General features: G+C 49.6%; 2 protein-coding genes across 2 annotated transcripts; both read right to left on the reverse strand.

The window, feature by feature from the left end:
- Positions 1 to 236: 236 nt before the first annotated feature.
- ACER3 (alkaline ceramidase 3) lies at positions 237 to 83,405 on the reverse strand. Its single transcript, XM_060235209.1, has 11 exons — positions 83,277 to 83,405; positions 32,949 to 33,059; positions 29,920 to 29,972; positions 17,430 to 17,482; positions 16,644 to 16,725; positions 15,399 to 15,434; positions 8,712 to 8,770; positions 8,518 to 8,619; positions 4,207 to 4,311; positions 1,867 to 1,912; positions 237 to 687 (listed from the first exon to the last, which is right to left on the reverse strand). The coding sequence occupies exons 1-11, from the start codon at positions 83,377 to 83,379 to the stop codon at positions 634 to 636; spliced, it is 804 nt and encodes a 267-aa protein (XP_060091192.1). The 5' UTR covers positions 83,380 to 83,405; the 3' UTR covers positions 237 to 633.
- A 53,017-nt stretch (positions 83,406 to 136,422) lies between these two features.
- Positions 136,423 to 137,672, reverse strand: TSKU (tsukushi, small leucine rich proteoglycan). The gene has a single exon (XM_060235027.1). It carries the CDS (start codon positions 137,638 to 137,640, stop codon positions 136,579 to 136,581), a length of 1,062 nt encoding a protein of 353 aa, XP_060091010.1. The 5' UTR covers positions 137,641 to 137,672; the 3' UTR covers positions 136,423 to 136,578.
- Positions 137,673 to 143,013: the final 5,341 nt, after the last annotated feature.

A 143,013-nucleotide genomic window follows, 5' to 3' on the forward strand; every position in this document is an offset into this window, starting at 1 on the left:
AGTTTTGGCTCTCAAAAGTCAATCCCCCGATAATCTTATTGGCCTCCGACGCAATGCTGGACTCGAATCCCGCTCTTCTACGGCGGAGTGGCACTTCTACCTTCTGAGACTGGTTTTGAGCACGTAACAGGACAAAGGCCCAAGTTATGAAGACCGTTAAGAAGTACTAACGGGCGGATAGAACGCCCCTCAGAAAACCCATGTGTCTCTTATAAACCAAAATGGACGGCCGGCGCTCACAGGACTCCAACGCTCTTTGTAATTCGCTGACAAACGTTCGCTTTAACCAGCCAGCGATTGAGAATCTCGGTCACCTGCTTCCAAAAGAAAGGGTGTCCGTCGGCCGAGACCAGCGCCACTTGCTCGCCGGGCGCAGACGCCAAAGAGACTGCCCTCTGATTCTGTTTTCCACACCTGGTGAAAGACCCCCAAACCCATTGCAGCTTCTTTGACATGCGGGCTCTCTTGGCTCTCCATGGTTCTCTCTTGTTCCAGGAACAGAGGGGGAAGGGGGCGGGAGGGGAAGAGTTCTTGACAGCGCCAAGAGGTTGTTGTCTGTCAAAACGAATTGCGCAACCTCCCCGGCTGCGTCCAAGGCCGAGCGCCTTCCAGCCAAAAATGGAGAGGTCTCGGTCACTGCTTCTTGGGTGACTCCACTAAAAGAACAGGCCAGATTCCAAGGACAAACTAGAGACAAGGAGAAGTGGGGGTGGGGAGACAGAGAGACAAAATGTTCAGTGAGTTGCTGGAACAGATCACAAATCACATTCCCAGATTCCCCTCCTTATATTACTGGTTTGATCATGTTTTTAGTTTGAAAAAGAGCCGGTGGCACAGCGTGGTAAAGCTGCAGTACTGCAGTCATGAGCTCCCTGCTCACGACCTGAGTTCGATACCAGCGGAAGCTGGGTTTAGGTAGCTGGCTCGAGGTTGACTCAGCCTTCCGTCCTTCCGAGGTCGGTTAAAAACGAGTCCCCAGCTTGCCTGGGGGGAAAGTGTAGATGACTGGGGAAGGCAAGGGCAAACCACCCCGTAAAAAAGTCTACTGTGCAAACGTGAAAGCAACGTCACCCCAGAGTCGGAAAGGACCGGTGCTTGCACAGGGGACGACCTTTTACTTTTTTTTTAGTTTGAAAGAGCTCTTTGCCATGATGGAGTTTTTAAAGCGGGGATGGGGAGGAGATCCCCAGCATTTTTGAGTCTGTGGGCACCAGTTCTAACCAGGTTGGCGGACAGAACCACAAAATGGCTCTTTGTGACACAGAGTGTCGGACTGGATGGGCCACTGGCCTGATCCAACATGGCTTCTCTTCTGTTCTCTTAAGAAGAGGGAAAGACTCCTTTACTCAGAGTCTCAGAGCGGCTTACAATCTCCTTTCCGGTTCTCCCAGATAAGCGTCTGCGCGCTGAACCATTACACCAAACTGGCTCCCAAACTAGAGTCTCAGAGCAGCTTCCAATCTCCTTTCCCTTCCGCTCCCCACAACAGACACCCTGTGAGGTAGGTGGGGATGAGAGAGCTCTGACAGAAACCTCTCTTGTGAGGAACAGCTCTGAGGGAGTTACGATTGACCCAAGGTCACTCCATCGAGTGCACGTAGAACAGAGGGGAAGCAAACCTGGTTCTCCCAGATAGGAGTCCGTGCACTGAACCACTAACACTAAAAAAGGAGTGCGGGAGACTTCAACCAACACTGTGGTGGCAGCAATCACTGGAATGTTTTATTTTAATCTGCCCAGCCGATTGGCTATCCAGTGGCCAATCAGAAGCCTTGCTGGGCAAGTGCCCTAGAAAAGCGTCAGCCGGCATGGCAGCACGAGCACCACGTTGGGGCCCCCAGTTCTGGAGAATTTCAGGCATCTTACCTTCACCTTGGGCCGGTACTTCAGGTAGAGTGTCCTTGAGTACAAGCTAGAATGGGAGGGAGGGGGGAAAAGAAGGTGTCACCACTTGGGTAGATGAGCTCAGGTCCAACTCAAGATCCACCAAAAGCGGGCAAGAGGATAAAACGGCTATTTTTTTCCAGCCCTCTGGGGAACGCAAGGACCTGGCGAGTTGCCCCAGGCAACTGGTGAGTCACGGACCCTGGCAGCTTTATTGGCTCTCTGCCAGTGGGCAACGCCAACACACAGAGAGCCCATTAAACCAACCACCAAAAAGAGAACTGGCATTAGCCGTGAGAGAAAGAGGGGGAGAAGGGAGAGGGAGGAGGAAGGGGGAGAAAGGTAGGTAGAGAGAGAGGGGGGGGATAGAGGGAGGGGGAGAGGAGGAAGGGAGGGGGGAGAGAGGGAGGGAGACAGGGAGGGAGAGGGAGCGAGAAAGAGGGAGAGGGAGGTAGAGAAAGAGGGAGGGAGGGGAGAGAGGTAGAGAGAGAGGGAGGGGGAGAGAAAGAGGAAGGTGAGAGAGGGGAGGGAGGGGAGAAAGGGGAGGGGGGAGGGGAGAGAGGGAGAGGGCAGGAGGGGAGAGAGAGGGAGGGTGAGAAGGAGGGAGGGGAGAGAGAAAGGAAGGGGTGGGAGGGGAAGAGAGAGGGAGGGAAGAGTGAGGGAGAGATGGAGAGGAAGGGAGAGAGGAAGGGGGAGAGATAGGGAGGGTGGGAGAGAGGGAGGGGGCGGGAGGGGGAGAGAGGGAGATGGAGAGAGGAAGGGAGAGGGTGGGAGGGGGAAAGATGGAGTGGGAGGGAGGGGAGAGAGGGAGGGGGCGGAAAGGGAAGAGAGGAAGAGAGGGGGGGAGAGAGAGGGAGGGAGAGAGCGAGGAAGAGAGAGAGAGGGAGAGGGTGGGAGGGGGAGAGAGGGAGGGGAGAGGGAGGAAGAGAGAGAGAGGGACAGAGAGGGTGGGAGGGGGAGAGGGAGGGAGAGAGGGAGGAAGAGGACAAAGAGGGTGGGAGGGGGGAGAGGGAGGGAGAGAGGGAGGAAGAGAGAGAGAGGGAGGAGAGAGGGAGGAAGAGAGAGAGAGGGATAGAGAGGGTGGGAGGGGGGAGAGGGAGGGAGAGAGAGAGGGAGGAGAGAGAGAGACAGAGAGGGTGGGAGGGGGAGAGAGGGGGAGAGAGGAAGAGAGAGAGGAACAGAGAGGGTGGGAGGGGGAGAGAGGGAGGGAGAGAGCGAGGAAGAAAGGGTGAGGGTGGATGGGGAGAGAGGGAGGGAGAGAGGGAGGAGAGAGAGAGGGACAAAGAGGGTGGGAGGGGGAGAGGGAGGGAGAGAGGGAGGAAGAGAGGAGAGGGACAGAGAGGGTGGGAGGGGGGAGAGAGGGAGGGAGAGAGAGGAGGAAGAGAGAGAGAGGGATAGAGAGGGTGGGAGGGGGAGAGGGAGGGAGAGAGAGAGGGAGGAAGAGAGAGAGAGGGACAGAGAGGGTGGGAGGGAGAGAGAGGGGGAGAGAGGAAGAGAGAGAGGAACAGAGAGGGTGGGAGGGGGAGAGAGGGGAGGGGGAGAGACTGAAAACAAGTATCTTTCACCTCATGCATCAGTTGGTATTTGTTCTTCAATGCATAGGTATGTAGATCAAGCAAAACCTGTCCTGACGGTTACTACAGAGTTTCTTAGAATCACGGGGAAGAATAGAGGGAGTCGTGGAGAAGGAAGAGAGCGGCCAAAGACTGGAAGGGTGTCAGCTCCATATGCAATGGCTGTGTATGTTGAAATGCCACTTGCGTGGGTTTCCTAATGGGGGGGGGGGGGTGTTTGTGATGTGTGTCAGTTTCCAGAAAGATATGGTTGGCCTCTGTAGAAGATGGAATGCTGAATGAGAACAAGAAGACTGCAGATATATAACCTGCCCTTTTCTTCTCCCTGAATCAGAGTCTCGGAGCAGCTCACAATCTCCTATGTCTTCTCCCCCCACAACAGACACCCTGTGAGGTGGGTGGGACTGAGAGAGCTCTCACAGCAGCTGCCCTTTCAAGGACAACCTCTGCCAGAGCTCTGGCTGACCCAAGGCCATTCCAGCAGCTGCAAGTGGAGGAGTGGGGGAATCAACCCCGGTTCTCTCAGATAAGAGAGCTTTGGCTGACCCAAGGCCATTCCAGCTGCTGCAAGTGGAGGAGCGGGGAATCAAACCTCTGTTCTCCCAGATAAGAGAGCGGTGGCTGACCCCAAGGCCATTCCAGCAGCTGCAAGTGGAGGAGGGGGGAATCAACCAGGTTCTCCCCAGATAAGAGCCCGCACAACTTAACCACTACACCAAACCGGGAGGGAAGGGGAAAGCCGTCCCACCTGAACAAGATGTGAAGGTAGGAGCCAAGGCCCGTTAAAATGTGCCACCAGGCATGGAACTGCGTCACGGCGCCCACCACCGGCGGCAGCTGGTTGCGCAACCCCCTGTGGAAACAAAATGAGAACACCTTCTCACTCCTCTTCCCCTCCAAAGGGCTCTGCATTCATAGAGTTGTCAGACACGAAATCGCTCTGGCCGGGATGGGTAACGCTGATGCAAGGTTTGCTTGGCTTGCAGAGAGAGCGTTTCGAAACTTCTTGCGTGCAGACCGAAGGCCAAACGATGTGACCGTAAAGAACCTCTGGTGCGCTGCAATCTCCGTGAAGAAAAAGAGGGAGAGGGGCAATCCCTTTTTTCACCTCTGCGACTTTTTAAAAAACCTCCGGACTGGAGTACCTGTTCCTCGACGGAAACAAGATCTAATTTCAAGTCTCCTGAGAGCAGCCAGAACTGCTATTGCCTCATCGTGGAAATCTCCTCGGGCTCGTCTCTCAAGCGGGTTTTGCCAAAATCTGGGACATCCTTATGACGGAGATAAATCACTGCTCACATACCCCCTCCCTCTCTTCCCCACCCCTCCCTATCCTCTCCCCCTTCCTCTCTGACTCTTCCCTCCCTCTCTCTTCCCCTCCCCACCCCTCCCTTTCTCTCTCCCCTCCCTACCCCCCTCTCACCCTCCCTCTCTCTCCCCTCCCAGCCCTCTCCCTCTCTCCCCTCCCTTTCTCCCCTCCCTCCCTCTCTCACCTTCCTCTTTCTCTCCCCTCCCTCTCTCTCTACCTCTCTCCCCTCCCTCCCTAAGAACTCACACTTTGTGGAAAACGTTGATGAACACACCCCATTTGTTGAAGAAGAAGATGATGATGATATTGGATTCATCTGATGAATCTTATAATTTTAGATTTATCAGAGAATCTTAGATCTAGAATTTCATAAGCTGTGTTGTGTCCAGATATTTATACTTGCTCTCCAGCCTCACTTGGACTTGATCAGACGGCCAGGAAAATGGCCTAATATTTATCTGAACTAGATAATCTGCAACGTTGGAGAGCTTTTATGCTGGCTAGGATTGAATGCATTTCCTCCAGTGTTCTCTATGGGAGATTTCTTCAAGTCCCCTTTAGCGAGAGACATTGTATATGCGGGTCACGCTCGCCGGATTCCACCCAGCGTATTTTATTGAACTGCCAACTGTATACTACTCTCCGGAAGGTTCTGTTAGATAGTCTTTCCTTACCGTCCAACCTTCAAGAAAATGGGATTGATTGCCGTTTCCTACTAAATATCGACAACATAACCGATATCACAAAAGCTGTCGCCGAATTCTTGGCTGAAACTGTCCAGAATTATTCTAAGCAGGTTTTATTGCGCTCTTAATCTCAGTTTAGCCTTTTACGCCTTGAACAGACACATCTGATTGTTGTTTGGTTGACAAGTCCCTGTATCTCTCTTTTCGTTACGCCAATAGAGCTGTGATTGGATTGAATATCGGATTTATATCCCATCCTTCCACCTCCCCCTCCTCCCCCCGATCTATTTGCCTGCCGGCCTGCCTTCCAGCTCTCAAACATCGGGCGTTCATGTCTTTCAGCTCTCAAACAACTGTTTATTCTATGAGGCTCTTACCTTAAGCAAGCTCTTACCTTTAAGGTAATGCTGGACTTGAATCTTGCTCTATTGACCACCACAGTGGTTTCGACCTGAACCTAACTTTTTTTGTATACTTTTTTTTGGGGGGGGGGGAGTGAGACCACCCCAAGTTTCATGTACTGATGAAGAAGACGACGACGGCAGATTTATACCCCGCCCTTCTCTCTGAATCAGAGACTCAGAGTGGCTTACAATCTCCTATATCTTCTCCCCCCACAACAGACACCCTGTGAGGTGGGTGAGGCTGAGAGGGCTCTCCCAGCAGCTGCCCTTTCAAGGACAACTCCTGCAAGAACTATGGCTGACCCAAGGCCATTCCAGCAGGTGCAAGTGGAGGAGTGGGGAATCAAACCCGGTTCTCACAGAGAAGAGAGCTATGGCTGACCCAAAGCCATTCCAGCAGATGCAAGTGGAGGAGTTGGAAATCAAACCCGGTTCTCCCTGATAAGAGAGCTCTGGCTGACCCAAGGCCATTCCAGCAGGTGCAAGTGGAGGAGTGAAGAATCAAACCCGGTTCTCCCAGAGAAGAGAGCTATGGCTGACCCAAGGCCATGCCAGCAGGTGCAAGTGGAGGAGTGGGGAATCAAACCCGGTTCTCCCAGATAAGAGAGCTATGGCTGACCCAAGGCCATTCCAGCAGATCAAGTGGAGGAGTGGGGAATCAAACCCGGTTCTCCCAGAGAAGAGAGCTATGGCTGACCCAAGGCCATGCCAGCAGGTGCAAGTGGAGGAGTGGGGAATCAAACCCGGTTCTCCCAGATAAGAGAGCTCTGGCTGACCCAAGGCCATTCCAGCAGATCAAGTGGAGGAGTGAGGAATCAAACCCGGTTCTCCCAGATAAGAGAGCTCTGACTGACCCAAGGCCATTTCAGCAGATCAAGTGGAGGAGTGGGGAATCAAACCCGGTTCTCCCAGATAAGAGAGCTATGGCTGACCCAAGGCCATTCCAGCAGGTGCAAGTGGAGGAGTGGGGAATCAAACCCGGTTCTCCCAGATAAGAGAGCTCTGGCTGACCCAAGGCCATTCCAGCAGGTGCAAGTGGAGGAGTGGGAAATCAACCCCGGTTCTCCCAGAGAAGAGAGCTATTCTTCCTTCCCCAGGGGACTGGAGGGGGGAGCCTCAGCCAATAGAAGGAAGAGAGGCTTGGCTCAGTAGCAAATGCTGTGCGATTGGGAGCCTGGCAAAGCAAGCCAGATCAAGTGGAGGAGTGGGGAATCAAACCCGGTTCTCCCAGAGAAGAGAGCTATGGCTGACCCAAGGCCATGCCAGCAGGTGCAAGTGGAGGAGTGGGGAATCAAACCCGGTTCTCCCAGATAAGAGAGCTCTGGCTGACCCAAGGCCATTCCAGCAGATCAAGTGGAGGAGTGAGGAATCAAACCCGGTTCTCCCAGATAAGAGAGCTCTGACTGACCCAAGGCCATTTCAGCAGATCAAGTGGAGGAGTGGGGAATCAAACCCGGTTCTCCCAGATAAGAGAGCTATGGCTGACCCAAGGCCATTCCAGCAAGTGCAAGTGGAGGAGTGGGGAATCAAACCCGGTTCTCCCAGATAAGAGAGCTCTGGCTGACCCCAGGCCATTCCAGCAGGTGCAAGTGGAGGAGTGGGAAATCAACCCCGGTTCTCCCAGAGAAGAGAGCTATGGCTGACCCAAGGCCATTCCAGCAGGTGCAAGTGGAGGAGTGGGGAATCAAACCCGGTTCTCCCAGATAAGAGAGCTCTGGCTGACCCAAGGCCATTCCAGCAGGTGCAAGTGGAGGAGTGGGGAATCAAACCTGGTTCTCCCAGATAAGAGAGCTCTGGCTGACCCAAGGCCATTTCAGCAGGTGCAAGTGGAGGAGTGGGGAATCAACCCCGGTTCTCCCAGAGAAGAGAGCTATGGCTGACCCAAGGCCATTCCAGCAGGTGCAAGTGGAGGGGTGGGGGAATCAAACCCAGTTCTCCCAGATAAGAGAGCTCTGGCTGACCCAAGGCCATTCCAGCAGGTGCAAGTGGAGGAGTGGGGAATCAAACCCAGTTCTCCCAGATAAGAGAGCTCTGGCTGACCCAAGGCCATTCCAGCAGGTGCAAGTGGAGGAGTGGGGAATCAACCCCGGTTCTCCCAGAGAAGAGAGCTATGGCTGACCCAAGGCCATTCCAGCAGCTGCAGGTGGAGGAGTGGGAAATCAAACCCAGTTCTCCCAGATAAGAGAGCTCTGGCTGACCCAAGGCCATTCCAGCAGGTGCAAGTGGAGGAGTGGGGAATCAACCCCGGTTCTCCCAGAGAAGAGAGCTATGGCTGACCCAAGGCCATTCCAGCAGATCAAGTGGAGGAGTGAGGAATCAAACCCGGTTCTCCCAGATAAGAGAGCTCTGACTGACCCAAGGCCATTTCAGGTGCAAGTGGAGGGGTGGGGGAATCAAACCCGGTTCTCCCAGATAAGAGAGCTCTGGCTGACCCAAGGCCATTCCAGCAGGTGCAAGTGGAGGAGTGGGGAATCAAACCCGGTTCTCCCAGAGAAGAGAGCTCTGGCTGACCCAAGGCCATTCCAGCAGCTGCAAGTGGAGGAGGGGGGAATCAAACCCGGTTCTCCCAGAGAAGAGAGCTCTGGCTGACCCAAGGTCATTCCAGCAGGTGCAACTCCTCCCCCAAACGCAGAACGCTCCCGACTGCATATTCAACTCACCTCAGTCTGTCGCAGAAAATGTTGTCTATGTTCCAAAGAAAAAATCCCATTAAAAATACTGTCAGGGATGTGTAGCCCAAGCCCCTGAGCCAGGGATATACCCTAGAAAGAGAGAGGCAAAGGGAAGCTCGTGAGGACACCAGAGCAGGCTGCGTCACAAATAAATTCAAATGTGTCATCCAAGTGATACTTACCACATCACTATATAAACGGATCGTAATACTAAGATCATGACAAGCGTCCCGTACATAACCTGTAAGGTGCGGAAAAGGGAGGGAGAAGATTGTTAATCATATCTCTGCATCAAATCCTGCTGAGAACCGAAACCCTTTCAGTCCAAGTCTAGGGGTGTCAAACATGCGGCCCGGGGGCCGAACCAGGCCCTCAGAGGGCTCCTATCAGGTCCCTGAGCAACTGGCTCTTGTCTGCTTCCTTCTCCCTCTCTCTTGCTTCCTTCTGCATCACAGCTTGCTTGGCCCGGCTCGCTCAATCGCACAGGCACTACCGAGCAAAACCTCTATTTTCTTCATTGGCTGAGGCTCCTCCCTTGGGGAGGAAGGGATAGCTTGCTTTGCCAGGCTCTCTCAATTGCACTGCAGGGCCACTGAGTCAAGCCTCTCTTTCTTCTATCGCCTGAGGCTCCTCCTCTTTGTGGTCCCCTGGGGAAGGAAAGAAAGAGCCAGAGCTTCCTTTGCCCAGTTCCCTGGCTCCCGTGGGAGAAATAAAAAAAAAAGCACCTTTAAGACCGAGTGCTATTGTTTTTTTGTTTTTTAAAAAATCCTTAATTAGCGTTTGTCTGCGTTCTTTATAAAGTTTGTATCTCTGCTACCTAATCTTAAATAGGTACACCCATGGCCTGGCCCGATGTCTTATTTATGTCAGATCCAGCCCTCATAACACGAGTTTGACACCCCTGGTTAGAAGGAACTATGGCGGTTTAGGGTGACTCTGTAAAACAGGGGTGCCAAACACATTAGTTATGAGGGCCGGATCTGACATAAATGCGACCTTGTCGAGCTGGGCCATATGTGTGCCTATTTAAGATTAGGTAGCAGAGATATAAACTTTACAAAGGACACAGACAAACACAAAGGGTTTTTTTTTAAAGAAAAAGCTTAAAACATGATTAAAACATTAGCATTCATTGGTCTTAAAGGTGCTTTCTTTGAATTACTCCCATGGGATCCAGGAAATTGGGCAAAGGAAGCCCTGCCTCTTTCCTTCCTTCCCCAGGGGACTGGAGGGGGGGGGGAAACCTCAGCCAATAGAAGGAAGAGAGGCTTGGCTCAGTAGCAATGCTGTGCGATTGGGAGCCTGGCAAAGCAAGCCTCTCCCTTCCCAAGGGAGGAGTCTCAGCCAATGGAGAAAATAGAGGTTCTGCTCTGTAGCTCCCGTGCGATTGAGCAAAGCAAGCTGTGATGCAGAAGGAAACAAAGAATCGGGAGAAGGAAGCAGCTGGCAGTCAGTTGCTCGGGCGCCTGATAGGAGCCCTCCGGGGGCCTCATTCGCCCCCCAAGCTGCATGCACGACACCCCTGCTCTAAACTGTGCTAGGAGGTGCTGGCGCACAGGTTTTCAACAGGCTGCTCACCTCCATTGGAAACACTGGAGGACGGAGGGACCTCCTTCTGAAGCCCAAAGGATTGGAACCCCCGGTCCAATCCTTTTGAAACTTGTAGAAGATTTTCAGGAGAGGTACCAGCAGCTATGCTGTAAATTTGGTGCCTCTACCTAAAAAAACTGAGCAAACCTTTGATCTGGATAGCATGAGCATCAGAAACCAATAAAACAGTCACATGTAACATACAATACAGTTTGCCATTAGAAGAAAAATACATGAAAATATAGTAGAAGAGGGGGTTTGCTACCCAGGTCAAAAGTTTGCTCCATTTGTTAATCTTGCTATTCTGACACTGGATTTTAAGAACATAAGAACATAAGAGAAGCCATGTTGGATCAGGCCAACGGCCCATCAAGTCCAACACTCTGTGTCACACAGTGGCAAAAAATGTTATATACACACATACACTGTGGGTAATAGCCACTGATGGACCTCTGCTCCATATTTTTATCTAAACCCCTCTTGAAGGTGGCTATGCTTGTGGCCGCCACCACCTCCTTGGCAGTGAATTCCACATGTTAATCACCCTTTGGGTGAAGAAGGACTTCCTTTTATCCGTTTTAACCTGTCTGCTCAGCAATTTCATCGAATGCCCCACGAGTTCTTGTATTGTGAGAAAGGGAGGAAAAGGACTTCTCTTCTTCTACTTTCTCCATTCCATGCATTATCTTGTAAACCTCTATCATGTCACCCGCAGTCGACGTTTCTCCAAGCTAAGAGTCCAAGCGTTTCAACCTTTCTTCATAGGGAAAGTGCTCCAGCCCTTTAATCATTCTAGTTGCCCTTCTCTGCACCTTCTCTAAAGCTATAATTATCCTTTTTGAGGTGCGGCGACCAGAACTGCACACAGTACTCCAAATGAGACCGCACCATCGATTTATACAGGGGCATTATGATACTGGCTGATTTGTTTTCAATTCCCTTCCTAATAATTCCCAGCATGGCATTGGCCTTTTTTATTGCAAACGCACACTGTCTTGACACTTTCAGTGAGTTATCTATCATGACCCCAAGATCTCTCTCTTGATCAGTCTCTGCCACTGTACCACTAAATTTGTACCACTAAACCACGGCCTACCAGCTCTATGTAGCACTGCTCGCTGTACCCGATTCCTCGTCTGAAGAAGTGCGCATGCCCGCGAAAGCTTTACAAAAGGTAAAGGAAGTCCCCTGTGCAAGCACCAGTCGTTTCTGACTCTGGGGTGACATCACATCACGAGGTTTTCTTGGCAGACTCGGTTTGCCGCTGCCTTCCCCAGCCCTCGACCCTTCCCCCCGCAGCAAGCCGGGGACTCGTTTGACCGACCTCGGAAGGACGGAAGGCTGAGCCGACCTGGAGCCGACTACCCGAACCCAGCTTCCGCCGGGATCGAACTCAGGTCGTGAGCAGGGAGCTCGGACTGCAGCGCTGCAGCTTTACCGCCCTGCGCCACGAAAGCTCGCCTTCTGCAAAAAAAAACACTTTTGTCGGTCTTCACGGCGCTCTTTGGACTCCTACTTTGTCCTACTGCTTTGGACCGACACGGCTGCCTGCCTGGAGCTGCCTTACACGGAATCCGACCTTTGCTTCATCCAAGTCAGTCTTGTCTACACAGACCGGCAGCTGTTCTCCAGGGTCTCGGGCAGAGGTCTTCCCCTTCACCTATTGCCTGGCTGACCCTTTAAACAGGAGATGCCAGGGATTGAACCTGGGACCTTCCGTATGCCAAGCAGAGGCTTTACCGCTAAGCCACATTCCCTCCTCTTCCTTAAAGCCCAGGGACAGGGCCTTTCCGTCATTAGGAGAACAGAAAACCTGCCTTGCTTCTTTCTCCTTTTGTAACTCATTCTGAATGAATGAATTACAGCTGCCGGGTGGGGGAGTCAAATACTTCTTGGGAGATGCAGAAGGGAATTCCTGGATAAGAAATCTCACGCCCTGAAGGCACGGCTCAGCAAGCGCATGGTAATTTGTCCCTGATGCTTCCACCCAAAATTGGAAGCCGCTCCTGCTGGCGAATTCCAGGGAACTTACAGCCTTTGCCAGCAGCTTTTTTTTTTGAACAGCTCCGGCATTTTCTGAACAGACTACAATTAGCTCACCTGGAACAAACGGAGAGCGGGGAAACTAAAAAGGTAGTCCCTTGCACAAGCACCAGTCGTTTCCAAGCTGGGGACTCATTTGACCGACCTCGGAAGGATGGAAGGCTGAGTCAACCTCGAGCTGGCTACCTGAACCCAGCTTCCGCCGGGGATCGAACTCAGGTCGTGAGCAGAGCTTAGGACTGCAGTGCTGCAGCTCTAACACTCTGCGCCACGGGGCTCTTCTATATATGCCAATAAAGGCCGACGATGATGATGACGCCTTTCTGACACAGCAGTTCCTCAGTGGACTATACCAAACAGTGGAGCGAAACACGAGGGACTGTTTCAACAGAGGTGTGGCCACAAGGACAGAATCGAAGATGGCAGGTCGTCTTGTTAAACCTGCCACGAAGTACAGCAGAGGACAGAGGATGACATGTAGCAAGAGAGAAAGCCCTTCGGTGCTGGGGTGTCCATAAAAGGGGAAAGCATGAAGCCATTTTCCCCATGTGAGAGGAAGGCTGAGTCTTCCCCAGTCCTCTACACTTTCCCCCCCAGCAAGCTGGGGACTCCTTTGACCGACCTCGGAAGGACGGAAGGCTGAGTCGACCTTGAGCCGGCGACCTGAAAACCCAGCTTCCGCCGGGATCGAACTCAGGTCGTGAGCAGAGAGCTGAGACCGTAGCACTGCAGCTTTACCGCTCTGCGCCGCGGGGAAACTACCCTCCCTCTTTTCTCATGTTTAATTGGGGGGGGGAGAGGGCACAATTGGGCACGACCACAATCCCAATTGCAATAGGGGATTTTTAATATATATACTATATATTATATATATATATATATATATATATATATTTAAAAAAAATAACGTTAAAAAAATTCTTCACGCTTTAAGGTTTTTTTTATGCTTCGCCGCATCGCTTGCGTGCAACTGACTTAGGCGCGTTGGGACGGCAACTGCTCTGCCCTCACAAGGAAGAGATGCCAATCAGCAAACATCTCCAAAGTTTTTAAGCAAACCTGATTCCTCATCGATGTCTTCTGAGGCTTGGCTGAAGCTAGAGAAGGGCGAGAGCGCCCTTGGGTAAGAGCCCCATCTGACTCTGCCCACTTTCTAAAAACAGAAGATGCCAAGGTGCCCACATACCATCAAACGTCTTGGTACCAGAGGATGCCAAGGTGCCCACATACCATCAAACATCTTGGTTGATTCCAGCCAAACGCATCTGTCCTTTACAATGGGCTGGAAAACTAGCCAGGTCCTTTAAAGGAGGTGGAGGGGCGGGTAGAGAATAAATATGATTCTGTACCTCTGAAATTTCGGGCAGTCCAATAGACCAGGGGTGGCCAACGGTGGCTCTCCAGATGTTTTTTGCCTACAACTCCCATCAGCCTCAGCCAGCATGGCCAATGGCTGGGGCTGATGGGAGCTGTAGGCAAAAAAAAAACATTTGGAGAGCTACCGTTGGTCACCCCTGTGGTAGAGGATCGCTCCAGGAATGGCCGAAGCTCTACGGCAGGGAAGGCCAATGGTAGTTCTCTAGATGTTTTTTGCCTACAACTCCCATCAGCCCCAGCCACTGGCCACGCTGGCTGGGGCTGATGGGAGTTGTAGGCAAAAAAAAAACATCTGGAGAGCTACTGTTGGCCACCCCTGCAATAGACAATGCCCTAAGGTAACAAGACTCCCCGCATGACAACTGTTTTTTATTTCTTTCTTTATGTTATTATTATTTATATCCCGCCCTCCCCTATCGGGCTCAGGGCACAGCTAACGACAGCCAACGATCCGATAGCAGATTTAAATTATTACAATAAGACATTATTAAAATATGAAAACAATTTTAAACGCGATTTCAGATGGCGTTGGGTCTGGTTTGAAATCATCCGTGTTGATGCTGCGGGACGACGGACGCTGCGCACCCCACAGATGTTAAGAGCACCTCCATTTGGTTCTTAAAAGCCTGCCTGAACAGATTCGTCTTTACAGGGCCCTGCGGAAATGCGGCAAACCCCGCGGGGCCCTGGTCTTTTCAGGGAGGGCGTTCCAGAGGGCAGGCACAGCCACGGAGAAGGCTCTTGCCCTCGTAGTGGTCAGATGGGCCTCCTTTAGCCTGGGGATCTTTAACAGATTTAACACGCTTGATCGTAGCGCTCTCTGGGGCTCGTGTGGGGAAAGGCGGTCCCAGAGGGAGACAGGTCCCGAGCCATATAAGGCTTTAAAAGTCATGACCGGCACTTTGAACTGGGCTTGGAACACTGCAGGCAACCAGTACAGCGTCTCCAGCGCAGGTGGAGTGTGCACCTGCCGTAAAGGCAGCTCCAATACCAATCTGACTGCAGCATTCTGCACCAGTCGCAGCTTCCGGGTCCGAGTCAAGGGCAGCCCCACGTAGAGGGCGTTACAGTAGTCTATTCTCGAGGTGACCGTTGCGTGGATTACTGTGGCCAAGTCCCCGCGCTCCAGGTAGGGAGCCAACTGCTTTATCTGCCTACGATGATAAAATGCAGATCCGGCAGCGGCTGTCACCTGGGCCTCCACAGATAATGAAAGCTCCAGGAGTACCCCACAACTCTTGACCCTTGAAGCTGGTGCTAAAGGCGCCCCATTGAAGGTCAGTAAGGGGATCTCTCTTCCCAGGCCGCCCTGGCTTAGGCACAGAACCTCCGTCTTTGCTGGATTCAATTTCAGTTGACTCCGTCTGAGCCGTTTCACAAGAATCTATCAGCTAATGCAGGGGTGGTCGAACTCATTTGTTATGAGGGCCACATCTGACAGAAATGAGACCTTGGTGGGCCGGGCCATGTGTGTACCTATTTAAGTAGCAGAGATACAAATTTTTATAAAGAACACAGACAAACTCCAATTAAAAGATTTTTTTTTTAAAAAAAACAAAACCTGAAACATTAGTACTTGTTGGTCTTAAAGGTGCTTTCTTTGTATTTCTCCCATGGTATTCAGTGAACTGGGCAAAGGAAGCTCTGGCCCTTTCCTTCCTTCCCCAGGGGATCAGGAGGGGGAGGAGCCTCAGCCAATAGAAGGAAGAGAGGCTTGACTCATGGGGTGTGGCCTAATATGCAAAGGAGTTCCTGCTACAAAAAAAGTTGTCCCAAGGCACTAATTCCTCTCAGAAATGCCCTCCAAGTACAACTGAATGGCAAACGACAATTGAAACTTTGAAAGAAGTTATGGTTACCTGATGAAACACTGGCTGTTTCCAATTTAGGTAAACCTGTAAAAAAAAAAAGCAAAAATGTTAAGCATAAAATAGCTCTGATTGGTTGTAATCTGGAAGGGCTGAAATGAAGAAAGAGTGCTGTCCCATGGCCTTGTGGGTACTGTGGGGCTGTGGCACCCCAGAAAAGGGGCTATAAGAGGACATAAGAGAAACCATGTTGGATCAGGCCAATGACCCATCCAGTCCAACACTGTGTGTCACATAAGAACATAAGAGAAGCCATGCTGGATCAGGCCAATGACCCATCCAGTCCAACACTCTGTGTCACACAGTGGCCAAAAAACTCAGGTGACACCAGGAGGTCCACCAATGGGGCCAGGCCACTAGAAGCCCTCCCACTGTGCCCCCCCTCAAGCACCAAGAATACAGACCATCGCTGCCCCAGGCATAAGAACAGAAGAGAAGCTACGTTGGATCAGGCCAGTGGCCCATCCAGGCCAGCACTCTGTGTCACATAAGAACATCAAAGAAGTCATGTTGGATCAGGCCAATGGCCCATTCAGTCCAACACTCTGTGTCACATAAGAACATAAGAGAAGCCATGTTTGATCAGGCCAGTGGCCCATCCAGTCCAACTCTCTGTGTCACATAAGAACATAAGAGAAGCCATGTTGGATCAGGCCAATGGCCCCTCCAGTCCAACACTCTGTGTCACGTAAGAACATCAGAGAAGCCCTGTTGGATCAGGCCAGTGGCCCATCCAGGCCAGCACTCTGTGTCACATAAGAACATCAGAGAAGCCCTGTTGGATCAGGCCAATGGCCCCTCCAGTCCAACACTCTGTGTCACGTAAGAACATCAGAGAAGCCCTGTTGGATCAGGCCAGTGGCCCATCCAGGCCAGCACTCTGTGTCACATAAGAACATCAGAGAAGCCATGTTGGATCAGGCCAGTGGCCCATCCAGTCCAACACTCTGTGCCACACAGTGGCTAAAAAACCCAGGTGCCATCAGGAGGTCCACCAGTGGGGCCAGGTCACTAGAAGCCCTCCCTATGTGCCCCCCCAAGCACCAAGAATACAGAGCATCACTGCCCCAGAGAGTTCCAACAAGCTCTCGGAGGATTGGCTACATCAGGGGGGCGTGGCCTAATATGCAAATGAGCTCCTGCTACAAAAAAAAGCCCTGGCAAATACAGTGGGGTAACAAGGGCGGACAAGCGAATCCTTGCGGAACTTCACTTCTGCCAAACAGAACTGCTTACTATGGTGACGATGATGCTGTAAGCTCCTAGTAGAAATAGGAGTGGATAATTGACGGTGTTCTTGTACTTGAAACACTCGTACCTGAAAGAAAGACAAGATGGAAGGCAGTGAGATCCAAGAGGAACAAATTGCACATGCCCAGTCAGCTCTCTGAGGCGGGAAGGGAAGGCAAGGAAGGAAGGAAGGAAGGAAGGAAGGAAGGAAGGAAGGAAGGAAGGAAGGAAGGAAGGAAGGAAGGAAGGAAGGAAGGGAGGGAGGGAGGGAGGGAGGGAGGTAAGAACATCAGGGAGGGAGGAAGGAAAGGAGAAAGGGAGGAAGGAAGGGAAGGGAGGGATGAAGGAAAGAAGGAAGGGAGGGAGGGAGAAAGGGAGGAACGAAGGAAGAGGAGGAAGGAAGGAAGGAAGGAAGGAAGGAAGGAAGGAAGGAAGGAAGGAAGGAAGGAAGGAAGGAAGGAAGGAAGGAAGGAAGGAAGGAAGGAAGGAAGGAAGGAAGGAAGGAAGGAAGGAAGGAAAATAGATGGGGAGGGAGGGAGGAGGGACAGAGAGGTGAAAAGAAAGCAACTTTAACTTTAAATGCATCCTCAAGCTTGGCTTTGAGAAGTGATTTAAAGAGACAAATGCCTTCTCCAAGCCGGCCAATGGGGGCTTCAAGAGCCACACAATATGTGTGAAAGAGCCACATGTGGCTGCTGAGCCACAGTTTGGCCACCCCTGCCTTATGCCATGGTGACTGAGCAGAACCTCCACATTCAGAACGAAGTTCATAAAGGACTGGCGTATACTTACAGGCAGTAGACAAACATGCAGCAACTGTATATCATGGGCAGCTCATCCAACAACTGCAAAAGAAACAAATGACACAGGAGATATCAATGCTCACAATCCCATCAATGGAGGATTACATCAATCAGGAATGCAAAAACATAAGAAGAGCCCTGCTGGGTCAGACCGATAAGTCCATCTAGTCTAGCATCCTGTCTTACACAGCGGCCAACCAGTTCTTCTGGAGGGCCAACAACAAAGCAGAGACGCCAAGACCTTCATAAGAACAACAGAAGAGCCCTGCTGGATTAGACCAGTGGTACATCTAGTCCAGCCTCCTGTCTCACACAGTGGCAGTTGCTCTGGACAGCCAATGACAGGGCAGAGAGGCTGAGGACTTCATAAGAACATCAGAAGAGCCCTGCTGGATCAGACCAGAGGTCCATGTAGTCCAGGCTCCTGTCTCACGCAGTGGCCAACCAGTTCCTCTGGAAGGCCAACAACAGGGCAGAGGCTGAGGCCTTCCCCTGAGAAGAACATCAGAAGAGCCCTGCTGGGTTAGACCAGAGGTCCATCTAGTCCAGCCTCCTGTCTCACACAGTGGCCAGCCAGTTGCTCTGGACAGCCAACAACAAGGCACAGAGGCCGAGGCCTTCCCCTGAGGTTGCCTCCTGGTTCCAGCATTCGTAGAGTTGGTGCCTCTGAATGTGGTGGCTCCCTTTTAGTCACCGTGGCGAGCAGCCACTGACAGACCTCTCCTCTGCAAATTGGTCTAATCCCCTTTTAAAGATGTCTGTCTGTGGCCACCACTACATCCTCCGGCAGAGAGTTCGACATTTTAATCACTGGGATAAAGTAGAGGAAGAAGCACTTTTCTCCCTTTCTCACAATACGAGAACTTGTGGGCACTCCACAAAATTGCTGAGCAGTCAGGTTAGAATGGATAAAAGGGAAGTCCTTCTTCACTCAAAGGGTGATTCACACGTGGAATTCACTGCCACAGGAGGTGGTGGCGGCTACAAGCATAGCCAGCTTTAAGAGGGGATTGGATAAACATGGAGCAAAGGTCCATCAGTGGCTATTAGCCACAGCGTACTGTTGGCACTCTCTGTCTGGGGCAGTGATGCTCTGTATTCTTGGTGCTTTGGGGGGGGGGGAATGGGAGGGCTTCTAGTGTCCTGGCCCTGCTGGTGGACCTCCTGATGGCACCTGGGGTTTTCTGGCCACTGTGGGACACAGAGTGTTGGAATAGATGGGCCACTGGCCTGATCCAACATGGCTTCTCTGACGTTCTGATGTTCTTAGTTGTATACAGAAGTATTTCCTTGCGCCCGTCTTGAAGCTACTGCCCGTAAGCTTCACTGGACGCTCTCAACTCTTAGCGTTTGGGTTCGGCTCTCTTCAGCCCACTCAGCCTGGAGGAAGTCGACAGAGCTTCTCTCTACTGTACGCCCAACCGCTTGCGATCTGGACCTGTGCCCATGTCTGGCAATGGAGGCCCAGGTAGCAGCTGCTGCCAAATCGGCCTTTTTATCATCTTTAGCAGGTAAGGAAGCTGGATCCGTTTCTCGAACGTGGCGACCAGGCGGCTGTGATCCTTGCTTCGGGCACCTTGAGGCTAGATTACTGTGACGCCCTCGACATGGGGCTACCCTCGTCTCAAATCTGGAGAGCGGAATATCAATCCGCGAAATAACGAAATCAATAAAACTTGTGGTGCCAACGAAAATTTGCCTAGTTACCCTAATATGCTAATCACATGATATAGTTGCTACATAGCACCCACTATGTCTTAAAGGGAAAGGGAAAGGAGATTGTGAGCCGCTCTGAGACTCTTCGGAGTGGAGGGCGGGATATAAATCCAATATCTTCATCTACATCACAGGGTGTCTGTTGTGGGGGGGAGGAAGGGAAAGGAGATTGTGAGCCTCTCTGAGACTCTTCAGAGTGGAGGGCGGGATATAAATCCAATATCTTCATCTACCTCACAGGGTGTCTGTTGTGGGGGGGAGGAAGGGAAAGGAGATTGTGAGCCTCTCTGAGACTCTTCAGAGTGGAGGGCGGGATATAAATCCAATATCTTCATCTACCTCACAGGGTGTCTGTTGTGGGGGGGAGGAAGGGAAAGGAGATTGTGAGCCTCTCTGAGACTCTTCAGAGTGGAGGGCGGGATATAAATCCAATATCTTCATCTACCTCACAGGGTGTCTGTTGTGGGGGAGGAAGGGAAAGGAGATTGTGAGCCGCTCTGAGACTCTTCGGAGTGGAGGGCGGGATATAAATCCAATATCTTCATCTACCTCACAGGGTGTCTGTTGTGGGGGGGAGGAAGGGAAAGGAGATTGTGAGCCGCTCGAGACTCTTTGGAGTGGAGGGCGGGATATAAATCCAATATCTTCATCTACCTCACAGGGTGTCTGTTGTGGGGGAGGAAGGGAAAGGAGATTGTGAGCCGCTCTGAGACTCTTCGGAGTGGAGGGCGGGATATAAATCCAATATCTTCATCTACCTCACAGGGTGTCTGTTGTGGGGGAGGAAGGTAAAGAAGATTGTGAGCCGCTCTGAGACTCTTTGGAGTGGAGGGCGGGATATAAATCCAATATCTTCATCTACCTCACAGGGTGTCTGTTGTGGGGGAGGAGGGTAAAGGAGATTGTGAGCCGCTCGAGACTCTTCAGAGTGGAGGGCGGGATATAAATCCAATATCTTCATCTACCTCACAGGGTGTCTGTTGTGGGGGAGGAAGGGAAAGGAGATTGTGAGCCGCTCTGAGACTCTTCAGAGTGGAGGGCGGGATATAAATCCAATATCTTCATCTACCTCACAGGGTGTCTGTTGTGGGGGAGGAAGGTAAAGAAGATTGTGAGCCGCTCTGAGACTCTTCGGAGTGGAGGGCGGGATATAAATCCAATATCTTCATCTACCTCACAGGGTGTCTGTTGTGGGGGAGGAGGGTAAAGGAGATTGTGAGCCGCTCAAGACTCTTCAGAGTGGAGGGCGGGATATAAATCCAATATCATCATCATCATCATCATCATCTTCTTCTTCTTCTTCTTCTTTTAACGTTCTTATTTTTAAAAACTGCCGCTGTGCCCGCTTCAGTGGGGAGGGCAGGATATTGTTTATTCATTTTTATTTTATTTATTTATATCCCGCCCTCCCCTCAAATGTAAATTTGAGTCAATGAATTAATCATAGAATCTTAAGAGTTGGAAGGGACCTCTAGGGTCATCGAGTCCAACCCCCTGCACAAGGCAGGAAACTCACAAACACCTCCCTCTAAATTTACAGGATCTTCATCGCTGTCAGAGGGCCATCCAGCCTCTGTTGAAACACCTCCAAGGAAGGAGAGCCCACCAGCTCCCGAGGAAGCCCGTTCCGCTGAGGAAGCACTCTAACGGTCAGGAAGTTCTTCCTAATGTTGAGCCGGAAACTCTTTTGATTTAATTTCAACCCACTGGTTCTGGTTCTACCTTCTGGGGCCACAGAAAACAATTCCACACCATCCTCTATAGGACAGCCCTTCAAGTACTTGAAGATGGTGATCCTATCACCTCTCAGCTGCCTCCACTCCAAGCTAAACATCCCCAGTTCCTTCAACATTTCCTCACAGGACTTGGTCTCCAGACCCCTCACCATCTTCGTCACCCTCTTCCGGACCTCTTCCAGCTTGTCTATATCCTTTTTAAAATGTGATGCCCAAAACTGAACACAATACTCCAGGTGAGGTCTTACCAGAGCAGAGTAAAGCGATACCATCACTTCACGTGATCTGGACACGATACTTCCGAAATTGCATTTGACTTTTGAGCCACCTCATCACACTGTTGACTCATTCAGCATAAGATCCACTAAGACCTCTAGATCCTTTTCACACATACTACTGCTAAGACAAGTCTCCCGCATTCTGTAACCACGCATTGGATTTTTCTTACCTAAATGCAGAACTTTACATTTATCCCTGTTAAAATTCATTTTATTGGTTTTAGCCCAGTTTTCCAGCCTGCCGAGGTCATCCTTTATCCTGTTTCTGTCTTCTATGTTTTCAACGCCTCCCAATTTAGTATCATCTGCAAATTTAATAAGCATTCCCTCTATTCCCTCTAATTAATTAATATCCTGCCCTTTCCTGCGAACGGGCTCAGGGCGGAGTACAACATTTAAAACCATTAAAACAATTCAACAATTTAACATTTAAAAAAACCATTAGGACCGCAGATTAGTCAATGGAAAGGAAAGGTCCCCTGTGCAAGCACCAGTTGTTTCCGACTCTGGGGTGACGTTGTTTTCACAACGTTTTCACAGACTTTTTACAGGGTGGTTTTCCATTGCCTTCCCCAGTCTACACTTTGCCCCCAGCAAGCTGGGGACTCATTTGACCGACCTCGGAAGGATGGGAGGCTGAGTCAACCTCGAGCTGGCTACCTGAAAATCCAGCTTCCGCTGGGGATCGAACTCAGGTCGTGAGCAGAGCTTTGGACTTCATACTGTAGCTTTAACACTCTGCGTAGAAGCACTTAAATTCCAGTGGGAGGTGACCCAGTAATAGGCCAGAAAGATGTTATAACAGCTCTATGAGAGTCAGTTTGGTGTAGTGGTTAAGTGTGCGGACTCTTATCTGGTAGAACCAGGTTTGATCCCCCACTCCTCCACTGGCACCTGCTGGAATGGCCTTGGGTCAGCCATAGCTCTGGCAGAGCTGTCCTTGAAATGGCAGCTGCTGTGAGAGTCCTCTCAGCCCCACGCACCCCACAGGGTGTCTGTTGTGGGGGGGGGAGGTAAAGGAGATTGTAAGCCGCTCTGAGTCTCTGATTCAGAGAGAAAGGCGGGGTATAAATCTGCAATTCTTCTTCTTCTACTGTGGCACAACAGTATAAATCTAATAAACAGACAGACAGACATCCAAGGACTACCAGGGCCAGAATGCAGAGGCAGGCAATTAAAAAAAACCCCTCCTCTCTGAGCGTTCAAGGTCCAGTAGAAGAAGTCAGCCATGACTTCCAGGTACAAGTTTTATATTTAACACCCGTCCTGAACCCAGAATGCATTTCCTATTAAATACATCTTCGTTTTAAACAATTTTATTGATAAAATATGGTAATAATTTCCATTAATAACTTCTTTTCATCTATCCTATATGCTTCTTTCTAATCACCCCTCCCCCCGTTACTTGACCCCCGCCAGTGTTATTTACTCAAAATACTAACATTAAAAGGTACCCTTCATTCCTAAGAACTAAAATTAATATTCTTCTTTTTTCTAAAGTTTAATCATTATCAAAAACTGTCCAGTATCCTTTTACTTTCCACTCGCCTTCTACATAACTTCTAAATTTTTTCCACTCCTTTTTAAAATCTTCTAAATCATAGTCTTTTAAAGTTCTTGTTAATTTGTCCATCCCACTCCATGTCATAACTTTTACAATCCAATCCCATTTTTCTGGTATTTTTTCTTGCTTCCATAACTGCGCATATAGTGTCCTAGCAGCTGAAAGCAAGTACCAAATTATAGTTCTATCTTCTTTTGGAAATTTTTCCATTTGTAATCCCAACAGAAAAGTCTCTGCAGCTTTCTTGAATTCATATCCCAAGATCCTAGAAATTTCTTGTTAAATACATCTTGAACATTTGCCAGTGTATTAATTTTATTGTTGTATTTTAACTGCTTAACTGTTAACCAGTTTGGTGTAGTGGTTAAGTGTGCGGACTCTTATTTGAGAGAAGTGGGTTTGATTCCCCACTCCTCCACTGGCACCTGCTGGAATGGCCTTGGGTCAACCATTGCTCTCTTATCTGGGAGAACCAGGTTTGATTCCCCACTCCTCCACTGGCACCTGCTGGAATGGCCTTGGGTCAGCCATTGCTCTCTTATCTGGGAGAACCAGGTTTGATTCCACACTCCTCCACTTGCAGCTGCTGGAATGGCCTAGGGTCAGCCATAGCTCTCTTCTCTGGGAGAACCGGGTTGGATTCCCCACTCCTCCACTTGCAGCTGCTGGAATGGCCTTGGGTCACCCAGAGCTCTCTTATCTGGGAGAACCGGGTTTGATTCCCCACTCCTCCACTGGCACCTGCTGGAATGGCCTTGGGTCAGCCATTGCTCTCTTATCTGGGAGAACCAGGTTTGATTCCACACTCCTCCACTTGCAGCTGCTGGAATGGCCTAGGGTCAGCCATAGCTCTCTTATCTGGCAGAAAAACAGGTTTCCTACCTGTAACTGATGATCTTCGAGTGGTCATCTGTGCAGTCACACTGATGGGAGTAGGCGCCAGCGCCGATCTCGATCGGTAAACTTCAAAAGCTGCGGATTTCCGCGCCGACGTCCCAGTGCGCATGCCCGCCCCCCCCGCGCATGCTCACTGGGACAGGAGCGAACATCCCGCCAGTTCCTTCTGACCGCCACGTCAGCCCCTCAGGAGGGACCGTCAGCAGCGGGGAAGGTCGGGCGGGTAGTGTGACTGCACAGATGACCACTCGAAGATCATCAGTTACAGGTAGGAAACCTGTTTATCTTCTTCGTGGTCTCTGCACATCACACTGATGGGAGACTAGCAAGCTCAAGCCTACCTGGAGGCGGGTGCGACGGTCCATCATGAGGAAACGGACTGCAAAACAGCATGGCCCACGGAGGAAGCTCGTCTCCGCCCCAGGTCCAACGCGTAGTGGGACACGAAGGTGTGAGCTGATGCCCAAGTGGCAGCCTTACAGATGTCCTGCAGTGGCACTCCCTTCATGAAGGCAGCCGAGGTTGCCATCGCTCGCGTGGAATGAGCCCGCAGAGGGCCGGGCAGTGGCCTCTTGTGGATCAGGTAGCACAAGCGGATTGTTCCCGTGATCCATTTGGACAAACGTTGCGAGGAGATCCGCAGACCCGTGGAGGGTCCAGCGTACGACACGAACAGTCTAGGGTCTTTCCGCGACTGACTTGTGCGGTGGAGATAGAAAGACAGCGCCCGCTTAACATCCAGGGTGTGAAGGCGCCGTTCTGTGTCGTTAGTCGGCGACGGGAAATACACCGGCAGAAAAATCTCTGAATTCAGGTGGAACGACGATACCACCTTTGGTAGAAACTTAATATCGGGGCGGAGCATCACCCCATCCGCTGAGAAGTTCAGGTAAGGGGCGTCACAGTGCAGCGCCGCCAGCTCCCCCACCCTTCTCGCCGAAGTGACGGCCACCAAGAAAGCCGTTTTCCAGGCCAACAAGTGAGGAGAGCAGGAGGCCATAGGCTCAAAGGGTTTCCCCGTTAGGGCCCTCAGGACCATGGGCAAGTCCCAGGCTGGGGCAGGGCTCCTGATTGCCGGGTACAGTCTCGCCACGCCCTTGAGGAACCGCTTTGCGTCCGGGTGCGTGAAGACCGACCTGCCCTCTATACGCTCATGTTGTGCCGAAATAGCCGCCAGGTAGACCCGCACGGACGATTGGGCGAGGCCCTTGTCCAGCAGTGCAATCAGGAAGTCAAGAATCACGGGCAGCCCCGCGCTAGCGGGGGATACAGAGCGACTGGCCGCGAACTCCGCGAACTTTGCCCACTTAGTAGCATATGACTTCCTCGTGGACGACTTCCTCGAGTTCAGCATGATGAACTGTGCCCTGTCGGAGATCAAAGGCGCCATGCCGTCAGCCTGAGATGCGGCACATCGTGATGGAGGATCCTGCCCTGATAGGAGAGGAGAAGGTCCGGGGCCTGGGGGAAGCGGTGATACCTCCCCTTGGCCAGTCGCAGGACCAGGGGGAACCAGTGCTGCCGCGGCCACCATGGCGTCACCAGAATCCCCCGCGGGCGCTCCCGCAGGAGCTTCTGCACGACCTTGGTCAGCAGCGGGATGGGTGGAAACAGGTACACCGTATGATGAGTCCAGGGGATCAGGAGACCGTCCCCAAGAGCCAGGGGGTCCACTCCCCCCCTGCAACAGAACAGGGTGCACTTCGCATTGTACCTTGTAGCAAACACATCCAGCTCCGGTGTTCCCCAGCCGAGGAAGACCGGATCCAGAAACTCTGAGTTCAGTTCCCACTCGTGAGACAGGGCTCCTCCGCGACTGAGGAAATCTGCCTGCACATTCTTCACCCCTGGCAGGTGGGCTGCTTGCAGGGAAACCCCCAACGATCTGCACAGCTCCCACAGTGAGACGGCCAGGTGGCAGAGGTTTCGGGATACTGTCCCCCCCTGCCTGTTGACGTACGCCACCGCCGTGGTGTTGTCGGTCATCACCGCTACTGCTTTTCCCTTCAGAAGGTTCTGGAAGGAGAAGACGGCATTGAAGATGGCTAGGAGCTCCAGCAGGTTGATGTGCTGCTGACTGTAGCGACTCGGCCACCTGTCCCCCACGCATATTCCCCCCATGTGGGCACCCCAGCCCCACAGGGAGGCGTCCGTCGTGATTGTCAACACTGGTACTGGCTTGTGGAAGGGGGCCCCCTCCACCAAGCACTGTTTCTGACCCCACCACTGCAGGGACTCCAGAATGTCCGGCGGCACCGTCAGGAGGCGGGAGTACGGTTCCAGGTTGCATTTGAAACTCCGCAAGAACCAGAGCTGCAGAGTCCGCATCCTCAGCCTCGCAAAAGGAAGCACCGCCGTGGTGGCTGCCATAAGCCCTAAAAGTCTCTGGACTTTCTGTGCTGAGACTACCGGATTCCGCCGGAACGCCTCTACCTCCCGTACAATGGCGTCCGCGCGGTCTGAAGGCAGAAATGCCTTGCACTCCCGCGTATCCAGTATCGCCCCTATGAACTGTACGCGCTGTGCAGGCTGGAGATGAGACTTCTTCAGATTTATCTGAAGTCCCAGCTCCTCCACCAAGGCAAGGGTGAGTTCTATGTGTCGCAACAACGACTCCCTGGACTCCGCCACCAGGAGCCAGTCGTCGATGTACGGGAAGAGTGTTATCCCCTGCTGTCTCAGGTGGGCGGCAATCACCACCATAGCCTTGGTGAACACTCGCGGGGCCGTGCATAGTCCAAAGGGAAGAGCCCTGTATTGGAAGTGCTCTTCTCCCACCGTGAAGCGGAGAAACTGTCTGTGGAAGGGATGAATTGATATGTGGAAATATGCATCCTTTAGGTCGAGCGTGGCCATCCAGTCCCCTTGTCCCAGCAACGGGAGGATATACTGGAGGGTCGTCATCCTGAACTTGTCGTATCTCACGAACACGTTCAAGGCTCGTAGGTCCATAATTGGCCGAAGACCCCCATCCCGCTTCGGGACTGCAAAGTATCGGGAGTAGAAGCCACGCCGGAGCTGGTGCGTGGGGACCCTTTCGATCGCGGCCTTGTCGAGGAGGGAGGATACCTCTTCCCGGAGGGTCTGCGAAGGAGGGGTGTAAACGAAGGTCGGGGTGGGTGGGGGGCCGGAAAACTCTATCCCGTAGCCCTGCCGGATAATTGACAGCACCCATCGATCTGACGTGATGCGGGTCCAGGCCGGGAAGAAACGTGCCAACCGAATATTGTGCAAGTCCACAGGGCCATTCGAGAGTGGGAGGCAGTCAAAGGCCCTGCTTTTGTTTGGAGCCCTTCTGCCTGGGAGCCTGAGTAGAGGGTGGCGAGTACTTGGACTTCTGCTGGTACTGGGGCCGCGGAAAAACTGGTTGCTTGGGGCGCCATTGCCGCTCTGGCGACTTTGAGTATGGCTTCTTGTGCCACGTCTTTGGCCACTGCCTCTTAGCTGGGGTGCGGGGACTTGTGACCCCCAGGTTCCGGGACGTCTTTATACTTTTGTCTAGCTCCTGTAGAACCGAGTCTGTGTTTGAGCTAAACAATCCCGAACCATCAAACGGTAAGTCCTCCACGTAGGCCTGCGTGTCGTGTTGCAGTGCCGTGGAACGGAGCCAAGAATGTCTGCGGAGGGAGATGGCCGTGGTCAATGTCTTGGAACACGTGTCCCCCGAGTGTTTTGCTGAGTTCAGCTGTTGTTTTGCGAGGGCCATGCCCTCCTTTTGCAGCTTCCGCAATGAGGTCTTAGCCTGCTCCGGGATAGAGCCAAGAATGGTGGAGACTTGGTCCCATAGGGCATATTGATATCTGCCCATACAGGCCGCATAGTTTGCTATTTTGACTCCCAAGGAGCCTGAGGTATACAGTCTCCTTCCTATTGCATCCAGCTTCCTACCCTCCCTATCGGGGGGCGTGGAGTGAGTCTTCTTCGCCTTCGACGAAGAAGACACTACCACAGAGTTCGGTCTCGGGTGCACATACAGGAACTCTGCTGATGCCTCCTGAATCCTATACATATGGTCCAGCCTGCGGGAGGACACAGGCGTGGACGCTGGCTTGTCCCATGAGGACTTGGCAGTCTGCAACATAACTTTGGTCAGAGGTAATGCCACAGCAGTGGAAGTGTCCTGTTGCACAATGTCGAACACCGTATCGGTAACGACTGGTTGTGGCTGGACCGTCGGGAGCGAGAGGGTTTGAGCCATTCTCTTGACTAAGTCGCCGTAGGACTTGAGGTCTTCCGACGGCGAGATTGGTTGCTCATCTGAAGTCTTTCCCGGTGGCGATGATTCATCCGGCGACGACGGTCCTCCGTCAGGAGACGAGCCTCCCAGTGACCTGGGGGAATCGTCCGGGGAGTCCGAGAGGTCCGACAACTGCCTCGGTTTCGGAGATGCTGGGGCTGTCGGGGTCGACCGTGGCTTCACCGGTGGGGTGACGTCGTGCTCCTTCGTGCGTAGTTCTGGGGATTTCGACGCCGACGGGGCCGCCTTCACTGTACGAAACGACGTTCGGGACCGATGTTTCGGAAGCTTGGTCCCATTCGGGTTGTCGCGGCGGCAGCCATTGAAAATGTGGCTGTACCGGATAGGCCCCATACAAGTACTGCCATTGTCTCTGGTCCCACGGGACGTGGGGCGGTGCTCCGCGAGGCGATCGGCCGTCATCCTTGCCGAGAGGAGATCGTGACCTGCTGGCCGAACGGTCTCGAGGCCGATCACTCGGTTTGACCTGCGGGCTTCGCTGCCGAGGGGTGCTTCGGCCAAGAGGGCTGCGGTCGGTACCGATCCGCTGGCCCGGTTCAATGTCCGAATCAGAATCCGAGATGACCAACTGCGTCGACCTCGACTCCAAGGGGGTGCCCGAATGACGTATCGGGGACGCGAAGAGCTTGAGAGGAGGGACGATCGGAGCCGTGGGGTCCACGGGAGACACCGGTGCAGAGAGTGGCGCCGATTTGTGTCTCTGCTTCTTGTCCTTCTTCCCCTTCGCAGTCGATGCCCCTTTTTCCTCCTTGCGCCGTTTTGCTGGCGTCGAGGATTCCGGAGTTACCGCCGAGCCCGACTTTTTTGTAGGGCGATCGGCGTCGGAAGGGGTCTGGTCGGTATCGACCGACTTCGGTGCCGACTGGTCGGAATGACCGGAGGGCTGCTCCGCCTGCTCCTGCTGGCGACGTGGAGAAAGGGCCTGCTCCATCAGGGCCGCTGCAAGTCGGGCTGCCGTTCTTCCTCGTTTGGCGCGAAAACTTGGCGCAATGAGGACAGGAGTCCGGACGGTGTCTCTCGCCTAGGCACAGCAAACACAGTTCGTGCCCGTCCGGAGGGGCGATTTTACTCCCACACGAGGAGCAGCGGCGAAAAAACCCCCACCGTCTTTCCATGCGAGGGAAAGCAAACGGCGGGAAAACGAAAAATAGGGAGAGGGGGCCCCGAAGGGCGGGAAAAGTACCCCACTCTCCCGCAGCTACTACTAACTAACTACAACTAAACTAAGAAACTACAACTATCTAACTAGGAAAAACAGAAGAAAATTTTTTATCCAAAGATAAGTTCACCGACCGTAGCAAGAAGATCGACTGATCAGCGCGGCGGTCAGAAGAGAACTGGCGGGATGTCCGCTCCTGTCCCAGTGAGCATGCGCGGGGGGGGGGGCATGCGCACTGGGACGTCGGCGCGGAAATCCGCAGCTTTTGAAGTTTACTGATCGAGATCGGCGCTGGCGCCTACTCCCATCAGTGTGATGCACAGAGACCACGAAGAAGATCCGGGTTTGATTCCCCACTCCTCCACTTACAGCTGCTGGAATGGCCTTGGGTCAGCCAGAGCTCTCTTATCTGGGAGAACCGGGTTGGAGTCCCCACTCCTCCACTTGCAGCTGCTGGAATGGCCTTGGGTCAGCCAGAGCTCTCTTATCTGGGAGAACCAGGTTTGATTCCGCACTCCTCCACTTGCAGCTGCTGGACAGCCATAGCTCTTGTAAAAGTTGTCCTTGAAAGGGCAGCTGCTATAAGAGATCTTTCAGCCCCACCCACTTCACAGGATGTCTGTTGCGGGGGGAGAAGATATAGGAGATTGTAAGCCGCTCTGAGTCTCTGATTCAGAGAGAAGGGCGGGGTATAAATCTGCAGTCGTCTTCTTCTACTGCTGCTGCAACTACTGTTTCCCATATAACTCTCCAAGCATTTTCTCATCTGTCTTTACCTGATGATATTAACAAAACAAAACAAAACCAGGAATGGTAAACCCAAAGTCCACCCCCCCCCCAAAAAATGTATGAATGCTGAAGGAAAACTGACCTGCATTTCGTACTTCAGGGTCATGTGAAAGCACCACGATCCCAAACCCACGGCTGGAAAGCAAGAAAGAAAACGTTAATGGAAGAGGCTTTGCTAGGCACAGGAACAACCGTAAAAGCTCCATTGTCTACATCCCACCATTGGATTTTATGTTTTAATGCCGTAACGGGAGCTCTCCAGATGTTTATTGCCTACAACTCCCATCAGCCCCAGCCATTGGCCATGCTGACTGGGGCTGATGGGAGTTGTAGGCAAAACAACGTCTGGAGAGCTACCGTTGGCCACCCCTGCCGTAACAGATGACTTTCTCATGAGAACGGCTCATACTGTGGGTGGCCTCTCCTAAGGGATCGATCAATTTCTTTTCCTAGGAAAAAAAAGAAGAGATGGAATTTGTACCCCACCCCTAACTTGGAGTCTCAGAGCAGCTTCCAATCTCCTTTCCTTTCTCTCTCCACAACAGACGCCCCGTGAGGAAAGTGAGGCTGAGAGAGCTCTGAGAGAACTGCTCTTGAGAGAACAGCTCTGAGAGAACTTGTGACAGACTCAAGGTCACCCAGCTGGCTGCATTCAGAGGAGGTGTGGGTAGAGATGTAAAATTCCTAGAAATTCCGAAGCTCGGGAAAAAAAACTGTTTTTTTCCATTGGGGGGGGGGAACGGAAATTTTCGGAAAAATTGAAAAAAAAAATGCTACATTAGCACTTTTTTTTCTTTTCCAGATTGAAAGTCATTGCAGAGACTTTTCTGTTGGGATTACAAATGGAAAAATTTCCAAAAGAAGATAGAACTCTAATTTGGTACTTGCTCTCAGCTGCTAGGACATTGCATGCGCAGTTGTGGAAGCAAGAAAAAATACCAGAGAAATGGGATTGGATCGTGAAAGTTTTATCGTGGAGTGAGATGGACAAATTAACAAGAACTTTAAGAGACTATGATTTGGAAGTATTCAAAAAGGAGTGGAAGAAATTTAGAGAATATATAGAGAAAGAGTGGAATGTAAAAGGACATTGGAAAATTTTTTAACAATGAGTATGACAAAAGAGAGATATTGAACTTTGATTGGTTAAGGGTACCTTTATAACTGAACTCAAGTATATAACTTCGGCGGGAGTCCAGTAACGGAGGGAGGGGGGATTGGAAAATATCATATGGGTTAGGGATTACAAATGGAAAAATTTCCAAAAGAAGATAGAACTCTAATTTGGTACTTGCTCTCAGCTGCTAGGACATTGCATGCGCAGTTGTGGAAGCAAGAAAAAATACCAGAGAAATGGGATTGGATCGTGAAAGTTTTATCGTGGAGTGAGATGGACAAATTAACAAGAACTTTAAGAGACTATGATTTGGAAGTATTCAAAAAGGAGTGGAAGAAATTTAGAGAATATATAGAGAAAGAGTGGAATGTAAAAGGACATTGGACAATTTTTTAACAATGAGTATGAGAAAAGAGAGATATTGAACTTTGATTGGTTAAGGGTACCTTTATAACTGAAGTATATAACTTCGGCGGGAGTCCAGTAACGGAGGGAGGGGGGATTGGAAAATATCATATGGGTTAGGGATAGTAATGATATAATTAGACATTGTTACCATATGTTATCAATAAAATTGTTTAAACTCCAGATTGAAAGTCATTCTGTTACTTTAGGAACATAAAATATGACTATGGACAATTTCACTTGGCATGAAAATTATTGCAACTAGCATATTAAAAATATAGTGTATCCAAACAATTATTACAAACGGAATTTACTTTTTAAATAATATTTATTTGCGATTGCAACAAATGGAGCAACCATCTCCTGAACTGTTTAGTAGTTTATGTGGAACAGACAAAAAAACCTCCACAAACCAATTTTTAAAAATCCAGAAGTAACATTTATTTATATTTCCTCTCCACAGTATTAAATACAAATAAAAAACTCATTCTTATAAAAAGAATTGAAGAGGGGGGAAGTGTATAGAAGGGAGTGTAGGACTAAGTTTCAATGAATGGGAATGACTTGCTTGTCCTCAGTGCGCAGAAATTAGAATAATCTGATACCATACATATTTTTTAAAAAGAACTGCAGATTTATACCCCACCCTTCTCTCTGAATCAGAGACTCCGAGCGGCTTACAATCTCCCTTATCTTCTCCCCCCACAACAGACACCCTGTGAGGTGGGTGGGGCTGAGAGGGCTCTCACAGCAGCCACCCTTTCAAGGACAACCCCTGCCATAGCTATGGGCTAACCCAAGGCCATTCCAGCAGGTGCAAGTGGAGGAGTGGGAAATCAAACCCGGTTCTCCCAGATACGAGAGCTCTGGCTGACCCAAGGCCATTCCAGCAGCTGCAAGTGGAGGAGTGGGGAATCAAACCCGGTTCTCCCAGATAAGAGAGCAATGGCTGACCCAAGGCCATTCCAGCAGCTGCAAGTGGAGGAGTGGGGAATCAAACCCGGTTCTCCCAGAGAAGAGAGCTCTGGCTGACCCAAGCCCATTCCAGCAGCTGCAAGTGGAAGAGTGGGGAATCAAAGCCGGTTCTCCCAGATAAGAGAGCCATGGCTGACCCTAGGCCATTCCAGCAGCTGCCAGTGGAGGAGTGGGGAATCAAACCCGGTTCTCCCAGATAAGAGAGCTATGGCTGATCCAAGGCAATTCCAGCAGCTGCAAGTGGAGGAGTGGGGAATCAAACCCGGTTCTCCCAGATAAGAGACCTCTGGCTGACCCAAGGCCATTCCAGCAGCTGCCAGTGGAGGAGTGGGGAATCAAAGCCGGTTCTCCCAGATAAGAGAGCCATGGCTGACCCTAGGCCATTCCAGCAGCTGCCAGTGGAGGAGTGGGGAATCAAACCCGGTTCTCCAGATTAGAGTTCATTACTCTTAATCATGACACCAAACTTGGAGAGGCGCGTTCAGCTACCAGGTCTTTCTGAAGCATCAAGATACAGAGGATAGGGAAAGTAAAGCCGAATGGTCCACCATTCGACACCATTCGACAGCCATCAGGCCATCTGAACTCCCCACCCGCCCGAGGAAAGCACTTACCCGTGAGGCACAAATAAGCAGCTGTATAGCGTTTCTCAAGGCCATCTTTATAACTCTGAATTGCACCATAGATGGGAGGTAGAATGAAAATCAGGTTGCTGATGGTGTTCCCTGCCGGAGAGAAAGCACAGCGAGAGGGTCAATATCGGGGAAACGAGAAGCAAGCTTTCCGCGAGGAACATACAGCGCCCCCCTCATTCCAAGCTTCACAGCTCTGATCTGCCCTATTTGAAAAGACAAATGTTTAAATTGGGGATTAGGTAATGAGGACTCGTTAACTGTTCAGCGCTTCCGCGTTTCTTAGGAAGACGAACGCAAAAGAGCATTCCGTTATCTGTCCCTTAAAACCTGAGAGAAGAGATTTCAGACAAGCTGACCGAGAGCGGCAACTGTCGTCTTTTACGGATATCTTATGGGGGGAGGTGTGTCACAAAATTGACTCAAATTAAAAAGTTCTTAGGGATTTGGGAGGCAGAACATGAGAAGTGAGTGCTTCCACCTTGCCCACAGATTTTTCCAGCCATGGTAATGAAAAATTCCCCATCTACCTCCCAAAGCAAGCATTATCTCCGTGGCAAACTTTTCTTCCCGGCTTACTTGAATAAACACACCAACGCCTCAGAGCCATTCAGAAGTTGCAAAGCCTGATCAAGACTCCTTAAGAAGAAGAAGATGATATTGGATTTATATCCCGCCCTCCACTCTGAAGAGTCTCAGAGCGGCTCACAATCTCCTTTCCCTTCCTCCCCCCCACAAAAGACACCCTGTGAGGTAGATGAAGATACTGGATTTATATCCCGCCCTCCACTCCAAAGAGTCTCAGAGCGTCTCAAAATCTCCTTTACCTTCCTCCCCCCCACAAAAGACACCCTGTGAGGTAGATGAAGATACTGGATTTATATCCCGCCCTCCACTCCGAAGAGTCTCAGAGCGGCCCACAATCTCCTTTCCCTTCCTCCCCCACAACAGACACCCTGTGACGTAGATGAAGATATTGGATTTATATCCCACCCTCCACTCCGAAGAGCCTCAGAGCAGCTCACAATCTCCTTTACCTTCCTCCCCCACAACAGACACCTTGTGAGGTGAGTGGGGCTGGAGAGGACTCTCCCAGCAGCTGCCCTTTCAAGGACAACTCTTGCGATACCTATGGCTAACCCAAGGCCATTCCAGCAGGTGCAAGCGGAGGAGTGGGGGAATCAAACCCGGTTCTCCCAGATAAGAGAGCTCTGGCTGACCCAAGGCAATTCCAGCAGCTGCAAGCAGAGGAGTGGGGAATGAAACCCGGTTCTCCCACAGAAGAGGCCGCCCACCTAACCACTACACCAAACTGACCCTTTCAAGGACAATTCCTATGAGAGCTAGGGCTAACCCAAGGCCATTCCAGCAACTGCAAGCGGAGGAGTGGGGAATCAAGCCCGGTTCTCCCAGATAAGAGAGCTATGGCTAACCCAAGGCCATTCCAGCAGGTGCAAGCAGAGCAGTGGGGGAATCAAACCCGGTTCTCCCAGATAAGAGTCCGCACACTTAACCAACTACACCAAATTGGCTCTCCACTACGCCAAACTGCTCTCTCTTAGTGCAGGGGTGTCGAACACATTTGTCACGAGGGCCGGATCTGACACAAATGAGACATTGTTGGGCCGAGCCATGCTGGGATGGGCTATGTGTGTACCTATTTAAGATTAGGTAGCAGCGATATAACTTTTATAAAGAACACAGACACAAATATATTATTTTAAAAAACTTAAAACGTGCTAAAAAGCACTCATTGGTTTTAAACATGCTTTCTTTGCATTTCTCCCACGGGATCCAGGGAACTGGGCAAAGGAAGCGCTGGCTCCTTCCTTCCTTCCTTCCTTAGGGGACTGGGGGGAGGGAGCCTCAGCCAATAGAAGGAAGAGAGGCTTGGCTGTACAATTGAGAGAGCCTGGCAAAGCAAGCTCTCCCTCCCCACCTTCCTTCCCAAGGAGGAGCCTCAGCCAGTGGAGAAAATAGAGGCCAGGCCATGTTTGTACCTATTTAAGATTAGGTAGCAGAGATATAGATTTTATAAAGAACACAAACACAAATATATATATATATTTTTAAAAACTTAAAACATGCTTAAAACATTAACACTCATTGGTTTTAAAGAAGCTTTCTTTGTATTTCTCCCACGGGATCCAGGGACCTGGGCAAAGGAAGCTCTGGCTCTTTCCTTCCTTCCACAGGGGACCAGGACGGGGGAAGAGCCTCAGCCAATAAAAAGATGAAAGGCTTGGCTCAGTAGCTCTGCCGTGCGATTGAGAGAGCCTGGCAAAGCAAGCTCTCCCTCCCCACCTTCCTTCCCAAGGAGGAGCCTCAGCCAATGGAGAAAATAGGTTTGGTTTTGTAGCTCCTGTGTGATTGAGCAAGCCTTGCAAAGCAAGCTGGGACGCAGAAGGAAGCAAGAGAGAGGGAGAAGGAAGCAGATGACAGCCTGATGACAGCCTCAGGGGCCTGATAGGAGCCCTACCGGGGGCCTGATTCGGCCCCCCCAACTGCATATATGCCCTGTTGTTGGACTTCCAGAGGAACTGGGCGGCCACTGTGTGAAACAGGATGCTGGACTAGATGGACCACTAGTCTGACGCAACAGGGCTCTTCTTATGTTCTTGTGAAGGCCTCAGCCTTTATGCCCTGTTGTTGGACTTCCAGAGGAACTGGGCGGCCACTGTGTGAAACAGGAAGCTGGACTAGATGGACCACTAGTCTGACCCAACAGGGCTCTTCTTATGTTCTTGTGAAGGCCTCAGCCTTTACGCCCTGTTGTTGGACTTCCAGAAGAACTGGGTGGCCATTGTGTGAAACAGGATGCTGGACTAGATGGACCACTAGTCTGACCCAACAGGGCTCTTCTTATGTTCTTGTGAAGGCCTCAGCCTTTATGCCCTGTTGTTGGACTTCCAGAAGAACTGGGTGGCCATTGTTTGAAACAGGATGCTGGACTAGATGGACCACTAGTCTGACCCAACAGGGCTCTTCTTATGTTCTTGTGAAGGCCTCAGCCTTTATGCCCTTTTGTTGGACATCCAGAGGAACTGGGTGGCCACTGTGTGAAACAGGAAGCTGGACTAGATGGACCACTAGTCTGACGCAACAGGGCTCTTCTTATGTTCTTGTGAAGGCCTCAGCCTTTATGCCCTGTTGTTGGACTTCCAGAGGAACTGGGCGGCCATTGTGTGAAACAGGAAGCTGGACTAGATGGACCACTAGTCTGATGCAACAGGGCTCTTCTTATGTTCTTGTGAAGGCCTCAGCCTTTATGCCCTGTTGTTGGACTTCCAGAGGAACTGGGTGGCCACTGTGTGAAACAGGATGCTGGACTAGATGACCCAACAGAGCTCTTCTTACGTTCTTGTGAAGGCCTCAGCCTTTACGCCCTGTTGTTGGACTTCCAGAGGAACTGGGTGGCCACCGTGTGAAACACGACGCTGGACTAGATGGGACCAATGCTGATCCTGTGAATTTAGGGGGAGGCATATGTGAATTTCCTGCATCATGCATGGGGCTGGACTAGGTTACAACTCTATAATTCTATGACCAGCTCTTTTTCTTAAGTTCTTAAATTTGCCACTGCTTCATCCGCAGTTCCCTTGGTGGGTGGCTCTATCATCATCGTTAGGAATTCCCACTGCTGGAAAATGTTCAGTAGCTGGAACCACGACTCCCCCACCCCCTTTGCAAAACCCCAGTGGCTACATTGTTCACAGAAGAAAAGCTTATTCAAGAAAACAATGTTATCGGACACTGGCTATTACAGCAGTTAGGCTGGCAAATTCCACAGCTGTTTCACAGAGGCGGAAAAAAATGAACAGAAAAGAGAATTCCAGCTATTGCACCGAGGACGACAAAGGAATCCTGGAAACACCAAATGATGTCAGCTCTTCAAACGGCTCTTTAATAATCTCTAAAGGTGCCACTGGACTCAAAACTTGTTCTGCTCTTCTTATGTTCCGCTCTTCAGGGAGAGGGTGACATAGGGAATTTTGCCTCTTGCAAGCTCACACCCTTGAATTTTTACTGATTTTTAAGGTGGACACAAATTGTGTTCTTCTACTACAGCCCAACAGAGCAGGTCCATCGGTGGCTATCAGCCACAAGGTATAGATGGAACTCTCTGTCTGCGGCAGTGATGCTCTGTATTTTTGGTGCTCGGGGGGGAGCAGCAGTGGGAGGGCTTCTAGTGTCCTGGCCCCACCGGTGGACCTCCTGATGGCACCTGGTCTTCAGGCCACTGATGACAGTGTTGGACTGGATGGGCCACTGGCCTGATCCAACATGGCTTCTCTTATGTTCTTATGTGACACAAAGTGCTGGACTGGATGGGCCACGGGCCTGATCCAACATGGCTTCTCTTATGTTCTTATGTGACACAGAGTGCTGGACTGGATGGGCCACTGGCCTGATCCAACAAGGCTTCTCTTATGTTCTTATGTGACACAGAGTGTTGGACTAGATGGGCCATTGGCCTGATCCAACATGGCTTCTCTTATGTTCTTATGTGACACAGAGTGTTGGACTGGATGGGCCATTGGCCTGATCCAACATGGCTTCTCTTATGTTCTTATGTGACACAGAGTGTTGGACTAGATGGGCCATTGGCCTGATCCAACATGGCTTCTCTTATGTTCTTATGTGACACAGAGTGTTGGACTAGATGGGCCACTGGCCTGATCCAACATGGCTTCTCTTATGTTCTTATGTGACACAAAGTGCTGGACTGGATGGGCCACGGGCCTGATCCAACATGGCTTCTCTTATGTTCTTATGTGACACAAAGTGCTGGACTGGATGGGCCACTGGCCTGATCCAACATGGCTTCTCTTATGTTCTTATGTGACACAGAGTGTTGGACTGGATGGGCCATTGGCCTGATGCAACATGGCTTCTATTATGTTCTTATGTGAAACATAGTGTTGGACTGGATGGGCTACTGGCCTGATCCCAACATGGCTTCTCTTATGTTCTTATGTGACACAGAGTGTTGGCCTAGATGGGCCATTGGCCTGATCCAACATGGCTTCTCTTATGTTCTTAGGTGACACAGAGTGTTGGACTGGATGGGCCACTGGCCTGATCCAACATGGCTTCTCTTATGTTCTTATGTGACACAGAGTGTTGGCATGGATGGGCCACTGGCCTGATCCAACATGGCTTCTATTATGTTCTTATGTGACACAGAGTGTTGGACTGGATGGTCCATTGGCCTGATCCAACATGGCTTCTCTTATTTTCTTATGTGACACAGAGTGTTGGCCTGGATGGGCCACTGGCCTGATCCAACATGGCTTCTCTTATGTTCTTATGTGACACAGAGTGTTGGCCTGGATGGGCCACTGGCCTGATCCAACATGGCTTCTCTTATGTTCTTATGTGACACAGAGTGTTGGCCTGGATGGGCCTCTGGCCTGATCCAACATGGCTTCTCTTATGTTCTTATGTGACACAGAGTGTTGGAATGGATGGGCCATTGGCCTGCTCCAACATGGCTTCTCTTGTGTTCTTATGTTGCAAAGCCTCCTGAAAGCATTCCAGCAGCTGCAATTTGAGGAGGGGGGAATCAAACCCGGTTCTCCCAGATAAGAGAGCTCTGGCTAACCCAAGGCCATTCCAGCAGCTGCAAGTGGAGGAGTGGGGAATCAAACCCGGTTCTCCCAGATAAGAGTCCGCTTAACGCTACACCAAACTGGCTCTTGCTGAGTCCTCCAAGACTGAGGTGGGTGTCAAAGGTCATCGTTTGCCCTGGGGGCCATAATAGCTTCCAGCTAGCCTTGGGCAATCCTTCCGCTAAGCTGTGGAGTCTTGTGAGCAAAAATTCTTCTTTGTGAGCTACTGGCACCGAAGTTGTAAGCTGCTAGAAGAAGAAGAAGAACTGCAGATTTATACCCCGCCCTCTCTCTGAATCAGAGACTGAGAGCAGTTTACAATCTCCCATGTCTTCTCCCCCCACAACAGACACCCTGTGAGGTAGGTGGGGCTGAGAGGGCTCTCACAGCAGCTGCCCTTTCAAGGACAACCTCTGCCAGAGCTGTGGCTGACCCAAGGCCATTGCAGCAGGTGCAAGTGGAAGAGTGGGGAATCAAACCCGGTTCTCCCAGATAAGAGTCCACACACTTAACCACTACACCAAATTGGTGTGCTACATAAATTAGTTTGCTCTGGGGCCATTTTTCCTGAGCTAAGGCGAAAAGGTGTGAGCCAGAGTCTAAAAAAACATGAGCTAGCTCACACTAAGTCAGCTTAGAGAGAGCAACTCGGCATGCCAAGTAAATTTGGACTTGTGGCTCACAATGCCAAAAAGCTTGCTGGCTGCTGGGCTAGGACAGCAAATACGCTCTCAGGTTCTCCATTCTGATGCATTTGAGGTTAGTCTTTCCTACAGCTAGAGGTATACACTTCAGAAGCTGAGGAAGGGTTCCTTGTAAGTCAATGGTTAATCTGCAACGTTTTACAAGTCGGTAAATGTTTAAGAGGGGGAATCCATATATCTTTAAAAACCATTAACGATCAGCAGGTATATAATCGTCCTCTGGCACTTTGTTAATTTTTAGCCCACTAATGATTTTCTCTATATGGGATACTGAGACCGGAGGCTTAGCAGGGCTGTGGCGGATCTAACTTTCTGCATAGCTGTTGAAAATTAAGCTGAGAAATGTTCCAGCCCTAAAGCTGTGCTTGTGGATTAAAAAAAGAGTTATCTGAGCAGAGGACTCAAAAGCTTACTGGTAGAAGAAGATGACGACATTGGATTTATACCCCACCTTTCACTCTGAATCTCAGAGTCTCAGAGCGGTTTGCAATCTCCTTTACCTTCCCCTTTCACAGCAGACCCCCTGTGAGGTGGGGGCTGAGAGAGCTCTCCCGAAAGCTGCCCTTTCAAGGACAGCTCTGTGAGAGCTATGGCTGACTCAAGGCCGTTCCAGCAGCTGCAAGTGAAGGAGTGGGGCATCAAACCTGTTTCTCCCCGATAAGAGTACGCGCACTTAACCACTTCACCAAACTGGCTCTCTTACTGGTGGGCGTTAACTACTGTACTTGTGACTAAGTTTATGTTGTCTCTAGTGAAAATACAGGCCAGGTTAACATACAGTATCTCAGGAGTCCCCAACCTTCCTGAGCCTGCAGAGACGTTTGGAATTCTGACCCAGCGTGGTGGGCGCCGCAACAAAAATGGCTAACTCAAAATGACTGCCACCGGAGGTCGAGCCAACCGCAAAACGATTGCCGCAGCGTAACTTCAGTAACACAGCGTAGATCCTTAGGTGTGGTGGCAGCTGCTGCCAAAGCAGTATTTAAGCAAATCTGCACGGCCAATCAAATCTCCACTGGCCAATCAAAAGCCTTGCTGGCCAAAAGCTCTACCTGGCTCCTCCCACTTCCTAAAACAAATCGGCATGCTCCCAAAAAAAGGTGCCGGCGCTTCCCACGGTTACCACGTTGGGGACCCCAAGCTCCTTGAATTCTAACCCTTAAAATACTTTTTAAAAGATGTATGCTGAGATTCTACATAGGTGATCAATTTTCTGAAAGCGGGTGTCCTCCCTCCCTCCCACTCCACGCTTCTGAATAGCCTGTGGGCCATAATAAAAACTGTACCAAACTGAGCAATTGTAAGCGAAACCGGTTATTCAAATGGCTGTGCAAATTCCCATTTGCTTTCTACAAGAAACGGTTTGCACGAAGCTTGCTTCACATGCAAAATGCGAGCTCTCGCACCGTGCCCAGGCTGTGCCAACAAGGCAGCTTCACTCCGCTTTGGCGGAGATGTTTCAGAACTGGCAAGCGGTAGCAGCAGCCGTTGCAGCGTCTCTGGGGTCTGCTTTGCAATGGAGAACTCAAAAGAACAGGGGTGTCAAACATGCAGCCGGGGGGCCGAATCAGGCCCCCGGAGGGCTCCTCTCAGGCCCCCGAGCAACTGGCTGTCGTCTGCTTCCTTCTCCCTCTCTCTTGCTTCCTTCTGCATCACAACTTGCTTTGCCAGGCTTGCTCAATTGCACAGGAGCTACAGGGCAAAACCTCTGTTTTCACCATTGGCTGAGCCTCCTCCCTTGGGGAGGAAGGCAGAGCTTGTTTTTCCAGGTTCTCTTAATCCCACAGCAGAGCTACTGAGCCAAGTCTTTCTTCATTCTATTAGCTGAGGATCCTCCCCCTCCTGGGGAAAGAGCCAGAGTTTCCTTTGCCCAGTTCTTTGGATCCCATGGGAGAGATACAAAGAAAGCACCTTTAAGACCAACGAGTGCTAACGTTTTAAGCGCATTTTAAGTTTGTAAAAATATATTTCATTGTGTTTGTCTGTGTCATTTATAAAGTTTATATCTCTGCTACCTAATTTTAAATAGGTATACTCATGGCCCGGCCCAGCCCATCCTGACACAGCCCGGCCGAACAAGGTCTCATTTATATCAGATCTGGCCCTCATAACAAATGAGTTTGACACCCCTGCTTAAGAACATAAGAAGCCATGTTGGATCAAGCCAATGGCCCATCCAGTCCAACACTCTGTGTCACATAAGAACATAAGAGAAGCCATGTTGGATCAGGCAAGTCGCCCATCCAGTCCAACACTCTGTGTCACATAAGAACATCAGAGAAGCCATGTTGGATCAGGCCAGTGGCCCATCCAGGCCAACACTCTGTGTCACATAAGAACAGAAGAGAAGAAACGATGGATCAGGCCAGTGGCCCATCCAGGCCAACACTCTGTGTCACATAAGAACATCAGAGAAGCCATGCTGGATCAGGCCAATGGCCCATCCAGTCCAACACTCTGTGTCACATAAGAACAGAAGAGAAGCCACATTGGATCAGACCAGTGGCCCCTCCAGTCCAACATTCTGTGTCACATAAGAACAGAAGAGAAGCCATGTTGGATCAGGCCAATGGCCCATCCAGTCCAACACTCTGTGTCACATAAGACCATGTTGGATCAGAACTACTGTGTGCAGTTCTGGTCGCCGCAACTCAAAAAGGACATTACAGCATTGGAGAAAGTCCAGAGAAGGGCAACTAGAATGAGTAAAGGGCTGGAGCACTTTCCCTATGAAGAAAGGTTGAAACGCTTGGGACTCTTTAGCTTGGAGAAACGTCGACTGCGGGGTGACATGATAGAGGTTTACAAGATAATGCATGGGATGGAGAAAGTAGAGAAAGAAGTACTTTTCTCCCTTTCTCACAATACAAGAACTCGTGGGCATTCGATGAAATTGCTGAGCAGACAGGTTAAAACGGATAAAAGGAAGTACTTCTTCACCCAAAGGATGATCAACATGTGGAATTCACTGCCACAGGAGGTGGTGGCGGCCACAAGTATAGCCACCTTCAAGAAGGGTTTAGATAAAAATATGGAGCACAGGTCCATCAGTGGCTATTATCCACAGTGTATGTGTGTATATAAAATTTTTTGCCACTGTGTGACACAGAGTGTTGGACTTGATGGGCCGTTGGCCTGATCCAACATGGCTTCTCTTATGTTCTTATGTTCTTAACATAAGAGAAGCCATGTTGGAGCAGGCCAATGGCCCATCCAGTCCAACACTCTGTGTCACATAAGAACATAAGAGAAGCCATGTTGGAGCAGGCCAGTGGCCCATCCAATCCAACACTATGTGTCACATAAGAACATAAGAGAAGCCCATCCAGTCCAACACTCTGTGTCACACAGTGGCCAAAAAACCCCCAAATGCCATCAGGAGGTCCACCAGTGGGGCTAGAAGCCCTTCCACTTTGCCCCCCACCCCAAGCACCAAGAATACAGAGCATCACTGCTGCAGACAGTTCCAATAAAATGCTGTGGCTAATAGCCACTGATGGACCTCTGCCCCATATGTTTATCCAATCCCCCCTTAAAGCTGGCTATGATTGTAGCTGCCACCACCTCCTATGGCAGTGAATTCCACATGTTAATCACCCTTTGGGTGAAGAAGTACTTCCTTCTATCCGTTTTAACCTGACTGTTCAGCAATTTCATCAAAAGCCCACAAGTTCTTGTATTGTGAGAAAGGGAGAAAAGTACTTCTTTCCCTACTTTCTCCATCCCAGGCATCATCTTGTAAACCTCTCTCATGTCACCCCGCAGTCGACTTTTCTCCAAGCTAATGAGCCCCAAGCGTTTTAACCTTCCTTCCTAGGGAAAGTGTTCCAGCCCTTGAATCATTCTAGTTGCCCTTTTCTGCACTTTTTCCAATGCTATAATATCCTTTTTGAGATGCAGTGACCAGAACTGTACACAGTATTCCAACTTCTAGGTCCCAACACACAGGTTGGTGTTGGGCCTGGTTTAGGATGGCTGGACTGGTCAGGCAGCCAACTTTCCCTTCTCTTAGCAGGGTGCTCTTCGGAGCTTGAGCGCAGCAGCGTGGCCTAGTCTAATAGTTACCACACTATCTCACAAATTATTTTAAGTTAAGAAACCAATACTGGTGGATTTATTTAAAAGAAAACATAACATATAAGTATTGGGGAGAGAAAGAGTGTCTAAACTAGTCCAGCTAACTGGATGGCTTTGGATTGTAGTAGGCCATCTGCTTAGTTCAGGAGGAGAGACACCATGCTGTTCCTCCTGATGCATGCAGGGAAGAAGGAAGAGGAAGAGAAGACAATGATGACGCAGATTTATACCCGGCCCTTCTTTCTGAATTAGAGACTCAGAGCGACTTGCAATCTCCTATATCTTCTCCCCCCACAACGGACACCTTGTGAGGTGGGTGGGGCTGAGAGGGCTCTCACAGCAGCTGCCCTTTCAAGGACAACTCCTGCGAGAGCTCTGGCTGACCCAAGGCCATTCCAGCAGCTGCAAGTGGAGGAGTGGGGAATCAAACCCGGTTCTCCCAGATAAGAGAGCTCTGGCTGACCCAAGACCATTCCAGCAGCTGCAAGTGGAGGAGCGAGGAATCAAACCCAGTTCTCCCAGATAAGAGTCCACACACTTAACCACGACACCAAACTGGCTCTCAACAAACAGGAAGGGAATTCCCTGAGGTTACATTTGGAATACATTTGGAGTACTGTGTGCAGTTCTGGTTGCCGCACCTCAAAAAGGATATTATAGCATTGGAGAAAGTCCAGAAAAGGGCAACTAGAATGATTAAAGGGCTGGAACACTTTCCCTATGAAGAAAGGTTGAAATGCTTGGGGCTCTTTAGCTTGGAGAAACGTCGACTGCGGGGTGACATGATAGAGGTTTACAAGATAATGCGTGGGATGGAGAAAGTAGAGAAAGAGGTACTTTTCTCCCTTTCTCACAATACAAGAACTCGTGGGCATTCGATGAAATTGCTGAGCAGACAGGTTAAAACAGATAAAGGGAAGTACTTCTTCACCCAAAGGGTGATTAACATGTGGAATTCACTGCCGCAGGAGGTGGTGGCGGCCACAAGCATGGCCAGGGTTTTAGATAAAAATATGGAGCAGAGGTCCATCAGTGGCTATTAGCCACAGAGTGTGTGTGTGTGTGTGTGTGTATATATATATATTTAAAAAATTTTGGGCACTGTGTGACACAGAGTGTTGGACTAGATGGGACTCTAGCCTGATCCAACACGGCTTCTCTTATGTTCTTATATGACACAGAGTGTTGGACTGGATGGGCCACTGGCCTGATCCAACATGGCTTCTCTTATGTTCTTATGTGACACAGAGTGTTGGACTGGATGGGCCACTGGCCTGATCCAGCATGGCTTCTCTTATGTTCTTATGTGACACAGAGTATTGCACTGGATGGGGCACTGGCCTGATCCAACATGGCTTCTCTTATGTTCTTATGTGACACAGAGTGTTGCACTGGATGGGGCACTGGCCTGATCCAACAGGGCTTCTCTTATGTTCTTATGCGACACAGAGTGTTGCACTGGATGGGCCACTGGCCTGATCCAACAGGGCTTCTCTTATGTTCTTATGTGACACAGAGTGTTGGACTGGATGGGCCATTGGCCTGATCCAACATGGCTTCTCTTATGTTCTTATGTGACACAGAGTGTTGGACTGGATGGGCCATTGGCCTGATCCAACATGGCTTCTCTTATGTTCTTATGTGACACAGAGTGTTGGACTAGATGGGCCATTGGCCTGATCCAACAGGGCTTCTCTTATGTTCTTATGTGACACAGAGTGTTGGACTAGATGGGCCATTGGCCTGATCCAACATGGCTTCTCTTATGTTCTTATGTACATTCTGCCCATTAAAGAGAGTGAGTGACAGCAGAACCCGACAGGAAGGAGACTGATATTTTCCTAGCTATCTAGCTTGCTCTACGGTGTTTGTAGTCTTGGAGCCATCGCCAGTCGGTTCTTCTAACAGTTGGAAGACACTTTCCCAGATGGATTTGCAAAGTGAATCGGATTGCTATTGCAACAAATGCTATTACAACAGAGATAGGAAAAGGAGTGAGAGCAGCCAAGCACGCCTGTTTGAAGCAAATGACTCTGTGTGTGAGGGAATACAAGAGGCGGCATTGTCCTGCCCACGGCAGCCCTGCCACTGGCAGAAGAAAAATAAGAAGCCAGTGCGCAAAGCACCGTTTTGGCCTTTCAGTTAGAGCCCCTGACTCCGTTCCACTGCGTCTGAAAGAGGGCGAAATCACTTTTGGCTATAAGAGGTTCCGTGCAGACCAAGGGACTTTCGGTGATTTTTCTTTTAAAGTTGGTTAATAAAGCAAGAAGAGCCCCGTGGCGCAGAGTGGTAAAGCTGCAGTGCCGCAGTCTGAACTCTCTGCTCACGACTGAGTTCGATCCCGGCGGAAGCCGGTTCAGGTAGCCGGCTCCAAGTTGACTCAGCCTTCCATCCTTCCGAGGTCGGTCAAATGAGTCCCCAGCTTGCTGGGGGGGAAGTGTAGAGGACTGGGGAAGGCAATGGCAAACCACCCCGTTAAAAGTCTGCCATGAAAACATTGTGAAAGCAACGTCCCCCCCAGAGTTGGGAACGACTGGTGCTTGCACAGGGGACCTTTCCATTACCTTTTTAGTAAAGCAATATTATGTTGTTGAGGGAATTTTAACCACAAAACAGAAAAGGTCTTCAGACCACTTTTTAAGGGCAATGCTTCTCTTTAGAACTGCTGTATGACATCAGAGCTATTCCATAGTCCTGTCTTTCCCCTGATTCCACCCAAATGCTTGGAGCTTCTGGTCCTCGCAGATTGTCTAGGGATAAGGAGATAGAGAGCCGGTTTGGTGGAGTGATTAAGTGTGCAGTCTCTTATCTGGGAGAACCGGGTTTGATTCCCCACTCTTCCACTTGCAACTGCTGGAATGGTCTTGGGTCAGCCATAGCTCTCGCAGAGCTGTCCTTGAAAGGGCAGCTTCTGGGAGAGCTCTCTCAGCCCCCGCCACACCTCACAGGAGGGAGGGAAAGGAGGATTGTGAGCCGCTCTGAGATTCAGAGTGAAGGGCGGATTACAAATCCAATCTTCTTCTAGATCCAGGTAAGTAGCCGTGTTGGTCTGAAGCAGGGGTGGCCAAAGTTGCTTAACATGAGAGCCACACAGAATAGACATCAGCTGTTTGAGAACCGCAAGTGAGAGCCGCAAGACGTGAATGTCAGATTTGAGGGAGGGAGGGAGGGAGGGAGGGAGGGAGGGAGGGAGGAAGGAAGGAAGGAAGGAAGGAAGGAAGGAAGGAAGGAAGGAAGGAAGGAAGGAAGGAAGGAAGGAAGGAAGGAAGGAAGGAAGGAAGGAAGGAAATAGTTGGGGGAGGGGGAGAGTTTGAAAGAAAGCAACGTAAACTTTAAAATGCATTCTCCCAAGCCACAGTTTGGCCACCCCTGGTCTGAAGCAACAGAGTCCAGTGACACCTTTATGACCAACAAAGTAATACCCCCAATAAAAGATCCGGGCCTCCTCCCTGGTTCTGGTGTTGTCATGTTAATGTGTTTATACGGAATTATTTTATCATTTTAAGTGCTGTTTTTAATACTATCATGGCCGCCTTAGGGACTCCGACCGGTTGAAAATGAGGCACAAAAATATTCCAAATAAAACAGATAATAATAATAAATGTGCGATCCGGCACCTGCCAGCGATTGTTATAAAGCTCAACCGAAACACAAAACAGCTTCTTTCTTTCTTTCTTCCTCTCTTTCTTCCTCTTTCTTCTTTCTCTCTTTCTTTCTCTCTCTCTCTCTTCCTCTCACTCTTTCTCTGTTTCTCTTTTTTCTTTCTCTCTCTCTTTCTTTCTCTCTCTCTTTCTCTCTCTCTTTCTTTCTCTCTCTCTTTCACTCTTTGTCTCTCTGTTTCTTTCTTTCTTTCCTTCTCTCTCTCTCTTTTCTTTCTCTTTCTTTCTCTCTCTTCCTCTCACTCTTTCTCTGTTTCTCTCTTTTTTCTTTCTCTCTCTCTCTCTCTCTCTCTCTTTCTTTCACTCTTTCTCTCTCTCTCTTTCTGTCTTTCTTTCTTTCCCTTTGTCCCCAATAGGAACCCAAACAGGCGTCCATCATTCGCCCTACCATTTTATCTTTGCAGCAACCCTGTGAGGTAGGCTAGGCCGAAAGAGTACTGACTGGCCCGACGTCACCCAGTGAGCTTCCATAGCACAGGCAAGGATTCGAACCTGGGTCTTCCCAATGCTAGTCTGACGCTCTTAACCACTACAACCACACCCCTAAGCAACCTTTCGAGTTCTGCAGAATTCTTCACCAGGCTTAGGAGGAAGCCAAAGATGCTTCCGGTACTCATCTTCAGGCCTCTAGGTTGCAATCTCCGTAAACGTGGCGCAAAACTTTAATTTATCAGTAGGTGGTGGGCAGAGGCACTATTAAATTGCACCTCCGGTCTTCCATGGGTTTACAAAAGGGCGGGAGGATGCTTGCGGGTTTATAATCCCTTTCCCAACAATTCCCTTTCTCCAGCTACTCCCAAACACTGAGTTATTATCCTTTCATCAGCAGGGCTGGCCTTAGACCTACTGGCACCCTAGGCAAGGGCGCCCCCCACCCCTTCACTTGACAACATCACCGAGACACACGGGGCACCCAATTCAGTACTCCCAGAAGGCCAGCACCCTAGGGCAGGGGTGTCAAACATGCAGCCCGGGGGGCTGAATCAGGCCCCCGGATGGCTCCTATCAGGCCCCCGAGCAACTGGCCGTCATCGGCTTCCTTCTCCCTCTGTTGTGTGTACTGGACTCAAGTGAAGACTGTTTAGGCGTTCCTCCCTTGCTCATTGGAGCCATACGAACGGAGCTTGGGGACTCAGGAACAATGGGCAGCAAGATCCAAACCCCTGCTGCCCTGCACCAATCAGGGACCCCCGGCTGGTTCAAATGACCCTATAACGTGCTTGCGTGGGAACCCAGTGTTGAATATAGCGGGCCCCGTTGGCCCAGTTCTCCAGTCTTTGTAGTGCAGCCGCTTACCATGCTGTTTCTAATAAAGAGCTGTTTATCACGACCATCTCGCCTCTTCAATGCATAGAACCCACTATATTATACCCTCTCTCTTGCTTCCCTCTGCATCACAGCTTGCTTTGCAAGGCTTGCTCAATTACACAAGAGCTACAGAGCAAAGCCTCTATTTTCTCCATTGGCTGAGGCTCCTCCCTTGGGGAGGAAGGGGTGAAGAGAGAGCTTGCTTTGCCAGGCTCTCTCAATCACACAGCAGAGCTACTGAGCCAAACCTCTCTTCCTTCAAATGACTGAACCCCGCCCCTCCTAGTCCCTGGGGAAGGAAGGAAAGACCAGAGCTTCCTTTGCCCAGTTCCCCGGATCCCATGGGAGAAATACAAAGAGAGCACCCTTAAGACCAATCAGTGCTAACGTTTTAGGCATGTTTTAAGTTTTAAAATATTTATGTGTGTGTGTGTTTGTCTGCTACCTAATCTTAAATAGGTACACACATGGTCCGGACCGACATGGCTCAGCCCCTCAAGAGCTCATTTATGTTAGATCTGGCCCTCACAACAAATGGGTTTGATACCCCTGCACTATATTATATCAAGCTTGTCTATTCCGTGGCGCCATCGTGAGCCAAAAGGGAGAGGGCAACCAAGATATTAGAAGGCGGTCGAGACTGGGACCAGTAGCCAAAAAGGAGCTAGAAAAAAATCACTGGCGACCAAGACTATGATGATTAGGGTTTGTAGAATCTTTCGGGCTCAAGTGCCGTGTTCTACTGGAGAAAGTTTTCCTTCCAGACGTTTCGTTCTCAGCTGCGGAGAACATCCTCAGTGGCGTTGCAGCCGGAGCAGGCGCTCTGACCTTCTTGGCTGCTGTGCATTGAGTGAGGCCAGGGCTGCTGGAGAGCTAGAAATTCCAGCCTAGAAATAGCAGCTCTCCAGCAGCCCTGGCCTCACTCAATGCACAGCAGCCAAGAAGGTCAGCGCGCCTGCTCCGGCTGCAACGCCACTGAGGATGTTCTCCGCAGCTGAGAACGAAACGTCTGGAAGGAAAACTTTCTCCAGTAGAACACAGCACTTGAGCCCGAAAGATTCTACAAACCCTAATGATGTTACCAGCCGTGAAAACCTGAAATCTTTGATACTATGATGATTCATACCACAGTATTCTCTCGTTACCATGTAATTGGACAATGAAGAAACTGACAGGAAGAAAGTCAATTCCACTGAAATTTGGTGCCGGAGGAGAGTTTTATAGACACCGAGGATTGCCGAAAAGACAAGAAGAAGAGGAAGAAGGGGAAGAAAGAGGAGGAGGAGATGACTGGATTTATACCCTGCCCTCCGCTACCTGAAGGAGTCTCAGAGTGGCTTACAATCTCCTTTCCCTTCTCCCCACAACAGACACCTTTGTGAGGCAGGTGGGGTTGAGAGAGCTCTGACAGAAACTGCTCTTGAGTAGAACACCTCTGAGAGAACTTGTAATGATATATCACAGGTACTGATGTAATCACAAATATACTACAAGACAAATCACCGGTAAAAAAATGCCACCTTTGCACTTACAGTGCAGACATGGGTTCTATTTGGTGCAATTTACAGGCAAGTATAAATATGAATAATGCAGCTACTTATGGCTGAAGCACAAAGCCAAAGCACAAAGTGTCCTCTTTCTCCCCCAGGTGTCCTCTTAACAATCTTTGTTTATCAGGCAGCTGCCGTTCTTTTTTCCGGTTCACGAGTCCGCGGTTTGGGTGCAGCCTAAAGCGTCCGGCTGTGAAATTCCAACTGAGAGAATAAGGAACCGTATTCCCCAGGATTCCCCACGGTTTCGTGCCTCTATCCTAAAGGAGCCGAACACTTTGGGCTCCACCCAAACCACGAGTCCGTGGTTTGGGAAAGGAACGGCGGCAACCTGATAAACAAAGATTGTAACGAGGATGCTTGTAAGTGTGAAGGTGGTATTTTTTTTACCGGTGATTTGTCTTGTAGTATATCGAGAGAACTTATGGCTGACCCAAGGTCACAATCAGCAGGGGCCTGTGGAGAAGTGGGGAATCAAACTCAGTACCCCTGGATAAAAGCCCGTGAGTTCTATACCAAATCAAGCCCAAATATTCCCTAGAAGCTCAAATAACTGAGCGGCGCTCAGAGCCTGCAGAGACATTTGAAATTCTGACCCTGCGTGGTGGGCGCCATAACAAAAATGGCTTCCTCAAAATGACTGCCATCGGAGGTCGATCCAACTGCAAAACGATTGCCGTAGCGTAACTTCAGTAACAAGTGTAGATCCTTAGCTGTGGTGGCAGCTGCTGTCAAAGCAGTATTTAGGGAAATCTGCATGGTCAATCAAATCTCCACTGGCCAATCAAAAGCCTTGCTGGCCAAAAGCTCTACCTGGCTCCTCCCACTTCTTAAAACAAATTGGCATGCTCCAAAAAAAGGTGCCGGCATTTCCCACGATTACCACGTTGGAGACCCCAAGAAGCTTGAATTCTAACCCTTAAAATACTTTTTAAAAGATGTATGCTGAGATTTTACATACGTAATCAATTTTCTGAAAGCAGGTGTCCTCCCTCCCTCCCACTCCGCACTTCTGAATAGCCTGTGGGCCATAATAGCATATAGCATTGGAGAAAGTCCAGAAAAGGGCAACTAGAATGATTAAAGGGCTGGAGCACTTTCCCTATGAAGAAAGGTTGAAACGCTTGGGCTCTTTAGCTTGGAGAAACGTCGACTGCGGGGTGACACGATAGAGGTTTACAAGATGATGCATGGGATGGAGAAAGTAGAGAAAGAAGTACTTTTCTCCCTTTCTCACAATACAAGAACTCGTGGGCATTCGATGAAATTGCTGAGCAGCCAGGTTAAAACGGATAAAAGGGAGTACTTCTTCACCCAAAGGGTGATTAACATGTGGAATTCACTGCCACAGGAGGTGGTGGCGGCCACAAGCATAGCCACCTTCAAGAGGGGTTTAGATAAAAATATGGAGCACAGGTCCATCAGTGGCTATTAGCCACAGTGTGTGTGTATATATAAAATTTTTTGCCACTGTGTGACACAGAGTGTTGGACTGGATGGGCCGTTGGCCTGATCCAACATGGCTTCTCTTATGTTCTTATGTGACACAGAATGTTGGACTGGATGGGCCATTGGCCTGATCCAACCTGGCTTCTCTTATGTTCTTATGTGACACAGAATGTTGGACTGGATGGGCCATTGGCCTGATCCAACATGGCTTCTCTGAGGTTCTTATGTGACCCAGAGTGTTGGACTGGATGGGCCATTGGCCTGATCCAACATGGCTTCTCTTATGTTCTTATAATAAAAACTGCAGAAAGTCAGTCGGTCAGTATATTTACAGTTACAGACCAAGTAAAAAAACCCAAGAATATAAAAGCTTCGACACAGAAGATAAAATCTATTAGGATGGACGATTTTCTTAATATGTTCAGTATAAGGGATTACATCAAGACGCAAGTTAAAACAGAAAATCTTAAAACCGAGAAGCGGCAAAACGAGTCTTTCGGATGCTGTAGCAAGCAGTGCAGAACTTGGCAACAGTTTTGGAACTGAGCTGGTTTTCATCCGAAAGCCTGGGCTTAAGACATTCTGATCCCGGCACCCCAGAATTTGCCCTTAATATAAGCTCTATATATTTCACACGGGCCTCTTTATACCAGGAACACCTAAGAATTATGTGCGTAGTAGCTTCAACTTCCCCTAAGCCACAGTGGCAAAGAAGGCAAGAGTCGCTGGAAAAGACAAGGCTGCTAACGATAGGACGTTTTGGAGGCTGTTCATTCGTAGGGGTGCGGTAAATTGGAAGCGACTCAGTGGCATGTCACGCTCGCGCCGCTAGACTTCAGTGTCTTCCCTAGGACAGTTTCAGAGCAGGGGTGTCAAATATGTGGCCCGTGGGCTGGACCAGGCCCCCAGAGGGCTCCTATCAGGCCTGTGAGCAACTCACTGTCATCCGCTTCCATCTCCCTCTCTCGCTTCCTTCTGCATCATAACCTGCTTTGCCAGGCTTGCTCAATCGCACAGGAGCAACAGAGCAAAGTTCCCCCCTTGGGGAGGAAGTGGGGGAAGGAGAGCTAGCTTTGCCAGGCTCTCTCAATTGCGCAGCAGAGCTACTGAGCCAAGTCTCTCTTCCTTCTCTTGGCTGAGGCTCAGCAAGCCAGTGAGGTGGATTAGGCTGAGTGGGTGTGTTTGTCTGCGTCCTTTATAAAGCTAATATCTCCCTGACCTGGCATTACATTTTATGGCACACGTGGCCCGGCCCAACAAGGTCAAGATCCGGCCCTCATAACAAATGAATTCGACACCCCTAGGTTCAGAGTGTAGCCATGTTGGTTTGCAGTATAAAACCTAGATTCAAGTCCAGTAGCACCTTAGAAAGTAACTAGACCAGGGGTGGCCAAACTGTGGTGTGGGTGCCACATGTGGCTCTCCCACACATATTGTGTGGCTCTTGAAGTCCCCACCACCCACCGCCCTGGCAGTCGGCTTGGAGGAGGCATTTGTCTCTTTCAATCACTTCTCCGAGCCAAGCTAGCTGGAGGCTTGGAGGATGTATTTAAAATTAAATTTGCTTTCTTTCCACCTCTCCTTCCCCCCACCCCATCTATATGCCTGCCTTCCTTCCTCCGAGAGCCAGTTTGGTGTCGTGGTGAAGTGTGCGGACTCTTATCTGGGAGAACCAGGTTTGATTCCCGACTCCTCCACTTGCAGCTGCTGGAATGGCCTTGGGTCAGCCATAGCTCTCTTATCTGGGAGAAACGGGTTTGATTCCCCACTACTCCACTTGCACCTGCTAGCATGGCCTTGCGTCAGCCATAGCTCTGGCAGAACTGTCCTTGAAAGTGCAGCTTCTGTGAAAGCTCTCTCAGCCCCACCTACCTCACAGGGTGTCTGTTGTGGGGGAGGAAAATAAATGAGACCGTGAGCCGCCCTGAGACTCTGAGATTCAGAGTATAGGGCGGAATATAAATCCAATATAGTCTTCTCCTTCCTTCCTTCCTTCCTTCCTTCCTTCCTTCCTTCCTTCCTTCCTTCCTTCCTGTGGCTCTCAAACATCTGACATTTATTCTATGTGGCTGTTACGTTAAGCAAGTTTGGCCATCTCTGAACTAGTCCTTTGAGGTATAAACTTTCGAGGATGAAAGCTCCCTTCATCAGATGCGAGCTGGAATAGCAACTTCTGAGTCCTTAGAACCCAGGTCAGAAGTTGGGATGGGTGCTGTGAAGAAGAAACTCGGGATGCAAAGGAACGGCGCACCATGCGCATTGTACCTCTGCGTTCCTACTTTGCAACATGCCTCCCATCTTCTCATTGAAGAAGAGAAGAGACTGGATTTATACCCTGCACTTCGCTACCCGAAGGAGTCTCAGAGCGGCTTCCAGAGTGGATAAAAATCGATGATTTAAAAAAAAAATTGGATTTTTTAAATAAAATGCTTTTTGAGGAAAATATATTATCATCCAAAGGTTATTCCATCATGAAATAAGGATGAGTTTTTAATTTTTTGGTAAGAAATTCTATTAATCCATTCACAATGTCATGCTCTTCCAGAGGTTTCTGTAAGATTATTGGGCAGTTTCTCTGTCTACAAGATATAATCACGAAACACAGATGCCTGGTTTTGCAGTTCTCACAACTGCAATTTGTGTCTGCAGAGATCAACACGCCTCTTCTACACAGCAAAAATGTTATAAAATGGACAGAGTTGAGAAAAAGACCTTAATCTCATTGTTCTACAAACCTATGTACACAGAATCAACCCCTTAAGTGCTAAGTTACAAAAAGTTCAATGCATAGGAAAAGATTGCTTGGAGTGGAACAGACCTGCACAAGAAGAAACTTAAGTGTGTGAGGAGGGAGGGGCAAGAAGTAAAAACGAAAGTGAAACTTTTTGAGCAGATTACTCCACACCATTAGGGGAAGGATGGTGGCTCAGTGGTAGACTATCTGCTTGGGAAGCAGAAGGTCCCAGGTTCAATCCCCGGCATCTCCAACTAAAAAAAGGGTGCAGGCAAGTAGGTGTGAAAAACCTCAGCTTGAGAACCTGGAGAGCTGCTGCCAGTCTGAGTAGACAATACTGACTTTGATGGACCGAGGGTCTGATTCAGTATAAGGCAGCTTCATATGTCCACAAGACTTTGGATCTTTTGTGTGTATAACCCGAGGTTTGTCACATTATACATCCCCTGGAGGAGAAAACCTATAATGGCAGCAGGCCGTAAAAGACACCCGGTTTGGGAATATTTTAATGAAGTTCCTCTACCTATCTATAATGTGTTTCTAATAGTATTAAAAATCAATATTTTTATGTAACTGTAAAACTAATATGAACAGTTGTTATTCTAAAAATGAAATCTTCCTCTAATTGCGAACATTAAGGTTATACCAGCAAAAATGAGTATGTAGAAAACTATGATTTAAATCAAGTCTTACTGACTAGTGATTTAAATTGTGATTTAAATCAATTTGTAAGAGCCCCATGGCGCAGCGTGTTAAAGCTGCAGTACTGCAGTCCTAAGCTCTGCTCACGACCTGGGTTTGGTCCCAGGTGGAAGCTGGGTTTTCAGGTAGCCGGCTTGAGGTTGACTCAGCCTTCCGTGGTCGGTAAAATGAGTACCCAGCTTGTTGGGGGGAAAGTGTAGATGACTCGGGAAGGCAACGGCAAACCACCCCGTAAAAAGTCTGCCATGAAAACGTTGTGAAAGCAGCGTAACCCCAGAGTCGGAAACGACTGGTGCTTGCACAGGGGACCTTTCCTTTTTCCTTAAATCAATTTGAAATCAATTTGAAATCAAATCCACCCTGGCAGCTTCCAATCTCCTTTCCCTTCCCCTCCCCACAACAGACACCCTGTGAGGTGGGTGGGGCTGAGAGAGCTCTTACAGCAGCTGCCCTTTCAAGGGCAGCTCTGCAAGAGCTATGGCTGACCCAAGGCCATTCCAGCAGCTGCAAGCGAAGGAGTGGGGGAATCAAACCTGGTTCTCCCAGATAAGAGAGCTCTGGCTGACCCAAGGCAATTCCAGCAGCTGCAAGCGGAGGAGTGGGGGAATCAAGCCCGGTTCTCCCAGATAAGAGAGCTCTCGCTGACCCAAGGTCACTCCAGCAGGTGCAAGTGGAGGAGTGGGGAATCAAACCCGGTTCTCCCAGATAAGAGAGCTGTGGCTGACCCAAGGCCATTCCAGCAGCTGCAAGTGGAGGAGTGGGGAATCAAACCTGGTTCTCCCAGATAAGAGAGCTCTTGCTGACCCAAGGCCATTCCAGCAGCTGCAAGTGGAGGAGTGGGGAATCAAACCCAGTTCTCCCAGACAAACGTCCGCACAACCACTACACCACACTGGCTCTCACTGATTGGGATATAAGGACCCAGAAATCGCCATTCCCACTTGTACCTGACGAACACAGCTTTGACCCTCGAAACCTTCTACCCCAAGCGTCTCGTCTTAGATCTTATCCGAGATCCAAACTGCACATTAGTGACAAAACAGGGTTGCCGTTGGCTAATGCACGAGCAGCTCCTCCGCCCTCATCTTCCCACACGCATTCTGAATTGGGCAGAATGCTTCCTGCATTGACCCCAGAGAATGAAACGCACAACGCGGGATCGGATTTTGCCAGCGAGGTGACGCCCGAGGCTTTCCTTCAAACTATTCTTTTGTTCTCTATTTAAACCGCGAACTAGATTCAAGAGGCTTTCGAATGGAGCTCACATACCAACCGTGCTGGACACCATGGCAAATATTTCACTGTCTCCCACCATCTATGCCAACGGCAGCTTTGGCAGAAAGATTCCTTTACACGCCAGCCCCATCTAGAGCAGGGGTGGCCAAACTGCGGATCGGGGGCCACGGGTGGCTATTTCACATATATGGTGTCGTTCTTGAACCCCACCAACAGCCAGTTTGGAGAATGTATTTAAAAGTTAAAGTTGCTTTCTTTCTACCTCTCCCTCCCTCCTCCCTCCCTTCCATCTATTTTCCTTCCTTCCTTCCTTCTCTCAAACATCTGACTCTTACTTTAAGCTCTTTATTTATTTCATTACTTTAAACCAGGGGTCCTCAAACTTTTTAAATAGGGGGCCAGTTCACTGTCCCTCAGACTGTTGGAGGGCCGGACTGCCGTTACTGTACAAGGCCGGGGGCCGTCAGTTCTCCGTCTTCTGCATCTCTCTCCCTTCCCCACACCACACACCCCGGCCTGGGAACTCACCTCACCTCGGTATCATCTCACACTCTGTCTCCGCCGCCTCAGACCAGTGCTGGAAGTGTGCGTTGCTAACGCGAGTTTAGGTGGAACGTCACTTCCCGTCTAATTTTGCCATAACCCGGCGGGCTGCATAAACGTCCTCAGCGGGCCACATCTGGCCCACGGGCCGTAGTTTGAGGACCCCTGCTTTAAACTCTTTATTTATTTCATTCAGTTTCTATCCCGCCCTCCCATAAGGCTCAGGGCAGGTTACAACAAGTTTTTAGAAAGGCAACAAATCAGATTGCGCTACAAGACATAAACTGCATGATCCCAGCAAGTTTGGCCACACACCGGCCCCCTCCCGGATCTGGAGTGACAGATGAAGGACGGTTATGTATACACGCCTTCGCAGTGTCTGATTATTTCTGGCCTGATTAGAAAAGAGAAAACATCCTGAGCTCTTTAACTTTGAAACGGATGCACGGATGTGGACGGTGAAGAAAGCTGACAGGAAGACAATTGGCTCACTTGAAATGTGCTCTTGGAAGAGAGTTTTATAGATACCTGGGACCACCGAGAAGACAAATAAACACGTTCTAGGCCAAATCGAGGGAGCTGTGCTTGCGACCTGAGTTCGATCCCAGCGGGAGCAGGGTTCAGGTAGCCAGCTCCAGGTTGAACACTGAGAAAGGCTCAGAGTTTTAAAAAGTTTGCACAGCCATAGAGGCCCATGCAAAAATCCGAGAACAAAATCTGAGTAACACCTGTCACAAGGGGCAAACAAACTCGTAGAAAACACTGCACGAGCTTTGTTGACTTCGAGCTTTCTACCCTCATACCAGTTGAAAGGAACAGCACACCCCTGGCTTTTATTCACCCAGAAATTTAACACCTCCTCCTAAAACTGTAAGAGCCCCGTGGCGCAGAGTGTTAAAGCTGCAGTACTGCAGTCCTAAGCTGTGCTCACGACTTGAGTTCGATCCCCGGCAGAAGCTGGGTTTTCAGGTAGCCGGCTCGAGGTTGACTCAGCCTCCCATCCATCTGAGGCCGGTAAAGTGAGTACCCAGCTTGCTGGGGGGAAAGTGTAGATGACAGGGGAAGGCAATGGCAAACCACTCCGTAAAAAGTCTGCCATGAAAACGCTGTGAGAGCAACGTCACCCCAGAGTCGGAAACGGCTGGTGCTTGCACAGGGGACCTTTCCTTTAAGAACGTAAGAGAAGCCATGTTGGATCAGGCCAATGGCCCATCCAGTCCAACACTCTGTGTCACACAGTGGCCAAATTTTTTTTTATATATACACACACACACACACACACACATATATATATATACACACTGCAGCTAATAGCCACTGATGGACCTCTGCTCCATATTTTTATCTAACCCCCTCTTGAAGCTGGCTATGCTTGCAGCTGCCACCACCTCCTGTGGCAGTGAATTCCACATGTTAATCGCCCTTTGGGTGAAGAAGTACCTCCTTTTATCCGTTCTAACCCGACTGCTCAGCAATTCCATCGAATGCCCACGAGTTCTTGTATTGTGAGAAAGGGAGAAAAGGACTTTCTCCATCCCATGCATAATCTTGTCAGCCTCTATCATGTCACTCTGCAGTCGACGTTTCTCCAAGCTGAAGAGCCCCAAGCGTTTTAACCTTTCTTCCTAGGGAAAGTGTTCCAAACCTCTAATCATTTGAGTTGCCCTTTTCTGCACTTTTTCCAATGCTATAATATCCTTTCTGAGGTGCGGCGACCAGAATTCCTTTCCTAAAACTGTAGCCTGGGCCAATTTCAATTCACATCATCAAGATGTATTTGCCCATTAACATCCGTGCCGCTGCGCTAGTGAGACAATGAACATTTCACTTCTTGACCAAACCTCCCGTTTCACAGACCACAGGATACAAGGTGCCATTCATGTCAACAATTGTTGCCCTTTGGAAAAGAATTGCCATCTGGGCCCACTGAGAAACTCCGTGTTCCCGAAAAGCTGATATTAAGTGGCAGGGGAAAAAAAGTCTCTGGAGATCTTTCAAGACTGTCGGTATGCAAGTACGAACGAAGTAACACTTGATGGAAAGAGCTTCTGCTGTGGTCCTGTTTTCCCAAGTTCCCTTTGTTCAGGGATCATTTCGTTTTTAAAAAAGAGGCGCCGGAGCTCATCTGCACAACTCATTTCATACGCTGCACACCCCTGACGTCACCGGAAGGCGTACTAAATTTTATCAGCTCAGCATCTACTTTAAAACGCTTCTGGAATTATAATTGTCATAATGAAGCCTTGTTGCAATCACACTTTTCAAATGACTTTCTCCTACAGCGGCCACAGTGGCATAAGGAAGATTTCCGTCTGTCTGCTTTGGGTTATTTTCCCATTTTTTTTTATGGGGGAAAATATTAGACAGTTTTGTCCAGTCTTAAGAGTTCAGCAAAATTCTCACAGGGGGGGGGTTCAACAATGGAGCCCAGAAGCAAGAATTGAGGGAGGGATATTTTTGAGAAAGAAAGGGCACAATAAAATTTAGAGTGGGGTGCTCTCAGCTGCTAGGACATTGTATGCGCAGCTGTGGAAACAGGGCAAAATACCAGAGAAATGGGATTGGATTGTGAAAGTTTTATCGTGGAGTGAGATGGACAAATTAACTAAAACTTTAAGAGACTATGATTTAGATATATTCAAAAAGGAGTGTAAGAAATTTAAAGGATATATGGAGAAAGAGTGGAATGTAAAAAGACATTGGACAATTTTTTAGTATTAATGAGAAAAGAAAAGCATTGAACTTTGATTGGTTAGCGGTACCTTTATAACTGAATTTAAATTTATGACTTCGGGGAAGTCAAATATTGGAGGGGGGGGTTGGAATATCATATGGGTTAGTATAGAAAAGAGACAATTAAATATTGTAACCATATGTTATTAATAAATTGTTAAAAGAAGAAGAAGAAGAAGATATTGGATTTATATCCCGCCCTCCACTCCGAAGAGTCTCAGAGCGGCTCACAATCTCCTTTACCTTCCTCCCCCACAACAGACACCCTGTGAGGTAGATGAAGATATTGGATTTATATCCTGCCCTCCACTCCGAAGAGTCTCAGAGCGGCTCACAATCTCCTTTACCTTCCTCCCTCTCAACAGACGCCCTGTGAGGTAGATGAAGATATTGGATTTATATCCTGCCCTCCACTCCGAAGAGTCTCAGAGCGGCTCACAATCTCCTTTCCCTTCCTCCCTCACAACAGACACCCTGTGAGGTAGATGAAGATACTGGATTTATATCCCGCCCTCCACTCCGAAGAGTCTCAGAGCGGCTAACAATCTCCTTTCCCTTCCCCCTCACAACAGACACCCTGTGAGGTAGATGAAGACATTGGATTTATATCCCGCCCTCCACTCCGAAGAGTCTCAGAGCAGCTCACAATCTCTTTTACTTTCCTCCCCCACGACAGACACCCTGTGAGGTAGATGAAGATATTGGATTTATATCCCGCCCTCCACTCCGAAGAGTCTCAGAGTGGCTCACAATCTCCTTTATCTTCCTCCCCCACAACAGACACCCTGTGAGGTAGATGAAGATATTGGATTTATATCCCGCCCTCCACTCCGAAGAGTCTCAGAGCGGCTCACAATCTCCTTTACCTTCCTCCCCCACAACAGACACCCTGTGAGGTGGGTGGGGCTGAGAGGGCTCTCACAGCAGCTGCCCTTTCAAGGACAACCTCTGCCAGAGCTATGGCTGACCCAAGGCCATTCCAGCAGGTGAAAGTGGAGGAGTGGGGAATCAAACCCGGTTCTCCCAGATAAGAGTCCGCACACTTCACCACTACACCAAACTGGCTCTCCGACAATAAAATTTAGAGTGGGGGTGTCAAATTCATTTCTTATGAGGGCCGGATCGGACATAAATGAGACCTTCTCGGGCCGGGCCATGTGTGCCCCTATTTAAGATTAGGTAGCAGAGATATAAACTTCATAAAGGACACAGGAAAGGAAAGGTCCCCTGTGCAAGCACCAGTCGTTTCCGACTCTGGGGTGATGTTGCTCTCGCAACGTTTTCGCAGCGGACTTTTTACGGGGTGGCTTGCCATTGCCTTCCCCAGTCCTCTACGCTTTCTGTAGACACAGAAAGGACACAGACAAACCACTATCGACTCCTGTTCTGCGTATGGTCCACTAAGACCCCTCCTTGATCACTCAACTGCTGTGGCCCCTCCACGCACTGACCGAATACATGGAGAAATAGCGTTGGACGGAGCGCATGTGTTCCACCTCGACTTGCTTGATTGTTGGTTCATGAGAGCGCATGCCCGCGCATACGTTCTGTCCCCACCACAGGGGTTGCTGCTTTCTGAATGCTAACGAAAATTAAAAAGGTGACGTGGACGACTATGCAGATGGAATAATACTCTTATTAGGAAAACGGCAGACACCTTTACGCCAAGGAACAAATCTGAATAAATCCACAAGGGGCTGATGCTATCCAATTGCTTTGCGAGTTCAGCCACACCCATAAATCAAAATATAGTTCCGTTCTGATTTACATAAAATGTGTGGGTGTGGAGGAACCCGCAAAGGAACTGGATACTGTCAACCCCTACGGATTTATTCGGATTTGCTCCTTGGATTAAAGGCGTTTGCAATCTTCATAATAACAGCACTGTTCAATCTGCATAGTAATTAACGTCACCTTTTTATTTTTATTGGTCTCTTGGTGTGCCTACTCTCACTCTATTGCCGCTTTCTGAATGCTGCCATTCAGGATTAGGGACAAGATTCAAGTTTGGTAACACCCTAGGAGTCCGGTGGTAAAGCTGCAGTCCTGCGGTCCGAGCTCTGCTCACGAGACCTGAGTTCGATCCCAGTGGAAGCTGCATTCAGGTAGTCGGCTCAAGATTGACTCAGCCTTCCTTCCTTCTGAGGTCGGTCAAAGGCGTCCTGTTGGGGAATTTTCTTTAAATGTATTTCATAAACGCTTTCTGTGACCCACGGTTCCCCAAAACAACCTGAAATTCTCAGGAACCTAACACATGAGATCCAGTAGCTTTTTTAAACGACAGATAAGCTTTATTGTATCACTTTTCTCAAAGGACAGCTTTCTTGAGCTATATATGGAAAAGCAAAACAGTTAGATGCCGCTATTACATTATGCTCACAGTTGCCCGTGGCGCAGAGTGTTAAAGCTGCAGCCCTGCAGTCCTAAGCTCTGCTCACGACCTGAGTTCGATCCCCGGTGGAAGCTGGGTTTTCAGATAGCTGGCTCGAGGTTGACTCAGCCGTCTATCCTTCCAAGGTAGGTAAAATGAGTCCCCAGCTTGCTGGGGGGAAAGCGTAGATGACTGGGGAAGGCAAAGGCAAACCACCCCGTAAAAAGTCGGCCGTGAAAACGTTGTGAAAGTAACGTCACCCCAGAGTCGGAAACGACTGGTGCTTGCACAGGGGACCTTTCCTTTTCCACAGTTAAAACTTATGATACATTCTTATACAGTTAAGAATCCAGTTAAACACTTTCCAGTTTCAGTAGTTACACTTACTCTATTCCTCAATAACCTCTTATAGTCGGATACCTGCCTAAGAATCTAAGTCTGCTAAAAATTCTGAAACTCTCAATCTTTCTTTCCAAAGTTCTATCAGCCCACATCTTAAGTTAAAGATCTTTGACTCAACCTTCTTGACTTCACCTGCCCAGAGAGGGCCGTTTGGCTGCCTCTGCTTTTTTTTCCTGCAACATCCCATTTTTAAATCGCGGCAGCAAATCAGCTGCCGTCTCTCAAGCATCAGTCTTCTGTACGTTGCAGAAACGCCTTAGTTTTTATAGCTTTGTGTGGGAGCCCCTCCCCGTGCCGCCAGAAAGGCGAATAAAAGGGGCACCATTATGTTCAAAGGCCTGCCTCCCGTCGACTCAGCCTTCGGCGTAGTTTGTTGATGCTTCGTACGCTGAGTAATTACTCATTTGACCGCACGGGCTATTCCCTTAAACTGCAATTACCACGGGGCTTCAGAGTGCTTGCAACTTAATACTGCCCTTCTCTGCGATCGTTAAAGAGCATGAAAGAACAGCAGGTTTACGTGCACGGAGTTTACACGCATGACGCTGCCGTATCAGGCAGGCAGCCCGTCCAGGTCAGCGTGGTCTACTCAGATTGGCTAAAGACAGCACAGCCGAAGTTATAGTGACTGAATAACTAAGAATGCATCGAAACAAAATCGTGCCAATGCGTTCAACAGAAGACTAAATAGCAAGAACAATTCCCCCAAAGTTTCACAGTTCCATCGAAGGAGTCCCAACGAACAGGTCGACTGGATTACTCCTGCTCTGGATCCTCTTCTAGCATTGTTGCTGCTGTTCAGTCGCACAGTCGAGTCCGACTCTTTGCGGCCCCATGGACCAAGTCACGCCAGGCCCTCCTGTCTTCCACCATCCTCCGAAGTCTGCTCAAATTTGTGTTAGTTCCATCAGAAACGCTGTCCAGCCATCTCATCTTTTGCCGTCCCTTTCTTCTTTGGCCTTCTGTCTTGCCCAGCATCAGGGTATTCTCCAGGGAGTGCTCCCTTCTCATTGGGTGGCCAAAGTATTTGAGCTTCAGCTTCAGCATCTGACCTTCCAGGGAACAGTCTGGGTTGATTTCCCTGAGGACTGACGGATTGGATCTTCTTGCAGTCCACGGAACTCTCAAGAGTCTTCTCCAGGGAGCGCTCCCTTCTCATTGGGTGGGCAAGGTATTTGAGCTTCAGCTTCAACGTCTGACCTTCCAGGGAACAGTCGGGGTTGATTTCCCTGAGGACTGACTGATTGGATCTTCTTGCAGTCCAAGGGACTCTCAAGAGTCCTCTCCAGGGAGCGCTCCCTTCTCATTGGGTGGCCAAAGTATTGGCGCTTCAGCATCTGGCCTTCCAGGGAACAGTCTGGGTTGATTTCCCTGAGGACTGACTGATTGGAACTTCTTGCAGTCCAAGGGACTCTCAAGAGTCTTCTCCAGGGAGTGCTCCCTTCTCATTTGGTGGCAAAAGGATTTGAGCTTCAGCTTCAGCATCTGGCCTTCCAAGGAACAGTCTGGGTTGATTTCCCTGAGGACTGACTGATTGGATCTGCTTGCAGTCCAAGGGACTCTCAAGAGTCTTCTCCAGGGAGTGCTCCCTTCTCATTTGGTGGCCAAAGTATTTGAGCTTCAGCTTCAGCATCTGGCCTTCCAAGGAACAGTCTGGGTTAATTTCCCTGAGGACTGACTGATTTGGTCTTCTTGCAGTCCAAGGGACTCTCAAGAGTCTTCTCCACGGAGTGCTCCCTTCTCATTGGGTGGCCAAAGTATTCGAACTTCAGCATCCGGCGTTCCAGGGAACAGTCTGGGTTGATTTCCCTTAGGACTGACTGGTTTGATCTTCTTGCAGTCCAAGGGACTCTTGAGTTCTCCCTTCTCATTTGGTGGCCAAAGTATTTGAGCTTCAGCTTCAGCATCTGGCCTTCCAAGGAACAGTCTGGGTTAATTTCCCTGAGGACTGACTGATTTGGTCTTCTTGCAGTCCAAGGGACTCTCAAGAGTCTTCTCCACGGAGTGCTCCCTTCTCATTGGGTGGCCAAAGTATTCGAACTTCAGCATCCGGCGTTCCAGGGAACAGTCTGGGTTGATTTCCCTTAGGACTGACTGGTTTGATCTCCTTGCAGTCCAAGGGACTCTTGAGTTCTCCCTTCTCATTTGGTGGCCAAAGTAATTGAGCTTCAGCTTCAGCATCTGACCTTCCAGGGAACAGTCAGGGTTGATTTCCCTTAGGACTGACTGATTGGATCTTCTTGCAGTCCAAGGGACTCTCAAGAGTCTTCTCCAGCACCACAGCTCAAAAGCATCTATTCTTCAGTGCTCAGCCTTCGTCTAGCATAGAGTGCTCCAACCACATATCCCAGGCAAAAAGCTCAGAGAAAAATATCAAAGTGTTTCTGATGCATCAATAAGTTGCAAAACCTACAAGCTTCTTTTCCAGCGCGTCCAAAGCCTGCACATAGAATTCCCAATGGGCAAATGGGACAGAAGGTCTCCAGTAAGATTTCAAAATGGCACTACACTCCAAAAGGCTCAAGGCCTTTTGATTGGCAGCAGCTCTCCAGGGTCTCTGAAGGTAGAGGTCTTTCCCATCACCTACTCCTTGGTCCTTTTAGCTGGAGATGGCGGGGATTGAACCTGGGACCTTCTGTGTACCAAAAAGATGCTCTCCCACTGGCCATAGCCCCTCCCCATGGCTCCCCAAGAGGTCTTTCTACGGTTGCCAGCCTCCACGTGGGCAATACAAAAACACAACCTACAGGTTATAGTGACAAATAACTAAGCAAGAAGCAACAAACAACAGAACAAAGTCCCGTCCAAAATCATGGTCTCTTCTCATTATTCAAATGACAAAAAGGAAGCCCACGCTGCTCTCATTCTTAGAGAACTTGCAAGCGCTGCCGCAAGAAAAACCCGACTGCCAAGGAACTTGTAAGCCGATGTCTTCACGCAATGAGAAGAAGAAAGAAAATCCCATTCATACCAGAGCATCCACTGCGTTAACAGCAAAATGAAATTCCCTGGACAGGTCGTTGGCTTCTGCCACGCCTGTTTCGATTGCTTTATCAACGAGGGATATATCACAGTTTCAAATAATACTCGATAACAAACTACCGGGATGAAATCCTTAAGGGGCACAAAGTCTCCGGTACGTTTTCTCTATGGTGGTTGACACACACCACTGGCTCAAAAAGGGACCTGGAGATCTCCCACTTTTACAGTGGATCTCTATCTGGCAGCTCTCCCGGAGAAAATGGTTGCTTTGAAGGGTGCACTCTAGGGCAGGGGTCCCCAACCCCCGGGCCGTGGACCAGTGCTGGTCCGTGGCCTGTTAGCAAACGGGCCGTGAGTTGTATAATGATTTCATTATACATTACAATGTAGTGATAATAATAATAAATTAGATTTATATCCTGCCCTCCACTCTGAATCTCAGTGGCTCACACGTCTCCTTTATCTTCCTCCTCCACAACAGACACCCTGTGAGGTGAGTGGGGCTGAGAGAGCTCTGACAGAAACTGCCCTTTCAAGGACAACCTCTGCCAGAGCTATGGCTGACCCAAGGCCATTCCAGCAGCCGCAAGTGGAGGAGTGGGGAATCAAACCTGGTTCTCCCAGAGAAGAGAGCTCTGGCTGACCCAAGGCCATTTCAGCAGCTGCAAGTGGAGGAGTGGGGAATCAAACCCGGCTCTCCCAGATAAGAAAGCTATGACTGACCCAAGGCCATTCCAGCAGCTGCAAGTGGAAGAGTGGGGAATCAAACCCAGCTCTTCCAGAGAAGAGAGCTATGGCTGACCCAAGGCCATTCCAGCAGCTGCAAGTGGAGGAGAGGGGAATCGAACCCAGTTCCCGCAGATAAGAGAGCTATGGCTGACCCAAGGCCATTCCATCAGCTGCAAGTGGAGGAGGTGAATCAAGCCCTGTTCTCCCAGATAAGAGAGCTATGGCTGACCCAAGGCCATTCCAGCAGCTGCAAGTGGAGGAGAGGGGAATCCCTAAACACTGCCCTCTCCCAGTTCCACCCCCAAAGTCTCCAAGTGTTTTCCGAAACAGACCTGGCAACTCTATCTATCACTCTGCCTACTGCTTGGTCCTTTGAACTGGAGGTGCAGGAGACTGAACCTGGGACCTTCTGCATGCCAAGCAGATGCTCTGCCACTGAGCCACAGCCTCTGTAAGAACAGCTGCACTAGATCCGATCAAGAGTTCACCACATCCAGGTTCTGGCTCCAAAGGAACCCAGTCAGATGTTTCCTGAAGACCATGAGAAGACTTTGCATCTGAGGAAAGCCCTCTGCAGAATGGATATCTGCAAGAGCCAACCATTTGTGTGTTTTCTTATTACTATATTATTATCTTCATTGCAGTCAGATGGCCATCTAGCCTCTGTTGAAAAACCTCCAAGGAAGGAGAGCCCACCATCTCTTGAGGAAGCCTGTTCCACTGAGGAATCGCTCTAATGGTCAGGAAGTTCTTCCTAATGTTGAGCTGGAAACTCTTCTGATGTAATTTCAACCCACTGGTTCTGGTCCGACTTTCTAGGGCCACAGAAAACAATTCCACACCATCCTCTCTATGACAGCTCTTCAAGTACTTGAAGATGGTGATCGTATCACCTTTCAGTCGCCTCCTCTCCAGGCTAAACATCCCCAGCTCCTTCAGCCTTTCCTCACAGGACTTGGTCTCCAGACCCCTCACCTTCCTCCCTCCCCCCTCCCAGCTCTCAAACAAGAAGAAGAAGAAGAAGAAGAAGAAGAAGAAGAAGAAGAAGAAGAAGAAGAAGAAGAAGAAGAAGAAGAAGAAGAAGAAGAAGAAGAAGAAGAGGAAGAAGAAGAAGAAGAAGAGGAAGAGGAAGAGGAAGAAGAGGAAGAGGAAGAGAAGATGATGATGAAGATATTGGATTTATATCCCGAAGAGTCTCAGAGCGGCTCACAATCTCCTTTCCTTTCCTCCCCCACAACAGACACCCTGTTGGTGGGTGCGGCTGGAGAGGGCTCTCACAGCAGCTGCCCTTTCAAGGACAACCTCTGCCAGAGCTATGGCTGACCCAAGGCCATTCCAGCAGCTGCAAGTGGAGGAGGGGGGAATCAAACCCGGTTCTCCCAGATAAGAGTCCGCACACTTCACCACTACACCAAACTGGCTCTCCAGAAACATAGATGTGGAAGGGATCTCAATGGTCATGAAATCCATCCTCCTGCACAATGCAGGAAATTCACAACTGCCTCCCTACCTCAGTGAGCCCTACTCTATGCCCAGACGAAGGCCAAAAAGCGGGATATAAATATCTACATAAATGCTTTGAGAACCTTTACATGCCTTTTATGGACTCCTTGACTTTGCCGGAATCCTTTCAGACTTTGTTAGCACCTTCCCTAAATGGAGGTACGTCCTTCATCCATGTTTTGCTTTAAATAGCCAAAGGAGATGGAGGAAATTAAAGAATGAGAAAGCCACCAGAAGTACTAGCAGACCTTCCTCTTCAGTGAAACAGAGCGGAGGGCGAGCAGCAAAATAAAACAGGAGCCCAGTAAAGGTTAAGGTAGTCCCCTGTGCAAGCGCCAGTCATTTTCGACGCTGCGGTGACGTTGCTTTCGTAATGTTTTCACGGCAGACTTTTTACGGGGTGGTTTGCCATCGCCTTCCCCAGTCATCTACACTTCCCCGCCCCCCCCCGCCCCCCCAAGCTGGGTATTCATTTTACCGACTTCGGAAGTATGGAAGGCTGAGTCAACCTGGAGCCAGCTAAGAGGAGCCCAGTAACGTCTTACAGAAACAACTCCCTTTATTCTGGCGTAAGCTTTTGTCGGTTAGCAAGCAGCCCGTACGCTTTAATCACTGGACAGCTAGAGAGATGAAGTGTTTCCGGAAAGGGGAGGACAGGAAATTGACAAGGGAAAGATAGCTCCAAAACAGGAAGCGTCATTCTCCTGAACTCAAAACCGACTGGGGCATGCATAGCAGACAGAGAAAATGCATTCCTCAGCTCCTGAACACAAACCCCAGGTGGTCACTCTTAACTGTTTTTTTAAACGTGGGTTACGGGTCAGAGGATAGCATGTTCACAGCATACGGGGAGCCCTTTAAAGGACAACTCCTGTGATAGCTATGGCTGACCCAAGGCCATTCCAGCAGCTGCAAGTGGAGGAGTGGGGAATCAAACCCGGTTCTCCCAGATAAGAGAGCTATGGCTGACCCAAGGCCATTCCAGCAGCTGCAAGTGGAGGAGTGGGGAATCAAATCCGGTTCTCACAGAAAAGAGAGCTATGGCTGACCCAAGGCCATTCCAGCAGCTGCGAGTGGAGGAGTGGGGAATCAAACCCAGTTCTCCCAGATAAGAGAGCTATGGCTGACCCAAGCCCATTCCAGCAGTTGCTAGTGGAGGAGTGGGGAATCAAACCTGGTTCTCCCAGATAAGAGAGCTATGGCTGACCCAAGGCCATTCCAGCAGCTGTGAGTGGAGGAGTGGGGAATCAAACCCAGTTCTCCCAGATAAGAGAGCTATGGCTGACCCAAGGCCATTCTAGCAGCTGCAAGTGGAGGAGTGGGGAATCAAACGCGGTTGTCCCAGATAAGAGAGCTCTGGCTGACCCAAGGCCATTCCAGCAGCTGCGAGTGGAGGAGTGGGGGAATCAAGCCCGGTTCTCCCAGATAAGAGAGCCATGGCTGACCCAAGGCCATTCCAGCAGCTGCAAGTGGAGGAATGCTGCTGGAATGGTCTTGGGTCAGCCATAGCTCTCTTATCTGGGAGAACAGGGTTTGATTCCCCAGTCCTCCACTCGCAGCTGCTGGAATGGCCTTGGGTCAGCCATAGCTCTCTTATCTGGGAGAACCAGGTTTGATTCCCCACTCTACCACTTGCAGCTGCTGGAATGGCGTTGGGTCAGCCATAGCTCTCTTATAGCTCTCAATCTGACCTGAGTCAGATTGAGGTGACAAAAGAGGAGATCCTACAACTAAAAGACAAATTAAAAACTAATAAGTCACCGGGTCCGGATGGCATACATCCGAGAGTTCTGAAAGAACTCAAAGTTGAACTTGTGGATCTTCTAACAAAAATCTGTAATCTTTCATTGAAATCTGCCTCTGTTCCTGAGGACTGGAAGGTAGCAAATGTCACCCCCATCTTTAAAAAGGGTTCCAGAGGAGATCCGGGAAATTACAGGCCAGTCAGTCTGACTTCAATACCGGGAAAGTTGGTAGAAACCATTATCAAGGACAGAATGAGTAGGCACACTGATGAACACGGGTTATTGAGGAAGACTCAGCATGGGTTCTGTAGGGGAAGATCTTGCCTCACTAACCTGTTACATTTCTTTGAGGGGGTGAACAAACATGTGGACAAAGGAGACCCGATAGATGTTGTTTACCTTGACTTCCAGAAAGCTTTTGATAAAGTTCCTCATCAAAGGCTCCTTAGAAAGCTTGAGAGTCATGGAGTAAAAGGACAGGTCCTCTTGTGGATCAAAAACTGGCTGAGTAATAGGAAGCAGAGAGTGAGTATAAATGGGCAGTCTTCGCAGTGGAGGATGGTAAGCAGTGGGGTGCCGCAGGGCTCGGTACTGGGTCCCATGCTCTTTGACTTGTTCATAAATGATTTAGAGTTGGGAGTGAGCAGTGAAGTGGCCAAATTTGCGGATGACACTAAATTGTTCAGGGTGGTGAGAACCAGAGAGGATTGTGAGGAACTCCAAAGGGATCTGTTGAGGCTGGGTGAGTGGGCGTGAACAAGGCAGATGCGGTTCAATGTGGCCAAGTGCAAAGTAATGCACATTGGGGCCAAGAATCCCAGCTACAAATACAAGTTGATGGGGTGTGAACTGGCAGAGACTGATCATGAGAGAGATCTTGGGGTCGTGGTAGATAATTCACTGAAAATGTCAGGACAGTGTGCGTTTGCAATAAAAAAGGCCAACGCCATGCTGGGAATTATTAGAACGGGAATTGAAAACAAATCAGTCAGTATCATAATGCCCCTCTATAAATCAATGGTGCGGTCTCATTTGGAGTACTGTGTGCAGTTCTGGTCGCCGCACCTCAAAAAGGATATTATAGCATTGGAGAAAGTTCAGAAAAGGGCAACTAGAATGATTAAAGGGCTGGAACACCTTCCCTATGAAGAAAGGCTGAAACGCTTGGGGCTCTTTAGCTTGGAGAAACGTCGACTGAGGGGTGACATGATAGAGGTTTACAAGATAATGCATGGGATGGAGAAAGTAGAGAAAGAAGTACTTTTCTCCCTTTCTCACAATACAAGAACTCGTGGGCATTCGATGAAATTGCTGAGCAGACAGGTTAAAACGGATAAAAGGAAGTACTTCTTCACCCAAAGGGTGATTAACATGTGGAATTCACTGCCACAGGAGGTGGTGGCGGCCACAAGCATGGCCACCTTCAAGAGGGGGTTAGATAAAAATATGGAGCAGAGGTCCATCAGTGGCTATTAGCCACTAGTGTGTGTGTGTGTGTATATATGTGTGTGTGTGTGTGTGTGTGTGTGTGTATATATTTGGCCGCTGTGTGACACAGAATGTTGGACTGGATGGGCCATTGGCCTGATCTAACATGGCTTCTCTTATGTTCTTATGAATGGGGGAATCAAACCCAGTTCTCCCAGATAAAGAGTCCGCGCACTTAACCAATACACCAAACTGGTTATACATGTGCCCTTATATATCTGTGAAACATGTTTCATTTCAAAAGAACTCAATGAGATCATCTCAAAAGTATGTTGCAGTGTTAAAGGCATTTTAAAGACTTTCAACGGGACTTTATTTCTGAGACTTCTTGAAAATGTGCATTAGTGCCATTTGGGCAAGGGATGAGAACCAGTTTTTTCTGAAGGCAACTCCTTCAGTTGGACCAGATTTGTCCTGGGTCACCCACTCGCAGAATCATAAAGTTGGAAGGGACCTCCAGTGTGATCTAGTCCAACCCCCTCCACAATGCAGGAGATTCAAAAGGACCTTCCCCCGCACACCCCCAGTGACCCCCGCTCCACACTTAGAAGACGGCCCAAAAAAATTCTTCTCCAGGATCCCTGGCCAAACTGACCTGGAGAAAAATCGCTGCGTGACCCCAAAGTGGAGAATAGCATTGCCCTGGGTGTGTTAGAAGAGGCCTGGAGAACGAAGTGTTGCGGGGAAAATTAGAGCTGGTTCCCTTACGAAAGCCACCTCATGAAGGGTCTCTGTCATTTTACATTGTTAGAAGAAGCTGAACACTTGCTTGATGCCAAAGCTTAGCGGAGAATTTAGGTTAGTGAGAGTTTACCGGAGGACAATCTTAAATGTGAAAAAACTATTCTGGCGAGAAAGATGTTCTGGTTTAGTAGATGGGAAGAATCAGATAAGGGGAGAAGTTCTCATCAGATAGTAGCTGAGGCCAGCATGAGATCTAAAGATAGATGGACATTAGCCAGAGCATGGGTGCCCATCTGTGTTGCAGCTGGCGAGAAAATTGTTCGATTGACCAAGAAGAGAGATATTATCAGAGATAAGTGAGAAGGTTCTCAAGGCCAGAACCTATATAAGCCTTAGAAATTTTCCACCATCTTGTTGCTTGCATCTGATTCCCCCCTCCTCCACTTGCAGCTGCTGGAATGGCCTTGGGTCAGCCAGAGCTCTCTTATCTGGGAGAACCGGGTTTGATTCCCCCCTCCTCCACTTGCAGCTGCTGGAATGGCCTTGGGTCAGCCAGAGCTCTCTTATCTGGGAGAACCGGGTTTGATTCCCCCACTCCTCCACTTGCACCTGCTGGAATGGCCTTGGGTCAGCCAGAGCTCTCTTATCTGGGAGAACCGGGTTTGATTCCCCACTCCTCCACTTGCAGCTGCTGGAATGGCCTTGGGTCAGCCATAGCTCTCTTATCTGGGAGAACCGGGTTTGATTCCCCCACTCCTCCACTCGCAGCTGCTGGAATGGCCTTGGGTCAGCCAGAGCTCTCTTATCTGGGAGAACCGGGTTTGATTCCCCCACTCCTCCACTCGCAGCTGCTGGAATGGCCTTGGGTCAGCCAGAGCTCTCTTATCTGGGAGAACCGGGTTTGAGTCCCCCACTCCTCCAATTGCAGCTGCTGGAATGGCCTTGGGTCAGCCACAGCTCTCTTATCTGGGAGAACCGGGTTTGATTCCCCCACTCCTCCACTTGCAGCTGCTGGAATGGCTTTGGGTCAGCCAGAGCTCTCTTATCTGGGAGAACCGGGTTTGATTCCCCACTCCTCCACTTGCAGCTGCTGGAATGGCCTTGGGTCAGCCATAGCTCTCGCAGAGCTGTCCTTGAAAGGACAGGTTCTGGGAGAGCTCTCTTAGCCCCACCTACTTCACCGGGTGTCTGTTTTGGGGGAAGAAGAGAAAGGAGATTGTAAGCCGTTCTGAGACTCTGCTTCAGAGGGGAGGGTGGGGTATAAATCGACAGCTTCTTCTTCTAACCGGGTTTTGGTAGTCAAGCGTGAACAGTTTTTGCCAGAACGTGGGACTGTGTCTGAGGGAGGCAGCAGCAATCATGGAGTACCTTAGTCAGCCTGTCTCCTGCGAGGAGACCGACAACGCATCCCTTAGGATTTCGCGTTTCCAAGCCAGATACTGCAACGAACAATATTTCACCAAGCTAAGCATCCGAGAAAGGCATGCACAGGCAAGAAGGAAGATGTGCCCACACTGCATTTTGGCAAACGCCTGCTCGTGCATATCGCTCAGGGTGGTACCTGCCTCGGCAAAAGAATACATGTTAGCTCTGAGCTTCCCTCCTAATTACCCCGGTTGGGGTAGAAATTCCAGCAGAGGCCAGAAAGCCTCCTCCTTTACGAAGAGAAAGAAAAATCTTCCTGCTAGCTGTAAAACAGGATTTGGCTCACCCTGTCGAACAGGTACACTCAGCACCGCTCAACAGCAGAATGCTAGCAGAAATCACACACACACAGAGGCTTGCAGGGTTTTTTCTAGCAGGAGCTCCTCTGCCTATTAGGCCACGCCCCCTGTTGTAGCCAATCCTCCTGGAGTTTTCAGTAGGCCCTGTACTAAGAGCCCTGTAAGCTCTTGGAGGATTGGCTACATCAGGAGTGTGTGGCCCAGGGGTGGAATTCTAGCAGGAGCCCCTTAGCCTATTAGGCCACACCCCCTGATGTAGCCAGTCCTCCTGGAGCTTACAGTAGGCCCTGTAAGAAGAGCCCTCTAAGCTCTTGGAGGATTGGCTACATCGGGGGATGTGGCCCAGGGGTGGAATTCTAGCAGAAGCTCCTATGCATATTAAGGCACACCCCCTGATGTAGCCAATCCTCCTGGAGCTTACAGTAGGCCCTGTACTAACAGCCCTCTATGCTCTTGGAGGATTGGCTACATCGGGGGGGGGGCGTGGTTTAATATGCAGAGGAGCTCCTGCTAGAAAAAGAGCCCTGTGGTCCAATATGGCCTCATTTTCAGCAGGAACTCACAGGAGCTCAAGAACCTCTACAAGTTATTGTGCTCTTTCTTTCTCATCCCCCCCCCCACCCCAAAATACTTGCTTCTGGGCTCCACTGTTCAACCCGCACCCCCCCCCCCCGCTGAGAATTTTGCTAACTCTAAGATTTGGCAAACTTTCTAATATTTTTCCTCACGCGCACAAAAATGGGGAAATAACCCAAGCATATCAAGGAGACCGATGGAAATCTCCCTCGTGCCGCTGTGGCCACATAGGAGAAAGTAATTTAAAAAGTATGATGGAAGTAAGGTTTTATTGTGGCAAATGTGCCGCTGTGGCCACATAGGAGAAAGTAATGTGGCCACTCATGCCGCTGTGGCCACATAGGAGAAAGTAATTTGAAAAGTATGATGGAAGTAAGGTTTTATTGTGGCAAATGTCGTTCCAGAAGCATTTTAAGGTAGATGCTGAGCTGATAGAATTTAGTGCACCGTCCGATGATGTCAGTGGTGTGTGGCATATGCAGGGTGTTTTTTGCAGAAAAAGCCCAGTAGGAAATCATTTGAATATTAGGCCACACTCTCTGACACCAAGCCAGCCAGAACTGCGTTCCTACTAAAAAAAAAGTCCTGGACATATGCAAATGAGTTATGCTAATGAACTAAGAACATAAGAACGTAAGAAAAGCCATGCTGGATCAGGCCAGTGGCCCCTCCAGTCCAGCATTCTGTGTCACATAAGAACGTAAGAGAAGCCATGTTGGATCAGGCCAATGGCCCCTCCAGTCTAACACTCTGTGTCACATAAGAACATAAGAGAAGCCATGTTGCATCAGGCCAGTGGCCCATCCAGTCCAACATTCTGTGTCACATAAGAACATAAGAGAAGCCATGTTGGATCAGGCCAGTGGCCCATCCAGTCCAACACTCTGTATCACATCAGAGAAGCCATGTTGGATCAGGCCAGTGGCCCATCCAGTCCAGCACTCTGTGTCACATAAGAACATAAGAGAAGCCATGTTGGATCAGGCCAATGGCCCATCCAGCCCAGCATTCTGTGTCACACTTAAGAACATAAGAGAAGCCATGTTGGACCAGGCCAATGGCCTGATATGGCTCGGCCCAGCAAGGTCTCATTTATGTCAGATTCAGCCCTCATAACAAATGAGTTTGAAACCCCTGTTCTAAGTTCAACAACTGTGTTCATTTTGCAAAGAAAGCATATGCTTCAGTCACGTTTCTCAACCGCGAACCCATAACTGATCTCTACCAAGTATTCCAGAGGACACGCTCCTTTCAGATGATAAACTGTGCCTCTCAGGGTAAGACAGCGTCAGGCACAGCTTCAAAAGGGGGTGAGAGGGATTTGTGGAGGAGAGCTCTATCAGCGGCTACAAGCTACGGCAACTAAAGGGAACCTCCACGTTACGAAGCACTAAGCCTCTGGAGCCCAGAGCCAGGAGGCAACATCAGGGGAAGGCCTCAGCCTCTATGACCTGTTGTTGGCCCTCCAGAGGAACTGGCTGGCCACCATGTGAGACAGGAGGCTGGACGAGATGGGACCACCGATGAGATCCAGCAGGGCTCTTCTTATGTTCTTCTGAAGGTCTCTGCCTCTCTGCCCTGTTGTTGGTCCTCTAGAGAAACTGGCTGGCCACTGTGTGAGACAGAATGCTGGAGTAGATAGACCCTCACGGGTCTGATCCAGCAGAGCTCTTCTGATGTTCTCCTCAGGGGAAGGCCTCGGCCTCTCTGCCCTGTTGTTGGCCCTCCAGAGGAACTGGCTGGCCACTGTGTGAGACAGGAGGCTGGACTAGATGGACCCTTCCTGGTCTGATCCAGCAGGGCTCTTCTGATGTTCTTAACCCGAGAAGGCCTCAGTCTCTTTGCTCCGTTGTTGACCTTCCAGAGAGGAACTGGTTGGCCACCATGCGAGACAGGATGCTGGACTAGATGGACCACTGGTCTGTTCTAGCCTAGGGCCCTTCTTATGTTCTTAAATGCAAGATCTCATCTAGTCTAGTGTTCATTGGAGAAAGCCCAGAAACTAGGCAATATGTAGTCAACTGGAAATGGGCCAGTGCTCTCTCTTATGCACACAACCTCTGGAATGGAACTTGAGCTCGTTTCTAAGCAGGAACAATTCCCCTTTCTAATCATTCCTCTCCCAAAAATATCATCTGCAGAGCAGCACCGGAACCGATTTAGTCTCAGTGTAAGGTGGTGTGCTAGCACAGTGGATCAGAACTAGGGGAACCTGGGTTCAAATCCACGCCCAGCCATGAAGCCGAGAGACCTTGGGCCAGTCACAGCCTGATCTACTTCACAGGGCTGTTGTGCAGAGCAAAGGAGAATCATAGACTTGGAAGGGACCTCCAGGGTCATCTAGTCCAACCCCCTGCACAATGCAGGAAAGTCACAAAGACCTCCCCCTAAATTCACAGGATCCACATTGCTGTCAGATGGCCATTTAGACTCTGTTGAAAAACCTCCCAGGAAGGAGCGCCCACCACCTCCCGAGGAAGCCGGTTCCACTGACGGATCGCTCTAACAGTCAGGAAGTTCTTCCTAACGTTGAGCCGGAAACTCTTTTGATTTAATTTCAACCCCTTGGTTCTGATCCTACCTTCCGGGGCCACAGAAAACAATTCCACAGAGCCGTAGATAGATCCGGGGGTGGGGGGGGGGGAAGTAGAATAAAACAGGGATATTCAAACACCCCCAAAGTGTCTGCAGACGTGTGATGGGAACCAAGCCTTCCAAATCTGACGATGCTGACGCTTGTGGTGACCAAAGGTTATTTGGCACGCGGAGCTGCTTAAATATTGCCAACCTGTGTGACTGAGATCAGTGTATAAAGAGCTAGGAATCGCACACAAGGAGCTGGGAACCAACTTCAGCCTCACAAGAGAGTCTCAGAGAAGAAATAAAACAGCGCGTTCCTTGCAAAATATTTATTTCACCCCATGTAATAGCGGGGCGGGGAGAGAGCACAGCCGAAACTGTAAGAAGACTGGATTAATTAGGAACGATCCATCGAAGACTACCCCTCTCCAAAGGACCCATGGAGGGCAGGATATACTCTGTAGCCACAGAACAAAATTTAAGGCCAGTAGCGCCTTAAAGACCACACATTTTTCCAGACTGTAAGCTTGGGTGACTCAAAGCTCCTATCACCAGGCACCAATGACGCTTCCTTTTCATTTGCATCTGACTCATGACATACAATTTTGTTGGTCTCGGAGGCACACTGCTGGCCTTGAATTCTGTCCTGCCCACAAAAGCAAGCAAGCCGCACGCTTTCTGCTATGGGGCTCCCATTCTGTTCCTCCAGTCTTTACTGGGAGCCAACTGGGTGTCATATATTGCCTATGGCTTCAGAAAAGGGAAGATGAAGATATTGGATTTATATCCTGCCCGCCACTCCGAAGAGTCTCAGAGCAGCTCACAATCTCCTTTCACTTCCTCCCCCCCACAACAGACACCCTGTGAGGTAGATGAAGATATTGGATTTATATCCCGCCCTCCACTCCGAAGAGTCTCAGAGCGGCTCACAATCTCCTTTACCTTCCTCCCCCACAACAGACACCATGTGAGGCGGGTGGGGCTGAGAGGGCTCTCACAGCAGCTGCCCTTTCAAGGACAACCTCTGCCAGAGCTATGGCTGACCCAAGGCCATTCCAGCAGGTGCAAGTGGAGGAGTGGGGAACCAAACCTGGTTCTCCCAGGTAAGAGAGCTCTGGCTGACGCAAGGCCATTCCAGCAGCTGTAAGTGAAGGAGTGGGGAACCAAACCTGGTTCTCCCAGATAAGAGAACTATGGCTGACCCAAGGCCATTGCAGCAGCTGTAGGTGAAGGAGTGGGGAACCAAACCCGGTTCTCCCAGATAAGAGAACTATAACTGACCCAAGGCCATTCCAGCAGCTGCAAGTGGAGGAGGGGGGAATCAAACCCGGTTCTCCCAGATAAGAGAGCTATGGCTGACCCAAGGCCATTCCAGCAGCTGCAAGTGGAGGAGTGGGTAATCAAACCCGGTTCTCCCAGATAAGAGAGCTCTGGCTGACCCAAGGCCATTCCAGCAGTTGCAAGTGGAGGAGTGGGGAATCCAACCCGGTTCTCCCAGATAAGAGAGCTATGGCTGACCCAAGGCCATTCCAGCAGGTGCAAGTGGAGGAGTGGGGAATCAAACCCGGTTCTCCCAGATAAGAGAGCTCTGGCTGACCCAAGGCCATTCCAGCAGGTGCAAGTGGAGGAGTGGGGGAATCCAACCCGGTTCTCCCAGATAAGAGAGCTATGGCTGACCCAAGGCCATTCCAGCAGGTGCAAGTGGAGGAGTGGGGAATCAAACCCGGTTCTCCCAGATAAGAGAGCTATGGCTGACCCAAGGCCATTCCAGCAGGTGCAAGTGGAGGAGTGGGGAATCAAACCCGGTTCTCCCAGATAAGAGAGCTCTGGCTGACCCAAGCCCATTCCAGCAGCTGCAAGTGGAGGAGGGGGGAATCCAACCCGGTTCTCCCAGATAAGAGAGCTCTGGCTGACCCAAGGCCATTCCAGCAGTTGCAAGTGGAGGAGTGGGGGAATCCAACCCGGTTCTCCCAGATAAGAGAGCTATGGCTGACCCAAGGCCATTCCAGCAGGTGCAAGTGGAGGAGTGGGGAATCCAACCCGGTTCTCCCAGATAAGAGAGATCTGGCTGACCCAAGGCCGCTCCAGCAGGTGCAAGTGGAGGAGTGGGGAATCAAACCCGGTTCTCCCAGATAAGAGAGCTCTGGCTGACCCAAGGCCATTCCAGCAGTGTAAGTGGAGGAGTGGGGAATCAAACCCGGTTCTCCCAGAGAAGAGAGCTCTGGCTGACCCAAGGCCATTCCAGCAGATGCAAGTGGAGGAGGGGGGAATCCAACCCGGTTCTCCCAGATAAGAGAGCTCTGGCTGACCCAAGGCCATTCCAGCAGTGTAAGTGGAGGAGTGGGGAATCAAACCCGGTTCTCCCAGAGAAGAGAGCTCTGGCTGACCCAAGGCCATTCCAGCAGCTGCAAGTGGAGGAGTGGGGAATCAAACCCGGTTCTCCCAGATAAGAGTCCGCACACTTAACCACTGCACCAATCCTTCTGAGCCATGTAGACAAGGCCGGATCTAGGGGGGGGGGGGCAGAGAGGGGTGCTTGCCCCGGGGGCCATGGAGTCCATTGTATTATATGGGACCATAAGATAGAACGGTCCATAAGGCGGCACCATTTTTAAATTTTGATTCCCCCCCCCCTCAAAAAAATATGTACATCCGGTCCTGCACATGGAATAAACATCAGACGTCTGAGAGCCACAAGACATGAACGTCAGATCAGGAAGGAAGGAAGGAAAACAGATAGGGAGAGAGCGGTGGAAAGAAAGCAACTTTAACTTTAAATGCAATCTCAAAGCTACCTACTGGCTTGGAGAAGCGATTTGAAGAGACAAGTGCCTCCTCCAAGCCAGCCGACAGGGCAGTGGGGGCTTCAAGAGACACACACAATATGTGCAAAAGAGCCACACGGCCATGACCCCCTCAGTGGCTAAGGGGGCCCTGGCAGCCCTACCTCCACCCCCAAAGGAGGGGGGATATAAGGACAGGAGGGCACCCTCCCATCTCCAGTCTCCTGGGTGGGAGAACAGGCAGCTCCTTCAGAGGCATCACGCGGGTCGGCGAGAACGTGGAAATGCGTCCCCCCCCCCCCTACAGTTGCCAAGTCCTATTCAAGAAATATCTGGGGACTTTGGGGGCGGAGCCAGAAGCAAGGTTGCGACAAGCATCACTGAACTCCAAAGGCAGTTCTGGCCATCACCTTTAAAGGGACATGAACAACTTTTGAATGCCCTCCCTCCATTGGAAATAATGAAGGATAGGGGCACCTTCTTTGGGGGCTCATAGAACTGGACCCTCTGCTCCAATCTTGTTGAACCTTGGAGGGTATTTAGAGGAGTTTCACCAGATGCTATGCTGAAGATTTGGCGCTCCTATCTCAAATAAACAGCCCCCTCCCCAGATACCCACAAATCAATTCATTATTCCCTATGGGAATCAGTCTTCATAGGGAGTAGGGTTGCCAAGTCCAGTTCAAGAAATATCTGGAGACTTTAGGGGTGGAGCCAGCATCCCTGAACTCCAAAGGACATTCTGGCCATCACATTTAAAGCGACCGCACGCCTTTTAAGTGCCTTCCCTCCATTGGAAATAATGAAGGACAGGGGCACCTCCTTTGGGGGCTCGTAGAACTGGGCTCAGTACTGGGTCCCATGCTCTTTAACTTGTTCATAAATGATTTGGAGTTGGGAGTGAGCAGTGAAGTGGCCAAGTTTGCGGATGACACTAAATTGTTCAGGGTGGTGAGAACCAGAGAGGATTGTGAGGAACTCCAAAGGGATCTGTTGAGGCTGGGTGAGTGGGCGTCAACGTGGCAGATGAGGTTCAATGTGGCCAAGTGCAAAGCAATGCACATTGGGGCCAAGAATCCCAGCTGCAAATACAAGTTGATGGGGTGTGAACTGGCAGAGACTGACCAAGAGAGAGATCTTGGGGTCGTGGTAGATAATTCACTGAAAATGTCAAGACAGTGTGCGTTTGCAATAAAAAAGGCCAACGCCATGCTGGGAATTATTAGGAAGGGAATTGAAAACAAATCAGCCAGTATCATAATGCCCCTGTATAAATCGATGGTGCGGTCTCATTTGGAGTACTGTGTGCAGTTCTGGTCGCCGCACCTCAAAAAGGATATTATAGCATTGGAAAAAGTGCAGAAAGGGGCAACAAGAATGATTAAAGGGCTGGAACACTTTCCCTATGAAGAAAGGTTGAAACGCTTGGGGCTCTTTAGCTTGGAGAAACGTCGACCGCGGGGTGACATGATAGAGGTTTACAAGATAATGCATGGGATGGAGAAAGTAGAGAAAGAAGTCCTTTTCTCCCTTTCTCACAATACAAGAACTCGTGGGCATTGGATGAAATTGCTGAGCAGACAGGTTAAAACAGATAAAAGGAAGTCCTTCTTCACCCAAAGGGTGATTAACATGTGGAATTCACTGCCACAGGAGGTGGTGGTGGCCACAAGCATAGCCAGCTTCAAGAGGGGGTTAGATAAAAATTTGGAGCAGAGGTCCATCAGTGGCTATTAGCCACAGTGTGTGTATATATATATATAAATTTTTGGACACTGTGTGACACAGAGTGTTGGACTGGATGGGCCATTGGCCTGACCCAACATGGCTTCTCTGATGTTCTTAATCTTGTTGAAACTTGGAGAGTATTAAGAGGAGTTTCACCAGATGCTATGCTGAAGATTTGGCGCCCCTAACTCAAATAAACAGCCCCCTCCCCAGATACCCGCAGATCCATTCTCCATTATTCCCTAGGGGAAACGGTCTCCATAGGGAGTAGGGTTGCCAAGTCCAGTTCAAGAAATATCTGGGGATTTTGGGGGTGGAGCCAGGAGCAAGGTTGTGACCAGCATCCCTGAACTCCAAAGGGCATCCTGGTCATCACATTTAAAGCGACCGCACACCTTTTAAGTGCCTTCCCTCCACTGGAAATAATGAAGGACAGGGGCACCTTCTTTGGGGGCTCATAGCGCTGGACCCCCTGCTCCAATCTTGTTGAACCTTGGAGGGTATTTAGAGGAGTTTCACCAGTTGCTATGCTGAAGATTTGGTGCCACTATCTCAAATAAACAGCCCCCACCCCCAGATACCCACAAATCAATTCTCCATTATTCCCTATGGGTTGCCAAGTCCAGTTCAAGAAATATCTGAGGACTTTAGCATCGATGAACTCCAAAGGGAGTTCTGGTCATCACATTTAAAGCGACCACACGCCTTTTAAGTGCCTTCCCTCCATTGGAAATAATGAAGGACAGGGGCACCTCCTTTGGGGGCTCATAGCGCTGGACCCCCTGGTCCAATCTTGTTGAAACTTGGTGGCCATTTAGAGCAGTCTCAGCAGATGCTATGCTGAAGGTTTGGCGCCCCTATCTCAAATAAAGAGCCCCCTCCCCAGAGACCCACAAATCAGTTCTCAATTATTCCCTATGGGTTGCCAAGTCCAGTTCAAGAAATATCTGGGGACTTTAGGGGTGGAGCCAGGAGCAAGGTTGTGACCAGCATCGCTGAACTCCAAAGGGAGTTCTGGCCATCACATTTAAAGCGACCGCAGGCCTTTTAAGTGCCTGCCCTCCATTGGAAATAATGAAGGACACGGGCACCTCCTTTGGGGGCTCATAGCGCTGGACCCCCTGGTCCAATCTTGTTGAAACGTGGAGGGTATTTAGAGGAGTCTCACCAGATGCTATGCTGAAGGTTTGGCGCCCCTATCTCAAATAAACAGCCCCCTCCCCAGAGACCCACAAATCAGTTCTCAATTATTCCCTATGGGTTGCAAGTCCAGTTCAAGAAATATCTGGGGACTTTAGCATCACTGAACTCCAAAGGGCATTCTGGCCATCACATTTAAAGTGACCGCACGCCTTTTAAGTGCCTTCCCTCCATTGGAAATAATGAAGGATAGGGGCACCTTCTTTGGCGGCTCATAGCGCTGGACCCCCTGGTCCAATCTTGTTGAAACTTGGAGGGTATTTAGAGGAGTCTCAGCAGATGCTATGCTGAAGGTTTGGCGCCCCTATCTCAAATAAAGAGCCCCCTCCCCAGAGACCCACAAATCAATTCCCCATTACCCCCTATGGGAATCGGTCTCCATAGGGAGTAGGGTTGCCAAGTCCAGTTCAAGAAATATCTGGGGACTTTGGGGGTGGAGCCAGCATCACTGAACTCCAAAGGGTGTCCTGGCCATCACATTTAAAGCGACCGCATGCCTTTTAAGTGCCTTCCCTCCATTGGAAATAATGAAGGATAGGGGCACCTTCTTTGGAGGCTCATAGCTCTGGACCCCCTGGTCCAATCTTGTTGAAACTTGGAGGCTCTTTAGAGGAGTCTCACCAGATGCTATGCTGAAGGTTTGGCGCCCCTATCTCAAATAAACAGCCCCCTCCCCAGAGACCCACAGATCAGTTCTCAGTTATTCCCTATGGGTTGCAAGTCCAGTTCAAGAAATATCTGGGGACTTTAGCATCACTGAACTCCAAAGGGAGTTCTGGCCATCACATTTAAAGCGACCGCACGCCTTTTAAGTGCCTTCCCTCCATTGGAAATAATGAAGGACAGGGGCACCTCCTTTGGCGGCTCATAGCGCTGGACCCCCTGCTCCAATCTTGTTGAAACGAGGAGGGTATTTAGAGGAGTCTCAGCAGATGCTATGCTGAAAGTTTGGCGCCCCTATCTCAAATCAACAGCCCCCTCCCCAGAGACCCACAAATCAATTCCGGATTATCCCCTACAGGAATCGGTCTCCATAGGGAGTAGGGTTGCCAAGCCCAGTTCAAGAAATATCTGGGGACTTTGGGGGTGGAGCCAGCATCACTGAACTCCAAAGGGAGTTCTGGCCATCACATTTAAAGCGACCGCACGCCTTTTAAGTGCCTTCCCTCCATTGGAAATAATGAAGGACAGGGGCACTTTCTTTGGAGGCTCATAGCGCTGGACCCCCTGGTCCAATCTTGTTGAAACTTGGAGGCTCTTTAGAGGAGTCTCGCCAGATGCTATGCTGAAGGTTTGGCGCCCCTATCTCAAATAAACAGCCCCCTCCCCAGAGACCCCCAAATCAATTCCCCATTACCCCCTATGGGAATCGGCCCGCACAGGGCATAACGGGGAGCCCCGCAGCGACCTCCCTCCTCCCCTCCCGCTTGCTGACGCCCCCGGGGCGGGGGAAGCGGGAGATCCCCTGCCCCCGCCTGGGGATTGGCACCCCTGCCTCCCCCACTCACAGAACTCGGCGACGTAATAGGAGACGACGTAGTTCTCCTCGCACCAGTCGAGGGTGGAGGTCGGCGGGCCCCAGTAGCCGGCTCGGTCGCCGGCGGGAGCCATGGTGCTGCGTCGTTGGGGCGGGCGCCGGGACTGACTGAGTGGCGGGCGAGGGAGGGCGGCAGGAAAGGGGAAGCCCTTCCCGCGGCGCCGCTCCCGGATGGCCCTTCGCCCGCGCTGGCGCCGCCCCTCCTCGCCGCCTCGGGGCGGAGCGGCCCGCCCAGGAGGCCCCCGCAAGGCCGCGGCCTGCTTAGGCCTCGCCGTTGCCGTGGCGACCGCCGTTGCGGCCTAGCCGAGCCGCCTGAGGGGGGGGGGAGGCGCCTTCCTTCTGTCCCCCCCCCGCCGCCGCTGCGGAATGGTTTCGTCCTCCCCGCAGCTAGAGCGGAGCGTTGCCAATCCCCAGGCGGGTAAAACAGGGGAAACGGCGCGCAGCTGGACTTTGCGATAGGTGCTCCCTCTGAGCTGCAGAGTCCCGCGAGTAGGGTTGCCAAGTCCAATTCAAGAAATATCTGGGGACTTTGGGGGTGGAGCCAGGAGACTTTGGGGGGTGGAGCCAGGAGACTTTGGGGTGGAGCCAAGAGACTTTGGGGGTGGAGCCAGGAGACTTTGGGGGGTGGAGCCAGGAGACTTTGGGGGGTGGAGCCAGGAGACTTTGGGGGTGGAGCCAGGAGACATTAGGGGTGGAGCCAAGATCAAGGCTGTGACAAGCATCATTGAACTCCAAAGGGAGTTCTGGCCTTCACATTTAAAGGGACGGCACACCTTTTGAATGCCTTCCTTCCACAGGAAATAATGAAGGATAGGGGCACCTTCTTTTGGGGCTCATAGAATTGGACCTCCTGGTCCAATCTTTTTGAAACTTGAAGGTTATTTTGGGGAGAGGCACTAGATGCTATACTGAAAATTTGGTGCCTTTATCCCAAAAAACAGCCCCCCCCCCCAGAGCCCCAGATACCCGCAGATCAATTCTCCATGATTTTCTATGGGAATAAATCTCCCTAGGGAATAATAGAGTTCCCAGCAGACATTTCCCTCCCCTCCCCCCGCTTTCTGACGACCCTGAAGTGGGGGGAGGGTCTCCAAACCAGGGGATCCCCTGCCCCCACCTGGGGATTGGCAACCCTACCCGTGAGCTGAAATTGTACTTTGTGTTTTAACAATTTATTAATACCATATGGTTACAGTAATTAATTGTCTCTTTTCTATACTAACCCATATGATATTTCAACCCCCCCCTCCCTCCAATATTGGACTTCCCCGAAGTTGTAAATCTAAATTCAATTATAAAGGTACCGCTAACCAAGCAAAGTTCAATATTTTTCTTCTCTCATTACTACTAAAAAATTGTCCAATGACTTTTTATATTCCATTCTTTCTCCATATATCTTTTAGATTTCTTCCACTCTTTTTTGAATATATCTAGATCATAGTCTTTTAAAGTTTTAGTTAATTTGTCCATCTCAATCCACGATAAAACTTTCACAATCCAGTCCCATTTCTCTGGTATTTTTCCCTGTTTCCACAGCTGCGCATACAATGTCCTAGCAGCTGAGAGCAAGTACCAAGCTGAAATTGTACTTTGTGAGTGACTGGTATTAAAGCTGTGAGCTGCTGCATAAATTTGTGTGTATTGAACATATGAAGCTGCCTTCTACTGAATCAGACCCTGGGTCCATCAAAGTCAGTCTTGTCTACTCAGACTGGCAGCGGCTCTCCAGGGTCTCAAGCTGATGTTTTCCACACCTATTTGCCTGGAACCTTTTTAGTTGGAGATGCCAGGAATTGAACCTGGGACCTTCTGCTTCCCAAGCAGATGCTCTACCACTGAGCCACCATCCCTCCCCAAGCGACTGGTACTAAAGCATAAATTTGTGTGCTCTGGGGCCATCCTTTCTGAGCTAAGGCAAAAAGGTGTGAGCCGGAGGCTCAAAATCTGTGAGCTGGCTCACACTCGCTCAGCTTAGAGGGAACACTGGTTGCAATTGATGTTCTCTCTAAGCTGCAGAGTCTTGCGAGCAAAAATAGTACTTTGTGAGCGACTGGTATTAAAGCTGTGAGCTGCTGCATAACTTTGTGTGTATTGTGAGCGACTGGTACTAAAGCATAAATTGGTGTGCTCTGGGGCCATCCTTCCTGAGCTAAGACAAAAATGTGTGAGCCGGAGGCTCCAAATCTGTGAGGTGGGTCATGCTCACTCAGCTTAGACGGAACACTGGTTGCAGTATAAGTGCACAAACACTCTTTCCTTAGGTATTGTTTCAAAAGCTATTTCAAATGTCTCTTAAAGCAGAACACAGTCTATGGTTTGCAGTTAGGGTTGTCAATCCCCAGGTGGGGGCAGGAGATCCCCCCATTTGGAGGCCCTCCCCCCACTTCAGGGTCATCAGAATGCGGGGGTGGGGAGGGAAATGTCTGCTGAGAACTCCATTATTCCCTATGGAGAATGATTCCTATAGGGAATAATGGAGAATTCATCCGCTGGTATCTGGGGTTCTAGAAGGGCTGTTTTTTGAGTTAGAGACATCAAATTTTCAGCATAGCATTCAGTGCCTCTCCCCAAAGTTCCCTCCCCGTTTCAAAAGGATTGGACCAGGGGGCCCAATTCTATGAGCCCCAAAAGAAGGTGCCCCTATCCTTCATTATTTCCAACGGAGGGGAGGCGTTTAAAAGGAGTGCCGTCCCTTTCAATGTGATGGCCAGAACTCCTTTTGGAGCTCAATTCTGCTTATCGCAACCTTGCTCCTGGCTCCGCCCCCAATGTCTCCTGGCTCCGCCCCCAAAGTCTTCTGTCTCCACCCCCAAAATTTCCCGATATTTCTTGATTTGGACTTGGCAACCCTATTCGGAGTCAAAGACCTTGGATGTCATCAGGTGCACAGTCTGCTGGCCTTTACATCCTTGTTGACAGACGCCAATCAGCCGGACTGCTGCCTCTTGCAAAGACAGTCCGTAATTCAACAGGTGCAGTCAGTAACACAAGAGGGAGCAGCAGCCAGGCTGATCGGCGTCTGTCAACAAGAAGGATGTAAAGGAGAGCAGATTGCGTACCTGACGACATCCAAGGTCTTTAACTGCGAACCGTGGACTGTGTTCTGCTTTAAAAGGACATTTGAAATAGTTTTTGAAACGACGTCTAAGGAAAGCGTGTTTGTGCACTTCTGTTGCAACACACAGTTCTGCGGTGTTTTTCCTGCTTTACTGATCTGGGGCTCTGGGGACAGGAGTCTGTTTTTTTAGGGAGAGGCACCAAATTTTCCGTATAGCATCCAGTCCCTCTCCACAAAATACCCCCCAAGTTTCAAAAGGATTGGACCAGGGGGTCCAATTCTATGAGCCCCACAAGAAGGCGCCCCTATCCTTCATTATTTCCAGCGGAGGGGAGTCATTGAAAAGGTGTGCGGTCCCTTTAAATGTGACGGCCAGAACTCCCTTTGGAGTTCAATGATGCTGGTCACAACCTTGGCTCCTGGCTGCATCCCAATGCCTCCTGGCCCTTCCCACAAAGTCCCCAGATATTTCTTGAATTGGACTTGGCAACCCTACTGAGAGGGATTGAGGTATCTTTCTCTCCCCCCCCCCCCCCCCACCGTGGAATGGTTTTGTCCCCGCAGCACCACAGCTAGAGCGGGTTTGTTTCCCCTCCCCTCCCGCAGCTAGAATGAGTTTGGCTTTTCCCACCTGGCCGCGTTCCAGAGGACTCCTATCAGGGCCCCGAGCAACTGGCTGTCATCTGCTTCCTTCTCCCTCTATCTTGCTTCCTTCTGCATCACAGCTTGCTTTGCCAGGCTTGCTCAATTGCACAGGCACTACAGAGCAAAGCCTCTATTTTCTCCATTGGCTGAGGCTCCTCGGGGAGGGAGGGGGGAAGGAAGAGCTTGCTTTGTTAGATTCTCTCAATCACACAGCAGAGCTACTGAGCCAAGCCTCTTTGCCTTCTATTGGCTGAGGTTCCTCCCTTGGGGAGGAGGGGGGGGGAGGAAAAGCTTGCTTTGCCAGGTTCTCTCAATTGCAGAACAGAGCTTCTGAGCCAAGCCTCTCTCCCTTCTATTGGCTAAGGCTCCTTTCCCTCAGTCCCCTGAGGAAGGAAGGAAAGAGCCAGAGCTTCCTTTGCACAGTTCCCAGGATCCCATGGGAGAAATACAAACTAAGAACCTTTAAGACCAACGAGTGCTAATGTTTTAAGCATGTTTTACGTTTTTAAAAAAAAATTAACTGTGTATGTCTCTTTCCTTCTTCCTTGAGGAAGAGCTTGCTTTGTTAGGTTCTCTCAGTCACAGAATCATAGCGTTGGAAGGGACCTCCAGGGTCATCTCAGGCGGCTGAGAGGTGATATGATCACCATCTTCAAGTCCTTGAAGGGCTGTCATAGAGAGGAGGGTGTGGAATTGTTTTTATGTGGCCTCAGAAGGTGGGACCAGAACCAGTGGGTTAAAATTAAATCAAAAGAGTTTCCAACTCAATATTAGGAAGAACTTCCTGACCGTTAGAGCAGTTCCTCAGTGGAACAGGCTTCCTCCTCGGGAGGTGGTGGGCTCTCCTTCCTTGGAGGTTTTTCAACAGAGGCTAGATGGCCCTCTGACAGCAATGAGGGTCCTGTGAATTTAGGGGGAGGTGTTTGTGAGTTTAGAGTGGTTCCTCAATGGAACAGGCTTCCTCGGGAGGTGGTGGGCTCTCCTTCCGTGGAGGTTTTTAAAAAGAGTATAGAGGGCCATCTGACAGCAATGAGGGTCCTATGAATTTAGGGGGAGGTTTTTGTGAATTTAGAGCGGTTCCTCAGTGGAACAGGCTTCCTTGGGAGGTGGTGGGCTCTCCTTCCTTGGAGGTTTTTAAACAGAGGCTAGATGGCCATCTGACAGCAATGAAGATCCTGTGAATTTAAGGGGAGGTGTTTGTGCGTTTCCTGCATTGTGCAGGGGGTTGAACTAGATGACCTTGGAGGTCCCTTCCAACTCTATGATTCTATGATATACTGAACCCATCTTCACTATATTTCATTGCATTCTTTTTTTCTATGGCAAACTAGAATGATGTTTATATGTTTAAAAGTAAATTAGGTGGACAAGAACATCACTATCCAATGTATTTCTCTTTTAGCCATATTGACCTACCCAAACTGGGATATTGATTCTTTATCCTGTTACATATACTGAACCCATCTCCCACTATATTTTAATGTATCTTTCTCCTAATGGCAAACTATATGTATGTTATACGTTAAAAGGCAAATTAGTTGGATGGGAAAACTTCTGAGACAGAAATGCCTTTCTTTTGGGCCCAGGCTGATAACGATAGAGTCATTTGCAGACATTCTCACATTTTGACATATTACTGTTTTATTGCTTTCACATGCTCATGTCACTCAGATCAAAGGTTTGCTCGATTCGTTAATTTTGCTATTCTGTCACTGGGTCTTCAATTTGTACCATTTTGCATTCTGAGCCATCGCCTACCAGCTAAATGTGGCTCTGCTCACTGTGCCGGATTCCTCGTCTGATGAAGGGTGCTTGGAGCACACAAAAGCTTGCGCCCCCAGACTGCCCCTCTCCCTCCTGAACAATTTAAATCACATGGGAGAGGCACCCAGGAGCAGCTGCTGCCCTTCCCATGCTATTTAAAGGGTCCACAAATCAGCTGATTGGTGGGGTCCAAATCATGAGGGAGGGGCGGCAGGAGCAGTCACCAGCCTCCTGTATGATTTAAAGGGCACCCTCCCCCATGACCCCCCATGGTCCCCTCCCCCCATGATCTCTAGCTACGGGGCTGTATTAAAGAACATAAGAGAAGCCATGTTGGATCAGGCCAATGGCCCATCCAGTCCAACACTCTGTGTCACATAAGAACATAAGAGAAGCCATGTTGGATCAGGCCAATGGCCCATCCAGTCCAACACTCTGTGTCACATAAGAACATAAGAGAAGCCATGTTGGATCAGGCCAATGGCCAATCCAGTCCAACACTCTGTGTCACATAAGAACATAATAGAAGCCATGTTGGATCAGGCCAATGGCCCATCCAGTCCAACACTCTGTGTCACATAAGAACAAAAGAGAAGCCCTGTTGGATCAGGCCAGCGGCCCATCCAGTCCAACACTCTGTGTCACATAAGAACATAAGAGAAGCCCTGTTGGATCAGGCCAATGGCCCATCCAGTCCAACACTCTGTGTCACATAAGAACATAAGAGGAGCCATGTTGGATAAGGCCAATGACCCATCCAGTCCAACACTCTGTGTCACATAAGAACATAAGAGGAGCCATGTTGGATCAGGCCAATGGCCAATCCAGTCCAACACTCTGTGTCACATAAGAGAAGCCCTGTTGGATCAGGCCAATGGCCCATCCTGTCCAACACTCTGTGTCACATAAGAACATAAGAGAAGCCCTGTTGGATCAGGCCAATGACCCATCCAGTCCAACGCTCTGTGTCACATAAGAACATAAGAGAAGCCATGATGGATCAGGCCAATGGCCCATCCAGTCCAACAATCTGTGTCACACAGTGGTCAAATATAAATATATACAAACACACACTGTGGCTAATAGCCACTGATGAACCTCTGCTCCATATTTTTATCTAACCCCCTCTTAAAGCTGGCTATGCTTGTAGTCGCCACCACCTCCTGTGGCAGTGAATTCCACATGTTAATCACCCTTTGGGTGAAGAAAGACTTCCTTCTATCCGTTTTAACCTGACTGCTCAGCAATTTCATTGAACGCCCAGGAGTTTTTGTATTGTGAGAAAGGGAGAAAAGTACTTCTTTCTCTACCTTCTCCATCCCATGCATAATCTAGTAAACCTCTTTCATGTCACCCCGCATTCGACGTTTCTCCAAGCTAAAGAGCCCCAAGCATTTTAACCTTTCTTCGTAAGGAAAGTGTTCCAAACCTTTAATCATTCTAGTTGCCCTTTTCTGCACTTTCCCCAATGCTATAATATCCTTTTTGAGGATATTTAAGGTCTTCTCCAGGGAGTGCTCCCTTCTCATTTGGTGGCCAAAGGATTTCAGCTTCAGCGTCTGACATTCCAGGGAACAGATCCAGGTGGGTCTGGATCCAGCCGTGTTGGTCTGAAGCAGTCGAACAAAGCAGGATTCCAGTGGCACCTTTAAGACCAACCAAGTTTTATTCAGAACATAAGCTTTCGTGTGCTCTCTAAGCACACTTCATCAGACGAGGGGATCGGGTAGTTATTCTGCATACTGTAAGGTAGTTGTTCTAGTTTCAGGTATTTCAAAACCTCAGTTTTGTTTCCCGTCAGACATTAGTTATTTCTCATTTTTAAAATTTCATGTCCGTTCAGCCTGGGATGAGGTTTTTTTCGTATGTCATTGTTAAATTAATGGAGCACTCCGTTTGACTTCTACCACTAAGGAAGCCCGAGTGCTAAAATATGTGCGGTATTAGTTCTTGCACACGGAGACAAAATGTACTTTTAAACACATATTTCTGTAAATGGACCCTGGTCTGTGTATTGGCAATGGTGCGTGAGATTTAAAGTTCTCTCCCTCGAATGAAAGCAGCCCCGTGGCACAGAGCGGTAAAGCTGCAGTACCGCAGTCCAAGCTCTCTGCTCACAACCTGAGTTCGATCCCGGCAGAAGCTGGGTTCAGGTCGCCAGCTCAGGGTTGACTCGGACGTCCATCCTTTCGAGAGCACACGAAAGCTTAGGTTCTGAATAAAACTTGGTTGGTCCTAAAGGTGCGCCTTGACTCCTGTCTTGTTCAGCTGCTTCAGACCAACACGGCTGCCCGCTTGGATCTACCTTACACTAAGATGGAGTAAAAAGGTAAAGGTAGTACCCTGTGCAAACACCAGTCGTTTCCGACTCTGGGGTGACGTCGCTTTCGCAACGTTTTCACGGCAGACTTTTTAACGGGGTGGTTTGCCATTGCCTTCCCCAGTCCTCTACGCTTTCCCCCCAGCAAGCTGGGGACTCATTAGACCGACCTCGGAAGGATGGAAGGCTGAGTCAACCTTGAGCCGGCTACCTGAACCCAGCTTCCGCTGGGATCGAACTCAGGTCGTGAGCAGAGCTTTGGACTGCAGTGCGGCGGCTTTACCGCTCTGCACCATAAGAGTCTTCACCACTCTGAGTATGTGGTATCAAGCGCCATCTGGTGGCCAGGGTGTGCTACTGAGGCAGAGAGCACAGGGTTCTTGGTGCTTGGGAGGGGGTGGGGGGTAACAGAGGGAGGGCTTCTGGAGTTCTGGCCCCACTGGTGGGACCTCGTGATGGCACCTGATTTTTTGCCGTTTGGAAATTTTATTGATTTTCTAAAAAGGGGAAATGGGTAAGAAGGTATAGAGAATGATCGTTACAAATAAGATCTCTCTCTCTCTCGGCTTGACTTCGCGAACGAAGATTTAAGAAGGGTGCAATAGTCCACGTCTGCTGCAGGCTCGCTGGTGGCTGACAAGCCCAATGCGGGACAGGCAGGTCCGGCCACAGTGGCTGCAGGGAAAAGTCTGATTTGGGGTTGGTGCTGTAGCAGTGCGATTCTTCCTCGATCTCCTTTTGTCCTCAAGACCAGCTATGCGTGCGTTCTCAAAGGAAGAGACAGCCTGGTGGATGGTGTGCCTCCATGCTTCGCGATCTGAGGCTAGGTCAGACCACTGGTGATGGTTGATGCAACAAGTACCAAGGGATTTCTTCAGGGAGTCCTTGTATCTCTTCTTTAGTGCCCCTCTTTTTCGATGGCCGGTGGAAAGTTCACCATACAGGACAATCTTGGGAAGGCGGTGGTTTTCCATCCTGGAAACATGCCCTGCCCAGCGCAGCTGCGTCTTCAACTGCAGTGCCTCGATGCTTGTAACCTCCGCCCGCTTGAGGACTTCAGTGTTGGTCACAAAGTCACTCCAGTGGATGTTGAGGATGGTGCGAAGGCAGCGCCGATGAAAGCGCTCAAGGAGTCGCAGGTGATGACGGTATAAAACCCACGATTTGGAGCCGTAGATAAGGGTTGTCATCACAACTGCTTTGTAAACATTGAACAAATAAGATCTAATGCGGATATAATATACTTCCTTAGAATACAGATATTGTCGCCTGTTTTCTCTTTACGTGAAATCATCAGCATCGAAATAATATATTTTGATAACATTTATGTTGTAAGTCTTCTTGTTAAAGTATCTATTTAAGCTCAGACTCCCAATAGAAATGATATTATAATAGAGAATACAGGAGAAAGGAGCTATGAGTTCACACCAAAGAATCTTAAGAGTCTTGAGTATCTAGCCAGGTGTATAGTTTCACCCAATATTTTCTTGCTTCCTTAGATTTACCTGCTAACAACTGGGACAGATAGTCCATCTCAGCCGTTTCCAGAATTTTCCCCACCAAGACCATTCTTGTGGGGATCTCCTGAAGCTTCCATTTCTGTGCCAAAAGAATCCTAGCCGCTGTGCCAAAAGAATCCTAGCACCTGATTTTTTGGGCCACTGTGTGACACAGAGTGTTGGACTGGGTCATTGGCCTGATCCAACAGGGCTTCTCTGATGTTCTTATGTGACACAGAGTGTTGGACTGGATGGGCCATTGGCCTGATCCATCATGGCTTCTCTTATGTTCTTATGTGACACAGAGTGTTGGACTGGATGCGCCATTGGCCTGATCCAACAGGGCTTCTCTGATGTTCTTATGTGACACAGAGTGTTGGACTGGATGGGCCATTGGCCTGATCCATCATGGCTTCTCTTATGTTCTTATGTGACACAGAGTGTTGGACTGGATGGGCCACTGGCCTGATCCAACATGGCTTCTCTTATGTTCTTATGTGACACAGAGTGTTGGACTGGATGGGCCATTGGCCTGATCCATCATGGCTTCTCTTATGTTCTTATGTGACACAAGAGTGTTGGACTGGATGGGCCATTGGCCTGATCCAACATGGCTTCTCTTATGTGACACAGAGTGTTGGACTGGATGGACCATTGGCCTGATCCAACAAGGCTTCTCTTATGTGACACAAGAGTGTTGGACTGGAGGGGCCACTGGCCTGATCCAACATGGCTTCTCTTATGTGACACAGAGTGTTGGACTGGATGGACCATTGGCCTGATCCAACATGGCTTCTCTTATGTGACACAAGAGTGTTGGACTGGATGGACCATTGGCCTGATCCAACAAGGCTTCTCTTATGTGACACAAGAGTGTTGGACTGGAGGGGCCACTGGCCTGATCCAACATGGCTTCTCTTATGTGACACAGAATGTTGGACTGGATGGGCCACTGGCCTGATCCAACATGGCTTCTCTTATGTGACACAAGAGTGTTGGACTGGAGGGGCCACTGGCCTGATCCAACATGGCTTCTCTTATGTGACACAAGAGTGTTGGACTGGATGGGCCATTGGCCTGATCCAACAAGGCTTCTCTTATGTGACACAGAATGTTGGACTGGATGGGCCACTGGCCTGATCCAACATGGCTTCTCTTATGTGACACAAGAGTGTTGGACTGGAGGGGCCACTGGCCTGATCCAACATGGCTTCTCTTATGTGACACAAGAGTGTTGGACTGGATGGGCCATTGGCCTGATCCAACATGGCTTCTCTTATGTGACACAGAATGTTGGACTGGATGGGCCACTGGCCTGATCCAACATGGCTTCTCTTATGTGACACAAGAGTGTTGGACTGGAGGGGCCACTGGCCTGATCCAACATGGCTTCTCTTATGTGACACAGAGTGTTGGACTGGATGGACCATTGGCCTGATCCAACAAGGCTTCTCTTATGTGACACAAGAGTGTTGGACTGGATGGGCCATTGGCCTGATCCAACATGGCTTCTCTTATGTGACACAGAGTGTTGGACTGGATGGACCATTGGCCTGATCCAACATGGCTTCTCTTATGTGACACAGAGTGTTGGACTGGATGGACCATTGGCCTGATCCAACATGGCTTCTCTTATGTGACACAAGAGTGTTGGACTGGATGGGCCATTGGCCTGATCCAACAAGGCTTCTCTTATGTGACACAGAATGTTGGACTGGATGGGCCACTGGCCTGATCCAACATGGCTTCTCTTATGTGACACAAGAGTGTTGGACTGGAGGGGCCACTGGCCTGATCCAACATGGCTTCTCTTATGTGACACAAGAGTGTTGGACTGGAGGGGCCACTGGCCTGATCCAACATGGCTTCTCTTATGTGACACAGAGTGTTGGACTGGATGGACCATTGGCCTGATCCAACAAGGCTTCTCTTATGTGACACAAGAGTGTTGGACTGGAGGGGCCACTGGCCTGATCCAACATGGCTTCTCTTATGTGACACAGAGTGTTGGACTGGATGGACCATTGGCCTGATCCAACAAGGCTTCTCTTATGTGACACAGAGTGTTGGACTGGATGGGCCACTGGCCTGATCCAACATGGCTTCTCTTATGCTCTTATGTGACACAGAGTGTTGGACTGGATGGACCATTGGCCTGATCCAACAAGGCTTCTCTTATGTTCTTATGTGACACAGAGTGTTGGACTGGAGGGGCCACTGGCCTGATCCAACATGGCTTCTCTTATGCTCTTATGTGACACAGAGTGTTGGACTGGATGGACCATTGGCCTGATCCAACAAGGCGTCTCTTATGTTCTTATGTGACACAGAGTGTTGGACTGGAGGGGCCACTGGCCTGATCCAACATGGCTTCTCTTATGTGACACAGAGTGTTGGACTGGATGGACCATTGGCCTGATCCAACAAGGCTTCTCTTATGTGACACAGAGTGTTGGACTGGATGGGCCACTGGCCTGATCCAACATGGCTTCTCTTATGTTCTTATGTGACACAGAGTGTTGGACTGGATGGGCCATGGCCTGATCCAACATGGCTTCTCTTATGTTCTTATGTGACACAGAGTGTTGGACTGGAGGGGCCACTGGCCTGATCCAACATGGCTTCTCTTATGCTCTTATGTGACACAGAGTGTTGGACTGGAGGGGCCACTGGCCTGATCCAACATGGCTTCTCTTATGCTCTTATGTGACACAGAGTGTTGGACTGGAGGGGCCACTGGCCTGATCCAACATGGTTTCTCTTCTGTTCTTATGTGACACAGAGTGTTGGACTGGAGGGGCCACTGGCCTGATCCAACATGGCTTCTCTTATGCTCTTATGTGACACAGAGTGTTGGACTGGAGGGGCCACTGGCCTGATCCAACATGGCTTCTCTTCTGTTCTTATGTTCATTAAGGAAAAGGAGGGACCACATCCTTCTGTGTAACCTGTTGAAATATTCCTGCCACACTAGTTAGCGGCGACTGATCGAGGTAGACTGCACCGGGCCAGAGAGGTTCATTGGACTTGCTAAGGAGCAAAGGAGAAGGGAGTTTCAAAAAGCTGGGCATTTTCCTCCAGCAATATCTCAAATCTCTTGCCTTAGAAACAAAGACCGACAGGAACAAAATTCATACTAGTCCAAAGTTATAGCTCCGCCCAGGGCCTTTTTTGTAGAAAAAGCCCATCAGGAACTCATTAGCATATTAGGCCACACCTGCTGGGATAATCAAAGGAAGGAAGGAAGAGAGAGAGAAAGAAAGAAAGAAAGAAAGAAAGAAAGAAAGAAAGAAAGAAAGAAAGAAAGAAAGAAAGAAAGAAAGAAAGAAAGAAAGAAAGAAAGAAAGAAAGAAAAGATGGAATAATAAATGAGTGAAAGGAAGGGGGAGAGTTGGAAGCAAATAGACAAAAAAGAAAGAAGGAAAGAAAGGGGGAGTGGGAAATAAAGCAAAAAGGAAAAAGAAATATGGACAGAAAGAACGACTCTCAAAAAGAAAGAGTGGGGAGTGGAAAATAAAGCAAATAGACAGAGAAAAGCAAAGGAAGAAAGGGGATGGGAGCAACTCAACTCAGTGCAGCTTGGCCTCCTGAACCCCACCGTTGTCAAGAAGCTCCCGCGCAAGCACAGCTGGGCCTCCTGACCCCCACTGGCCAGCAAGACGTCAGGAGGCTGCCGCGCAAGTGCAGCTAGGCCCCCTGACCTCGCAAGCCAGCAAGACATCAGGAGGCTGCCGCATGAGTGCAGCTGGGTCCCCTGAAGCTGCCTGGGCTGAGCCGGAATGCTGGCTAAGGCAGCCGGAACACTGCCCATGCCATCCGGAACGACATTCCGGTGCATTCCAGCTTTTAAAAAAAAGCTGGCTCCACCTCTTGTAGGGTCTCTAGACGACCAAGATCAGTTCAGGGGTGTATGGCATATGCAAATGAGTTGTGCTAATGAGCTCCGGCCCCTCTTGTTCTATGAAATGATCCTTGCATGTAAAGAACAGGAAATTCTGGATCAGGCTGTGCTTGCATGGATATGTATGGTGGGGGACAGTGGGGACATCTGTGGCCTCTTAGGAGTGGTTCCTACATGCAGGAGAACGAAGTGGTAGAGTGCTAGCAGCTCAGCTTCGGACTGAAGGAGGTAGGTTCCCACTTCATAGGCGTTTCTACAAAACAGTTTGGAGAGCCAGTTTGGTGTAGTAGGAGAACCAGGTTTGATTCCCTGCTCCTCCACTTGTAGCTGCTGGAATGGCCTTGGGTCAGCCAGAGCTCTGGCAGAGGTTGTCCTTGAAAGGGCAGCTGCTGTGAGAGCCCTCTCCAGCCCCACCCACCTCACAGGGTGTCTGTTGTGGGGGAAGGAGATAAAGGAAATTGTAAACCGCTCTGAGACTCTGATTCAGAGAAGAAGACTGCAGATTTATACCCCGCTCTTCTCTCTGAATCAGAGACTCAGAGCGGCTTACAATCTCTTATACCTTCTCCCTCACACACAACAGACACCCTGCGAGCTGGGTGGGGCTGAGAGAGCTCTCACAGCATCTGCCCTTTCAAGGACAACTCCTACGAAAGCCACGGCTGACCCAATGCCGGTAGCTCACAAGCTAGAATTTTTGTTCGCCAAACTCCACAGCATACAGGGAGCATTTAACAAGGCTGCCCACCTTGATCTATTTCTGCAGCAAGAGGCGCTAAAGACTCACTTTCTGCATAAAATGAAAGCTGGGAACCTGAACATTTGTATTGCTATAGCGTTATAACGATAGGTGCTTTCACATTTGTATTGCTATAGCGTTATAACGATAGGTGCTTTCACACACGCTGAATAATGCACTTTCAATCCAAGCCCGGCGCCCTCTGCCACTGGATTTTACTGTGTGAACTGGCAAAACCTACTTGCAAACCATCCCTAAAGTGCATCGAAGGGCATTATTCAGTGGGTGTGAGAGTGCCTATATTGTTACAATGCTACAGCAATACAAATGTTCAGTTGTGGATTGAAAAATAAAAAGGCCCCTGGTGGCAGAGAGAGGAAACGGCTACTTGTCAGCCCTTCAAATATCCAAACATCCGGAACAACCACTCAGGATTTGTTGAGATCTTCCCAAAAACAAGAACTTTAAGAGACTATGATTTAGAAGTATTTAAGATGGAGTGGAAAAAGTTCAGAAGATACGCAGAAAAATCTTGCTCTCAGCTGCTAGGATATTGTATGCGCAGCTGTGGAAGCAAGAAAAAATACCAGAGAAATGGGACTGGATTATAAAAGTTATGTCATGGAGTGAAATGGACAAATTAACAAGAAAATTAAGAGACTATGATTTGGAGCTCTTTAAGTTGGAGTGGAAGAAGTTCAGAAGATACGTAGAAAAAATGGAAAATAAAAGGACATTGGACAATCTTTGATAATGATTAAGTTTTTAAAATAAGAATATAATTTTTGGTTTTTTAAATAGTTAAGGGTACCTTTAATATTTGTTTCTTTTGACTAAATAACACTGGCGGGGGTCAAGTAACGGGGGGAGGAGTGGGGGAAAAGTAAGATATGAGGTAGAAGAATTTTTCTTTTTTTTTCTTTTTTAAGTCTTTATAAGATGTAGATATTGTTTTGCTACCATATGTTACTAATAAAAATTGTTTATTATAAAAAAAGAAGATACATAGAAAAAGAGTGGAAAATAAAAGGACATTGGACAATTTTTGATAATGATTAAGTACAAGAGGGAGAAGGATATAAATGTTGATTCTTATTAATTAAGGGTATCTTTAATATTAATATTTTAAGTATAGTACACCGGTGGGGGTCAAGTAACGGGGGGAGGGGTGGGTAGAAAGTAATATATGGGATAGAGGGGGGGGAAGTACTTATTAATGATGTAAGAAATTGAATTTATCACCATATGTTTGAAAAGAGATCTTCCCCAAAACCAGGTTTTTTTCTGTAGCAGGAACTCCTTTGCATATTAGGCCACACCCCTCTGATGTAGCCAATCCTCCAAGACCATACGGTAGGCCCTGTACGAAGAGCCCTGTAAGCTCTTGGAGGATTGGCTACATCAGGTAGGAGTAGCCTAATATGCAAAGGAGTTCCTGCTACAAAAAAAAGGCCCTGCCAAAAACTTTGGAGCAAAGCAAGTTTAGGGGAAGCTTGGGGAAACCCCGGGAAACGCACGAATAAAGCCCACCGTGCTGTGAGGATGAAGGTGGGAAAACCCTGCTTCCTAATAGCTTTGAACGTAGAACAAATAACTGGTGTGGAGACAGGCAAGTCCTTACAAAGGGCATCCATCCCTTGCAGCTGATACAGTGGATAAATTCCAGCTGCTCCACACAGTAGCCAGTAGGGGGCAGCATGTCACTGCAGATCAGCTACCATGTCCAGAGAAGCGTCAACAGGCTCTCTATATCCCTCAGGGGAGAAGGGGTTGTAGAAAACAGATCCAAGTAGGTAACTGCCCTGGTTGGTCTAAAGCCGGGGTGTCGAACTCCTTTGTTATGAGGGCCAGGAAAAAAGGAAAAGGAACGGTCCCCTGTGCAAGCACCGGTCGCTTCCGACTCTGGGGTGACGTTGCTTTCACGTTTTCACGGCAGACTTTTTACGGGGTGGTTTGCCATTGCCTTCCCCTGTCATCTACACTTTCCCCCCAGCAAGCTTTACCGACCTCGGAAGCAAACTGGGGACTCATTTATTGACCTCGGAAGGATGGAAGGCTGAGTCGACCTCGAGCCGGCTACCTGAAAACCCAGCTTCCGCCGGGGATCGAACTCCGGTCGTGAGCAGAGCTTAGGACTGCAGTACTGCAGCTTTAACACTCCGCGCCACCTCTGTGAGGGCCAGATCAGACAGAAAGGAGACTGTGTCAGGCAGGGCTGAGCTATGTTGGGCTGGGCCATATGTGCACTTATTTAAGATTAGCTGGCAGAGATATGACCTTTTTAAAGGTCACAGACAAACACGACTAAAGATTTTTTTAAAAAAAACTTAAAATAAGACATGCTTAAAACATTAGCGCTTGTTTCGTCTTAAACCCGCCAACAGGGAGCAGGCTGCCAGGGAGTGCCGTCCCCGGCATGATGACATCACCCGGAAGTGACATCATTGCGCTGGAGAAGTCCCACCGGTCACATTCTAGGACTCACGTTTAAAACTCTATGGTCCCATAGAGTTTTGCAGAACGTCCCTTGAAAGTTGCAGAACGTCCCTTGCAGAACATCTCTTGCAGAAAGTTGCAGAATGTCCCTTGAAAGTGAATTAAAGCTCTATGGTTCCATAGTTTTACCATGAATTCTAGAGTGTTTCCGGTGTGATGCTCTAGGAGCCGCGGTAAAACTCTATGGTACCATAGTTTTATTGCGAGTCCTAGAATGTCTCTGGTGTGATGTCGGCGCTGTGATGATGTCACTTCTGGGTGATGTCATCGCGCTGCACGAGCAAATCAAGTCCCCCCCACCACAGCGGTAGAGAGACTTGGCAACCCTAGTCCCTAATAATTTTTCCAAGTCACTCCGCTTAGTACAGTGTGATTCTATTGCCTGCACAGGGAAAAACCCTCTTGAATAATACAGTTTTGCATAGTGGGGGAGTGCGCGAGATTAAAACAAGAATTGCAGCATGTTCCTCTTTGCAGTGGAATTCACCACGCTGGGTTGAGTCTTTTCCCACATGGTTCAAGCACCGTCCACACATTTCAAACATTAAGAAAGGAAAAAAAAAACCCTGCATGTTTGCTTAAAAGGTTTATATCCCCCCGATCTGCAGAATGTGCCCGAGGCAGTCAACAATCAAAGTAAACCAATAAAAATACAATTTACAATAAACGTGTAACAAAGAACTCGGGAAGAGGAAAACAGCTTCAATAAAAACCCATCATCGGTATTTTAAAATGGCAACCGGCAGTTCAAAACCTGCAGGAAAAGCACAAAGAGGACAGAGTGAGGAGAGGAGCATCGTATAAAAATCCGAGTGAAGAAAACAGTTCGGTTAAAGGCCCTGAAAAGCCAGTGACGTGGGCACCGGCTGAACGTCCCTTGAAAGTGAATCCCCCATGTTGTTGTTTTTCTTTGTAAAAGAAAAGAAAAGAGGAACGGTGTAAGAGACGCTCTCTCGACGGGAGGTGAATTTGCGATGGAATAGGCACCAGCCAATCAGTGCTGTGCAAAGCCGGTTTTTGCTTCGAACTCAATAATACGATTTTGTTCGAGGAAAAATTTTACTTTTATTCAACATAGAAAGGTAAAAATAAACATCACAAACCAAAAAAAAGAAAAAAAAAGAAAACAAATATACAAACAAGTAGATCCAACACAAAAGTTACAAAATACAACTACACAGAAAATACATCAGCAAAAAACCCATGCACCCCAGGAGTGGAGGGGATCAGGTAGGTTACATTTACTCCACATCGAAACCTTTGCTTTTAACCCAACTATAAATAGGGCACCATTCCTCCTGACACTTCTACATTTCCATCTTTCAATCTCGTGGACAATAAATCTGATTCGGCAGCATCCAACAATTTAGTAACAAATTCCTCTCTATTGGGTACCTTATCAGACTTCCAATATTTTGCATATAATACTCTAGCTTCAGTAACTATGTACAACAATAGTTTCAATTTTATTTTGGGAATGTTTTGTCGGCATATATTGAGGAGATATAACTCAGGTATGTGGTTGATTTTAATTTTCAGAATCTTTTGTGACCAGATGTTAACTTGGGCTCCTCCACTTGCACCTGCTGGAATGGCCTTGGGTCAGCCAGAACTCTCTTCTCTGGGAGAACCGGGTTTGATTCCCCCACTCCTCCACTTGCAGCTGCTGGAATGGCCTTGGGTCAGCCATAGCTCTGGCAGAGGTTGTCCTTGAAAGGGCAGCTGCTGTGAGAGCCGTCTCAGCCCCACCCACCTCACAGGGTGTCTGTTGTGGGGGGGAAAGACTCAGGAGATTCAGAAAGAAGGTCCGGGGTATAAATCTGCAGTCTTCTTCTTCTATGTGGCCAAAGTGGCAGGATGAAGATTTCTGTCTGTTTTATATTTGGTTATTTTCCCATTTCTTGTGGGGAAAAATATGAGAAAGTGTGTCAAATCTTAAAGCTCAGTCCAATTCTCACAGCACGTTTGAACAATGGAGCCCAGAAGCAAAAATTGGTGGGGGGGAGGGATTTAAGAAAGGGGGGGGGAAGGTAAAGGTAGTCCCCTGTGCAAGCACCAGTCGTTTCCGACTCTGGGGTGACGTTGCTTTCACAATGTTTTCACGGCAGACTTTTTACGGGGAGGTTGGCCATTGAGGAGGAGCCTCAACCAATGGAGAAAACTAAGGTATTGCTCTGTAGCTTCTGTGCAAGCCTGGCAAAGTAAGCTGAAATGCAGAAGGAAGCAAGAGAGAGGGAGAAACAAGCAGACAAGAGCCAGTTGGAGGGCCCCAACCCGCCAGCAGGGGTCAGGCTGCCAGGGGGAATTCCCGCCCTCGAAGAGCCCAGTCAGCCCGCACTGTCCCCGGCGCAATGACATCACCCGGAAGTGACATCATTGCGCTGGAGACGTCCCGCCGGGAACATTCTAGGGCTCACGCTTAAAACTCTATGGTTCCATAGAGTTTTGCGGAACGTCCCTTGAAACGTCCCCGGGAATCGAACTCAGGCCGTGAGTAGAGAGTTCAGACTGCAGTACTGCAGCTTTACCACTCTGCGCCACAAGAGCACAATCAAACTCAGAGGTTCCGGACTTCTGCTCCTGTGAGCTTCTGCCCGAAACGAGGCCTGCATTTGAGCAGAAACACAATAGTTGTGCATCCAAAGACCTCCCCGCGGGGGGCTCAGATGAAGTTACTTCTCGACACACCCTTATTGACCTTCCCATCAGCTCTGCCAGAGCCGTTCCCTTCTCTCCGCTTCTTCCAACTCCCTCCCCCCTGCTGGAATCTGTGACTGCCAGAACGCTTGCATGTTCTGGGGCACAAAAGAGGCCCGATGTACTTTGGCTTGGAACATGGAAGATCTGTCTCTTTCCCAAGGACAACCGGCAAGCTGGAAAAACAAACAGGGACTGAGATCCTGACCAAATTCACCCTCTCTCACCCTTTTGGGGGGCGGGGAGAGGAGTTCCTTACTGCTCTTTGTTTCGATTTCGACAGATGCAAGCCCGTCTTCTTCCCGTAGCGCTCCACAGGTTAGCAATCCCTTAGCCAGAGTGGCCTGTAGTGCTTTATTCTGCCTGCATTGGTGAGCGCTTATGGATTTATATATCTTGCTTTCCTCCCCAGCTGGGACTCAGAGTGGCTTCGAGCAGCCCAAGAAAGAGGCAGTATCAAGAACTGCCATTCACAGACAACAGGCTGTAGTCACTTGGGAGACCACTGAGAGGTTCCTCCTGGCCACGGGCAGGAGGAGGGGGGGAAGAGGAAGAAGAGTTGGATTTATACCCCATCCTTCATTTGGAGTCTCAGAGCAGCTTATAGTTTCCTTCCCTTCCTCTCCCCGAAGTAGTAGTAGTAGTAGTATTTATACGCCACCCTTCACTCTAGGTCTCAGAGCAGCTTATAGTCTCCTTCCTTCCTCTTCCTGAAGTAGTAGTAGTCGTAGTATTTATATGCCACCCTTCACTTGAGGTCTCAGAGCAGCTTATAGTCTCCTTCCCTTCCTCTCCCTGAAGTAGTAGTAGTAGTAGTCGTAGTATTTATATGCAACCCTTCACTTGAGGTCTCAGAGCAACTTATAGTCTCCTTCCCTTCCTCTCCCTGAAGTAGTAGTAGTCGTAGTATTTATATGCAACCCTTCACTTGAGGTCTCAGAGAAGCTTATAGTCTCCTTCCCTTTCTCTCCCCGAAGTAGTAGTAGTCGTAGTAGTAGTATTTATACGCCACCCTTCACTCTAGGTCTCAGAGCAACTTATAGTCTTCCCTTCCTCTCCCTGAAGTAGTAGTTGTAGTCGTAGTAGTAGTAGTATTTATATGCAACCCTTCACTTGAGGTCTCAGAGAAGCTTATAGTCTCCTTCCCTTCCTCTCCCCGAAGTAGTAGTCATAGTAGTAGTAGTATTTATACGCCACCCTTAACTCTAGGTCTCAGAGCAGCTTATAGTCTCCTTCCCTTCCTCTCCCTGAAGTAGTAGTAGTAGTAGTTGTAGTAGTAGTCATAGTAGTAGTAGTATTTATATGCAACCCTTCACCTAGAGTCTCAGAGCAGCTTATAGTCTCCTTCCCGTCCTCTCCCTGAAATAGTAGTAATCATAATAGTAGTAGTATTTATACGCCACCCTTCACTTGGAGTCTCAGAGCAGCTTATAGTCTCCTTCCCTTCCTCTCCCTGAAGTAGTAGTAATCATAATAGTAGTATTTATACGCCACCCTTCACTTGGAGTTTTAGAGCAGCTTATAGTCTCCTTCCCTTCCTCTCCCTGAAGTAGTAGTAATCATAATAGTAGTATGTATACGCCACCCTTCACTTGGAGTTTTAGAGCAGCTTATAGTCTCCTTCCCTTCCTCTCCCTGAAGTAGTAGTAATCATAATAGTAGTATGTATACGCCACCCTTCACTTGGAGTCTCAGAGCAGCTTATAGTCTCCTTCCCTTCCTCTCCCTGAAGTAGTAGTAATCATAATAGTAGTATTTATACGCCACCCTTCACTTGGAGTTTTAGAGCAGCTTATAGTTTCCTTCCCTTCCTATCCCCGAAGTAGTAGTAGCAGCAGCAGCAGCAGCAGCAGTAGTATTTATATGCCACCCTTCACTTGGAGTCTCAGAGCAGTTTATAGTCTCCATCCCTTCCTCTCTCCGAAGTAATAGTAGTAGTATTTATACCCCACCCATCACTACTAATACTAGTAGTAGCAACAGCAGCTCAAATCCCTGGGCCCCCTCCTGCTAGTTTATAGGGTCAATTAGCACATCTGGAATTTCAAACTCAGCCTGGCTTCGCCCCGCCTTTCCCTGTGGATATATTCTCAGAACTGTTTAGGGCTTGGCTGATCTTTTGTTCCCACTCCGAGTCCCAAAGAAAGCCCCTCCTCCTACCTCCTGAAATGGAGCTTTCCGAGGGATGCTTCCCCTTTATAACCCCCCCCTCAGGGATTCTTCCAAGGGAAATTGAGGGTGATTTAATGGTTATAAGCCCCCCCACCCCATTTACAGCAGTGTAAATACTCTCTGAGGACTTGAAGAACCAAAGGCGGCTTCTCTTCTTCTCTTTTATTGACTTTGCGAGGCGGGGAGGCATGGATTCTTCACAGGTATGTATTTAATAAACGCCTTTCATGCGTCGTCTAGATTTTCCACCCATTTAAGATTTGGTACAGTTCCCAGAAACAGGTAGCAGCTCATGACACCAGCTGAATTACTGCGTCCTAAAACAAAGGCATGAGATGCCACACGAAGTTGGCATTCATGAACATATGAAGCTGCCTTATACTGAATCAGACCCTCGGTCCATCAGTCAGTATTGTCTACTCAGACTAGCAGTGGCTCTCCAGGGTCTCAAGCTGAGGTTTTTCACACCTATTTGCCTGGACCCTTTTTAGTTGGAGATGCCGGGGATTGAACTTGGGACCTTCTGCTTACCAAGCAGATGCTCTACCGCTGAGCCACTGTCCCTCCCCATTCGGTGACCGGAACTCCAGACGTATTGCTTGGAACCAGGCCTTATTTGAGGCAGGAGCTCACAGGACCAGAGCTCCAGAACCTCTAAATTTTATTGTGCCTCCACCTCCCCCCCCAAAAGGAAGTACTTCTTCACCCAAAGGGTAACATGTGGAATTCACCGCCACAGGAGGTGGTGGTGGCTACAAGCACAGACAGCTTCAAGAGGGGAATGGATAAGCATATGGAGCAGACGTCCATCAATGGCTATTAGCCACAGCGTATTGCTGGAACTCTCTGTCTGGGGCAGTGATGCTCTGTATTCTTGTGCTTGGGGGGGGCACAGTGGAAGGGCTTCTAGCCCCACTGGTGGACCTCTGATGGCACTTGGGTTTTTTGGCCACTGTGACACAGAGTGTTAGACTTGATGGGCCATTGGTCTGATCCAACATGGCTTCTCTTATGTTCTTATGTGACACAGAGTGTTGGACTGGATGGGCCATTGGTCTGATCCAACATGGCTTCTCTTATGTTCTTATGTGACACAGAGTGTTGGACTGGATGGGCCACTGGTCTGATCCAGCATGGCTTCTCTTATGTTCTTATGTGACACAGAGTGTTGGACTGGATGGGCCACTGGTCTGATCCAACATGGCTTCTCTTATGTTCTTATGTGACACAGAGTGTTGGACTGGATGGGCCACTGGTCTGATCCAACATGGCTTCTCTTATGTTCTTATGTGACACAGAGTGTTGGACTTGATGGGCCATTGGTCTGATCCAGCATGGCTTCTCTTATGTTCTTATGTGACACAGAGTGTTGGACTGGATGGGCCACTGGTCTGATCCAACATGGCTTCTCTTATGTTCTTATGTGACACAGAGTGTTAGACTTGATGGGCCATTGGTCTGACCCAACATGGCTTCTGTTCTGTTCTTACTTGCGTCTGGGCTCCATTGTTCAACCCCCCTGTGAGAATTTTGCTGAACTCTAAGATTTGACAAACTTTCTAATGTTTCCTCCCACCCAAAATGGAAAAATAAAACATAAAGGAGATGGAGATCTTCATCATGCCACTGTGGCCGCTTAGGAGAAAGCAATTTTAAAAGCATCGCAATGTTCCCTCTAAGCTGCAGTCTTGTGAGCAAAAATTGTATTTTGTGAGTTGCTGGTATTAAAGTTGTGAGCTCCTGGCATTAAAGTTGTAAGCTGCTGCATAAATTATTGTGCTCTGGGGCCATTTTTCCTGAGTTAAGACAAAAATGTGTGAGCTGGAGGCTAAAAATCTGTGAGCTAGCTCACGCTAACTCTGTTTAGAGGGGACACTCATCGAGCCATCCTTCCTGAGGCAAAACAAAAATGTGTGAGCTAGAGGCTAAAAATCTGTGAGCTAGCTCACGCTAACTCAGCTTAGAGGGAACACTGGTCAGGGGCCATCCTTCCTGAGGTAAAACAAAAATGTGCGAGCTGGAGGCTAAAAATCTGTGAGGTAGCTCACACTAACTCAGCATAGAGGGAACACTGGTCAGGGGCCATCCTTCCTGAGGTAAAACAAAAATGTGTCAGCTGGAGGCTAAAAATCTGTGAGGTAGCTCACGCTAACTCAGCTTAGAGGGAACACTGGTCACGGGCCATCCTTCCTGAGGTAAAACAAAAATGTGTGAGCTGGAGGCTAAAAATCTGTGAGGTAGCTCAGGCTAACTCAGCATAGAGGGAACACTGGTCAGGGGCCATCCTTCCTGAGGTAAAACAAAAATGTGTGAGCTGGAGGCTAAAAATCTGTGAGGTAGCTCACGCCAACTCAGCATAGAGGGAACACTGGTCACGGGCCATCCTTCCTGAGGTAAAACAAAAATGTGTGACCTGGAGGCTAAAAATCTGTGAGGTAGCTCACGCTAACTCAGCTTAGAGGGAACACTGGTCACGGGCCATCCTTCCTGAGGTAAAACAAAAATTTGTGAGCTGGAGGCTAAAAATCTGTGAGGTAGCTCACGCCAACTCAGCATAGAGGGAACACTGGTCACGGGCCATCCTTCCTGAGGTAAAACAAAAATGTGTGACCTGGAGGCTAAAAATCTGTGAGCTAGCTCACGCTAACACAGCTTAGAGGGAACACTGGATGGGAGAAAGGTTTTATTATGACGATTCTAATTCAGGGAGCATTTTAAGGCAGACGCTGAGCTGATATAATTAGTACACCATCCAGTGATGTCAGGGGCCTGCGTTGTATGCAAATAAGCTGTGCTAATTAGCTCTGGCATCTCTTTTTCAATGAAATGACCCCTGCCTGGAACTAAAAAAAAGGGAGGGGGAAGATTTTTAACATTCCCACCTTCATCCTTTTCTTGTGGTGGAGGTGAAAGGGCCGTCAAGACTTTTTCACTCAGAGTCCTTACAACATGGAATTCACAGCCCCGGGAAATGGCAGTGGCTACAAGCGTAGACAGCTTCAGTCCAGAGGGGATTGGATAAACATGTGGCTAATGGAGCAGAGGTCCATCAGTGGCTACACAAGGTCTACTCTGTCTGGGGCAGCGATGCTCTGTATTCTTGGTGCTTGAGGGGCAACAGTGAGAGGGCTTCTAGAGTTCTGGTCCCATTGATGGACCTCCTGATGGCCCCTGGGTTTTGGCCACTGTGTGACACTTAGGGTTGCCAAGTCCAATTCAAGAAACATCTGGGGACTTTGGAGGTGGAGCCAGGAGACTTTGGGGGTGGAGCCGGGAGCAAGGGTGTGACAAGCATCATTGAACTCCAAAGGAAGTTCTGGCCATCACATTTAAAGGGACCACACACCTTTTAAAATGCCTTCCTTCTATAGGAAATAAGGAAGGATAGGGGCACCTTGTTTTGGGGGCTCACAGAATCGGACCCCCTGGTCCAATCTTTTTGAAACATGGGGGATATTTTGGGGAGAGGCACTGGATGCTATACTGAAAATTTGGTGCCTCTACCTCAAAAACAGGCTCCCCCCAGCCCCAGAATCGGTCTCCATAGGGAATAATGGAGTGCCCAGCAGACATTTCCCTTCCTTCTCCCCGCTTCCTGATGACCTGGAAGCAGGGGAGGGCCTCCAAACTGGGGGATCCCCTGCCCCCACCTGGGGATTGGCAACCCTAATGACACAGAGCGTTGGGCTGGATGAGCCATTGGCCTGATCCAACATGGTTCCTTTGTCTGAGGCAGTGATGCTCTGTCTTCTTGGTGCTTGGGGGACAACAGTGAGAGGGCTTCTAGAGTTCTGGTCCCACTGGTGGACCTCCAGATAGCCCCTGGGTTTTGGCCACTGTGTGACACAGAGCATTGGACTGGATGGGCCATTGGCCTGATCCAACTTGGCTTCTCTTCTGTTCTCATGTCTGGGTAGGGTTGCCAAGTCCAATTAAAGAAAAATCTGGGGACTTTGGGGGTGGAGCCAGGAGACTTTGGGGGTGGAGCCAGGAGACTTTGGGGGTGGAGCCAAGAACAAGGATGTGACAAGCATAATTGAACTCCAAGGGAGTTCTTGCCATCACATTTAAAGAGACAGCACACGTTTTAAAATGCCTTTCTTCCATAGGAAATAATTAAGGATAGGGGCACCATATTTTGGGGCTCATAGAATTGGACCCTCTGGTCCAATCGTTTTGAAACTTGGGAGGTATTTTGGGGAGAGGCACTAGATGCTATACTGAAAATTTGGTGCCTCTACCTCAAAAAATAGCCCCCCTCGGAGCCCCCAATACCCACGGATCAATTTCCTATTATTCCCTATGGGAATCGTATGGGAATAATAGAGTGCCTAGTAGACATTTCCCTCCCCCCCCACGCTTTCTAAAGGGGGGGAGGGCCTCCAAACTAGGGAATCCCCTGCCCCCTCCCTCTCACACACACACACACTTACCAGATCTTCCTCCGGACAACTCTACTTCCTGTGAAAACGAAAGCAAAGAAAGGGAGGGGCCGTTCTCAGAAGCCCTTTCTGCTTCCTGCCCAGCCTTAAAGGGGCAGACATTTTGCAAACGGCTCAGGAGCTCTACAACACGAAGCCTAAAGGTATGTTCTCCCCCCCCTCCACCCCCCACCCCCGCTTCCAGAGTTTTGAAGAGCGGGAGATGAGGCTGCGAACCCAGAAGTCTCCCGTCAGAGCGGGAGATTTGGGAAGCCTATGTCTGGGACAATGACGCTCTGTCTTCTTGGTGCTTGGAGGAGTGGGGCAACAGCGGGAGGGCTTCTGGACTTCTGGCCCTCCTGGTGGACCTCCTGATGGCACCTGCGTTTTGGCCGCTGTGTGGCACAGAGTATTGGATTGGATGGGCCTTTGGCCTGTTCTTATGGCAACCCCATAGGTTTTTCAAGGCAAGAAAAGAGCAGAGGTTTGCCATTGCCCACCTCTGCGTAGCAACCCCGGACATCCTCTGTGGTCTCCCAACAAAGAACTAACCAGGGCCGACTGTGCTTAGCTTCTGAGATCTATCCTGGGCTATCCAAGTGAGGTCCATCTCCCACGAGCCTACCTCGGTGGGGAGTGCGGGATATAAGTAAAATAAAAAAATGGAATAAAAATAAACAAACCTTTTGTTGTTAAGCCTTTGGTTCATGGAGATAGGCTGGAAACATGGTGGCCTGGCTTCTTCCACTGCAGTGGCCAAGACTGGGCACACAAGGAGCAGCTGGAGCATGTCTGTAGTTCTGGCTCACACCCTTCAGAGATGTAGAATGCAAAGCTGCCACATAAGCCTTAGAAACTGTAAGCAAAGTCCACTTCTTAGAGCAGATGTGTGAGAGTCAAATCTCCAGGCACCCTGGCAACCATACTGGTGATCATGATGCCCATGGGTATGAAAAGTAGGGGGCTTTTCCTCACAAAGTCCAGGGCTGTATTTCACTTCTGGCGTTCCAGTCATGGAACTCCTAGAGTTGCCAGCCTCCAGGTGGGGCCTGGAGATCTCCTACTTTTATAACTGATCTCCAGCCGGCAGAGATCAGCTCCCCTGGAGAAAATGGCTGCTCGGAAGGGGGGACTTTGTGGCCTTGCCCCCTGCTCAGGCTCCTCCCCTCCCTAAACTCCGCCCCTTCCGGATCCACCCCCAAAGTCTCCAGGGATTTCCCAACACAGACCTGGCAACCCTAGTTGCCATCCTCCAGGTAGGGCCTGGAGATCTCCTGATTTTACTCCCCAAACCCCACCCTCTCCCCAAAATCTCTAGCTTTTTTGCCAACACAGACATCGTAACCCTAAGACCATTTCATGTAATTTGGCTCTTTAGACTTTCATTTGAAAGCGGGGGGGGGGGGGCGAGGGAGGGGAGCGGAGTTGACTTTTCATGTTGGCAGATACATTCTTGATAAAAAGGTCAAGGTAGTCCCCTGTGCAAGCACCAGTCATTTCTGCCTCTGGGGTGACGTTGCTTTCACAACGTTTTCACGGCAGACTTTTGACGAGATGGTTTGCCACTGCCTTCCTCAGTCCTCTACACTTCCCCCCCCCCCCAGCAAGCCGGGTACTCGTTGTACCGACCTCGGAAGGATGGAAGGCTGAGTCAACCTCGAGCCGGCTACCTGAAAACCCAGCTTCCGCTGGGATCGAACTCAGGCCGTGAGCAGAGGGCTCCGACTGCAGTACTGCAGCTTTACCACTCTGCGTCACGGGGCTCTACATTCTCGATCGTTTGCTGCTATAATCAGGGACCCTTTCCTATGGCAATAATTCAATTGTGTAGCTTTCTCGCTTGGTCAGAAAAATCCAATGCTGTCAGAAGATGCCAATAATAATGTAATGGCACTATCAAGAACGAGGCCTCTGAGTCATATCTTTGCCTTTGGACTCAGGCGATGATCATAAAAAATGTTATCTGTGTCCATTCATAAGAAACGATCGTTGTGCTATAATGTCAAGAGCCATTCTGAAATATTATTTGTTTGACCACTGAGAAAGACCAATATACTGAAAGCAAAACACGTACGGTCAGGGTCATTTCGGGTTGCCGCTGTACAATTTGATTCTTGATCGAGGCGACCACCAGGGCCAATATTCATTTTTTTTAAAAACCTACTTTGTCATAAATACGACTATATTTTTTTTTGCAAATTTGTCAATATATAATGTTTTTAATTTAACCAACAGAGTTATTGAACCTATGTGCTCAGATCTTCTTAACTTTTAGGGTCTTAATTCAATTCAGTTTGAGTGAAGGCCTCCCCCCCTTTTTGTTTTCAGTTGACTTGCTATTTCAAACCAGAGAATAAACTTGTGCCTAAATAAATTATCTCCCCCCCCCTCCAAGATTTTTACCAGGGGTTCTACTGTGTAGCCCAGGGTTGGCTGAACTGTGGCTCAGGAACCACGTGTGGCTCTTTCACCCATATTGTGTGGCTCTCAAAACCCCCACTGCTCTGTCAGCCGACTTGGAGAAAGCATTTGTCTCTTTTAATGACTCCTTCAAGCCAAGCCAGCAGCTTGGAGAACGCATTTAAAGTTAAAGTTGCTTTCTTTCCTCCTCTTCCTCCACATCTATTTGCCTTCCTTCCCTTCCCTCCCCTCCCTTCCTGCACCTCCCCCCTTCCCTCCATCCCTTCATTCTCTCCCCTCCCTCTCTTGTCTCCCCTCCCCTCCGCCCTCCCTCCCTTCCTTTCTTCCCTCCCTCCCTCCCTCCCCTACCCTACCCTTCCTCCCGTCCTTCCCTCCCTCCCTTCCTTCCCTCCCTACCCTACCCTCCCTCCCGTCGTTCCCTTCCTCCCTCCCTTCATTCTCTCCCCTCCCTTCCCTCCCTCCTTCCTTCCTTTCTTCCCTCCCTCCATTCCCCTCTCTCCCTCCCTTCCTTCCTTCCCTCCCTACCCTACCCTCCCTTCCTCCCGTCCTTCCCACCCTCCCTTCCTCCCTCCCTTCATTCCCTCCCCTCCTTCCCTTCGTTCCTTTCTTCCCTCCCTCCCCTCTCTCCCTCCCTCCCCTCCCTTCCTTCCTTCCCTCCCCTCCCCTCCCTCCCCTCCTGCACCTCCCCCCTTCCCTCCATCCCTTCATTCTCTCCCCTCCCTCTCTTCTCTCCCCTCCCCTCCCTCCGCCCTCCTCCCTCCCTTCCTTTCTTCCCTCCCTCCCTTCCTCCCCTCCCTCCCTCCCCTCCCCTCCCTCCAGTCCTTCCCTCCCTCCCTTCCTTCCCTCCCTACCCTACCCTCCCTCCCGTCGTTCCCTTCCTCCCTCCCTCCCTCCCTTCCCCCCTCCCTTCATTCTCTCCCCTCCCTTCCCTCCCTCCTTCCTTCCTTTCTTCCCTCCCTCCCTTCCCCTCTCTCCCTCCCTCCCTTCCTTCCCTCCCTACTCTACCCTACCCTCCCTTCCTCGCGTCCTTCCCACCCTCCCTTCCTCCCTCCCTTCATTCTCTCCCCTCCCTCCCTCCTTTCCTTCCTTCCCTCCCTCCCCTCTCTCCCTCCCTCCCTCCCTCCCCTCCCTCCCTTCCTTTCTTCTTTCCTTCCTTCCTTCCCTCCCTACCCTACCCTACCCTCCCTCCCCTCCCTTCCTGCACCTGCCCCCTTCCCTCCATCCCTTCATTCTCTCCCCTCCCTCTCTTCTCTCCCCTCCCCTCCCCTCCGCCCTCCCTCCCTTCCTTTCTTCCCTCCCTCCCTTCCTTTCTTCCCTCCCTCCCCTCCCTCCCGTCCTTCCCTCCCTCCCTCCCGTCGTTCCCTTCCTCCCACCCTCCCTCCCTTCCTCCCTCCCTTCATTCTCTCCCCTCCCTTCACTCCCTCCTTCCTTCCTTTCTTCCCTCCCTCCCTTCACCTCTCTCCCTCCCTCCCTTCCTTCCTCCCGTCCTTCCCTCCCTCCCTCCCTTCCTCCCTCCCTTCATTCTCTCCCCTCCCTCCCTTCCTTCCTTTCTTCCCTCCCTCCCTCCCCTCCCCTCTCTCCTTCCCTCCCCTCCCTCCCTCCCCTCCTTCCCCTCTCCCCTCCCTCCCTTCCCTCCCTTCCTTTCTTCCTTCCTTCCCTCCCTACCCTACCCTCCCTACCTCACGTCCTTCTCTCCCTACCTCCCTTCCCTCCCTCCCTCCCTCCCTTCATTTCTTCCCTTCCTCCCCTCCCCTCTCTCCGTCCCTTCCCTCCCTCCCTCCCTTCCTTTCCTTCCTTCCTTCCCTCCCTCCCTCCCCCTCCCTCCCCTCCCTCCCCTCTCCTCCCCTCCCTCCCTCCCTCAAACATCTGATGTTCATGTCTTGCGGCTCTCAAACGTCTGACATTTATTCTATGTGGCTCTTTAGTTACGCAAGTTTGGCCCCCTTGGTTTAGCCTAACACTGCTCCTGCCAGGTAAGTCACAGGGGCCATGGTCGGCCAGTGAGTTTTGTGACCCAGTCTGAGGTCACTCTCACAAGCCGAGACCCTGGAAATCTTGCGCTGCTGGACTCGAATCTAGCTCTTCTGTTGCAGACCAACACGGGTCCCCTCTGAAGCGACTTTTGTGGCAGAGGAGGAATTTGAACCCAGCTCTCTATCTAACCAGAGAACTGCAAAGATCCGCTCATCCTTAAGCAAATGCAAAAAAGATGTCTTCTGATTCTTCCCCCCTCCCCCGGATACAACACTGAGACAATTATAATCCTTTCTCTAATTACCTGCATTTACTTATCCCCTTGTTTGATATTGCTGGAACCTCCCTGCAGTCGTTCAATGAACCAGCTCGGGCCCTGGCTTCTTCTCCTTCCATTCTGTGACAAAAGAACCCTGTCGGCAATATCGCTCCCCTTTGATTTCCCGTAAGGTTTTGCGATCACTGCTTCTATTAAAATACTCCGGAGGGGGAGCGCTTGAAATCGTTTTATGTGCCTACAAAGCAAGCGTGCGACGGGAATAGATTTCATGGAGGGGCTCAGCTCTCGTTCGAAAAGATGGTGGTGGTGGGGGGAAGGTTTGTCGTGCAAAGCTAGCAGGGATTTATCAAATCAATTAGAGATTTCCTTCTTCTTCTGGAAGGAGGATTAGGAAAACATAATGTGCAGATTACAAAATCATCGATGAAGAGCCGGCATTCATTTACATTATCTTTATGAACATAAAAGAAGCCATGTTGGATCAGGCCAGTGGCCCATCAAATCCAATGCTCTGGGTCACACACTGTTATCAGGTTTTCTACTAACAGAAGAGAAGCCATGTTGGAGCAGGCCAGTGGCACATCCAGTTCAACGCTCTGGTCACACACTTTTATTAAGTCCTCTAATAACATAAGAGAAGCCATGTTGGATCAGGCCAATGGCCCATCCAGTTCAATGCTCTGGGTCACACACTTTTATCAGGTTCTTTACTAACATAAGAGAAGCCATGTTGGATCAGGCCAATGGCCCATCCAGCCCAACGCTCTGGGTCACACACTGTTATCAGGTTCTCTACTAACAGAAGAGAAGCCATGTTGGATCAGGCCAACGGCCCATCCAGTTCAACGCTCTGGGTCACACACTTTTATCAGGTTCTCTACTAACATAAGAGAAGCCATGTTGGATCAGGCCAGTGGCACATCCAGTTCAACGCTCTGGTCACACACTTTTATTAAGTTCTCTAATAACATAAGAGAAGCCATGTTGGATCAGGCCAATGGCCCATCCAGTTCAGTGCTCTGGGTCACACACTTTTATCAGGTTCTCTACTAACATAAGAAAAGCCATGTTGGATCAGGCCAGTGGTCCATCCAGTCGAACGCTCTGGGTCACACACTTTTATCAAGTTCTCTACTAACATAAGAGAAGCCATGTTGGATCAGGCCAATGGCCCATCCAGTCGAACGCTCTGGGTCACACACTTTTATCAGGTTCTCTACTAACAGAAGAGAAGCCATGTTGGATCAAGCCAACGGCCCATCCAGTTCAATGCTTTGGGTCACACACTTTTATCAGGTTCTCTACTAACATAAGAGAAGCCATGTTGGATCAGGCCAATGGCCCATCCAGTCGAACGCTCTGGGTCACACACTTTTATCAGGTTCTCTACTAACAGAAGAAAAGCCATGTTGGATCAAGCCAACGGCCCATCCAGTTCAATGCTTTGGGTCACACACTTTTATCAGGTTCTCTACTAACATAAGAGAAGCCATGTTGGATCAGGCCAGTGGCACATCCAGTACAACGCTCTGGTCACACACTTTTGTCAAGTTCCCTAATAACATAAGAGAAGCCATGTTGGATCAGGCCAATGGCCCATCCAGTCCAATGCTCTGGGTCACACACTTTTCATCATCTTCTTCTTCTTCATCTGTACATACAGAACTCTTGATCTACACTAGCACAAATGTAGATGGTGGATGCTCGGCCAGAGACAGAATAACTGGAGACAGACACTGTCCTCTTTGTGGATAGGCTCAGAATTACATACAGGCCTGACTTTCACATGGAGCCCACCTTCATGCTGAAATACTACAAACCTGCCTGGCCCTTAATTTTTACAACTTGTTTTAAGCTCGTGCCATTTGGTTTTAGGCCACTGAAGAAGGCTCTCAGAGCCGAAATGCGTCTGGTCTAATGGCGTTTTATGAGAGATTCTGTTATATGCAGGGGTCGTTTTGTAGAAAAATAGGTGGTGGAGCTCATTAGCATCATTCATTAGCATATGCCGCCCCCCCCCCTCCAGCCAAAAGCAACCCAATGCAAGAAAGAGCCGCAGGCAACTGAGGCCTGCTTGGGCTGGCTAGAGATCCAGCCAGCCCAAGCAGGCCTCGCTCACCTGGGGCTCTCCTTAGCCACTGCCCCCTCCCCCCAATCAAAAAGCCAACAAGCCACCCGCTGCCCAAAATCACATCAGAAGTGGAGAAAGGGTGGCGTGGGCTTCTCCAGGGGTTCATGAGGGCTGCCGGGGGTGTGGCAAAACCCCTGGTAGCTGGCTGGCTGGCTGCCCGCTCTCCTAATCCAGGGATTGTTATGCAGCTGCACCTACTAAGCAATGGACAAGGTAGGTGGGGAGGAGGAGGGGGAGCGTCAGAAAGGTTCAGGAGCGGTGCTCCTGTGAGCTCCTGCTGAATTCAAGGCCTGGTTATGTGATTCATTTTCAGTTGATGTGCAATTTCTATAGGTTGGGTTTTAGCATTTATACACATCTATCTTGTTGGTGATAGCCAGTTTGGTGTAGTGGTTAAGTGTGCAGACTCTTATCTGGGAGAACCGGGTTTGATTCCCCACTCCTCCACTTGCACCTGCTGGCATGGCCTTGGGTCAGCCATAGCTCTGGCAGAGGTTGTCCTCGAAAGGGCAGCTGCTGGCAGAGCCCTCTCAGCCCCACCCACCTCACAGGGTGTCTGTTGTGGGGGAGGAAGATATAGGAGATTGTGAGTCACTCTGAGACTCTTCGGAGTGGAGGGCGGGATATAAATCCAATATCTTCATCTACCTCACAGGGTGTCTGTTGTGGGGAGGAAGGTAAAGGAGATTGTGAGCCTCTCTGAGACTCTTCGGAGTGGAGGGCGGGATATAAATCCAATATCTTCATCTACCTCACAGGGTGTCTGTTGTGGGGGGGGGAGAAGGTAAAGGAGATTGTGAGCCGCTCTGAGACTCTTCGGAGTGGAGGGCGGGATATAAATCCAATATCTTCATCTACCTCACAGGGTGTCTGTTGTGTGTGTGTGTGGGGGGGAGGTAAAGGAGATTGTGAGCCGTTCTGAGACTCTTCGGAGTGGAGGGCGGGATATAAATCCACTATCTTCATCTACCTCACAGGGTGTTCGTTGTGGGGGAGGAAGGTAAAGGAGATTGTGAGCCACTCTGAGACTCTTCGGAGTGGAGGGCGGGATATAAATCCAATATCTTCATCTACCTCACAGGGTGTCTGTTGTGGGGGAGGAAGGTAAAGGAGATTGTGAGCCACTCTGAGACTCTTCGGAGTGGAGGGCAGGATATAAATCCAATATCTTCATCTACCTCACAGGGTGTCTGTTGTGGGGGAGGAAGGTAAAGGAGATTGTGAGCCACTCTGAGACTCTTCGGAGTGGAGGGCGGGATATAAATCCAATATCTTCATCTACCTCACAGGGTGTCTGTTGTGGGGGAGGAAGGTAAAGGAGATTGTGAGCCACTCTGAGACTCTTCGGAGTGGAGGGCAGGATATAAATCCAATATCTTCATCTACCTCACAGGGTGTCTGTTGTGGGGGAGGAAGGTAAAGGAGATTGTGAGCCACTCTGAGACTCTTCGGAGTGGAGGGCAGGATATAAATCCAATATCTTCATCTACCTCACAGGGTGTTCGTTGTGGGGGAGGAAGGTAAAGGAGATTGTGAGCCACTCTGAGACTCTTCGGAGTGGAGGGCAGGATATAAATCCAATATCTTCATCTACCTCACAGGGTGTCTGTTGTGGGGGAGGAAGGTAAAGGAGATTGTGAGCCGCTCTGAGACTCTTTGGAGTGGAGGGTGGGATATAAATCCAATATCATCATCATCATCATTAATTGTTACACTGTGTAATAAAGACTGTTATATTTTTAAGTTTGTTATACTTAGCCTTCTAAGTACCCACCTTGTTTCCATGGTTGGGTTTCCTCCCCCCACCCTTTGTTTTTTCTTCTTTATGCAGAACCACCGAACTGCTGCAATAGGACCTAATCAACAACTGCCCAATACAGTGCCTTCTCTGTTGTGGCCCCGGCCTTGTGAAATTCTTTGCCTGAGGAGTAGGTTTGCCGGGTTCTCCTTTGGCCACCAGGGGGGGGTTGCCAGATCCAGGTTGGGAAACTCCTAGAGCAGGGGTGTTGAACTCATGAGAGCTGAATCTGACATAAATGAGACCTTGTCAGCCCGAGCCATAGGGTTGCCAATCCCCAGGTGGGGGCAGGGGATCCCCTGGTTTGGAGGCCCTCCCCCCGCTTTAGGGTCATCAGAAAGCAGGTGGGGGGGAGGGAAATGCCTGCTGCACACTAGGCTTGCCAATCCCCAGGTCCCAGCAGGGGTTCTTCCGCTTTCCCAGGCTCCTTCCTGCCCCCAGTCAGCTGACCGGCGGGAGGGGGGAAGCCCCGGCCCTAAAACCACCATGTGACTTTCCACCTCCGGAGGCTCCAGTCTCCAATTGTTAAGGCTTCTTCTTGGGATGGGGTGTCTGTGTTACTTTGAAGAAGTTGGCTGCAGCTCGTGAGTAGAGACACCAATCCCTCGCTTCAGAGTGGCCAGAAACGGAGGTGGGGGGAAAGGAAATGTCTGCTGAGCACTTCATTATTCCCTACGTGGAGATCGATTCTCATAGGGTATAATGGGGAATTGATCTGGAGGTATCGGGGGCTCTGGGGGGGCTGTTATTTGAGGTAGAGGCACCAAATTTTCAGTATAGCATCTAGTGCCTCTCCCCAAAATACCCCCCAAGTTTCAAAATGATTGGACCAGGGGGGTCCAATTCTATGAGCCCCAAAAGAAGGTGCTCCTAGCCTTCATTATTTCCTGTGGAAGGAAGGCATTTAAAAAGGTGTGCTGTCCCTTTCAATGTGATGGCCAGAGCTCCCTTGGAGTTCAATTATGCTTGTCACACCCTTGCTCCTGGCTCCACCCCCAATGTCTCCTGGCTCCACCCCCAAAGTCCCCAGATATTTCTTGAATTGGACTTGGCAACCCTACAGCACTCTCTAGGATTCCATATGACACCCCTAGGAGGGCTTCAGAGCCTCGTTGGCTGAGTGACATTCTGAAGAAGCGAGCAGAGGCTCACGAAAGCTAAAGCCCCGCCACCAATTTGGTATAGTCTTTAAGGTGGTACTAGACTCTTGCTCTTTTCTACTGACCGACATTCTGTATCTGAAAACGCATTCAGGCAGGCAGCCATCTTGGTCTGAAGCAACAGAACAAAGACCAGTCAAGAGCGACAGAACCTTTAAGACCAACCAAGTTTAATGCTCAGTCTAAGCTTTCTTGTGCATGCACTCTTCTTCAGATACATGCACACAAAAGCTTATACCCAGAATTAAACTTGGTTGGTCTTAAAGGTGCCAGTGAGCTCACACTCTGTTCTGAAGAAATACATCTATCCCAACGCTGACACGAATCGCTATGCCCCTCCGGCCCTCACACATCATGTTGGCTGTCTTTCACCTAATAATCTCATCACTCCCCCCAGGGCTTTTTTTGAGCAGGAACACAGTTCTGGCTGGCTTGGTGTCAGGGGGTGTGGCCTGATATGCAAAAGAGTTCGTGCTGGGATTTATTTATTTATTCCCTATAAACCGCCCCCCCCCCCACTACCCCTCTTTCAAGCAGCTTTTTAAAATTCACCTCTTCTCCCTCTTCTTTTTCTTTCTCATCCAAACATCCCTAGCTCAACTTCTATTCTGGTTCGTTGAAATCGCCAAGAAATTGTCAGAACGGTTTTCTGCCTCTTCCCTCCCCCTATACACCTCTCGGTGTTAGATTTCACACTTGAGTATAGATTGTATTCTATTTTTACTACACCACCTTGCAGGTTTCAGGAGTCTTACACAGAAGGGAAAATGTATCACTTCTCCACAAGATAATGATGGGCAGAAGATGCTACCAAGTCGCTTTTTCATGTCCTGAGAGCCACTGCGCTGCGTTAGACAGACCAGTGGGCCATCTAACCCACTCTCCTGTTTCCACACTGGAGTCTGCCAGAGGCACAGTGCTCGTAAGAACATTAAAAGTCCTGCTGGATCAGACCAGTGGTCCATCTAGTCCAGCATCCTGTCTCACACATTGGCCAACCAGTTCCTCTGGAGGGTCAACAACAGGGCAGAGAGGCTGAGGCCTTCCCCTGAGAAGAACATCAGAAGAGCCCTGCTGGATCAGACCAGTGGTCCATCTAGTCCAGCCTCTTGTCTCACACACTGGCCAACCAGTTCCTCTGGAGGGCCAGCGACAGGGCAGAGAGGCTGAGGCCTTCATAAGAACATCAGAAGAGCCCTGCTGGATGAGACCAGTGGTCCATCTAGTCCAGCATCCTGTCTCACACACTGGCCAACCAGTTCCTCTGGAGGGTCAACAACAGGGCAGAGAGGCTGAGGTCTTCCCCTGAGAAGAACATCAGAAGAGCCCTGCTGGATGAGACCAGTGGTCCATCTAGTCCAGCATCCTGTCTCACACAGTGGCCAACCAGTTCCTCTGGAGGGCCAGCAACAGGGCAGAGAGGCTGAGCCCTTCCCCTGAGAAGAACACCAGAAGAGCCCTGCTGGATCAGACCAGTGAGGGTCCATCTAGTCCAGCCTGCTGTCTCACACAGTGGCCAACCAGTTCCTCTGGAGGGCCAGCAACAGGGCAGAGAGGCCTCTGAGGCCTTCCCCTAAATCTGCCTCATGGCTCTGGGATTCAGAGACTGATTGCCTCTGAAGGTGGAGGTTCCCCCAGTCACCATGGCTAGTAGCCACTGATAGGCAGCTCCTCCATGAATCTATGAAGCTTTAAAAGGATTCCCTTTTAAAGCTGTTCATCCTTGTTGCCATCGCTACATCATACAGAGTGGCCAACCCGTTCCTCTGGAGGTCCAGCAACAGAAGATAGAGGACAAGGCCTTCATAAGTACATAGAAAGAGTCCTACTGGATCAGACCAGAGGTCCATCTAGTTCAGCATCCTGCCTCACACACTGGCCAACCAGTTCCTCTGGAGGGCCAGCAACAGGGCAGAGAGGCTGAGGCCTTCCTCTGAGAAGAACATCAGAAGAGCCCTGCTGGGTCAGACCACGGAGGGTCCATCTAGTCCAGCCTCCCGTCTCACACAGTGGCCAGCCAGTTCCTCTGGAGGGCCAGCAACAGAAGATAGAGGCCAAGGCCTTCATAAGTACATAGAAAGAGTCCTGCTGGATCAGACCAGAGGTCCATCTAGTCTAGCATCCTGCCTCACGTAGGGACCAACCAGTTCCTCTGGAGGGCTAAAAACAGGACAGAGAGGTCAACGCCTTCCCCTGATGATGATGAAGAAGATATTGGATTTATACCCCACCCTTCACTACCTGAAGGAGTCTCAGAGCAGCTCACAATCTCCATCTCTTCCCCACAACAGACACCCTGTGAAGTAGGTGGGTCTGAGAGAGGTGGTGGTGGTGGCGGCTACAAGCATAGCCACTTTCAAGAGGGGTTTAGATAAAAATATGGAGCAGAGGTCCCTCAGTGGCTATTAGCCACAGTGTATATATAAAAATTGCCACTGTGTGACACAGAGTGTTGGACTGGATGGGCCATTGGCCTGATCTAACATGGCTTCTCTTATGTTCTTATGTTCTTACATTGTGCTGGACTGGATGGGCCATTGGCCTGATCCAACATGGCTTCTCTTATGTTCTTAAGCACTGGCTATCACGTTGAAAGGAACTGCGCACCTTCCCTCCATTGGAAATAATGAAGGATAGGGGCACCTTCTTTGGAGGCTCATAAATTTGGACCCCTGATCCAATCTTTTTGTAACTTGAAGGGTCTTTTGAAGAGAGGCATTGGATGCTATGCTGCAAGTTTGGCACCTCTACCTCAAAAAGCAGCCCCCACCCCAGAGCCCCAGATGACTGCAGATCAATTCTCCGTTATACGCTATGGGAATTGGTCTCCATAGGGAATAACGGAGTACCCAGCAGACATTTCCCTCCCCCCCCCCGCTTTCTGTTGACCCTGAAGCGGGGGGAGGGCCTCCAAACCGGGGGATCCCCTGCCCCCACCTGGGGATTGGCAACCCTATTCGTCACCATGGCTAGTAGCCACCGATAGACCTGTCTTCTGTGAATTCATCTTATCCCCTTTCGAAGCGGGCCATCGCCACATCCTCTGCCAGCAGATTCCATATTTTAATGACTCGCTGTGTAAAGAACTATTTCCTTCCATTCATTGGATGCTGGTTCATTTGTCTCCTGCAAAGTGCCTCTCTTTGCTTTATCAGCCAAGAAACTAGAGGCTAGAGCTGAATCTAAAGAGGGCAGTGCTTGTATTTGCTTCGTGCCTTTTGGTTAGACTGTTTTAATGCTGATGTTTGTAGTTATGTTATATGTGTCAGACTGTAACGCCGTTAGCCATAGACAATGAACTTTATCGTATTGTATATCATAGAACCACCAGACTGCTAGAGTTGGAAGGCACCTCCAGGGTCGTCTAGTTCAACCCCCTGCACAATGCAGGGAATTCGCAAATACCTCCCCTTAAATTCACAGGAACCACATTGCTGTCAGATGGCCATCTAGCCTCTGTTTAAAAACCTCCAAGGAAGGAGAGCTCACCACCTCCCGAAGAAGCCTGTTCCACTGAGGAAATGCTCTAATGGCCGGGAAGTTCTTCCTAATGTTGAGCCGGAAACTCTTCTGATTTGATTCCAACCTGCTGGTTCTGGTCCTACCTTCTGGAGCCACAGAAAACAATTCCACATCATCCTCAATATAACAGCCCTTCAAGGACTTGAAGAGGGTGATCCTATCACCTCTCAGTTGCCTCCTCTCCAGGCTAAACATGCCCAGCTCCTTCAACCTTTCTTCATAGGACTTGGTCTCCAGACCCCTCACCATCTTCATCACTCTCCTCTGGACCTGTTCCAGCTTGTCTGTATCTTTCTTAAAACGTGGTGCCAAAAACTGAACACAAGACTCCAGGTGAGGTCTTACCAGAGTCTTTGATCATGAAGGTTCTATCTGCTGGGCAAAAGCTCCACCTGATTTTCTATAAACATTTGATGGGCACGATGAAAGGGGTGTTAAGGCACCATGGCTCCCACGGGCACCAAGTTGGGGACTCCTTCCTGACCTAGACTTTAAGAACATAAGAGAAGCCATGTTGGATCAGGCCAATGGCCCATCCAGTCCAACACTCTGTGTCACATAAGAACATAAGAGAAGCCCTGTTGGATCAAGCCTATGGCCCATCCAGTCCAACACTCTGTGTCACATAAGAACATAGGAGAAGCCATGTAGGATCAGGCCAATGACCCATCAAGTCCAACACTCTGTGTCACATAAGAACATAAGAGAAGACATGTTGGACCAGGCCTATGGCCCATCCAGGCCAACACTCTGTGTCACACAGTGGCTAAGAAAACCAAGTGCCATCAGGAGGTCCACCAGTGGGGCCAGGACACTAGAAGCCTTCCCACTGTGCCCCTCCCCAGCACCAAGAATACAGAGCATCACTGCCCCAGACAGAGAGTTCCAACAATATGTTGTGGCTAATAGCCACTGATGGACCACTGCTCCATATGCTTATCCATTCCCCTCTTGAAGCTGTCTACACTTGTAGCCACCACCACCTCCTGTGGCGGTGAATTCCACTTGTTACCCTTTGGGTGCTCAGAAACGAGGCAGAGGCCTTTTCAGTCTTGGAGGATGCTCTAAGACCTCAAAGCCGCCGTCCTTCATCAGAAGAACTTCAAAGGGAGACTCCAGTGGGAAATCGCTGAATCAGGATCAAAAGGTTGTCATTACAGCGGAGGGATGGGATTTCGGATTTCTGTCTCATTATAGCTGTGATAACAATTCCAGAGAGGGAGCCAAGTTTGTGTGCTGCAAAAAAATGACACAAGAGTTCACCAGAACATAAGAACATAAGAACATAAGAGAAGCCATGTTGGATCAGGCCAACGGCCCATCAAGTCCAACACTCTGTGTCACACAGTGGCAAAAAATGTTATATACACACATACACTGTGGCTAATAGCCACTGATGGACCTGTGCTCCATACACTGTGGCTAATAGCCACTGATGGACCTGTGCTCCATACACTGTGGCTAATAGCCACTGATGGACCTGTGCTCCATATTTTTATCTAAACCCCTCTTGAAGGTGGCTATACTTGTGGCCGCCACCACCTCCTGTGGCAGTGAATTCCACATGTTAATCACCCTTTGGGTGAAGAAGTACTTCCTTTTATCCGTCTTAACCTGTCTGCTCAGCAATTTCATCGAATGCCCACGAGTTCTTGTATTGTGAGAAAGGGAGAAAAGTACTTCTTTCTCTACTTTCTCCATTCCATGCATTATCTTGTAAACCTCTATCATGTCACCCCGCAGTCGACGTTTCTCCAAGCTAAAGAGTCCCAAGCGTTTCAACCAGTAAACAAGAGGGTACAAAGCCGCCTTCTACTGATTCAGAACCTCAATTCATCAAGGTCTGTGTGGTCTACTCAGGCTGGCAGCTGCTCTCCAGCGTCTCAGGCAGAGGTCTTTCCCATCACCTCCTACCTGATCCTCTGGGGGTTTTTTGTAGCAGGAACTCCCTTGCATATTAGGCCGCAAACCCCTGATGTAGCCAGTCCTCCAAGAGCTTACGGGGCTCTTAGTGCAGGGCCTATCATAAACTCCAAGAGGTTTGGCTACATCAGGGGTGTGTGGCCTAATATGCAAAGGAGTTCCTGCTACAAACCCCCCCTGCTGATCCTTAAGGGGGAGGTATTTGTGACCTTCCTGCATTGTGCAGGGGATTGGACTAGATGACCCTGGAGGTCCCTTCCAACTCTAGGATTTTAAGTGGAGATGCTAGGAATTTAACAGATATGAAACTTCCTTATACTGAATTAAACCCTTGGCCCATCAAGGACAGTATTGTCTGCAGCTCTCCAGGCCCTACATCATCTACCTGCCATTTAGCTGGAGATGCCAAGGATTGAACCTGGGACCTTCTTCATGCCAGGCTCTACCTGAGTTGCGTCCTCTTCCCCTTTTCGTATACTGAATCAGACCACTGGTCCATCAAAGTCACCATCGTTTACGCGGACTGGCAGCGGCTTTCATGGGTCTCAGGTTGAAGTCTTGCGCAGAGTCTATCGCGCAGAGTCTATCACCGGTGCTTTTTAGCACCTTAAAGGCCAGGAAGGTTTTTTGGAGGGATATGAACGCTTGAGAATCAAATCTCCCTTCATCAGATACAATCCACAGGGACTTCACGCACAGCAGTGTCTGGCACAAAAGCCAGTGTGATGCAACTGCTGGATTAGATTCTGGTGAAGGTGGGTTCGAATCCCCATTCGGCCGTGGAAGCGGACTGTGGGACTTTGGGTCAGTGACACACACCCAACCTCAGTCTACTTCACGGGGTTGTTGTGAAGAGAATGCCAGAAGCCGGTTTGTATCCCAACTGGGGAGAAAAGGTGGGATATAAATTAAGTAAGTAAACAGTTAAATACACTGACCCAGGCTAGCTCAATCTCATCGGATCCTGGGATCTAAGCAAGGTTGACCCTGAATAATGGAGCTTTTTTTGAGCAGGAATGCAGTTTCAGCTGGCTTGGTGTCAGGGGGCATGGCCTAATATGCAAATGAGTTCCTGCTGGACTTTTTCCAGCAAAAAAGCTCAGCACGAAGCAATGGTGCCAGCAAAGGGGTGTGGCCTAATATGCAAATAAGTTCCTGCTGGGCTTTCCCCCCCCACAAAAGCAGTGTGAAATAATGGTGATGTTAAGGGGTGTGGCCTAATATGCAAATGAATCCCTGCTTGGCTTTCTCTATTTAAAAAGCCCTGCGCAAACCAATGGTGGTACCAGGGGGTGTGACCTAATATGCAAATGAGTTCCCACTGGGCTTCTTCCACCAAAAGCCCCACACAAACAAATGGCGGCATCAGGGGGTGTGGCCTAATATACAAATGAGTCCCCGCTGGGCTTCTTCTACAAAAAGCCCTGTGTGAAATAATGACGATGTCAAGGGGTGTGACCTAATATGCAAATGAGTCCTTGCTTGGCTTTTTCTGCAAAAAAAAAGCCCCGCGCAAAGCAATGGTGGTATCAGGGGGTGTGGCCTAATATGCAAATGAGTTCCTGCTGGAAGTCTTTCTATGTAAAAAGCCCTGCGTGAAACGGTGATGTCAAGAGGTGTGGCCTAATATGCAAATGAGTCCCTGATGGGCTTTTTTTAAAAACCAAAAAAAGCCCCACTGGTTAGTATTTGGAAGGAAGTCTGAGGCAAGCAATGGCAAACCGCCTCTAAATGTCTTTTTGTCCTGAAATGGATGGCCCAGGATGACCCAATCTCATCAGCTCTCGGAAACTAAATAGGGTCAGCCCTGATTGGTACTTGGATGGGAGACCACCAAGGAAGTCCAGGGTTGCTATGCAGAGGCAGGCAATGGCAAACTACCTCTGTGGCAGGGGTGTCAAACATGCAGCCTGTGGGCTGGATCAGGCCCCCAGAGGGCTCCTATGAGGCCCATGAGCAACTCACTGTCGTCTACTTCCATCTCCCTCTCTTGCGTCCTTCTTCATCACAGCTTGCTTTGCCAGGCTTGCTCAATCAAGCTACAGAGCAAAGCCTCTTTTGTCTCCATTGGCTGGCCAGCACATGAAGCAACTTATGTTCAAAAGCTCACAATGCTCAGCCATTTCATGTTTTCCACTGGGTCTTAGGCTCAAAGCGTTGACCGTGAGACTTCTGTAATGAATGTCAGTGAATCAAAAGGTAGGCTTGCAACTTACAGATACACATCTGAACAATACCCGACAGCATACTCAAGATTGCTACAGCACAGACATTGTCTCCAGATTTTGATGCAATAATTCAGAACAAAAGGTGTTAGCTATCATAGAATCATAGAGCTGGAAGGGACATCCAGGGTAATCTAGTCCAACCCACTGTTTATGGGAGATAAACAAAATATTGCAAGAGTGCTAAGTTTCTTTCATTGTGTTTCTCTGTGTTCTTCATAAATCTTTAATTGTGTTTTGTGTTCTTCATAAAGTTTATCTCTCTGCTGCCTGGCATTACATTTTGCTTTTCTCCCTTTCTCACAATACAAGAACTCGCGGGCACTCAACGAAATTGCTGAGCAGTCGGGTTAGAATGGAAAAAAGGAAGTCCTTCTTCACCCAAAGGGTGATTAACACATGGAATTCACTGCCACAGGAGGTGGTGGCAGCTACAAGCATAGACCGCTTCAAGAGGGGACTGGATAAATATATGGAGCAGAGGTCCACCAGTGGCTATTAGCCAGAGCGTATTGTTGGAACTCTTTCTGGGGCAGTGATGCTCTGTATTCTTGGTGCTTGGGGGGGCACAGTGGGAGGGCTTCTAGTGTCCTGGCCTCACTGATGGACCTCCTGATGGCACCTGGGTTTTGACCACTGTGTGACACAGAGTGTTGGACTGGATGGGCCATTGGCCTGATCCAACATGGCTTCTCTTTAGGCTTCCCAAATCCCCCGCTTGGCCTGGAGACCCCCGATTTGGAGCCTCCTCCCCCCGCGCGGCAAAAAAGGGAAAGCGGGAGGGGGGGAGAATGGCAGCCCTTCCCACCCAGCCCCGATCGCAGCAGCCAGAGCTCTTCCATTTTCTCAGGCTGCTTCCTGCCCCCAGTCAGCTGGCTGGTGAAGGGAGGGGAGCCCAGCCCCACCTCCAAAGGACCATGTGCCTTTGCACCTCCGGAGGTGAGTGAGTTCTGCCGGCTTCCTATTCCATGCCATAAAGTGCCCAGCTGGTGTGCCTGTGTTGCTGTGAGAAGCTGGCAGCAACTCGTGAGTAGAGAGGCCAGTCCCCTGCATCAGATTTGCCAGAATGGGGGGGGGGCGGAGGGGGAAGGGGGGTGAAGAGGGAAACGTCTTCATTATTCCCTATGTGAAGATCGATTCTCATAGGGTATAATGGGGAATTGATTTGGAGGTTTCAGGGGCTCTGGGGGAGCTGTTTTTTGAGGTAGAGGCACCAAATTTTCAACATAGTATCTAGTGCCCCTCCCCAAAGTATCCCCCAAATTTCAAAACGATTGGGCCAGGGGGTCCAATTCTATGAGCCCCAAAAGAAGGTGCCCTTATCCTTCATTATTTCCTATGGAAGGAAGACATTTAAAAAGGTGTGCTGTCCCTTTAAATATGATGGCCAGAACTCTCTTGGAGTTCAGTTATGCTTGTCACACTCTTGTTCCTGGCTCCGCCCCAATGTCTCCTGGCTCCACCCCCAAAGTCTCCTGGCTCCACCCCCAAAGTCCCCAGATATTTCTTGAATTGGACTTGGCAACCCTACTTCTCTTATGTTCTTCTTATGTTTATGACACACATGGCCCGGCCCAAAAAGGTCTCATTTATGTCAGATCTGGTCCCCATGACAAATGAGTTCACCACTGCTGCCCTATGGGGTCACCAGAAATCAGCTGCGTGACTTGATGGCACTTTCTACCACCAAATTAAAACAAACGTGTGTGTGTGTGTGTGTGTGTGTATGCTGCTAGATAACCTGTAGATTTCAGGATTTTCCTTATCAGTGACCCCTGGGGATCTCTCATGAGATCTCCCCACCCCTCTCTGACTAAGTGTGTCAAATATAGCCCTGTGTGAGTCACAAAAGTGGGGAAATATCCGTTTAGTCTGATGGGCTTAGACTGGGTTCATGGAGGTCACTGAGATAAGGAACCTTCCGGAGTTTTCTTTAGATCACAGGAAACGGGAGGCTGTTGATGAATCTCTGGTTCTTTTCTCAGGCACTCTTGAAAGTCTCCTAAACCGTAAATGATTTCGTTCCACAGACTATGGTGTCTCTCCTCAGGTGGCCCGCATTGCAAGCAGGCTCTCCATAAGAGCATAACCAGAGCTCTTCCAGTGTTTCATGATCTCTCAGTCCAACGGGAAGTCATAGAATCATAGAGTTGGAAGGGACGTCCAGGGTCATCTAGTTCACCCCCCTGCACAGTGATGGAACTACACAAATACCTCCCCCACACACACACACCCTTCCTGACCTCCCTTTCATGATCTGCCTTATTCACAGGTCAAATGGCCATCTACCTTCTGCTTAAAAAACTCCAAGGAAGGAAAGCCCATCTCCTGAAGAAGTCTGTTCCATTGAGGAACTGCTCAAACTGAAGGGAAGTTTTTCCAGAAACTCTTCTGATTAAATTTCAACCCGTTGATTTTTGTCCTGCCTTCTGGGGCCACAGAAAACAATTCTGCACCATCGTCTCAATGACAGCCCTTCAAGGACTTGAAGATGGTGATCCTATCACCTCTCAGCCGCCTCCTCTCCAGGCTAAACATGCCCAGCTCCTTCAGCCTTTCTTCATAGGACGGTCTCCAGACCCCTCACCATCTTCGTCGCCCTCCTCTGGACCCCTTCCAGCTTGTCTACATCCTTCCTAAATTGTGGTGTCCAAAACTGAACACAAGACTCCAGGTGAGGTCTTACCACAGCAAAGTGATAATTATGAATGATTCCTTTCAGAATTCTACAAGTGGATTCCTCACACACCCTTTGTCTTTAGACCAGCTTCAGGTTGGCATCAGTGGGCAGAGACGATCTGCGTGCAACTTTTTGTCAAGTCACAGCTGACTTACGGTGACTCTGCAGGGTTTTCAAGACAAGAGACCAAACACAGGTGGGTTGTCATTGCCTGCCTCTGTGTAGCAACCCTAGACTTTCTAGACCTTAGAGAGCCAGTTTGGTGTAGTGGTGAAGTGTGCAGACTCTTATCTGGGAGAACCAGGTTTGATTCCCCACTCCTCCACTTGCACCTGCTGGGATGGCCTTGGGTCAGCCATAGCTCTGGCAGAAGTTGTCCTTGAAAGGGCAACTGCTGGGAGAGCTCTCTCAGCCTCACCCACCTCACAGGGTGTCTGTTGTGGGGGAGGAAGGTAAAGGAGATTGTGAGCCGCTCTGAGACTCTTCGGAGTGGAGGGCGGGATATAAATCCAATATCTTCATCTACCTCACAGGGTGTCTGTTGTGGGGGGCGGGAAGGAAAAGGAGATTGTGAGCCCCTCTGAGACTCTTCGGAGTGGAGGGCGGGATATAAATCCAATATCTTCATCTACCTCACAGGGTGTCTGTTGTGGGGGGGGGGAAGGTAAAGGAGATTGTGAGCCACTCTGAGACTCTTCGGAGTGGAGGGCAGGATATAAATCCAATATCTTCATCTACCTCACAGGGTGTCTGTTGTGGGGGGGGGAAGGTAAAGGAGATTGTGAGCCACTCTGAGACTCTTCGGAGTGGAGGGCGGGATATAAATCCAATATCTTCATCTACCTCACAGGGTGTCTGTTGTGGGGGGGGGGGAAGGTAAAGGAAATTGTGAGCCCCTCTGAGACTCTTCGGAGTGGAGGGTGGGATATAAATCCAATATCTTCATCTACCTCACAGGGTGTCTGTTGTGGGGGGGGGGAAGGTAAAGGAGATTGTGAGCCACTCTGAGACTCTTCGGAGTGGAGGGCAGGATATAAATCCAATATCTTCATCTACCTCACAGGGTGTCTTTTGTAGGGGAGGAAGGTAAAGGAGATTGTGAGCCGCTCTGAGACTCTTCGGAGTGGAGGGCAGGATATAAATCCAATCTCTTCATCTACCTCACAGGGTGTCTTTTGTGGGGAAGGAAGGTAAAGGAGATTGTGAGCCGCTCTGAGACTCTTCGGAGTGGAGGGCAGGATATAAATCCAATCTCTTCATCTACCTCACAGGGTGTCTGTTGTGGGGGGGGGGGAGGTAAAGGAGATTGTGAGCCGCTCTGAGACTCTTCAGAGTGGAGGGCGGGATATAAATCCAATATCTTCATCTACCTCACAGGGTGTCTGTTGTGGGGGAGGAAGGGAAAGGAGAGTGCAGGCCGCTCTGAGACTCTGTCCTTGAAAGGGCAGCTGCTGTGAGAGTTCTTTCCAGCCCCATCCACCTCACAAGGTGTCTGTCTTGGGGGGGAAGGTAAAAGAGATTGTGAGCTGCTCTGAGACTCTTCGGAGTGGAGGGCAGGATATAAATCCTATATCTTCATCTACCTCACAGGGTGTCTGTTGTGGGGGAGGAAGGTAAAGGAGATTGTGAGCCGCTCTGAGACTCTTCGGAGTGGAGGGCGGGATATAAATCCAATTTCTTCTTCTTCTTCCTTGCCCTAGAGCTTCCCTGACCAGTGTTTGTCCAGCCACTGTTTCAAGACTGCCAGTGTGGGGGCACTCACCACCTCCCTAGGGAGCTGATTCCACTGTTGAACAACTCTTCCTTTCCTAATATCCAGCTGGTACCTTTCCACCCAGAATTCAAACCCATTGTTGTGAACCCTGCATGCTTGTTCATACACATGTGCAAAACCATGCAGAAAGCCTCATGTACCTCTCACTGGGTTTCTTAGTCACCTACAGACCAGGCAGCAACTCTCTCCCCACCCCCACCCTCCTTCCAGTTTGGTGTAGTGGTTAAAGTGTGCAGACTCTTATGTGGGAGAACCGGGTTTGATTCCCCACTCCTCCACTTGCACCTGCTGGAATGGCCTTGGGTCAGCCATAGCTCTGGCAGAGGTTGTCCTTGAAAGGGCAGCTGCTGTGAGAGCCCCCTAAGCCCCACCCACCTCACAGGGTGTCTGTTGTGGGGGAGGAAGGTAAAGGAGATTGTGAGCCGCTCTGAGACTCTTTGGAGTGGAGGGCGGGATATAAATCCAATATCTTTATCTGCCTCACAGGGTGTCTGTTGTGGGGGGGGGGAGGAAAAGGAGATTGTGAGCCCCTCTGAGACTCTTCGGAGTGGAGGGCGGCATATAAATCCAATATCTTCATCTACCTCACAGGGTGTCTGTTGTGGGGGAGAAAGGGAAAGGAGATTGTGAGCCGCTCTGAGACTCTTTGGAGTGGAGGGCAGGATATAAATCCAATATCTTCATCTACCTCACAGGGTGTCTGTTGTGGGGGAGGAAGGGAAAGGAGATTGTGAGCCGCTCTGAGAGTCTTCAGAGTGGAGGGCAGGATATAAAACCAATTTCTTCATCTACCTCACAGGGTGTCTGTTGTGGGGGAGGAAGGGAAAGGAGATTGTGAGCCGCTCTGAGACTCTTCGGAGTGGAGGACGGGATATAAATCCAATATCTTCATCTACCTCACAGGGTGTCTGTTGTGGGGGGAAGGGAAAGGAGATTGTGAGCCGCTCTGAGAGTCTTCAGAGTGGAGGGCAGGATATAAAGTGGAGTGGAGGGCAGGCCCCAGTAATGCACATTGGGGCCAAGAATCCCAGCTACAAATACAAGTTGATGGGGTGTGAACTGGCAGAGACAGACCAAGAGAGAGATCTTGGGGTCATGGTAGATAATTCACTGAAAATGTCAAGACAGTGTGCGTTTGCAATAAAAAAGGCCAACGCCATGCTGGGAATTATTAGGAAGGGAATTGAAAACAAATCAGCCAGTATCATAATGCCCCTGTATAAATCGATGGTGCGGTCTCATTTGGAGTACTGTGTGCAGTTCTGGTCGCCGCACCTCAAAAAGGATATTATAGCATTGGAGAAAGTTCAGAAAAGGGCAACTAAAATGATTAAAGGGCTGGAACACCTTCCCTATGAAGAAAGGTTGAAACGCTTAGGGCTCTTTAGCTTGGAGAAACGTCGACTGAGGGGTGACATGATAGAAGTTTACAAGATAATGCATGGGATGGAGAAAGTAGAGAAAGAAGTACTTTTCTCCCTTTCTCACAATACAAGAACTCGTGGGCATTCGATGAAATTGCTGAGCAGACAGGTTAAAACGGATAAAAGGAAGTACTTCTTCACCCAAAGGGTGATTAACATGTGGAATTCACTGCCACAGGAGGTGGTGGCGTCCACAAGCATAGCCACCTTCAAGAAGGGGTTAGATAAGAATATGGAGCAGAGGTCCATCAGTGGCTATTAGCCACTGTGTGTGTGTGTGTGTGTGTGTATATATATATATATATATATATATATATATATATATATATATTTGGCCGCTGTGTGACACAGAATGTTGGACTGGATGGGCCATTGGCCTGATCTAACATGGCTTCTCTTATGTTCTTATGTTCTTAAAACCAATTTCTTCATCTACCTCACAGGGTGTCTGTTGTGGGGGGAAGGTAAAGGAGATTGTGAGCCGCTCTGAGACTCTTTGGAGTGGAGGGCGGGATATAAATCTAATATCATCTTTTTCTTGGTGGTCTCCCATCCAAGTATTAACCAGGGCCTACCCTGCTTAGCTTCCAGTATCTGATGAGATCAGTCTAGCCTGGGCCATCCAGGTCAGGGCAGATCAGGAGAGGTGGTTTGCCGCTGCCTGCCTCTGTGTAGCAACCCTGCGCTCCCTTCCAAGTACCAACCGGGGCTGACCCCGCTTAGATGCTGAAATCCAGTGTGATCGGCCAACCATGTCAGGGTAGGCAAAGACACTGATGAGGTGTCATTTGTCCAAAAGCAACCTTGACTCCTGCGGGCAACGGCATAGGGCAAATGGATGGCACTACTGTGTGGGCACTCACCATGCAAATGCCGGCTGTCTCAAGCCCCAGTGAAAGGAATGGGAGAGTGGGAGTGCTCGTGAGCAAACCTCATCCGTTTCAATACATCATGTGCAGGAGGGAGGGTCGGGTCTCAGTGGCGGGGCATCTTTTCTGCATGCAGGAAGCCGCCCCCCCCCCCCCAATTCAATCCTGAGCGACTACAGCTAAAACGAGCCGGGGGCTGGTGAGGCAAAGGACCTCTGACCTTGGGAGGGCTGCTGCTAGTCAGAGCGGGCAATACCAGCCTCGATACAGATGGAACGTTAGTTTGATCCAGCAGGCCTCTTCTGATGCTCTTAGGAAGGCCTCGGGCTTTCTGCCCTTGTTGTTGGACCTCCAGAAGAACTGGTTGGCCTCTGTGTGGGACAGAAGCCTTGACTAGATGGACCCTCACTGGTCTGATCCACCAGGGCTCTTCCGAAGTTCTTAGGAAGGCCTCTCTGCCCTGTTGTTGGCCCTCCAGAGAAATTAGTTGGCCACTGAGATAGGCTGGACTAGAGGGACCGCTGGTCTGACCAGCAGGGCTCTTCTGATGTTCTTATCAGAAGGCCTCAGCCTCTGTGCCCTGTTGTTGGCCCTCCAGAGAAATTAGTTGGCCACTGAGATAGGCTGGACTAGAGGGACCGCTGGTCTGACCAGCAGGGCTCTTCTGATGTTCTTATCAGAAGGCCTCAGCCTCTGTGCCCTGTTGCTGGCCCTCCAGAGAAATTAGTTGGCCACTGTGTGGGACAGAAGCCTGGACTAGATGGACCACTGGTCTGATCCAGCAGGGCTCTTCTGATGTTCTTATCAGAAGGCCTCAGCCTCTGTGCCCTGTTGTTGGACCTCCTAAGGAACTGGTTGGCCACTGTGAGCGACAGGATGCTGGACTACATGGACTACTGGTCTGATCCAGCGGGCCTCTTAATATTCTTAAGTGAACTTATTCAAAAGTCCTACTTTTGAAGAAATGGTATATTGTGGTATAACTTGGTGGATTCCCAATGAACAGATTTTGAATTCAGGCACACAGTGGCAGTCCAGGAGTTCAAGTCTGCCCACGGAACTAGGTACACGCAAATGCTCCCATGATCTACACTATGGATGCAGCCGCCCCTCATTCACACTCGGAGCAACTCCCGGCATGTCCCCAAGGCTGTGTGCAGTGAAGTTCGCACGCGGGTATGAGCAATTATTGGATGTGTACACAGATTTGTTCCTGCGTTACTATATTGATGGCAAGTGCGGAAAGCCAAGATGGCCAATGGATTTTAGGATCTATAACCCATATTTCTTTCCTTCAGCAATGCAAAGCAGTTCCATTGGAAGACACCATGGCAGGGCTGGCCAAATTTGCTTAAAGGAAGAACCACATAGAATACATGTCAGAGGTTTGAAAGCACAAGACAGGAAGGGAAGGGAAGGGGAGGGGAGGGAAGGGAAGGGGAGGGAAGGGGAGGGAAGGGAGGAAGGAAGGGAGGAAGGAAGGAAGGGAGGAAGGAAGGGAGGGAGGAAGGAAGGGAGGAAGGGAGGAAGGGAGGAAGGAAGGAAGGAAGGAAGGAAGGAAGGAAGGAAGGAAGGAAGGAAGGAAGGATTGCAGATTTATACCCTGCCCTTCTCTCTGAATCAGAGACTCAGAGCAGTTCACAGTCTCCTTTATCTTCTCCCCCCACAACAGACACCCTGTGAGGTGGGTAAGGGCTGAGAGAGCTCTCCCAGAAACTGCCCTTTCAAGGACAACTCCTGCGAGAGCTTTGGCTAACCCAAGGCCATTCCAGCAACTGCAAGTGGAGGAGTGGGGAATCAAACCTGGTTCTCCCAGATAAGTGTCCATGCACTTAACCGCTACACCAAACTGGAGGGAGGGAGGAAGGAAGGGAGGAAGGGAGGAAGGAAGGAAGGAAGGAAGGAAGGAAGGAAGGAAGGAAGGAAGGAAGGAAGGAAGGAAGGAAGGAAGGAAGGAAGGAAGGAAGGAAGGAAGGTGAAAAGAAAGCAACTAACTTTAAATGCCTTCTCCAATGGTGCAGTAGGGGCTTTGTCACACAATATGTGTGTAAGAGGCACATGTGACTCCCAAGTCACAGTTTGGCTACCCCTGCCCTACGGGGTCACCATAAGTCAGGTGCAATGTGATGGCTCTTTCCACCATCACCACCCAAGTTCTGGGGGGGAACTGGTGGAAATTGGTGCAACCTTATATACCAGGGATCCCCACGACTGGGCTCAAGATGCCAAGGCACCTGTCAACACCTTTCCTAGTGCCTACCAAGTTTGTTTAGAAAGTGGGTGGAGCTAGGTTGAGCTGTTTCCCAACAAGGCTTCTGATTGGCCACTGGAGTTTTGATTGGCAGTGCAGATCTTTAGACACTGCTCTGGCAGCAGCTGCCACCATAGCACAAAGGTTTTCAATGTGGGGGCAGAAGGTGTGCTGTAGCAGCCATTTTGTGCTGGGGTCTGCCTCCTGTGGCAGCCATTTTGTGGTTGCTCCAATCAAAATGTGTCAGAATTCCAAAGGTGCCCACACACTCAAAAAAGGTTGGGGACCCTTATTATATATGAATACCAGTATCATTCCACCCCCCCTACCCCCACCCCCCCCAAAAGACTGTGTTCACAGGGGCAGCAGTGGGAGGGCTTCTAGTGTCCTGGCTCTACTGGTGGACCTCCTGATGGCACCTGGGTTTTTTGGCCCCTGTGTGACCCATAGTGTTGGACTGGATGGGCCACTGGCCTGATCCAATATGGCTTCTCTTAGGTTCTTATGTGACAGAGTGTTGGACTGGAGGGGCCACTGGCCTGATCCAACATGGCTTCTCTTATGTTCTTATGTGACACAGAGTGTTGGACTGGATGAGCCACTGGCCTGATCCAACAAGGCTTCTCTTACTTTCTTATGTAACACAAAGTGTTGGACTGGATGGGCCATTGGCCTGATCCAACAAGGCTTCTCTTATGTTCTTATGTGACACAGAGTGTTGGACTGGATGAGCCACTGGCCTGATCCAACAAGGCTTCTCTTACGTTCTTATATGACACAGAGTGTTGGACTGGATGGGCCATTGGCCTGATCCAACAAGGCTTCTCTTACGTTCTTATGTGACACAGAGTGTTGGACTGGATGGGCCACTGGCCTGATCCAACATGGCTTCTCTTATGTTCTTATCCTTTCCAGATCCCTGATTTCTCCTCCTCTCTCTCCTGTTCTAATTAAATCACACACAGAACCATAGTCTTCATTGATCACTGTAATCAAGGATTGGAATATACAAAATATATATATATAAATTAACAATTTTTTTTTTACAGAAGGCACATTGGATTTTTTTTTTTGTTACGAGAGCATGTGTGTTCTAGTCCGGGTATCTGTACATTCTTCTCGGCCCCTGTCACAACGTGTAGGGCGCTATGGCGACGGACCCTTGGCTGTCGTGACAACTGAGGATCTCTTTCTTGGTCAGCCCCGCCTGCCTGTGGTACTGGCCTTCCCGGATCGTCTTAAGGCACTTGACGTTCTTCCCCAAAGTAATGCTCTTGATGGAAGGCAGGTATTTCAACATGGCTTTCGACAAGGAAGCGGCTACGCCCGTGCCGGACAGGTTGAGTTCTTGCAAAGAGTTTAAGCTGTGGAAAACCTCCGCCTCCAAGGACTTAAGGGTAGGGTTGTTGGACAGATCAAGGACTTGGAGGGCAGGGAGGTCTTTGAAGCTGTACGGGGAGATCAGCGATAGATCGTGAAGACCACTGAGGGACAAATGGATTAAATCTTTCAGGCCTGAGAACGCGTCCTTCTCAATTGTCGACATGGGGTTTCCATCAAGGTTTAAGTACCGGAGGGGTATCCCTTGAAGGTTTGGAATGTTCCGGAGACGGTTTCCAGACAGACTCAAGCTCTGAATGTTGGGAACAGCTTTGTCCTGGTGCCTTAAAACTGCGCTTATTAAGTTGTTCGAGAGATCCACGTTAATCGGTTTCCCTTGACCTTTGGACGCAAAGACATTCATCGATATTTCCAGGAGGAGGTTGTTACTCAAGTCGACGTCCCCCAGAGGTGACTTTGAGAAGCACTCGTCCGGAAGGGTGACCAACGAATTGTGACTCAGGTCCAAAGATTCGAGATACCTGAGTCGAGAGAACGTGGTCGACGTGATCCGGGAGATCCGGTTATTGCTCAAGTCGAGGCTGACCAACGTGGTGTAGCCGGGTCCTGCCAGCAGGGACTCATTGATAGATTCCAGTTTGTTCGACGATAAATCCAAGGAGGTGGTGTCCAAGGGGAGAGGAACGGGTACGATATGGGGCCCAATGCCGCTGCAGTCCACCTTGGTTAGGCTGAAGCTGTCGAAGAGACCGAAACTCTCCACTTCGCAATGGCATCCTGGGAAACAGGTCTTCGATGTACTGATGCCAGGAAACAGCAAAAGCAGGTTGAACCAAACGGTGAAAGGCATCGTGGAAATCTGCAACACACACAAAACAGATGGAAAGAAAGGGTCAAGGACCAGCAAAACAGGGTGAATTCTATGAAAATATATCCTATCAAGTTTGTCTTCGCATCAGAGAGCTTTGCTCAGTGAAGGTCAGGTAGATGGTATCAGTGGATCTTGAACGAGAGGTCACATAGAATCATGGAAGGGACCTCCAGGGTCATCTAGTCTAACCTTCTACACAAAGCATAAAGTTCACAAAAACCTTCCCACACACATACCCAGTGAAGCTGCCTTGTCAGACCACTAAATCAGACCACTGTCCCATCAAAGTCAGTACTGTCTACTCAAGAAGAAGATGATATTGGATTTATACCCCGCCCTCCACTCCGAAAAGTCTCAGAGCGGCTCACAATCTCCTTTACCTTCCTCCCCCACAACAAACACCCTGTGAGGTGGGTGGGGCTGGAGAGGGCTCTCACAGCAGCTGCCCTTTCAAGGACAACCTCTGCCAGAGCTATGGCTGACCCAAGGCCATGCTAGCAGGTGCAAGTGGAGGAGTGGGGAATCAAACCCGGTTCTCCCAGATAAGAGTCCGCACACTTAACCACTACACCAAACTGGCTCTCACAGAAGCTGCCCTTTCAAGGACAACTTCTACAAGAGCTATGGCTGACCCAAGGCCACGCTAGCAGGTGCAAGTGGAGGAGTGGGGAATCAAACCCGGTTCTCCCAGATAAGAGTCCGCACACTTAACCACTACACCAAACCGGCTCTCCAGACGGACAGTGGCTCAGTGGATTAGACAGATTCCTGGAGGATAAGTCTATCAGTGGCTACTACACATGGCGACTGAGGAGAACTTCCACATTCAGAGACACTAATCCACTGAATCCGAGAGCCAGGAGGCAACATCAGGGGAAAGCCTTGGCCTTTCTGCCCTGTTGTTGGCCCTCCAGAGGAACTGGTTGGCCACCATGTGAGACTGGATGCTGGACTAGATGGACCACTGGTCTACTCTAGCAGGGCTCTTCTTATGTTCTTATCAGGGGAAGGACTCAGCCTCTATGCCCTCTTGTCTACTCTAGAGGAAGTGGCGGGCCACATTGTGAGACTGGATGCTGGAGTAGATGGACCCTCCCCTGGTCTGACCCAGCAGGGCTCTTCTGATGTTCTTCTCAGGGGAAGGCCTCAGCCTCTCTGCCCTGTTGTTGGCCCCCCAGAGGAACTGGTTGGCCACTCTGTGAGACAAGAGGCTGGACTAGATGGACCACTGGTCTGATCCAGCAGGGCTCTTCATATGTTCTTATCAGGGGAAGGACTCAGCCTCTATGCCCTCTTGTCTACTCTAGAGGAAGTGGCTGGCCACATTGTGAGACTGGATGCTGGACGAGATGGACCCTCCCTGGTCTGATCCAGCAGGGCTCTTCTTATGTTCTTCTCAGGGGAAGACCTCAGCCTCTGCGCCGTTGTTGGCCCTCCAGAGGAACTGGTTGGCCACTGTGTGAGACAAGAGGCTGGACTAGATGGACCACTGGGCTGATCCAGCAGGGTTGTTATACAGCTTCTCTCCAGGGTACAACAATCAGTTCCCTTGGAGAAAAATGGCTGATCTGGAGGCTGGACACTATGGGATTGCATCCAGCTCAAGTCCCTCAACTCAAGCTCCGCCCTCCTCAGACTTCCCCCACTAAATCTCCCAAGTGTGTCCCAACTCAGAGACGGAACACCACAGGGAATGGAACACCAATGGAATGGAAAAATCTGCCCCAGCCTGCTAGCAGAGATGGTCTAAATAAAGGATGTCCCACAGCACCAAATCACAGGAAACCTCCCTCCACGAAAGGGGTTGGGACAAGCTAGCCATCTCCATTCTCCCCCCCCCCCCACACACACACACAAAATAAATTTGACAAAGGGAGCTTTGATTTTCTACGTCCAAAGATTTTTATTTTGTTTTACAGGAAACAGAAATTAAAAAGAAAGGGAAAGGTTAAGAAAAAAAATAAAATAAAGCATACACACACAGAGAGATATATGGCTTTTCTTGTAGCAGGACCGCCTTTGCATATTAGGCCAGATCCCCCTGATGTAGCCAACCCTCCAAGAGTTTACAAGGCTCTTCTTACAGGGCCTACTGTAAGCTCCAGGAGGACTGGCTACATCAGAGGGGTGTGGCCTAATATACAAAGGAGTTCCTGCTACAGAAAAAGCCATCTGTCTGTCTGTCTACCTACCAATCTGGATCTACCCCTTTTTCAATCTCAAAGCAACACTAACGATACACTCAGTTATTATCATAGCCAGGGTGGAATTCTAGCAGGAGCTCCTTTGCATATTAGGCCACACCCCCTGATGTAGTCAATCCTCCAAGAGCTTGGAATTCTAGCAGCAGCTCCTTTGCATATTAGGCCACACCCCCTGATGTAGCCAATCTTCCACGAGCTTGGAATTCTAGCAGGAGCTCCTTTGCATATTAGGCCACACACCCCTGATGTAGCCAATCCTCCAAGAGCTTACAAGGCTCTTTTTTGTAAGCTCTTGGAGGATTGGCTACATCAGGGTTGTGTGGCCTAATATGCAAAGGAGCTCCTGCTAGAATTCCACCCCAGATCATAGCAAACTACTCCAGTCTTCTAATAGAGCAATATCTTCTAAACAGAATATGTTCCCTTGACTATTATCAAAGGTGTCTTCTGTTATTACTATTATTCCCAAATTCAACATATATTAACTATTTAAATGTAAGCACATTTCCTAAATAAGCTAAAATACAGTCAATTATACAACCGGACACGTCTGTCAAAATTACATCTTAGCTATATTTAATGTTAACTCAGAAAGCAGTTATACAATAATTAAGTTTCTATGATTTGTTTCATGTAAAAAGGTTGTGATGTTCATTTTTACATTCTTCTCTCCCTTTACGTAGCTTTGATTTTTCAAAAGCTTATACCTCAAAATGTTGTTGAACTCAAACCTGCCACTGGACTCAACTCTCTCCCAAGATGTGAAAATCTGAAGTCCTGAGGGGAAATGTAAATATATGCAATAGTTTCCTACCAATCTAATCTTCTTTGACTGATTTAACAACAAACAATGCATCATTTACGAGAGCCAGTTTGGTGTAGTGGTGAAGTGCGCGGACTTTTATCTGGGAGAACCGGGTTTGATTCCCCCACTCCTCCATTTACAGCAGCTGGAATGGCCTTGGGTCAGCCAGAGCTCTCTTATCTGGGAGAACCGGGTTTGATTCCCCACTCCTCCACTTGCACCTACTGGAATGGCCTTGGGTCAGCCATAGCTCTCGTAGGAGTTGTCCTTGAAAGGGCAGCTGCTGTTAGAGCTCTCTCAGCCCTGCCCACCTCACAGGGTGTCTGTTGTGGGGAGAGAAGATATAGGAGATTGTAAGCAGCTCTGAGTCTCTGATTCAGAGAGAAGGGCAGGGTATAAATCTGCAGTATTCTGCAGTATTCATTTATAACTCAGCCTATACAATTAGGCAATGGCAAACCACCCCGTGAAAAAAAATCTGCCGTGAAAACGTTGTGAAAGCAACGTCACCCCAGAGTCGGAAATGACTGGTTCTTGCACGGGGGACTACCTTTTACCTTTTTTTAAATATACAATTGTACCTATCAGCACACTTATGGAAGTTAAAAGTATGAATATGTTACTTTTCTATAAGAAAAATCGCAAGTATAGCCGATACTTGAAAAAGGGAGGTTAAAAAAAAAGGTAAAGGAAGTCTTCCGTGCAAGCACTGAGTCATTACCGACCCATGGGATGACGTCACATCACGAGGTTTTCTTGGCAGACTTTTTACGAGGTGGTTTGCCATTGCCTTCCCCAGTCATCTACACTTTCCCCCCAGCAAGCTGGGTACTCATTTGGCGACCTCGGAAGGATGGAAGGCTGAGTCAACCTGGAGCCGGCTACCTGAACCCAGTTTCCGTTGGGATCGAACTCAGGTAATGAGCAGAGCTTAAGACTGCAGTACTGCAGCTTTACCACTCTGCACCACGGGGCACACTTATGGAAGTTAGAAATATAAATGTGTTTGTTTTCTGTACAAAAAAAATCGCAGATATAGCCGATACTTGAAAAAGAGGGGCGACGCTACCAACATTTTCCCAATTTCTCCATTGGAAAAAGTCCTCTATCTTTTTTAATGCTATACATTCCGAGTGCGGGGGAAAAAATTGCCTGAGGGAGTATTTTATTCCTCCTCAAACACAAAAGAGCTCAGAGTTTTCTTTCAGGGTTTCCTGAATTTTCCACTGGAAAAAAGATGAACAAAAAATAGGTGAAAACATTACCTCCCCACCCCCAATTCTTCCTGGGTTTTCCCAGGCTTTTGCTTCTATCTCTCACCCCGTTCCCCACCCTCCAACTCTCTCACCGGTTGTTGGTTTTTCCATGCTTCGCCAACTGGGGCCAAAACTTTACAAAAGGACGGATCGAACTCAGAGAGAAGATGATAAATCTTCTCTAGATGGGAAAAAATGTGCTGATGCGCCGTCTCTTAACACCGAGCAAACTCACACCCTGTCTGTTCCAGCCCCACCCAAGTCCTCGCCAGCGTTTAATCATACGCCAGAAACTGTCTGCGTAGTTCTAACCCTGCCCCAGCTTTTTCCTTTGTTGCCAAACCCTAGAAACGTGCTTTTTTTAAACGTTAGAAGCATTAGTTCAAATCCTTAAAATGCCTTTGCAGATGTACGACTGACTGAACATGGAAACTTCCACGTTCACAGGCAGTCAACCTGTGAATTCCAGTGCCACAAGGCGACCTTAGGGGAAGGCCTCGGCCTATGCTCTGTTGTCGGCCCTCCAGAAGAACTGGCTGGCCACTGTGCGAGACAGGATGCTGGACTTAGACGGGCCATTTTTCTGATCCAGCAGGGCTCCTCTGATGTTTTTAGGAAGGCCTGTTGCTGGCTGTCCCAAGGACCTGGTTGGCCAACGTGTGGGACCGGACTAGAGGGACCACTGGTCTCTTCTTGTGTTCTTCTCAGGGGAAGGCCTCAGCCTCTGTGCCCTGTTGTTGGCCCTACAGAGGAACTGGTTGGCCACTGTGTGAGGCAGGATGCTGGAACAGCTGGACCACTGGTCTGATCCAGCAAGGCTCTTCTGTTCTTATCAGGAGAAGGCCACAGCCTCTGTGCCCTGTTGTTGGCCTTCCAGAGGAACTGGCTGGCCACTGTATGAGGCAGGATGCTGGACTAGATGAAGCCTCACTGGTCTGATCCAGCAGGGCTCTTCTGATGTTCTTCTCAGGGGAAGGCCTCGGCCTCTCTGCCCTGTTGTTGGCCTTCCAGAGGAACTGGCTAGCCACTGTGTGAGGCAGGATGCTAGACTAGATGGACCACTGGTCTGATCCAGCAGGGCCATTCT

Source organism: Heteronotia binoei, chromosome 3 (genome assembly GCF_032191835.1).
Source record: "Heteronotia binoei isolate CCM8104 ecotype False Entrance Well chromosome 3, APGP_CSIRO_Hbin_v1, whole genome shotgun sequence".
Taxonomy (NCBI): Eukaryota; Metazoa; Chordata; class Lepidosauria; order Squamata; family Gekkonidae; genus Heteronotia; species Heteronotia binoei.

Excerpts from the sequence above, each read along its gene's own strand:
- ACER3 (XM_060235209.1), bottom strand. The coding sequence starts at position 83,379 with ATGGCTCCCGCCGGCGACCGAGCCGGCTACTGGGGCCCGCCGACCTCC. Across the intron at positions 29,973-32,948 it reads TGCTTATTTGTGCCTCACGG|CCGTGGGTTTGGGATCGTGG; the intron begins GTAAGTGCTTTC and ends CTTGCTTTCCAG. Across the intron at positions 1,913-4,206 it reads TACCTTCACATCTTGTTCAG|CTTGTACTCAAGGACACTCT; the intron begins GTGGGACGGCTT and ends CTCCCATTCTAG.
- TSKU (XM_060235027.1), bottom strand. The coding sequence starts at position 137,640 with ATGCCTTTCACCGTTTGGTTCAACCTGCTTTTGCTGTTTCCTGGCATC.